Raw genomic sequence first — 144,179 nt, forward strand, 5'->3', positions numbered from 1 at the left:
AGTCTTCGTCCTCAGGACATCAGTCGATTCGCCATCAGCCAGGATAAGCAGGTAAGTCTCAGCAGGGTGTGGCAAAAGGCTCTTCCCTCATAGGGAGGAGAAGTGCATCTCAAAGGGCAACGCGAGGATGGTTAAGAGTAAAAGACAAAGGTGGTTATTACAACTTTGGAGGAGGTGTTAATCCGTCCCAAATGTGACGGATATACCACCAGCCGTATTACGAGTTCCATAGGATATAATGGACTCGTAATACGGCTGGTGGTATATCCGTCACTTTACCGTCACTTTTTGGACGGATTAACACCTCCTCCAAAGTTGTAATAACCCCCAAAGTCTTTCAGAAGGGCAAAGGATGGCAAGGTAATGGGTTGGTGGAATGTCCAGTAATGGCTGATTTCTCCTTGTGTCACGTCGTTATATTAAAGTTGTTGAACAAGTCCCTAATTCCCCATTGGGCAATATTTGGTGCATAGTTATCTCTGTCCAATAATCCGTCGCACACCTTACTAGAATTTTCACCTAAGACAGTTCTCATGCAGTTTATTGGCTCCTGTGATTGACGTCTTCAACGGGTAGAATGTCAGGTAAGAAAAGTTACACTTGTCGCTCCAGTCAGTAGTTCCATTGTCTTTACCAGTTTAGGCGACCTTGCACCTGTTGCGAATTACACTGTTGCATTCAGCAAGAATGTCTCCTTGAGCAAGTCGGGTCCCATGAGAAAGAATTTACTACGGTTACACACATTTCTCTAACTTCTGGAAAAGTACAGCGTTGTGTCCTTCAGGGAAACAGCACATTGCACGTTAGAAAAAAACACAGTTAATATGAGACCAGGCAGCTAGGCCCAGACCCTTGTTAACTAAGGCCTAGTGAGTAATTTAGCAAAACCTTAATACATAACTCTTAATGCTAATACAAAATCATACATGAATACATTATTAATTCATTATTAGTCAGTTTCATTAGTCATCGTATACATTGGTGGTCACACCCTCTGGGCACATTTCAAACGCGTGCATTAATATTATTCTATCACGTTTTCTATGCAGCTTCGTTATACATTATTTTGCAAGCTTTTCACGTTAATATTGATTATAAAGGCCACACTTCAACACCGGCGAGGGCTGCTAGGCAAGCACTGAACTGCTTAACTTAACTGAACTGTTTAACTGTTTGGTAGCTGTGAAGTGTAGGCCCTAAGCATGGGGTGGGGGCACATTTTTAATCCATCCTGTAGAGTGGGCCTGAAATAATGACACGGAGCCCGGAGTCGGGTTAACAGTACTTTATTAACTTTGACATGTGCTCTGCTTCTAAAGATCCCGCTCATTCCTTGCTACGGGCTTTTAACCCTTTAGACTGATGCTACATCAGTCAAATCATTATTCTACTGACCCAGGGGTGGGTCATATTTCCCCCCTCTCAGGAAACTACAACATGGAGTTGCCCATCTAAGGACAACTCTACATTCCTCCCCAACTCAAAATGAAAACAAATGCATCATAAAATCAAACACAACCACACATAAACTTTGAAGAATTCCACTTTATCCGGACACTCTTTTCCAGTCTCAAGATCAACCAAGGCTTAACCAAATAACAATAAATGCCTGGCAAAAGCTAGCACAGGCTTCACTAAGACCTCCAATCCCGTTCAGAACTTCGGACGCGGATAATGTGACTATTTCTCAAATCTGCACAAATCAGCTTCGGGGGGAGAAAACAAGGGACGGATGTAGCCAGCCCCATGAGTAGCACCAGCTCTATCAATGAGCTCAGATTTGAACAAGCACTGGCAAAATTGACTCTCACTTCTCTCTATCATTGAGAGAGCCAACACAACATTCTACACCGATCTGACCTGCTGAGACTGTTCCAAACCATCCCGCAACTTGCAAGAATATCCAAAGAAGATACCTTGGCAGTCAAATTTAGAACATTCAGAATTAAAAAACGGGCTCAAATCAACAATTGTAACACTTAAATTCTCCACACTAGTCATAGACATTCTGGGGGTCATTCTGACCCTGGCGGCCGGTGACCGCCAGGGTCACCGACCACGGGAGCACTGCCAACAGGCTGGCGGTGCTCCCTCGAGCATTCTGACCGCGGCGGTTCAGCCGCGGTCAGAAACGGAAAGTCGGCGGTCTCCCACCGACTTTCCGCTGCTCGGGGGAATCCTCGGGGATTCTGACACAGGATGGCGGTAGGGGGTGCCGCGGGGCCCCTGGGGGCCCCTGCAGTGCCCATGCCAATGGCATGGGCACTGCAGGGGCCCCCGTAAGAGGGCCCCGCAAAGTATTTCAGTGTCTGCAAAGCAGACACTGAAATACGCGACGGGTGCAACTGCACCCGTCGCACCTTCCCACTCCGCCGGCTCCATTCGGAGCCGGCGTCCTCGTGGAAAGGTAGATTTGCCCTGGGCTGGCGGGCGGCCTTTTGGCGGCCGCCCGCCAGCCCAGGGCAAATCTCAAAATACCCTCAGCGGTCTTGTGACCGCGGAGCGGTATTTTGTCGGGGGAACATTGGCGGGCGGCCTCCGCCGCCCGCCAATGTTAGAATCACCCCCTCTGTCCGGTAAGACGACGTTTGATGAATGGGGGGATGGAGATCAAAGAACCTCTGGCCCCAAAATACCCTAAACCTCTGAAGGAACAAGGAGTCTGATTGAGGCCACAGACATAGCTACGCAGTATCTTCTAGGGAGGCGGCAACTCACAACTTACGCTGACATAGAACAAACTGAGGATAACACGCTCCTATGGCAACCAAGTTAGCCCAATAAGGAGAACCATCTTAGACCAAACTGAAAACCCGAAACAAGGAAATGACTGAAGTTGGCTATCTACAATGCTCCCGAATGACGCAAGGAATTGTTCCTAGCCCAGGCAGTTACTGTCCACAGTCTGAAGCCAAGAGCAAGTCTGGAATAACCTTCATAACATGGAATGTAGCAGGCCTGGCAAAGCAACTAAAGTCCACAGCCCCTATGTCCTTCAGTCAGACCGCTGACCTGCTCAGGAAACTTGGGCAACCAGCTCTATCACATTCCCAGGCTGATGCGAGTTCTTTCAGGCATCCATAAAAACAATATATTGGGGAGACCCTCTGGCTGTCTCTCAATTCATGTGAGCCTTGCTTTAGACTTCAAAGTAGCACCCTCAAACCGCATGATGAAATGCTCCAACCGGTGCCCCTGGAAGGCCTGCAAAAAAGGTACAAAAATGTAAAGATTCTGCTTGTTAATGTATATTTTACCGGCTTTGGCTCAGGATGCTTGGTAAGGCTGACTCAGTTCTGTGACTCACTTGCATCCATCCTGTATGAAAATACAAAGCATGAAGCTGTCATTTGCGGCAGTGCTTAATTTGTAAATAAAAAGGTGCTGGTGCTCAAAGCCCTCCTCTTAACCCCTTAGCTGCTGGGCCTTTTCCCCCCCAGTGCTGAGCCCTTTTTTGGCTATTTGGGGTAGTTCGCGCTTAGGGCTTCATAACTTTTTGTCCACATAAGCTAACCACGCCAAATTTGCGTCCTTTTTTTCCAACATCCTAGGAATTCTAATGGTACCCAGAGTTGGTGGTTTCCCCTGGAGGAGACCAAGAAAATAGCCAAAATACAGTGAACATTTAGTTTTTTCCAAAAAAATGGGAAAAAAGGGCTGCCGAAGAAGGCTTGTGGTTTTTTCCCTGAAAATGCCATCAACAAAGGGTTTCTGGTGCTGAAATCACTATCTTCCCACCTTTCAGGAACGGGCAGACTTGAATCAGAAAACCAAATTTATCAACACAAATTTGGCATTTTACTGGGACATACCCCATTTCTACTATATTTGGTGCTTTCAGCCTCCTTCCAGTTAGTGACAGGAATGGGTGTGAAACCAATGCTGGATCCCGGAATGCTAAACATTTCTGAAAACTAGACAACATTCTGAATTCAGCAAGGGGTCATTTGTGTAGATCCTACAAGGTTTTCCTACAGAAAATAACAGCTGAAATAAAAAAATATTGAAATTGAGCTGAAAACAACAGCCATTTTTCTTTATGTTTTACTCTGTAACTTTTTCCTGCGATGTCAGATTTCTGAAAGCAATATACCATTTTGTCTGCTGGACTCTTCTGGTTGCGGGGATATAAAGGGCTTGTAGGTTCATCAAGAACCCTAGGTACCCAGAGCCAATAAATGAGCTGCACCATGCAGTTGGTTTTCATTCTATACTGGGTATACAGCAATTCATTTGCTGAAATATGAAGAGTGAAAAAGAGGTATCAAGAAAACCTTTGCATTTCCAAAATGGGATCAAGATAAGGTTTTGAGGAGCAGTGGTTATTTGCACATCGCTGAATTCCGAGGTGCCCATACTAGCATGTGAATTGCAGGGCATTTCTCAAATAGACGTCTTTTTTACACACTCTCTTATATTTGGAAGGAACAAATGTAGAGAAAGATAAGGGGCAATAACACTTGTTTTGCTATTCTATGTTCCCCCAAGTCTCCCGATAAAAATTATACCTCACTTGTGTGGGTAGGCCTAGTGCCCGCGACAGGAAATGCCCCAAAACACAACATGGACACATCCTATTTTTTTTATAGAAAACACAGCTGTTTTTTCCAAAGTGCCTACCTGTAGATTTTGGCCTCTAGCTCAGCCTGCACATAGGGAAACCTACCAAACCTGTGCATTTCTGAAAACTAGAGACCTAGGGGAATCCGAGGAGGGGTGACTTGCGGGGCTCGGACCAGGTTCTGTTACCCAGAATCCTTTGCAAACCTCAAAAAGTGGCTAAAAAAACAAGTTTTCCTCACATTTCGGTGACAGAAAGTTCTGGAATCTGAGAGGATCCTCAAATTTCCTTCCACCCAGCGTTCCCCCAAGTCTCCCAATAAAAATGATACCTCACTTGTGTGGGTAGGCCTAGCGCCCGCGACAGGAAACGCCCAAAAGAGCAACGTTGACACAACCAAATTTTTTGAAGAAAACAGAGGTGTTTTTTGCGAAGTGCCTACCTGTAGATTTTGGCCTCTAGGTCAGCCGGCACCTAGGGAAACCTACCAAACCTGTGCATTTCTGAAAACTAGAGACCTAGGGGAATCCAAGGAGGGGTGACTTGTGGGGCTTGGACCAGGTTCTGTTACCCAGAATCCTTTGCAAACCTCAAAAAGTGGCTAAAAAAACAAGTTTTCCTCACATTTCGGTGACAGAAAGTTCTGGAATCTGAGAGGATCCTCAAATTTCCTTCCACCCAGCGTTCCCCCAAGTCTCCCGATAAAAATGATACCTCACTTGTGTGGGTAGGCCTAGCGCCCGCGACAGGAAACGCCCCAAAGAGCAACGTTGACACAACCAAATTTTTTGAAGAAAACAGAGGTTTTTTTTGCGAAGTGCCTACCTGTAGATTTTGGCCTCTAGCTCAGCCGGCACGTAGGGAAACCTACCAAACCTGTGCATTTCTGAAAACTAGAGACCTAGGGGAATCCAAGGAGGGGTGACTTGCGGGGCTCGGACCAGGTTCTGTTACCCAGAATCCTTTGCAAACCTCAAAAAGTGGCTAAAAAAACAAGTTTTCCTCACATTTCGGTGACAGAAAGTTCTGGAATCTGAGAGGATCCTCAAATTTCCTTCCACCCAGCGTTTCCCCAAGTCTCCCGATAAAAATGATACCTCACTTGTGTGGGTAGGCCAAGCGCCAGCGACAGGAAACGCCCCAAAGCGCAACGGTGACACATCCAAATTTTTTGAAGAAAACAGAGGTGTTTTTGGCGAAGTGCCTACCTGTAGATTTTGGCCTCTAGCTCAGCCGGCACCTAGGGAAACCTACCAAACCTGTGCATTTCTGAAAACTAGAGACCTAGGGGAATCCAAGGAGGGGTGACTTGCGGGGCTCGGACCAGGTTCTGTTACCCAGAATCCTTTGCAAACCTCAAAAAGTGGCTAAAAAAACAAGTTTTCCTCACATTTCGGTGACAGAAAGTTCTGGAATCTGAGAGGAGCCACAAATTTCCTTCCACCCGGCGTTCCCTCAAGTCTCCCGATAAAAATGATACCTCACTTGTGTGGGTAGGCCTAGCGCCCGCGACAGGAAATGCCCCAAAACAGAACGTGGACACATCACTTTTTTCATAGAAAACAGTGCCTACCTGTGGATTTTGGCCTCTAGCTCAGCCGGCACCTGGGGAAACCTAGCAAACCAGCACATTTTTGAAAACTAGAAACCCAGGGGAATCCAAGATGAGGTGACTTGTGGGGCTCGGACCAGGTTCTGTTACCCAGAATCCTTTGCAAACCTCAAAATGTGGCTAAAATAACACGTTTTCCTCACATTTCGGTGACAGAAAGTTCTGGAATCTGAGAGGAGCCACAAATTTCCTTCCTCCCAGCGTTCCCCCAAGTCTCCCGATAAATATGATACCTCACTTTTGTGGTTAGGCCTGGTGCCTGCGACAGGAATAGATCACACAACGGTCAATGTTGGTCCTTACGTGAGGCAGCTGTTGACCCTGGGGTTATCCATTCCTGACACAGGCACTAGGTGTAGGCACTCAAGTGGGGTAGTGTTTTTATCAGGACAGGTGAGGAGTCACTGGGTGGTAGGAATGTTGTGGATCCCAGCATATTCCTGTAGTTTGTGTGACAGAAATGTGAGAAAAATAAAGTTTTTTTTCAACATTTCAGCTTTGCAGGGTATTCTGGGTAAGAAAACTTTGGGGAATCCACACAAGTCACACCTCTGTGGACTCCCCCGAATGTCTAGTTTCAAGAAATGTTTGGGTTTAGTGTGTTTCTGTATATGGCCGCCGAATCCAGGACCAAAAACACAGGTGCCTGCCTTACAAAACCAGTTTGTTTTGCCATAGACAATTTTGATGTCTCCACAATATGATTTGGGTGGTGGAATTTGGGGCTGAACTAAATTGGTGAGCTCCCAAGAGAGCACTCTCTCTCTGCTTGCCGCCGCATTCACCTGCTCTCTGGGTTGGCCTAACCTACTTTTACCCAGTTGCACGAACAGCTTGCGAAGGGACAGCAGGACTGTCCTCATCACCTCCCTCATAATGTACTGGAAGAGGAGTTTTCGAATGGGACTCCTCTGACTGAAAAATCACTCCCAGAGTCTGCGCCATTATCCTATCCCTCAGATGCTGTCTCAGTATCTGATGTCTCAGTCTCTGATCCTATGTCAGAGCGGTCCTCTATAACCCGAGTGCAGGCAGCAGTCATCCATCAAGATGCCATCTCTGCTATTGGCTAAACTGTTGCTCTAAAACACTAGCCTACGTAGACAGTCACAAAATCGATGGTGTGTGTGAGATACGTGCAACAGTAGAGGCCACCTTACCTGCGCTTCTTCCCTCAATCAGCACGTACTTTCAAGACACTCAAAAAACACCTTGTCACATACCATTCGTCACAGTCTTTAGCACCTCCTGCGCCCAGTCCAACAATCATTATTGGTGCTCCCACTCCCTCCTCCTCGGATTCCCTCATTACCACCCAGCAAAAGTGCCCTTCATCTCTCCATAGACTTTACTAATGTACTCAGCTATTTACATAAAATACAGATGTGCTCTTTGCAGTAGGCATATAAACCTTATGCGCTTCTTTATGGCACTAAAACTGCCACTAGACAAGTCGGACCCTTTTCCCCCCAGGGAAACCACACACATATTGACAAAAGTGATATATATATGACAGCCAACCACCTGAAACTCAACTCAAGCAAAACCGAAATAATCCTCTTTGGCCCACACAAAAACACCTGGGACCCCCCCTGGTGTCCCACCACGCTAGGCCCTGCACCCACCCCCGCCAACCACGCACGCAACCTCAGCATCATCCTAGACTCCTCCCTCTCGATGACCCAACAAATCAAGGCTCTTACCTCCTCATGCTTCAACAAACTCCGTATACTGAAAAACATTCAAATGGATCCCCACAAAGACCAGAAAAACTGTCACTCACGCACTCATCAGCAGCAGGCTTGATTACGGAAACGCCCTCTACGCCGGCACCACTCTAAAACTCAAGCGCAAACTACACGCATCCAGAACTCAGCAGCACGACTCATCCTCGACCTCCGCCGACACGAACACATCTCTCCACACCTCAAATCCCTCCACTGGCTCCCCATTGACAAAAGGATCACCTTCAAGATCCTCATCCTCGCACACAAATCACTCCACAACACAGGCCCTGCCTACCTCAACGAGAGTCACCTTCCACACCCCCACACGAAACGTCCGTTCAGCTGACCTCTCTCTCGCCTCTGTCCCCCGCATCAAACACACCACCACCGGGGGCAGATCCTTCTCCTACCTTATACCCAAAACCTGGAACGCACTCACAACCCACCTTCGCAAGACCCAAAACCTACTTCTTTTCAGGAAGGGCCTCAAAACCTGGCTTTTTGAACAGTGAACCTCCCAGCCCCTTTCCCTCCCCCCGCCCCCCACCCAGCGCCTTGAGACCCTCACAGGTGAGTAGCGCGCTTTATAAATCTCTTTGATACAGATCTACCTCTCTCTCTATATATATATATATATATATATATATATATCTACATAGATATATCTATAGATATATCCATGTACCTAGATATATCTATCTACATAGATATATATAGATATATACATATATTTTTTTTTAGTTGTTGTATGGTTTCCTTGGGGGCCAAAATGGCCCCCAGGGAAACCCTACAACATCTAAAAAAATATTTGCCCCCACAGGGGGTCACCCTGCCAACGGGCGACCCCCTGTCGTTTCATTTTTTTTTTTTTTTTTTTTAAATTCCCTGGGGGGGGGGGCGCGATCGTGCCCCCCCCCCCCCCCCCCCGGGGGCCCCTACCTTTTTTTCCAAAAAAAAATTATGCCGGGGGGGGGGCGGCCCGTTTTCCGGGGGGGCCGCCCCCTAAAAGTGAAATCCCTGGTGTCTAGTGGGGTTTCCTGGCCCCCGATCGCAGCTGTGCTGCGATCGGGGGCCAGGAAACCGTTTCAGAAGGCCTCGTAAGAAAGGGGAGACTCTCCCCTTTCTTACGAGGCCTTCTGAAACTGTTTCTGGCCCCCGATCGCAGCACAGCTGCGATCGGGGGCCAGAAACCGTTTCAGAAGGCCTCGTAAGAAAGGGGAGAGTCTCCCCTTTCTTACGAGGCCTTTTCAAAGTGTTTCCTGGCCCCCCTGATCGCAGCTGTGCTGCGATCGGGGGGGCCAGGAAACCTGAAAGTGTTTCCTGGCCCCCGATCGCAGCACAGCTGCGATCGCGGGCCAGGAAACACTTTCAGGAAGGCCTCGTAAGAAAGGGGAGACTCTCCCCTTTCTTACGAGGCCTTCCCGAACGTGTAAAAGGCCGTTTTCCCCATCAAAGCAGGAAGCGGCCGCAAGGCTGCTTCCTGCTTTGATGGGGAAAACACCTTTGCAACGTCAGCGCGCCTCGCGGCGCGCTGACGTCACAAAGGGGCGGGGGGAGACACGGTAGCTTCCGTGTCTCCCCAGGGAAGTAAAAAAAAAAAAAAAAAAATCCTCGGGTGCAACGCACCCGAGGATTTATTAATGCCCTTCCTGGTGTCGCCCACTGATCGTGACCCGCACCAGGGAGGGTGTGTGGGCGTCGGCCAGTGGCCGACGCCCGCACCAAAGCGGTTAAACACGCGGCTGCTGTAATTAAACCTGCCAGCAGTAAATACTGAGGCAGCATAATCCTGAAGCCATCTTTGGCCTCTTTAATCCATTTACGGTCACCCCCTGCCCCTTCAGCTCATCCTGCAGCTTTCTACTTTCTCCCTTTATGACGCTTTTTCGTTTTTCCTTCTTCCGTCTTTCCTATATGTGTCTTTTCCTAGCAGAAAATGCTTGAGGCAGAAGAATAAGCCCCGGCCCTCAAAAATAAGTGGCGGTGCTCAGCATCAGAAACAACAAGCACAAATTAAGCACTGATTTGCGTCCATTTTAACCAGCGATCTCTGGTACTGACCTGACAAGCTCGACAATGGGATGTGGAACTGTTAACGCGTCCCTTTATGATAATTTATTACACATCAGGACTCGTTTTAGGCCAATGAATCTTTTGACCCAGTTGAGAGACACCTTAGGACGAGATAGCTAATCAATATGTCAATCAATACGTCAATAATGTCATCAATATTGATCACGACAATACACTTCACTTTAGTCAAAGTCATTAATCAATTCAAGAATCTACCATGACATTGCAGCCATGAATAACCACACCAGTTTAGTAGAATGTTATAAGTTTTATGCCCTTTTAATTACAATCTAAAAGCAGATGTGTTAATCTCAACACCAAGAAACATAATAGCATAGTGACGATATGGCAACTTTGGTAAGATTTCATTAAAGCAAGAATCACATACATCAGAACATAACACGGCGTGAACATAGATCAAGTTTAGCAGAGTGTCAATAACGCGTCAGTTCAACAAAACATAGTCTTGGTCGTTTGTCTATTTGCGTCAGTTTTGGTGAACCCTTGTCCTAACCACTGATTAGCATTCGCATGTTGGACTTCATGCAAAACAATTTAGAACACTAATTTGGAAAATATCTAACTAAGGTCTCTGTTAAAAGTAAGCAGTTGGTACCTAGAAAGGAAAAGCAAATAGACAAATCACAATTGCATTGTCATAATTACCCTCCAAAGTTTAGGTCAGCGCACAGGTTCAGTCTTCGTCTTCAGGACATCAGTCAATTCGCCATCAATCAGAACTCAGCTCTGGGGCAAAAGGGCACTTCCCTCATAAGGAGGTAAAGTGTAACATGGTCAAATCTAAGGGCGAGGATGGTTTTAAATAGAGCAACAAGTCACCAAGCAGAGTGACAAAGTTTCTGGATAAAATCAATAGCATTCCCTACCGAATTCCCCATGACTCCTCGTGACATGGGTTTTTATCCCTTTTCCATTGTACATTCCCCCAAGATTTTATTGGACATTTGTTATACCCCACTATCTTTAACCTGTCAGAAAACACATTAAGTCATCTAACTCTTCACCCCACATTATTTTACAAGTCTTTGATTGGTCTCCATAATTGACGTCTTCAGAGGTGGCACTTCCAGTATGATTTCATCTTTCTGTAATTCTTTGCACATCTTTTGGGCAGTAACCTCATTGTCTTCACCGGTTTGAATGACCTTGTACATTACATTACATTAATCTACACTTTCATTTTAATTTTAACATTTATTCTGCAAGCAAGGAAAAGCTATGGGAACAGATCTAACATGGTTACATTCGTCTTCTAGTTTGAAGAGAAAAAAAATATATACGGGGTCATGTCCTTTTGTGAGTCAGCACACTGCAAGATAGAAAAATACATTTAATATGAGAGCCAAGCAGCTAAGCTCCAGTTCATGCTAATTTAAGGCCTGTAAGGATTTTAGCACAGATTCAATAACGCAATCATTTGTACAAACTTATTTGAACATAATATAAACGTTTTAGTCATCGTTATTAGTCTACGTATATATTGGCGGCCACTCCCCGTGGTCACATTTCAGGTACATGTTTAAGCAAAATTACTAATACAGTTTTATGCGGCAATATCACACATTAATTCATAAACATTTATGTTAATATAGGATATATATTTGCTACGCTCTCTCAAAACTAACAGTTTGCTCTTTACTCTTTTTCAAGCCCATAGCCTGATCTCCATTCAGCATATAACTGAAAACATGTCGCCTCCATTTAATTTCCAAAAATCCTTTAAGGGACTAAGCGCCCTCGATTATGTGATTACCCCAGACAAAATCTTGGATTCCGTAGCAAGACTTGACATCTTGATTTGAAAAGTAAGAAGCAACGTCCACTCTGTGCCTGTTTTGCGGATTACTCTTCAGCCTTTGACCGGGTAGACAGGAACAGTCTATGGAAAAAGCTCAGAGGATGGGGCATCCCGAACACCCTTCTTCTAGCCAATACATCTATATACACTGCCACCTGGGCAGAGTCAAGTTAACACCTATGACAGTCTCTAGGAAGATCATACTGACAATGGCCTCAAGCAAGGCGGCATGCTTGCACCCCTTGTATTTAATCTGTATACGGCCGACATGGGCGCCGTGTTGAAACATGTCAACCTTATCCCTCCGAAGATCGGCAGAACCAAGACACCGATACTGCAATATGTTGATTATATCATCCTCCTAGACCATTCAAACATCAGCCTCTAGAGAGCCCTGAATGCACTGCACAACTATAATATGGCTAACAAAATGGCAGTGAATGGTTCCAAGACCAACATTCTTTACCCAGTTCAAAAAACTAAACTACAGGTGGAGCCTGGGGTGTTACAAATTGAAAATGCCGACTCTTACAACTACCTGGGTGTGTGGTTCACCACTAAAGGAGGGCATAAAAAGCAATTTAGACATGTCACTTTAAAAGCAGAGGCAACCATTATAGTGTGAGCAAACTGAACGACTCTCTGGAAAGCCCATTTACTGGCCCAACAAGACGGATTCTGGCAGGCACTCTGTTGCCAGCGATTACCTACGGCCAAGAAGCCTACCCGGGTCAGTTAATACGAACCCTGGACAAATATCAAGTTAAGGCTTACAAAAGAGTCTTCAACTTTCCTCTGGTTCTCCGGAGGAGCCTGATGAGGCTGGAATTTGGACTGGTGGACCAAACCTTGGGTGAGTATGGCCGCCTTTGGACATTACTATCACAGAATATTTAAGGCGCCTGCTGATACAATGAAAGCAGCCTTCCGGCCCATCTTGAGCAAAAGTGGGAATCCATGGTCACAATGCCTACAACTTTCAATCGACACCCTTCGAATTGACCAAGAGGTGTTAAACGGCCCACAGCTCTTGTGTGCCATGTTCAAACGTGCCTTGACAAAACCATTCAGAATGCTATCCAAGGCAAGTGACATGGACAAGCTTAAAAATCTGAGAGTTTTGCAAGCAGTGAGGAGGTGGTATGTTAGTGCTCAACGGGATTCCCTTAGACCCCAATAATGTTGGTCAAGTGCCTTCCATTAAGGCTGCCTAAAACAAATCCGTTTTGCCAGTTCAATGGGCCTACAAATCAAAGAATTAAATCAGAAAAGGTGATCTCTCAGGGAAATTGAAAATTGCCCACGCTGCAACTACAAATATGAATCTTTTAACTGCTCTTATTACACCACGCCGCAGACTACTAAAACCACGTTTTATCGCCACAAACTTGGTGTTCATCATCACAGAGCCGGCGAAATTGGCGAAATGTGACAAATACATTAATAATATGGAAAAGAGTTTAGAGGCTGCAAATTCTTAAAGACCAGCCCTGACCACCATGACCAAGCCACTACTTCAGCCCATAATAACTGCTTCAAAGCAGCTTAAACCAGGCAGACCAAAGACGCCAAGGCGCTTTTTCTTTTCTTGGGGCGCTGCTTGCACCTACTTATTGCTGCTAAAGTTTTACATTTCTCCAACATATCTCAGTCTTTGCTCTCCACTTTGTTGTCCAACTCTCTATGAGCGTTCTTACGTTTACCACTGGCGTTTTATTGATTATGTGTATTCATCTTTTTATTTGATAGCTTAAAGGTTTTCTAAACATGCATCCCATGTTCTGACGTAAGCATGGGTAAAGTGTTAACTTATGAGTTTTGCCGAAGTTGGTACACCTCTGAGGAGGTCCATCACCTATAGGCTGAGTGTGTACCACGCGTTTTGGGGGAGATTTGTGATAAGGACGTTATAGCCTGTTGGAAGAGTTTGCTAGGAAATAATATTTCAAGCACCAGGCCATTGAATAATCCAATTATAGCTTGAGAGTTGGTCCAAAGAGCGTAGTTTGTGTGTGGTAGGCATTAGAACAGCTGCAAGGCACGCATTTTAATGCATGAGGTTTGCATAGTATGATAAGCATTTTTTACTGGCTGAATAGGTACTACGATTTAAGCTCTTCAGGGGGTAAAAGACAAGGGGATTGCCTTCGAAGATGCATTCTGTAGATTCCAGTATCTATTCTAACTGATTCTATTTATTCCAGGGGTAGAGCTCACTCCACTGACCCTGATATAACCAGACTCAGCTTAATTTGACTGTATTTAAAATGGTATTGCTTTCTTTTTATGTGTTTGAACGTACAGGTAATGGTTTTAATTAACTGTACAGGATAAATAAATAAATATTGGGCATCTGGGGTACTGACCAGAGTAATCCCATCTATGCATAGTGTTGCAACATCACACCCCTCTAGGGAATGGGGAGACGCAGGACTCTAGAGCCAATGATCCATGGTGTGGTATAAAGAGGCGAGGGCAATCAGTATAGTAGAGCTGAGTGTACATCCTGGGTGCCCCCATGAAGTGGCGCATACACTCTTTCCCACATCACACAAACTCTTTTCTTTCCCCTCTTCAGGTTGAGCGCGCAAACGCTGCTTTTCTGATGTGTTGGCATCTATGTGGGCTTTTAACCACGCCCACCTCACGCCCATCACTTTCACTCGTTCGTGGGCTTGCCTTTCAAAAATCTTTTGATTATACCATCAATGGTTTAGGTTTGTACCGCCTTGGGGCGGTTTTGTTACCGCCTTGGCCATCGACCCTGTTCCATGGATAATTGCATGTTCGCTGATATGTTTGACTGCGAGCGAACTTCTTTTTCCTTTTGTGTCTCTTCTTCACACTCATAGCAGCCATGGCGCTTTGAATCGGTTTGCTTATGGCAACGGTTTTACTTTACATTTTCAATTTATGTCACAAGAAAAGTCCAGTTAGGAATGCTTATAGTTCTAACGCGAGCAAACGCGAGCCCGGTTGCATTGCAGATGCTTGTTTTCTCTGCACTCTTCTTTTTTCTTTGGTACATGTTGCGCCCTGTCCCCTCCCTTCCTGCTCCCTCTCCAGGTAGTGAAAGGCGCACAAAGTAACGGAAACAGTAGCCCAAAGTCAAAAATGTAGATGAAGGTGTAAAAGTGTGTTTCCGGATCGTACAAGTCACACACGGGCCTCTAGAGTATATGAGTAACACTCAGTGAGTAAGGTCGGACTGCACTTCTTCGGACCTGCCGACGCGTTACTCCTAGATTTTGGTGACCAAGTCTTGAGAACCAAAGACCGTGACATTTTACAAAAATAGAAGAAGGACTGCAATTTTACAATAACGTAGCGCCGCGGAATTACACCTCTCACCAACATATGAACACAAAAGAGGCACTATGAAAGGAAATCGAATGCAATTTTTTGAACCAGCATCATACCTGATGATTAAATTGCTGAAAATGACAGCTGCTAATTAGCACAGCTTTAGAACATCATAAAAATGCCTTTCAATGTTTTCATTCGACCTCTCCCAAATATCGGGACAAAAGACAAATTTGACGGGACAACTGGTGAAAAATCGGGACTGTCCCTGCAAATCCGGGAGGCATGGTCACCCTATCCGAGGAGCGCACTTACTCTCCCTGTAAGTATATTTTTTAAAGGGGTGAAGGAAGAAAGAAGGGGGAACATGGAAGAAAAAAGACTGATAGTGTTAAAGCAACGTTTATTTTACCAAGTGTAAGAGGATTTAAAGTTTATTTAGTAACTATTGTAATAAATGTTAAAAAAAATAAACACAGGAAGCCATCTGCCGAAACCCGGGATCGAACCAGGGACCTTTAGATCTTCAGTCTAACGCTCTCCCAACTGAGCTATTTCGGCTGCTGTAGGTGCATTTCTGACTTGTTCTTTTCAGCCACACAAATCTAGAGGTGTCTGCAGCATGGGGAGAGTTTACTTGTTTATAGGTCTCTCACCCCCTCCCTTACACTGACAGAAGCCTCACCGGGGGCCGCTGCCTCCTCCCAGCACTGAAGACCAGAGACTGAGCTGACATTTTAAGCGGCAACTCCATCGATGCTCCGAATCTTCCCGAAGATCAACCACATCCGAGCAGGAGAAACTGCCCCTGACCTAACCTCCGCCCCTCCTCCCCTGCTTGGGCCCCTCAGAGACCTCACTCGGTAACCTCCACATTGCCCCCTTCTCTCCAGGGCCCCTTCGGTGTCTGACCCGTCAGACTTCACTCAGTCCCTTCTCACCAGTGCCTCTTCGGTGTCTGACCCGTCAGACCTCAGTCAGTCCCTCCACACCGACCCTTCTCACTAGGTTCCCTTAGGTGTCTGACCCGTCAGACCTCACTCAATCCCTTCACCCTGATCCCTTCTCTCCACGGCCCCCTCGGTGTCTGACCGGTCAGACCTCAGTCAGTCTATGCACTCCGACCCCTTCTCACCAGGGCTCGTTCGGTGTCTGGCTCTTCAGACCTCAGTCACCAGCTGACTCCAGCATCACCTCTCGGTGTCACCAGCCTCACAGGTGCCTGACCTCTTCCTGCACTAGAATGACGTCTTTTCCACCATTGCCACCACCTCCAGTACCTCCTATGTGTACACGTGTGTCCCCACCACAGAGGAGACTTCACTTTTCAGATCTCTGAGCGGCCAAAGAGGACAAACAGAACCTGTCACACGGCCTCATAGTGAACACACAACCAGGGAAGGGTGAGTGAATTCTAATCCCTCCCCCCCCCCCGAAAAGTAGACGCCCCCTGGCGGGGAGCTCGGACACTGCACCTGCTCCTGCTCCTGCTCCATAAACCCTGTTGCCTTCTCAGCTGATCTGAAACACCATCTGCCCCACCCCCGACCGGGCACTATCCCTCATTAGTGTCACATCATCAATGTCTGTGATCTTTATGGAACTAAAAATGGACGTTGTAGCCCTAAAAAGGGAGCAGGTCTGGTGCCCACCCATCAATAATTTAAAAACAACCCGTAGGTGGAATACATGTCCTCATTCTCCCCAGCAACCTCTTCGCGTGCGGATGAAGCAGGGTCATTCACCTATCAACGTGACAGTGATAGAGCGGTCCGTACTAATAATTTACCTGTATTCGGACGCTCTTTAGGCCGATGAATCTTTTGACTAAGTGGGACTCTCCGTACTCTATATCGGTTAATTTTAATCAAATCAGTAATCAATAACGAACATAAGCAATACCTTGATCGACATAACACAACAATTAATCCAGAATACATTTCGGCGAACCCTGACCTTTCAGCCAGGAATAACCACACCAGTTTATTCAAAGTTAGTGAATTTTATTTCCCTATATTAACAAAGCTAGCACGATATAAATGTGTCTCAACACCAAATGATAAACATATATGAACATTAATAGCTGTCCATGACGGCGAAACAAGTGTAATCTATGTAGCATTTGAATCACAAGGCATTCGATAATAGCAATGCAAATCACTAATACGATAATCTGTAATGAACTAATCGCATACATTTAGTCAGCATAACAAGATCTCAAATTGCATTGTGCGACATATGGAATCCTCGTCTAACCTCAAATTAGCATCGGCATGTGGGACTTCATGCAAAAACAATTTAGCAACATTAATTTAGAAAACTCCTAACTAGGGCTCTTATCAAAATCAGCAGTTGGTTACCTAAAGGAAACACAATGCAATTGTACAATTTCCCTTCATATTTACCAATTACGATCAGCATTCAAGGAAGTCTTCGTCTCACAGGTACCGTTCTTCGGTCAGCATGGGTACCGTTTCGATCGGCATGGGACGGGGCAAAGGGGCAGGGGTGGATGGGGCAATTGCCTCACGGCGGCAAGGTAAAACTACTACTTAATGCAAGGGATCAAAGTTAAAGTCTCTAGGGCAAGAATCATTAAAGTCTCTTTCTCTCGATTAGAGAAAGCATCAAAGTCTCTTTCAAAATGGCGTCGCAGCAAAGTGGGCCATAATAGCTGCAATGTCCTGCAAAATGGCGGGTATGGGCGATGTCCAATAATGGCTGTAATGGCTGCAATGGCAAATGGCAAATGGCTACCTTCTTCTCGTGCACCTGGTTTAATTAGACAATAGTTCAAATCCAGTAGGGTCTTCCATTGGAGGGTTCATAGGTTAGCTTCAAATTATCCAATCAAAAACAACAGTTCTCAAGCTTTTACTTAAGCATACATTATCCTTGGAGACGGGTACGTAAGTTGCAACATTTTATACCAATTAACTCACTTTCAGAGCTTCCATTGTCCGCACCTGCAGATCGACCTTGGAGTAAAGAGAAAATATGCCAGGCTGGCACGAAACCTTAAGATAAGCATGTGAACGATCTCAGTGGAAAAGTACAGCTTCAAGCAGAAATACACGTTTAATAGCACATTGGAAAAATACGAGCATCTAAACCGTGAGACCAGGCAACTAGGCCGAAGCCTGCACTAAAGTAATGCTAAGCTAAAACATTTCAAACAAGCAAATCATAGCACACGTTTACGATTATGTCGGATTAGTGCAATTCTAATACACCACGTTATATAAAGCACGCTTATAAATGTTGGCAAACTACTCTGAGGGCACATTTTGTCCCCGTACAATCTTTATTAGTTCGGTTAAAGTCACACATGATTATTTCACACTACGTTTATGCGCTAATAAATGTAAAACCTTCATTTTCTGCTTCATCAATCCCTCCTCTGATGACTACTTGTCATCACACCAAATCATGCCCACAAATTTTATTCCATTAAAATTCTGTCAGTTCTCTTTTCCTTTTAGTTCCCCTAGTTTTCGCTTTGTATTCTTCTGCCATTCTCTTCATTATTTTCTCTTCCTTCCTTCTTCTAATTCTTTCCATAATCATTATTATTCCCCTTTTTATTCCCCAAATTCCAAATATGCAAATTAGTACTATTAATATTCCTTGTATTATTTTCAGTAATATTCCATTCCAAATTCCCCCAATCCAATGTCCCACTGAAGCAAGTCCTTTTCCAACCTTCTCCCACACTCCTGGTTCTTTCAGTTCCTTCAAATCTGCACTCTCTTTTGTTAGATTAGCAAGCATAGTTTTAATTTTCACACTATTGTCAGGAATATACGTACAACAGTGTCGTGCACCAAGCATTTTGCAAACGCCGCCATCCTTTGCTAAAAGAATGTCTAAAGCAAGCCTGTTTTGAAGAGTCATAGCTCTTTCCGCTGCAGGTTCAGCATCTATCAGGATTATAGCACCTGAAAACTTTGTCAACATGTTATCCACTATAGTAGACAACTTTCTTATTTTGATGGAATTCAACACAACTCCCAACGAAGGAATCATGGCTCCAAATATATCTCCTACCACAGCAGCTGCGGTCTCTCTTTTCTGGATACGATGGGATCCAGGTGTCTTTTGAATCATCGATAGGTCATCCAGCTGATAAACCTTTGGGAACACTATACCCAAATAACATCTTCCCCACCATCCCTTTGGAAGACGATAATAGGCATTATACCCACAAATGTAATATACACCTGGAATGACAGGGTCAAGTCCGTTCATCATGAATGTCCATTTGGCCTTAAAAATAAACGTATGTTTACACTCACTCGCTCCTACAAAAATATTGTCATAATAGGATTCACCCCGATATATACAAAATTTCCCTACATGCTAAGCATCTAAAGCTATTCTCCCTTGTGTCTTTATTGCGGCAAAATCATAATTATCTACTGAAGTCCTCTTATGTAGCTCTTTTTCTAATTTCGCATTCATTTGTGCTCTTCTATCATCTGTGCGATCTAAAAAGCTTATTTCTATTGCAGAGAGCGAGCAGGTAAGGTTTTCCCTATGAGCGTGAGCCGTTTCAAAAGGTTGCATTGGCTCGAAAAATTCCCTCATTATTTTAGCATCCCAATCTTTAGCAATCTGGCTTAGCTGCGCTATTATAGGAACATATGCAAAGGTAACATCATAATTTGAGTAAAAATACTGTATGTTAGTCTGACCATAAAACCTAGACATTACTATACTACATGTAATCCCGTATGTAAGAGGCATGTGGTGATAAGTCACCCCTTCCTTTACTGATGTCGGTATCTGTGTACACACATAACAATCCTTCGCATCCATAGTCTCAACATATTCTGTTAGCAAGCGATAGAAAACATTATACGAAAGCTCTTTCTTATCATGCAAGAGCCTCTCATCTAATTCTAATCTTTTTAATGCGGTTAGTTCAGTGACAGTAACAGGAGCAAAGGTAGAAGCATCAATTTTCTCATTCTCACCCTTTCCATGCATTGTAAGCACTATTGCCATTATTATTAGTACACATGCAGTTACCAAGCCTATACACACATATTTACAATATTTCTTTCTACTGTTTTGTGTAGCGTACCCAGTCATGATCTGTATAGAATCAGAGAGCTGGAAGCACCTGTAAAAGAAACTATTTAGCAATTCAGTTACAAAGCTGAGCGAGCGCAATGTTCACACCGCCTTCTTCAAGAGGCCAGTCACTTATCGGTTAGCAGCATTTGTCTCAATTCGGCAATAACTCAGTCTTTTATCAGTTCAGCAAGTGTCTCATCCGGTTTAGCAATGTCTCAGCTGGTTGTTTGTATCACGTTAGATTGTAACAAGCAATGTCATTTATCACCCTTTCAATCGACAGAGTCCATAAAACTTTTCTTTTCTATTGGTATCTCTTCTTCTTCGTTCTCGAGGCTAAGAGATACAAATTCGTCAGTCCAATCGTCATTGACTACATATGCCCATTCAGGACCGGAATACCTTCTGTTCGGTATCCTTTTCCTTTTCAATTTTGCCTCTCTTTTCGATTCTGCCTCGCTGGTACTTTCCTCTTTGGCCAAGTCTTTTCCTTCACTTGAGGATTGTTCCACAACAGTCACTTCCTTTCTTTTCTCTTTCACTTTTGGCCTTTCTCCGTCGTTCAAACTTTCTTTAGTCCTTTCTTTTATTGGTGATATACTTAGTCTCCTCTTTGCACCGTGTCCATTTGATGGACCTGCGATCTTTTCTGTGGAAGCTTGAACTGTTTCGTTCTGTTCTGCCTTGTCCCCTCCTTCTGGGGAATCAATCACGTTCTCCTTTTCTTTTTCTCTATCGTCTGCTTCTGGGAAAGCCCTCCTCTGATCAGGCTCTCCTGCTTTTTCACCTTTTTCGAACCCTTCGTCACCGTTACTTTCTTCAGGCTCTTTATCACTTTCAGCTGCTTCAGGTTCTTTGTCACCTTCAGCTGCTTCAGGCTCTTTGCTACCCTCAGCTGCTTCAGGTTCTTTGTCACCTTCAGCTGCTTCGTCGCTGTCTGAAGTTTCTCCTTGGTCTTCCCCAATCGAGTTGGTCTCTTCGTCCTCAGAGAATATCTCTCTCTCTCCCGTTTCTGCCTGTTCGCTTTCAGTTCGGTTTTGCTCTGTCTCAGCACTCAGCACTGTTTTGTCAGGCACTGGCAGTTTCAGCGCTTCAACTTCCTCATCTGTGGGACACAACACCTTCTTTGTGTGACTGGCGTGAATCCAGTTGGGAACCCCCGCACACTTCACAGCGGTAGTTGTCGTCAGGATCACTTGGAAAGGGCCTTTCCAACGGGGTTCCAGACACGACTTTCTCACGTGCTTCTTTACCACGACCCAGTCACCTGCTTTCAGTGTGTGTCCTGGACCTTGAATCGGTGGCAAGGTGGTCGCTTCCACCTGGTGAGAGAAAGAGCGAACCACGTCAGCTAGACCCTTGCAGTAGTCTAACACCATATCATCTGTAATATTCAAAAGCGCGTTTGCGGGAACTGCAGGAAGTCTCATAGCCCTGCCCATGAGAATTTAGTGCGGAGACAATCCAGTCTTTCTATCAGGGGTGTTTCTCATTGACATTAGCACCAAGGGCAATGCGTCAGGCCATTTCAAATTTGTCGATGCACATATTTTCGCCATTCTTGATTTCAATGTACCATTCATTTGTTCCACCAGTCCTGAGGCTTCAGGGCGATAGCTACAATGCAGTTTTTGCTCAATGTTCAGCGCTTCGCAAAGTAACTTTATCACCTCGTTATTGAAGTGACTTCCCCTATCTGATTCTAAAGAGATCGGGAATCCGAAACGTGGTATTAACTCCCTCAACAATAGCTTTGCAACTGTAAGGCTGTCATTTCTACGCGTGGGGTATGCCTCAATCCAGTGACTAAAAATGCACACAATCACCAACACATACTTCAGACCTCCATGCACAGGCATCTCAATGAAGTCCATCTGCATTCGACTAAACGGGCCGCTGGCTCTGCCAATGTGGCTCGCGCTCACAACTGTTCCCTTTCCTGGGTTCATCTGCTGGCAAGTGACACATCGATGGCAAACTGCTTCTGCAGCTTGACGAAATCTGGGGTTAAACAATCAGTTTTGAACAATCTTAGGTGAGCTTGCCCATGATAGAACCGCGCAAGCTGTGATAAGAGACTATTTGGCAAAACAAATTTTCCCTCATTTGAAACCCATAACTCATCTGGTCTTTTTATACATTGTGATTTAATCCAGGAATCTCTTTCATCCTCCCTGACATTATTCTGTAATGCTTTTAGTTCATCTATTGTATCTACAACCTTCAAGGCAAATGCTTCAGCTGGTTCGAGTTCTGGTTCACTTATCGAATTCCATTCATCTCTGAGTAATATACAATTCAAGGCACAAAATCTTGCGACTTGATCCGCATATGCATTTCCCAGAGAAACATAGTCCTGTCCTTTTGTATGAGCACTACACTTTACCACTGCAACTTCGGCTGGCATTTGAATGGCGTGTAACAATTCCCTTATCCTTTCCCCATTTTTCACTGGGGATCCTGAAGAAGTCAGGAAACCTCTCTGTGACCATAGTTGTCCAAAGTCATGCACAATCCCAAACCCGTACTGACTATCAGTGTAAATGGTGACTTTCATCAATGCAGACAGTTGACATGCTCTTGTGAGGGCTACAAGTTCTGCTACTTGTGCAGAATAGACTCCTTGAAGCCAGCCCGCTTCCAAGACACCTGTTACAGTGCATACAGCATATCCTGCTTTCAAAATTCCCATCCCATCTCTTAGACATGAACCATCAACAAAAACAATTTGGTCATTTTCATCAAGCTTAGTATCCTTAATGTCAGGTCGAGGTTTTGTGCAAAATTCAGTCACCTGAAGGCAGTCATGCTCGATGTCTTCAGCGTCCTCAATTTCAGCATTTTCTCCAGGAAGCAAGGTTGCTGGATTCAACGTAGTGCACCTTTTCAGCTGCACATTCGGTGAGCCCAGAATTATCGTTTCATACCTTGTGAGTCTTGCTCCAGTCATGTGCTGCGTTCGGGAGTGGGTCAAAAGTATCTCAACTGAGTGAGGGACCATGACTGTTACTGGGTGTCCCATCACTATTCCTTCACTCTGAGTGAGGCTGATACCAACTGCTGCTATGGCGCGCAAACACCCTGGAAGTGCTGCTGCGACCGGATCCAAAGTAGCTGAAAAATACGCTACTGGTCTGTTTATGCCACCATGGGCTTGGGTCAAGACAGACAAAGAACATGCATCACGTTCATGACAAAACAATGTGAAAGGCTTTGTGTAATCAGGCATACCTAAAGCTGGAGCCCTGCACATGCATTCCTTCAATTCAACAAAAGCATCCATCTCGTCTCCTTTCAGCTCAATTTGATCCAAGGCATCCTTCTGGGTCAACTTCAGTAAAGGCTTTGCTAGAGTTGAGAAGTTGGGAATCCACTGGCGACAATAACCCACCATTCCCAAAAACTTCCTCACCTCCCTCCTTGTCTTTGGTGGACTCATTTGAAGTACACTCGTTATTCTTTCCTTCATTATTCTCCGTGACCCTTTCTCTATCTGGTGACCCAAGTATTTCACTTTCTTCTGACAGAACTGTAATTTGGAAGGAGACACCTTATGTCCATTCCTTCCCAAATGGTTCAACAGAGCAATGGTATCGGCTGTGCAGCCACTTTCTGTCTTTGATGCAATCAATAAGTCATCAATGTACTGTACTAGAGTTGACTCGAATGGCAATCCTAATGCTTCCAAGTCTTTCTTTAGAATCTGATTGAAGATTGACGGTGACTCAGAAAACCCTTGAGGAATTCGACACCAACTGTACACTCTGTCTAAGAATTTGAAACAAAAGAGAAATTGGCTGTCCTCATGAAGAGGCACCGAGAAGAACGCTTGTGACAAATCGATGACTGAGAACCACTCGGCATCGCAAGGGACCTGGAACATTATCACAGCTGGATTCGGTACTACTGGGCAGCATTTGACTATGATGTCATTTATTTTCCTCAAGTCCTGCACGAGTCGGACCTTTCCACTCGGCTTTATTAGTCCCATTATTGGTGAATTACATGGACTGCTTAACACTTCTTTCAGTACTCCCTGTTTTACAAATTCGTCAATGAGTTGGGCAACTTTCATGAGGGTGTCTTGTGCCATGTGGTATTGTGGGGTCTGGGGAAAGATTGCATTGGGCTTTACAGTCACTTTCACTGGTTCCACTCCTTTCATGAATCCCACCTCTTTCCCTGTCATATCCCACACTTCCCTTCCGACTGTTTCCCGTAATTCAGCTGGGATATCTTCTTCAGTTATCATTGGGAACAGACAAATCAGAGGGTAATCTTCATCGACAGTTTCCATCTCATCCCCCTCTACACTGTCCTCTTCTTCCCCATCACTGCTCGTCTGAATTTTGATTCCCTCGTTCGAACACATAATCGAACAACCCAATTTACACAATAGGTCTCTCCCTAACAGTGCTATCGGGCTTGAGTCACATAAAACAAATTTGTGTAACCCTTGATAGTTACCAATGCTGACTGGTACCGGATCTGTAATCGGGTTTGTCAGGTGCCTGTTTGCTACTCCCACCACTTGAAGTGTACTCCCTGAGAGTGGCAAATTTGGTACTTCACTGCTCTTAACAGTTGAACGTGTGGCTCCCGTGTCAACCAAGAATGAGACACGATGACCCATTACTCTTCCCTCCACGTACGGACCCTTTTGATCAACTTCCAAGGATGCTGCAAGCACACAATCTCCTTCTTCTTCTGAACTTTCACTCTCCCATACATTGTTTATTCCACTCTCACTGTGTAATGGGAACTGTTGTACGGTGCCATTTGTACTCATTACCTGACCCGAGACCTGTGGAGGAACCATCACTTGCTGCTGACTCATTGGTGCCAAAGGTATTTGCATTTGCTGATTAGGTACCATGGGTAACTGCTGTTGCATTGGCTGCATTTGCGTCATCTGCATGCGAGGCATCTGCATCTGCTGCGGCTGCATAGGTTGTAATCCCTGCAACTGATTTACGGTCTGAAAATTTGGGGTTGGACCTCTCATTTTCGGTCCCCTCATTGTCTGAAATGCATTGACATCATTGTTTTGCTGACCAACACCTGCACCTGCACCTTCCTGCACCACCATCGGGCACTCGCGTTTCCAATGACCGACGATCCCGCACACGTGACACGGCATCACCTTCTTCATTGCCTGTACACCATTCACAACAGTGTTCAAATCCGGACCATTATTCACAAAACCTCCTCTGCCTCTGCCTCTCGCCTGTGGCTGAAACGCCATGTTTCCCTGTAACTGCGGCTGCGGTTGCGGTACCTGTTGTTGGAACCCTTGCAACCCTTGCAGACCTTGCAAACCTGTCTGAGCTGCCTTAAGCTGCATCATCATCACCTTCTCTTTCAACCTTTTCTGTTTCACCTCAATTTCGTCGCTACAGTATTTCGCATAATTCAATACTTCATCAATCGGTTTCGACTGCCAGCAAATCAAATGCGACTTTATCATCTGACTTATCTCTGGCCTCAGCCCTTCCACAAACCTAAACACAAAATGAAGCATGTCCTTCGCCTCTATTGTTTCCGTGCCACTGTAGTTCTTGAACGCCTTCAACAACCTCTCATAGTAACTATGAATCGATTCTTTAGCCTCTTGGGCAGTTCGATCAATCTTCTGCCAATCCACATTTTTCGCGGCAACCTTCGTCTTCAAATGCTCAATCACCTTATAGTACAAGCTCATCAACATAGGTGATGGTGCACCTGTATCCCTATCTCTCTCCGGTTCACTTGTCGGCCAACCTACCGCTCTTTTGCAATCCTCCCACAAATCTGCTGGAACCACAATCTCAAATAGAGTGTTCAGGTCTTCCCAGAGACATTTTGCAAGCTTCACAAACCTATCAGTCTGTTGATACCATTCAATCGGCTTCTCTCTCAGTTTGGGAAAATCGTCCGTAAAAGACTGAATATCGCTTCTGTGCCATGGTACATGTATTAATTTTCCCCCTGCTGTTTCCCTCATTGGTAACATGGTTACTGCCTCGCTGCTCTGTGGTCTTTTCTCATTATGCTCTGTAGCACTGTCCCTCCTCTTTTCCTTTCTCTTTACCCACCTGCTTTCCCACTTGTCTAAGCACCTCCACACTTGTGCACTCTGTAGCAGTTCTCTAAGGTGCGCCTTCATGCCTGCTGACCTCATATGTTCAAAATCTGTGGTCCCAAAATCCAACCTGTAGCTTCTGCTCAAGTGTTTTGTCTTGTCTATGTCAACCCCGTTTTTGTCGGCTATTTCCTGCAAGCTCTTATGTACCTTGTTCACTTCCTTCGTAATCCTGGGACATAGATACCTCAGTTCTTCTTCCGAGTAGGACTCTAACCTATTCACACCCATAGTCCCTTCCACCAATTCTTGTGCTTCCATATTCAGCCTCATCCTATTCATATAATCTTCTCCCTTCCCACTGGCTGAGCTTTGTGTGGAATTCAGACTGTTGAACCACTGTGTCAGCTGTTGCGCATTCAACCCCATAAGTGTAGCATTTACATCGACTGCCATTGATGGTTGCGGCAACTTTTCAGTGTTCGATGTTAGAGGTATTATCAGTGGGGGGCTCGACCTCACCAGTGTTGACTGAGCACATATGGGACTAAACTCCATCAAGGACCCGGATCCAGTTGGCTGAGCCGCTATCGGAGTTATCCCTGGAGTGTTTTCTATGCACCTCCTTTCGGTCCCATTCTGCAGCATTGATCCCTGGCCGCTCATACCTAAGTTAGGCTGACTATACAAAGGTACTGGTGGACCTACAGTAATGGGTAGTGATATCGCATCTGGGTTTTGTCCATTTCCCATGTTCTGAGGCACGTTCATTCCCACACTATGGGTCATCATTGCTGGCATGCCCATCTGGCTCCCCGTCATTTGAGCATGTGCTGTTCCCCCCTGCATCTGCTTTTGAGGCATCAAAAACTGGGTTGATTCAGCTTGTGCCATGGTTGGGTTGTGACCATTCTGTCCTCCCATTGCGGCTGGGTCTAAAATCATTCCCGTACTATTGTCGCTGCTGTAATACCTTGGGACCTGCGGCTGATAATTTTCTGCTGGTTTCAACATGGGCACATCTGGATATATTCTCCTAACCTGCGGTATCTGCGGGGTGAACGGTAGACTTGGGTCCTTAGATCCCGATGATGCTCCTGAACTCTGAGTTTCACTGTTCTGTACCGGTGCCGGAGGGGCAGAACTGGTACTTGGACCTTGTCCACTCTCCGCATAAGGTGGTGGACAGTCGTTCAGCAATTGCATTATTAACTCCTCATCCTCTAACTCCTCTTCTCTTCTCAACTTTTCCTCTTCCTCTCTATCCTTGGAACACTTCCTGTCTGTCTTACAGGTAGCTTTCATACCTGCCTCCCCTTCTTCCTTAGTAATTGCGGGAAACAATTTTATCCCCTGCAATACATCTGACCTCCACACCTTCTGTGCATTATCCCACCTAGCGTCCGCTAGTGTCTTTTCTACCTTCCTTATCCTGGTCTCGAACTTATTTTGCTGCTGCTGTCTAGCCATTAGTTCCCAAATTGCTAGAGCCTCAAACTGGGCTGGCCTTGGAGGCACCTTCATGTCGTACATCGTGAATCTCAAATTCTCTAGGATCCTTATATTGAATGTCCCATGTATCGGGAACGCTACGCTCCCATGTTTCTCTGTCAGTTTGTGCCATTGCTTTAGCCAAAGACACGGAGCTACCCCCTTCTCTTCCATTACAATGTAAGCTGGTGTGCCCTCGGGCGGCGTCTCCTCTCCTACGCTCGCTTTAATGTAAGACTCCCCCTTCATCGCACTCCTAAATGCTTTAAAGAATTTCATTTTCTCGTCCTTTTATTTCACAAAGTTTGTAATCAATGGGTGACTTTAATTCCCGGAATACTCTTCGCTTGCCTTTCCCCTTCCAATCGAGCCCAACGGACTGCGTCCAATCCGTGCGCGACCCTTCTCTGCAACCAACCTATCCCAGCGCGGCTCCTAGTGACGTCACACTCACACACACTGCGGCTGACAAAGCCTCGCGGCTAGTCCTCCTTCACTCAGCTCCTCTCGTAACAACTTCTGGCATGTATCGCGAGCTACCAAAAAATAAAACAGATCTGTCGGTTTACTACAGGAAGGGTAACCCAATCGCTTCAGGACCTTAGGGATTTTTCACTAGCCTCGGCAGTTATTCCATCTTTCTCGGTCCCCACGTTCGCAAGCAAATCTGACCCGCAGACCTACTCTCAACTTGTCAATGATCTATTCTAGGGCACTTAGAATTTTGTCAAAGCCCGAAGTCGAAGTTTCTTTCACTCCCTAACACACGTACCAACTCGTTGACCACGCCCGATCAACCTACTAAACCGCCCAGACCACAACATAAAACAACATACTCCGGAGTCTCTTGACCTCGCAGGGCCCGTCTCAACAACAACAACCACGTGGACCTTTTTATGCACGAAGCGCCACACGCACATGAAGTTCGACGACTTCCCTACTCTCACCCTCGGAGTCGCACCTCCGCTATTTCTATGAAGTTCGACGACTTCTCTACTTCTACACTCGGAGTCGCACCTCCGCTATCCTCTAAAAAGAAAAAAATTCCTCGCAACCTTCTCACACAATCTGCGGCAATAAGCTGTGCAAGCGCAAAACCCTAACTTCACCCATACCATCACTAGTACCGTCAACGCCGATTCCACACCTCCATTCTCTCCATTCGCAAGCTCCGAGATCCCGGGAAAGTCGCGGTGGACCTAGCCCATCATCATTCTGTCAATCTGTTTTACCCAAGAAAAATCTAATTCAACTTCTCGAGTGGGGTCTCAAAATGCGTGCTCGTTAATTCAACACCATGTACTCTAAGAGTACAGGGTCCCAAAAGACGAAACCATCCTCTGCTACCATCTACTGATAGAGCGGTCCGTACTAATAATTTACCTGTATTCGGACGCTCTTTAGGCCGATGAATCTTTTGACTAAGTGGGACTCTCCGTACTCTATATCGGTTAATTTTAATCAAATCAGTAATCAATAACGAACATAAGCAATACCTTGATCGACATAACACTTAACAATTAATCCAGAATACATTTCGGCGAACCCTGACCTTTCAGCCAGGAATAACCACACCAGTTTATTCAAAGTTAGTGAATTTTATTTCCCTATATTAACAAAGCTAGCACAATATAGATGTGTCTCAACACCAAATGATAAACATATATGAACATTAATAGCTGTCCATAACGGCGAAACAAGTGCAATCTATGTAGCATTTGAATAACAAGGCATTCGATAATAGCAATGCAAATCCCTAAAACTATAATCTGTAACGAACTAATTGCATACATTTAGTCAGCATAACAAGATCTCAAATTGCATCGTGCGACATAAGGAATCCTCGTCTAACCTCAAATTAGCATCGGCATGAGGGACTTCATGCAAAAACAATTTAGCAACATTAATTTAGAAAACTCCTAACTAGGGCTCTTATCAAAATCAGCAGTTGGTTACCTAAAGGAAACAGAATGCAATTGTACAATTTCCTTTCATATTTACCAATTACGATCAGCATTCAAGGAAGTCTTCGTCTCACAGGTACCGTTTCTCGATCAGCATGGGACGGGGCAAAGGGGCAGGGGTGGATGGGGCAATTGCCTCACGGCGGCAAGGTAAAACTACTACTTCATGCAAGGGATCAAAGTTAAAGTCTCTAGGGCAAGAATCATTAAAGTCTCCTTCTCTCGATTAGAGAAAGCATCAAAGTCTCTTTCAAAATGGCGTCGCAGCAAAGTGGGCCATAATAGCTGCAATGTCCTGCAAAATGGCGGGTATGGGCGATGTCCAATAATGGCTGTAATGGCTGCAATGGCAAATGGCAAATGGCAAATGGCTACCTTCTTCTCGTGCACCTGGTTTAAATAGACAATAGTTCAAATCCAGTAGGGTCTTCCATTGGAGGGTTCATAGGTTAGCTTCAAATTATCCAATCAAAAACAACAGTTCTCAAGCTTTTACTTAAGCATACATTATCCTTGGAGACGGGTACGTAAGTTGCAACATTTTATACCAATTAACTCACTTTCAGAGCTTCCATTGTCCGCACCTGCAGATCGACCTTGGAGTAAAGAGAAAATATGCCAGGCTGGCACGAAACCTTAAGATAAGCATGTGAACGATCTCAGTGGAAAAGTACAGCTTCAAGCAGAAATACACGTTTAATAGCACATTGGAAAAATACGAGCATCTAAACCGTGAGACCAGGCAACTAGGCCGAAGCCTGCACTAAAGTAATGCTAAGCTAAAACATTTCAAACAAGCAAATCATAGCACACGTTTACGATTATGTCGGATTAGTGCAATTCTAATACACCACGTTATATAAAGCACGCTTATAAATGTTGGCAAACTACTCTGAGGGCACATTTTGTCCCCGTACAATCTTTATTAGTTCGGTTAAAGTCACACATGATTATTTCACACTACGTTTATGCGCTAATAAATGTAAAACCTTCATTTTCTGCTTCATCAACAGATCCGGAGACCCAGTGTTCTGGGTACACCTGTGCGACTGATGCTTCATTCCCCCGCCCACTTTGAATAAAAGGAATCATATGTTTTCTGCAAGGAGGCGCTGTCTGTCTGTCAGGAGGCTCAGTCCTTCTGTCCCCTTCCGTGCCTCAGGATTCGTAGACTCTCTCCACAGCAGGTAGAGACAGACACAGAATACACAGCATCAGCACATGCATGCGGAAAGTTAAAAACTTCAAAATACTACGATCAAAAGCCTACAACTGGCTCGTTGGTCTAGGGGTATGATTCTTGCTTTGGGTGCGCGAGGTCCTGGGTTCAAATCCCGGACGAGCCCTCTATTTGTATTTAAAATTTTAATTTTAAGAAAAAACTGTGAGATTCAGAGAACACGTTTTAAAAACACAACCTGCCATGGCTTTGGATTTGAACCCAGGACCTGTCCCACTCAAAGCCAAATTCAGAGCCCTGGACCACCAAGCCGGTGGCAGAAATATCTGGAGGGGGTGCGGGGAGGGGTCGCCGCCACATCAGCAGCCAGGAGGGGTTGTGTTATGTTGTCATGGTGCTGGTCGGGTTCGGGATGGAATGTGTGCGGGTGAGCGGTGTTTGAATCGGGGCAGTTGGATGTGACTGGCAACAAGGAAGGAGACGGTCTTGTGCTACTTAAATAAATCTTATGGATTACCTCAAACTGCGTGTCAGTCCCGTTACTACACTTTTTGGCGACGAGGATGGGATGTGATCCAGCCACATCCGTGACGCGCTGACACCCGAACAAGACGCGCTCTGAGTCGCGGTCAGTTGACAGTGTGAATCGGAGCTTGACAAGCGGCGAACTTGATGAGAGAACTTTGGTGGAGCCGTGGTTGATGAGGCCGATGATCTGTGCCATGATTGAACTTGTGAGGAGACCTTTCGAGATTCGGGAGAGGTCTCTGGGTTCTTATTTTTTTCTTTTGGACAGAGCGGCTTGTGGTTGAGAGCGCGCACGCGCAGTCAATTTTTCTTTTTACTTCCTATGACAGTCACGCAGCAACGCTCATCCACAACACCCTGTGCAAAGTAACCTTGTGTGAATTCTTCCTTGAAAAAGCTTCTGTAGTGTTTTTTTTTTTTTTCTGCCTTGAGAACTTCTTGTTAGAGGAAAGTACTTTAACAGCTATACTTCACTTGAAACTGAAAGTGGACTATAAAACAACTACTGTTACTGTACTGCAGCTGTGTTTGCAACTTCACTACAGTTATTTGTAATATGTCTATGGCTTTCTCTATCAATTTACCGCCTGCCCTATTAGATATGCATGGACAACTAGCCATTCAATGGGAGGAGTGGATAGATTTATTTGACAATTATTTATTGGCGTTGGATGGACAAAACTTTTCACCTTTGAGGAAAAAAGCTTTATTATTAAGTACTATTGGCAAGGAAGCTCATCACATATTTAAGTACTTACCTGAAATTTGCGATGATGATGGTCAACCCTTACAGAATGTTTTTGAGGAAGCAAAATTACGCTTGGAGAAGAGATTTTCTAAAGAAGAGAACATCGTCATGTCACGATACAAATTTTACATCAGACCACAAAGAGAAGGAGAGTCACTAGATGATTTTATTTCATGCGTACAACAACTTTCAGTGAAGTGCAAGTTTGGTCCAATGCCAGATGAACTGATTCGAGACAATCTTATAGTTAATTGTCGGAGCAAAAAAACTCAGGAGCGGTTATGGGTGGCGAAAACCCATCTCTTAAGGACGCAATTAGCATAGCCAAAATTGTTGAAGAATCGGAACAATGCATGAAGGAAATTAGTAAAAAGGACATTTCCTCAGGGGAGGGGGATGTAACACTTGTTTCAAAGAAAAATTCGGCTTCGAAGAATGGCAGCTTAGTTAGTAAACAATCTGTATACGAGGGTAAACTAGGCAAATCAAAAGGATGCTCTAGGTGTGGGAGTTCTTCTCACAACAATGATGCCAAGTGGTGTTATGCACTAAACAAAGAGTGCAGAAAGTGTGGTCGCAAAGGGCATTTTGCACGCATGTGCAAAGATACGTATAGAATGCGTGTGGCTATGACTGAATCAGTTGCAGAGGAGAATGGATTGGAGGATTGGGTACTCCTTGTGAACTCTGACGGAACAAATGTACAATGAGAAGTGAGACCGAGGGGTATCTTTTCTATTTTAGGCAGAAGTGTAGAGTTGATGGTAGATTCAGGCTCATTGTATACTATTGTACCAAAGTCAATGCGGATTGAGAATTGGTCTGAGGTGCCGTTGTTACCCAAAGATATCAACCCTAGAGGGTATCAGGGAGCAAAGATCAACGTTTTAGGATATTTTGTCTCACCCATTCTCTTCAAGTCAAGGAGCATTGAAGGGAAAGTATATGTAGCTGATAGCGGTCCTCCCATATTGGGTTGGGCTCATCAATATGACTTACATATTATCATTGATCCTCATTCTGCGGAGAAGGTGTTGATGGTGAGTGATGCCAGTCTAGATGAAATTTTAAGTGATGCGAAAGATGTTTTTAGGGAAAGGTTGGGGTAGTTGAAAGGTTATGTACACAAAATAATTTTGCAAAAAGGAGCAGTACCTGTGAAGCACAAAGTTATAGGGTGCCTATAGTAGTTAGGAGTGAAGTGAAGAAAATGCTAGATGACATGATGAAAGAGGGTATCATCGAACCGGTAAAGGCGTCTTCCTGGATTTCTCCAGTTGTTATAACCAAGAAGTGTGATGGAAAACTTCGTTTCTGTGTGGATTTGAGAAGTGTGAACCAATTTGTGGTGACTGATGTGTTTCCTTTACCTAATATAAATGAACTTCTGTTATTGCTTAAGTGAGGTAAATTCTTCTCCAAGTTAGATCTCAAGAGTGCATACCATCAGATTAGGTTGCATGAAGACTCCAGGCAGTTTACAGCATTCATAACTATGGAAGGCACTTTCAAATTCACTAGAATGCCTTTTGGACTGTCTTCAGCTGCCAGTGTTTTCCAACGAGCAATGTCACATATCTTTAGAGGGGTACGAAATGTAGTGTTTTTTCAGGATGACATCCTGATTTTTGGTCAAACAGAAACTGAGCACAATTCGGTCCTCAAGGATGTGTTGTGCATACTCAGAAAAGCAGGGTTAACACTGAGGAAAGATAAATGTAAATTTTTGGCTGAAGAATTTGAATATTTGGACCACACAATTTCTGGCAAAGGGGTTAAACCCAAAGAAGACTTGTTAAAGGCTATTAAGTCTGTATCTGTTCCATGTGACAAAGAACAATTGCGTTCTTTTATGGGGCTCATTGAATACTACAGCAAATTTGTAGAAATTTTGCAATGAAAACAGAGTGCCTGCGGAAACTATTACGTAAAGGAGTTAGTTTTAATTGGGAACTTGAGCAACAGGAAGCGTTTGATACGGTGAAACAAGAGATTTGTAATGCAGGGATATTGACACCGTTTGACACACTTCGCAAGACAATTTTAACTATAGATGCCAGTGCGTGTGGTGTAGGAGCAGTGTTGTCGCAAGTGGTGGGGAAGAAGGAAGTGACAGTAGCTTTTGCTTCGCGCTCCCTAACAGAGAGTGAACGTAACTATTCGGTGATTGAGCGTGAGGCGCTAGCTGCTACTTGGTCTGTAGAGCATTTTAGAACCTTTTTATGGGGCATAACATTTACATTGCGATCTGATCACAAACCTTTAATAAAAATCTTGTCCAGGTGGGGCTGGTAAGAGCTCTGCCAGGTTGGCTAGACTAGCCTCCAAGTTGTAGGAGTATAAATTTGTGATTGAACACATTCCAGGTTGGGGAAATTCCCAAGCGGACTGTTTATCTAGATTACTGTTGGAATGTGAAACTGTCAATGACAAACATATGGTTTGTGGAGACGAGGAAGGTGCAGTAGCTTGGTTGTCTGATGTGGTAGTCTGTGGGGCTGGTACCTTTGGGGTTGAAGATTGGGAGCGCTGTATGGAGAAGGATACTATATTGAGTGAAGTTGTACGTATGGTTTTAAAGGGGAAAAAGAGAGAGAGTGCAGTCAGTATAGCAGTGCGACCCTATGTGAAATTAATCGATGAATTGACATTAACCAATGGAAAGCTTTTAATGAGGAATGACAAATTTGTACCTTCAGAGGGTATCAGAAGGAAGATTTTCGCATTAGCTCATGAGAGTCATCTGGGGCAGACTTTGACAAAGAAAAGAGGTAGAGAGAATTTTTGGTGGCCTGATATGGATGATTTGATTTCTCAATAGGTGGAGGATTGTGAAGTAAGCAAAGAAAGCGATAAAAGATTAACAACTGGAGCCACGAGTGTGTGTGGACACATAGAAGATCCAGGTTCAACATGGAGTACTGTTTGCTTGGATTTCATTGGCCCTATTCAGGGTATAAGAAACAATTTTCAAAATGCTTTAGTCATGGTTGATGTTCATTCAAGATGGATCATAGTCAAATTCCTGCATGATATCACAATGAGAAGTACCATTGATACCTTAAACAGTGTTTTTCTTGAAGAGGATCTTCCACGTATTTTGATAACTGACAATGGGACCCAACTTACATCAAGAGAGATGAGGGAGTTTCTTGACAGTCAGGGAATTATGAATCACTGCACTGCTTTATACAATCCTCGTGCCAATGGTATGGTTGAGAGAATAAATCGTTTGGTGAAAGGTACCATTCTTATGGCCATTCAAAGTGAGAAAGACGTAATAAAAATGGTGGAGGATATGGTGTGGGCTCATCACACCACCATTAACAAAGCAACAGGTTGTTCTCCGTTTGAAATGATGAGAGGCAGGAAACCAGGTTTGAAATTAACTCCTGCTTCGATGTTGTATAATAACCCCAAGACTGTTGAAACTAGGAATGAAATGGAAACAAAAAAGTGATATAGTCGAAGGGGACTGGGTTAAAATCAAACGAGGGAAGTTATCTGGTGGTCTTTCGAAATTTATAGGTCCATTTAAAGTCAGTCAAGCATTTAAAGATTATGTGGTGGTAGAGAATGGGAACAAATGGAATAGACGGAGAGTAACATTATATCAAAAAAGGAGTGATAGAGATGTGAAACTGTTGCGTGATGTGTCGAGTGGCAACAATTTTATGATGATGAGTGATGAAGAATTGGGCTGTACGTCCAAGAGTAGAGTTCCTGATGACCATTCTGGAAGCAATCTTTCTCAAAGATGTGATAGTAATCCTGGTGATTGCACTCCAGAGTTGAACATGTACTATCGAAGTCAAAGGGCTCGTAAATCACCTCGTTACTTGGAAGACTATGTTTAACTCAAATGAATCCATTGTTATACTACTTATGTTAATGTTGTGTACACTTTTCTGAGCATTGGTTTTGTTTTAGCAAATTTGTTTTAGTTTTGTTTGTTTTTTAGAAAGGAAGGAGATGTGTTATGTTGTCATGGTGCTGGGCGGGTTCGGGATGGAATGTGTGCAGGTGAGCGGTGTTTGAATCGGGGCAGTTGGATGTGACTGGCAACAAGGAAGGAGACGGTCTTGTTCTACTTGAATAAATCTTATGGATTACCTCAAACTGCGTGTCAGTCCCGTTACTACAGGTTGTAAGGTGCGTGCGTTGAATCTTACGCAGGAGCTGCTAACTATTCTTACAACGGCAGCCTGGGGGGCAGTAGGGTGAGCCGTGGGAGACACACAGAATGTGCGGGGATTGTGATAACAAAACACCCCCCAGCAAACCCCCTCCTCCAGTAATTCAGACTTGTACAGTCCACGGTGCCGTGGTTCACCTGGGCGCTTTCTGTGGCACATTAAATGTCACATAGAGTTTCTGTGGCAAAAATGTCTTTATAGGTTCCACCGGTCTGATTGGGAATGTTGTGAGACAGACAATGTGATGGCATGTGTGCTGGTGCAATGGAGAGCACAGGCATATGTTACAGGTTTCATTCTGTAGCGCTCATTTTCATGGTTATGGTTGGTGGCACAGTGAATGACACAGACATGGCTCAGATTTTATTCTGTAGCGCTCATTTTGATGGTTATGGTCAGTGGCACAGTGAATGACACAGATGGCACAGGTTTCATTCTGTACCACTCATTTTCATGGTTATGGTTGGTGGCACAGTGAATGACACAGACATGGCTCAGATTTTATTCTGTAGCGCTCATTTTGATGGTTATGGTTGGTGGCACAGTGAATGGCACCTGTGCACTCATTTTGATGCATATGGTTGGTGACACAGGTGGCACAGGTTCTTCTCCGCAGCACTCATTGTTGGACTAAGTACAGACACCTGTGGGCACAAGGACGCAGGCAGCGGCCTGCCTCCTCGGCAGCTCTGCAGATGGAGGGATGTGATCACATGCCATCCACCTGTTTCCAGGTAGCTCAGTAGTTAGAGCCCCACATAGCGTGCTGTAGACAACCTGGAGTTTTGAAGCTTGAACCATGGTATGGCCTACACTGACCATCATCCATCTGAGGTCGATAAAGTAAACCCCATTGACAACGAACATGAAATGGATGCACCAGTACTAAGCGTTCATGAGCAGCATTATTCATTCTGGGAGATTTAGTGTGTCAGGAAAAACGTATGATCAAAAAACGTGCTTTCATTTGTTCTCACAAACGAGATTACAGATAACATCCTCGGTCTGTCAGTTCTGGCTTTTTAGCTCAGAGCACTTTGTATTCCCGACTGGTTGAAAGCGTTTTCAAGACCATTACAATTACGTTGCGCAAAGGGGTTGAGACATAAAAAGACGCTCTGTTCGCAAAAACTCTGAAACATTTCTGAGTTCACCCGACGTTCACGAGGTGACATTTTGCCCCCCGAGCCCTGTAGCCAGAACTCCCACCCAGGAAGCATGGAACATCCGGATGCCGGGATCGGCTGGTTCCAGGAGCATTTTGTTCACGGTCATTCTGGGTTGGCCTTAGCTCTGAGTGACAGCTCTTTAGCCAAGGCATAAACTAGTACAGCAGCGAGAAACCTTCTTTGGTCGAGCCTAGACAGTGCTTGCGCCTTCGTTAGCGACCTGTTGTTATATACTTTGTGAACCCCAACTCCACCCATTTGTTTCATTAGTCTATTTCTTAGTCCTTTAAAAATCCTTGCTTCCAAATGGTTAATTTGTCATCTTTGTCCCTCCTTTTCATTGGTTGTTCACTCCCCTGGAGCACTGCTGAAGTACTTGTAGCCTTCCACTTGACCCATTATAGTGACCGGAAAATGGACTACTTTTCCCTTTAGCCGACAGCAGTGGACACAAGCGCTCAAGTTTTTCCAGAGCCGGCCTCGGAAGTGCTTGTGTTTTTGCTTGTTCCTATGCTCAAAGCACTGTTTTAGTAAACAGGGCTGTAAATCAGCTTCTTATCTCTTCACATTTGCTTGGGATTCAAAGATCGAGATAAGCTGTTTTCAGAGGGCACCTCATTTATTTAAAGTTGTATTCTTTTGATTAACACTGCACAGCATTATATCATGCAGCAAAGGGGTGCAGATGCACATCAAGGGATGCTACAGTGGACAAATGAACATTGTAAGTAGCAGGGTATCATGCACCTGTGTGGCCACAGAAATATATTCTTTGTTTTTGATGTTATTGCCATAAAATATTCGCAGTGGCAGTGTGTGCATTATCCCGTGCAGTTATTTTGTTACTGTTTTTTTTTTAGAAATATGCCTTCTCTCTCCCCAAGTCAGCGTGTGTTTTCTCACCATCCCTGATTTATGACAATCATCATTTTTCAAAATAATTATAGGCTTGTTATTGTGATTAAGATAAATACATAAAAAGAAACATCAAGCACAATGCTATTTTTTCCAAAAATGTAAAAAGATATTTAAACACGCACATACTCTATATTATAGCTAGAAAAAATATTTTCAAACGCTTCTTGGTGTGTGTGTAGGTGCTTTGGAAACTTATTTATTTAATTTTCTATAGCGCACACACGCTTCCCAAAACATTTGAAAAAATATTTGTTTCTATTGGTAATGTGGAATGTGTGCGTGTTTATCTTTGGCAAGCATGAGTGCTCTTTAGAAAAATAACCAAATAAGTTTCCAAAGCACTACACACACTTCCCGAAATGTTTGAAAAAAGATCTGTTTTATAGTGATAATGTGGTGTATGTGCGTGTTTAGGATGGCAGTTTTCGAGACCCAGATGGTTGCCCAGCAGGTCTCCTATGGCTGTGTTTGCAGTGTGTACTGTTATCTGAAGCCGGGGTCGTCTGCCCGAGGGGCGTAACAAAGGACCCTGCAGCCCATGAGGGGAGGGCCTGAGCTCCAGGTGGCCCCCTCAGCACAGCACCTGGCCTGTGTGGGGCTGGAGGGGGGCCCCTCCCAGTTCTGTGCCAGGGGGAAGCATTCCAGTTTTGTTAGGCAACTGGTCTGCCTGGTTATTTCAAACAAGCCTCATCATGGGGACATTTGGGGTGTGATTTATACTTTTTTAGCGCCATATTTGCGTCATTTTTTGACGCAAAAGCGACACAAACTTCCAAAATATAATTGAATTTTGTACGTTTGCCCCGCTTTTGCGTCACAAAATGACACAAATGCGGTGCTAAAAAGGTATATATCAGGCCCCTGGTTTCTTTACTAGTCTCTTGTGTAGATTCCGAGGCCGAGCTGTTTCATACCGTGGGACACGGGATAAGACCTGAAAATACCAGATCTTACCCGAAGCATCATGACAACTTGTTTTGGGTTTTCGACAAAAATGCACTTATTTGCTGGCATCTTTACTTTTGCAAACACGTGCAGTATTTTTCGTTCCTTTACTTTGTCTCTTTTTTTATGAATGTTGTCACTGTCAATTATGTTGTGTGTTGGTGTGCCTGTTTCGGTGTTGTGTGAATCTCTCTTTGTACCGGTGATGATGACGCAATTTTGGTGTGTGGTGCTGAGTATCTTGTGCAGCTTTTGGCACGTGTGTCAGTGGGACTGGCTGTCTATGTGCACCAGGGAGGTTGTTGATATGTTTGTGCGCCTGACACCCTTTGTGTATTGTGTAGTTCTACATGGCAATATTGCTGTGTCAGGGTGTCCATATTGCTGAGTAATCCTGTGTGTGTGCGTTGCGCCACTGAGAATTTTATTGTATGTTGGCACCCCGTGTCGTGTGTGTTGTGTGACTTTCTTTGACCCGGTGAGGCAGTGGGTGAGCTGTTGTGTGCGGTGCTGTGTGTTGTGTCAGTGATGCTGTTTTTGTTGAGTGGCTCCCTGTGTACCAGTGAGGGTCAATACTATGAAGACCAGGCTCACTATTTACAGCAAGCATTGGCAAAGCCAATAGGTCTTGCCTATGCGTGAGCAAGTGTCTTTGTCACTGTCTTTTTTATTTAAAAACAGCTGCCCAATGTATTTCCCTATGCTATTCAGGCCCATATTTATACTTTTTAGCCCAGCATTTGCGTCATTTTTTGACGCAAAAGCAGCGCAAACTTCCAAAATACAATTGTATTTTGTAAGTTTGCGCCGATTTTGCATTAAAAAACGACACAACTGCGGTGCTAATAAAGTATAAATATGGCCCACAGTCTCGTCAAAAACAATTGCCAAAGCCAAAAGTCCCAAAGGTGGGACCTATTGGCTTTGCCAATGCTTGTTTGCTGTTGCAGCCCTGCCATGTGCTACGAATCATGGGTTAGACTAACGCAAACCTTTAATCCTGTCCGCATTCCCGTACTGGATCACTCTGCCAACTTCCAGGCTCCTTCGAGCTCAGAAGCAGTCGCTCTTTGTTTACCACCAAATGAAAAAAAGTTATTTATTTAAATTGTTTATCGGCGCAGCTTCTATAAAAGTCTACAGTCAAAATAGATAGTGAAGGGTTGAGAAAAAGTTAACTGTTGCCATGGTTACAACCCCAGTGTTGGTCGGGGGTGGGAAGGGGTCTCTGCTTTCTAGAGACAAGGTAACTTTAAATTCAGTGACAGTCCGCTGCCGGTGAGCAGCGCTCCCTCTGTGCCAGCGAAAACATTTCAACAAAAAGAACCTGGCACTGGCGTGTAGAGTTTCATGTAGAGCCAAAGAGGTATTTTCTTATGTGTATCTTATTACAGGGATTTTTCTGTTTGTTTTTCATTACAATTATGTGTCACTCTAAGGCCCATATTTATACTTTTTAACGCAAAAATAGCGCAGTTTTGCGTGAAAAAGTTTACTGCCGGCCGGGTGTCTTATTTATGGAATGGCGCAAGCCGGCGCAAAGGGTGGGCTAACGTCATAGAGAATGACGTTAGCTGGGTGGGGCTGGCGATATGGGAGATGGGGGTTTAGCGTTAAAAAATGACGTTAGGCTGGTTAGAGTAAAAAAAGATGACTCTAACCAGCTCAGTGTCATTTCTTGACGCTAAACCTACTGTGCCACATGACTCCTGTATTATAAAAGACAGGAATAATGCCCCACACCCCAATGGCCAGCACAGGGGACAAGGATCCCCTGGGCATGGTCATTGCACCCAGTGCCATGTATGGGGGCCCATTTCATGGCCCCCTATGGCACTTTAAAAAATAAATGAAAATACCTACCTCTACTTACCTCTACTTACCTGGGATGGGGTCCCTCATCCTTCGCTGTCCCTCTGGTGTGGGTGTCCCTGGAGCCTGGTGGGGGCACACGTGGGCTTATTCATGGTGTTCCATCATGGAAATAGGCCCACAGGTCCCCTGACGCATGCCCTTACCCAGGCATTAAAAAATGGTGCAAAGCAAGCTTTACTCCATTTTTTACCCCTCCTGCCCCCCGTGAGTGATTTTTACATGGAAGGATAAATAAGGCACTAGGGCCTTAGAGTCTTTTTTTGCCCGGGAACGCCTACCTTGCATCTCATTGACACAAGGTAGTTTTCCGCAGGCAAAAAATGCCTTTAACTCCAATATTTTGGCACTAGACATCTCTAGGTCCAAAATATAAATATGGAGTTAAGTTTGCGTTGGATTTGCGTAGAACAAAATTATGCACATCCGGGGCACACAGAGTATAAATATGCCACTAAGTGTCACACAAAAGGTATGGCACTGCACTCATAAGCGCACTTAAACAATGAACATGTCACACATAGAACTTGGCAGATATGCTGTGGAGCGTGGATTATTTTCCACCCCTTTTTAATTTAAAAAGTATTTTATAATCTTTGGGAGTCATAAAGTTTCAGAAACAAATAGACTTTGTAGGGAAGAATGCTACATATGCTCGCCTGATCCTGTTCAAAGTTGCAAGGTGCTTGTCTTCACAGCCTTAAGCATCCTTTCTCATAAAGTGTCACCCACATATAATGCACTGAAAAGTCCATTGTAAGCACACAGAAAACATGAGAATGGCACGCCAAAGGACACCAAAAGCCTGGCAGCTTTGGATAGAGCAGATGAGTGAAAGACAATGACGAGGAGTTGCAAATTGTTGCAAATTACAATGTAGGCTCTCTATAACTAGAAATTGTATAATAAGTGCAGGTCTGGCTGGCTAGAGACACATTTAAATGGGCTGTGCTCATCAAAATCAATGGAGAAACACAATTTATCATAGTGCATGCATAGTGCATACTATCAATGTTAATTACAAGCCAAAGGGATCCTTTTTAAGAGGTATAAAGTAACAAAAGACATGGAAAAACAGATTTAAAAAAAAAAACCTATGCTTTGCAGTTCACATGTAGCTCCTCAGTGCTGGCTGATAACGTAAAAACCCATATTACCAGGATTGTAACTTGTGGCCTGTAACTCACACAAGGATCTCTGCAACAAAAGCAGTAACTCACTGAGCTACCTACATAAAATACAAATCTGCCTATTAGACATTTTTGCTTTGCGGCTGCCACATTAATCCTCTATATTTTATGAGGAGTCGAACCTGTGAGTAGACTGCATGCAGAGCTCTCAAGAAAGTACTTAACCATCACATCAACGCCAACGTCAACGACATCCCTCCATCCCAGAAACTCTGCGACGATCTCTCCACCTTCTTCTACCAGAAAATCGCAGCCATCCACGACAGCTTCAACTTCCCACCTCCGCCAGACCCCACCCCCAACAACTCCTCCCACGCCGATCACATCACCACCTGGACCCAAGTAGACGACGCCGAAACCCTAAAAACCATGATCTCCATCCACTCAGGATCTCCCTCTGACCCCTGCCCACATCACGTTTTCAACAAAGCCGACGTCGCCATCGCCCCCATACTCCGCAAGATCATCAACCTTTCCTTCAACACCGCTACCTTCCCGGACAGCTGGAAGCACGCAGAAATCCAACCTCTCCTCAAGAAACCTAAGGCTGACCTCAACGACCTCAAAAACTTCCGACCAATCTCCCTCCTTCCTTTTCCAGCGAAAGTCATCGAGAAGATCGTCAACACACAGCTCGACCACTACCTAGAAGACAACTCCATCCTGGACCCCTCCCAATCCGGGTTCAGACGAAACCACAGCACAGAGACTCCACTCCTCGCCGCCACAGATGACATCAGACTACAAATGGACAACGGCGAAACCTCAGCCCTGATCCTCTTAGACCTATCAGCCGCCTTCGATACAGTCTGCCACCGCACCCTACTAACCCGTCTACACGAAGCCGGCATCCAAGACAAAGCCCTCAACTGGATCTCCTCCTTTCTCTCCGACAGAACCCAGAGGGTCCGACTCTCACCCTTCCGCTCCAAAGTCACCAACCTCATCTGCGGCATACCCCAAGGCTCCTCACTAAGCCCAACGCTATTCAATGTCTACATTGCCCCCCTCGCACAACTGGCCCGCCAGCACAACCTCAGCATCATCTCCTACGCCGACGACACCCAGCTCATCCTCTCCCTGACCAAAGATCCTCTCACCGCCAAAGCCAACCTTCACGAGGGACTGAAATCCATCGCCGAATGGATGAGCAACAGCCGCCTAAAACTTAACTCCGACAAGACGGAAGTCCTCATCCTCGGACGCACCCCCTCGGCCTGGAATGACTCGTGGTGGCCCTAGGCCCTCCTCCCACCCCAGCCAACCACGCACGAAATCTCGGCTTCATCCTCGACTCCGCCCTCACCATATCCAAACAGGTCAACGCAGTCTCATCATCCTGTTTCAACACTCTCCGTATGCTCCGCAGGATCTTCAAGTGGATTCCAACAGGAACCAGAAAGACGGTAACCCAAGCCCTCGTCAGTAGCAGACTCGACTACGGCAACGCACTCTACACAGGCATCCCAACAAAAGACATCAAACGACTCCAACGCATCCAGAACGCATCCGCCCGCCTGATCCTCGACATACCCCGCCGATGTCACATCTCCCCTCACCTGAAGGATCTCCACTGGCTCCCCGTGGACAAGAGGATCACCTTTAAACTCCTCACCCACGCACACAAGGCTCTACACGACACCGGACCCATCTACCTGAACACCAGACTCAACTTCTACGTTCCCTCACGTCAACTACGCTCTGCCAACCTTGCCCTCGCCATCGTCCCCCGAATCCAGCGCAAGACCTCTGGCGGCAGATCCTTCTCCTACCTCGCCGCCAAGACCTGGAACGCACTCCCGACCTCACTACGCCAGACCCAGGACCTCCTCACCTTCAGGAGACTCCTCAAGACATGGCTCTTCGAACGATAGCAGCACCCCCCCCCCCACCCCCCCTCCTAGCGCCTCGAAACCCTAATGGGTACATAGCGCGCTTTATAAATTATTGATTGATTGATTGATTGAGTTATCTTACTTTTACTAGAACATTGGAATTGTGGATCTCCATTGCAGACAATGGAGTGCTCTGGGCTTTTACTCGCTGGTAAAAGCCCGGAGCCAACATTCCAATGTTCTCTTTGTTCACAGCACCAGTTGTGAACAAAGCCTCACGGAGCCCGTGGAGATTTTATTCCCCTCGGGTTTCGTGAGGAATTTGTTTTATTTAATAGAACATCCTGCCCCCGAGTGGCAGAATGTTCTAATAGCCTTAGAACCCGCCGTAGTGGGCTCTACCGGCTGTTAAAGGCCCTCGCCGAACGCGGGAGCGGGCCTTTAATGGCAGGTAGAGCCGGCTCCGGCGGGTTTTAAGGCTATATTACAACATTGGAATGTTGGGAGCTGGATTGAAAACAATGGCGTGCTCCGGGCTTCTAATGGCCAGTAGAAGCCTGAACTCCAACATTACAATGTTGTCCTTCACAGCTGTTGTGAACAAAGACCTCAGGGAACCCTAGGGTATTTCAATCCTTTTGGGCTCCATGGGGCCTGTGTTTTATTTATTAGAACATTCTGCCCTCTGAATGTTCTACTAACCATATAGCCCTCCGTACCTGCGCTATACAAGCGTTAAAGTCCCGCTACCTTGCTAAATCCCCTTCCATTCAGCTTGGGCCTTAAACGTTGAGCATGCCTTTAATGGCTGGTATAGTCCCCTAAGGCGGACTACAAGGCTATAATATATTCTTGAACATTTTGGGCACACAAAGCCCTTTTCCGCTGGTGCCTAAACCCTGTATGATGTTATGTAATTCAGACTGCCTGTGACTCTTGAAGTCTGCCAGAGAGAAGAGATTTACAATGTCCTTACTGCCAAATTCTTTTAGGTCAGACATTGTTTAAAAAGGATGTTTTTGTTGACTGTCAGGCTGCCCTGACCCGACCCCTTTTTGTGCCACCCCAACATATCGTATCCCGAAGTACGTTGTCCATTCTGAGGTGGAGAGTCAAATACGCAATTAATGCACATCTCCGCACTGTATTCATTACATTAAAGTTATACGTATATAGGCCCTAAGATCATGGAAGTCAATGCACAGAACTGCCAGGGATAGCAGAAGTGACATCACACACCCTTTGATCTCCACTTTCACTCACACATGCATACTTACACAGACACACAAATTCACACTTACATAAACTCTCTCTCACATAAACACTCTCCACCACACCATACAACAAACATTTAAAAGCATTGTTTACTTACCTCAGCTGCCAGGGAAGGGCGTATTCCAGCTAATTGTACTCCATTTTTTATTACAGAAATGGTGAATAATACATTATTATTCACTATTAGTGACGGGGGCGTAACAAAGGTCCCCGCAGTCCTTGCTGTGCGGGGGAGGGTGCTCTAAGCTCTAGCCCCCACACCCCACAAACAGCACAGCACCTGGCCTGGGTGAGTCCAGAGGGTGGCCCCCTCCATGTTCTGTGCAGGGTGGGGAGGACTTCCAATTCTGTTATGCCACTGATTAGTGTAATTAAAATTTTTAGAGAAATCCGAGTGGAGCCCCAGCTGACGTCCATGAGAAGGAGCTGCCCCTGTGCTCCTGACACTGGATTTGCCACCTATGATGACGTCCATGCCTAAGGCTCTTCCAGCCACGCCCTCTCCCACGTCAGTGTGCCACTCTCCCTGTCATAGATTTGAAGCGCTCCATAAATGCAACTGCAAAGCAATTCCCGAGCACGTGTTGCCTGAAGGTGAGACGCCATCGTGTGGTTGGCTGGAGAATAGCAGTGTTCGAAGAAAAGACAAGGAAAGGCAGAACCAGCCTGTGCAAATAATTAAAATGTAAGAATTGTATAAGCTGAGAAACGTTGCTTAATTATGGCCAGATGAACTACACTCGCCGCTTTAGCTACCAAAGCTAAAAATCGTTTTTAAAACTTCAACATTTTTGGCAGTCTCAAAATATTTCACGCAAATTCTTTCTGAGTCATTGATGTACAATTTGCTTTTAATTAAGAGGCCTCTCTTTGCCTTGGCCATAATATATTTGAATGTCAAATCAGTTGAGATGACGACGCACAAAATGTTTAATACTAAAAAGTAAAGAAAAAAGTGAAATTGTCAGAAGTGGGATTCGAACCCACGCCTCCAGAGGAGACTGCGACCTGAACGCAGCGCCTTAGACCGCTCGGCCATCCTGACAGTCATATCAGATTTATATCTATCGATCAATTTAGCCACTCGTTTTGCAGAGCTGTATCTTCTGTTTTAAAGAGACAGTTGTCTAATTCGGGTTGTGATTTTGTGCTTTGAGTTTTTAGTAATGTTTACTTTCATAATTTTCAGAGTTTAAAAGTATGCAAAGACAGCTGGTCGCACAGTACTGAAGTCTGTCCTCACATATTTAGTTTAGATTTTTGAGCTAGTTTGTTGTGTGTGCGAGCTGAGCAAACGACTTGCCAGAGTCAGTGATGTCAACCAGAACCGGTCTGCTTAAAATATGTGCACATCAACTGAAATGCTAATTTTGAGTCAAACATATGCCATTAGCACGGAGGCGTTTAACACATTTTGATGTAAATGGAACAGAAAGTTAAAAGCTATGTTTTTTTTTTTTTACAAAACAAAGAACTCTATAGACATGTAGCAGATCCTATTCAAAATGTTATTCAACTGTACTTATGCTGCTTTCTATCAAATAGCCTTAATTGACACTGACATTGCTACCGCTCTGAGTAAAATAGACTGTATAAAGCATACACAATGTTTGCACTTTGCAGAACACATGCCTACGTGAACCCCTCACGAGGCTAAATCCCACAGCAGACTATGGCCCTCATTCTGACCTTGGCGGTCGGCGGAGAGGCGGCGGTTGGACCGCGAACAGACCGGCGGTATTAAAAATGGCATTCCGACCGCGGCGGTCACCGCCGCGACCGACCGCCACTTCCCCACTCCGACAGCCACGGCGGTCATGACCGACGGGCTGGAGTCTGCGCACTCCGGTCCGGCGGTCGACCCAAGACCGCCAACGGTATCATGACCCTGCTTACCGCCGCGGTTTCTGGCGTTCGGGAACCGCCATGCGAACCATGGCAGTAGGCACTATCGGGGCCAGGGAATTCCTTCCCTGGCACTGATAGGGGTCTCCCCCACTGCCCCCCCGAGTCCTCCCCCCACACCCTCCACCCCCCTGCCACCCCCCAGAGGTGGTACGAACCCCCTCCCCACCCCCACCCCGACATGCACATACACGCACCCCGACATGCACACACCCCCAACATGCACATATACACACCCCCTACACACACACATACACAACGGGGACACATACCCGCACACATACATGCCGACATGCGCACCCGCCGAACTACACACATTGCCCATAGGCACAGCAGCACTCCCCGCCCGCATGCACGCACTCACACACCCCCTCTACACACTCACACGCACACCCCCATGCACGCACACATCACACAACACCCCCCCACCCCTCCCCTCACGGACGATCAACTTACCTTGTGCGTTGGTCCTCCGGGAGGCGACGGGAGCCATAGGGACGTGACCGCCAACAGAAGACCGCCAACAGAAGACCGCCACACAGAAATGTGGGTCGTAATTCTGGGGGCGGTGTTCTGCTGGCGTGGCGGTGGAGGTTGACCAGTCTCCACTTTCCCGCCGACCGCCAGTGTGGCTGCTGGCGGTATTCCGGCGGAACGCTCCCAGCGGTCGGAATACGCGCAGCGGCATACCGCCGCGGTCGGCGGTCTTTACCGCGGCGGTAACTCGGCGGTCTTGCGAAAAGACCGCCAAGGTCAGAATGAGGGCCTATATGCTCTAAAAATCATCGAAAAAATAATGATTGTATGATACAAAAAATTCCATCATAATACAGCCTTTTCATAATCAATAGATTAAGCCATGGATTGTTCTGAGGTGCGTAATCCACGAATCATTCTCTTTCAAGGAGCTTTTATCATCATGTCCTGGGTATTAGCAGCCCACTATGGGGACAAGCCTTGGGCTCTGTGACTACAGGCTGCAGGTAATCATAGCCAGGGTCACTGCAGATATGCGATTTTACAGCAACATGTTTTCCCCATAGTCCTAGATTTGTTGCATTTGCCACATAATCCAGCAATTTCTACATAATTTGCACATCTCACCAGAAACAAATCTAGCTCAAACAGATAAAATGTTACTAAAGAAGACCTGCAACACACGGCTCTGCACAGCTGCAGATCCTTTGCAAAGGAGCTGACACCGTTTCAGAGGCTCATTGACATATTCTGCAGCTTAACCGGTGCCACTGTGGTGCAGCTTGACCAGACTCGAGATAATAGTTGCTGAAATAACAAAACAAATACATGGGACTGCTGTATATTGGGCCAAAATAGGAGGCATATTTTGCCTTTTCATGCTACATACGTTTGAGAACCTCCAGTAGCCACACAAACATGTGCATGTACATGTGTGCGCATGCGCGCGCACACACACACACACACACACACACACACACACACACAGCTTCTAGTACATGTTTTCCAGTGCTTCTCTGCTGTCTTCTCCATGGCAAATTGCAGCTTCGACGCCACATGATATACTACGATGTCTGGTCCAGTTTCCCAAAAGGGACCTCAAGTGCGGCTCTAACCACATTCCGCTTGCTTCCACTACCGATCAGTCTGGTCAGTTTACCTTTATATATCGTAGAAAAAGGAGACCTTCGGAGACACAGGGCCAGATTCCCAAGACCCCAGCACCACCGGAGCGTTACTTTTTGTGACGCTCCGGTGACACTGTGCCGTGCGCCACATTTACAAGACGGTGTTAAACCACTTTTTGTGCATTAAAGGCCACCTTGTAATTATGAGCCCCTGACGCAGTTTTCTGCTGCAGAGGTGTGTGCAAGGGGTGATGCTGTGGGCGTTCCACCACAACACCCATTGCTTTTGACGCTGCCCCAGAGTTACAAGAAGGCGTAAATCTGTGGCAGCGCCAAAAACTAACGCCATCCCAAGGTGGCGCTAGCATGGCGCATTTCTCTTCGTTTTAGCATTTTCTATGTGTACTGTATTCTGCAGCACACCTAGACAGAGCAAAAGGCCATGAATGTTTATGTGCAGTAAGGTGTCCCTTTCGGCACATTAGTAATCGTTCAGTAATGACGATTTGCTACTTAAATGTGTACTGCATTCTGCAGTACATGTAGAAGTGCCAAATCACCATTGTAGATTGTTTATCTTCACCTTCCTGCACATAAACAATCATTCCCCTCAATGCAGACACCCTTGCACTATGGTGCAAAAGTGCCTGAGATGGCAGCTAAATTTAGCGCTGGTGCACGGGGAAACACAGGGGTGCACCTATTTTAGTAAATGCAGCAAATCCCTTTGTTTCTAAAGTGGCGCAGCACTGCAAATTTTGGGGCAGCACCACTCTGCGCCACTTTTTAGTAAATCTGGCCCAAAGTTTGTTCCAGAAAAATAAATTAATGTGGGCTGTGTTATCATTTTCCCCAATAGAAACTTTCCCGTAAGAGAAAGCAGGAGCTTCATCAGAAACAAATGGAGTGCTTAAACCACATCAAGTCTCTCAATATTCAGTATTTACAGAAAGCTGGGCCTGCTGGGACTCTCAGGTATTTAGATGCGGACCACGTCCAGAAAAGGGCAAAGATAGGTATAAGTAACAAGCGAGTTAATGTCACACTTAATTCTTTGGCCCTCATTCTGATTCAAAATGAAAGCCAATATTTATATTAGTCTCTACATACATAAGTTTAAGACTCAAAGACACTTTATAAGAACCATGGGATGTCTATCTGATATTGCCTCTTAGAATAGCAGATCAAATAGGCAGAGCTCTCAAAACAACTCTGAATGTCCCCTTAGAGGTTTACTACCTTAGATGGGTGCAGATTTGTTTCATTGCTAAAAACTTTTCCAAGAGATCCCCAAAAAACCTGCAATTGAATACTTTTATAATATTTTTTTAATTTCAAATGCCAACCACGAACAAGCTTTCTTTGTGCGTAGCTGCACATAATTTACAGATATTCTTGGGAATTGTCCTCACATATGTGCAAATACGCTTTTTAAAACTATATTTTCCCATGGGTAAACTGATTTCCCCCGTCAATAACACCCTTCCCTCCTCACCAGTTCTGATGGGTGTTCCTTTCAGTTCCCACCATGGAAAGAGATTTACTGTTACTCCTGACAGGAGACAATCTCTGACCATGTGCGAGGTGAGAATAGATCAGGAAAACATTTGTGTCTATCCACAAACTTGCAAGTTTGCGGGTTTTCAGATCTTGAAAGTAATCCCCTTCCAGGAACTCCCCCCCCCCCCTGTCCTTGTCACGCCCCCACCAGTTCAGAGCAGGATTTATGCTTCACTAATATTACACCATTGTGGGATATTATATCTGGATACACTGATAATTTATAAGTGCAACTTTCATGAATACAGATAATATCAAGCAAGGAAACGGAAAATGTACCTTTTGCTGAAGCAACGTAGAAAAAAGTGGCACATTTGCACTGAAAAATATTCCGTCATAAAAGAAGCTGGCCTTATATCTCGAAGGCTGAGTATCTGGTCTCTTGTAATTATGTTAAGCGAATTGGTCGCAAAATAGGCCAGTTGATGCAAAAATATGAAGGGGCATATTTATACTCTGTTTGCGCCGGAATTGCGTCGTTTTTTTTGACGCAATTCCGATGCAAAACTAACTCCATATTTATACTTTGGCGTTAGACGCGTCTAGCACCAAAGTCCATGGAGTTTGCGTCATTTTTTAGCTTGGACACCTACTTTGCGTTAATGATATGCAAGGTAGGCGTTCCCGTCTAAAAAAGTGACTCCGAGGCATGTGCGCCGTATTTACACTCCCGGGCAAAATTCACGCCCGGGAGTGGGCGGGTCAAAAACAAATGACGTACGGCCGCTTTTGCGCCGTTTTTTAGCGCCTGGACAAGGCAGGCGTTAAGGGACCTGTGGGCTCGGAAGGAGCCCAGAGGTGCCGTCCCATGCCCCCAGGGACACCCCCTGTCAACCTTGCCCACCCCAGGAGGACACCCAAGGCTGCAGGGACCCATCCCAGGGACATTAAGGTAAGTTCCGGTAAGTTTTTTTTAAAACTTTTTTTTGTGGCATAGGGGGGCCTGATTTGTGCCCCCCTACATGCCACTATGCCCAATGACCATGCCCAGGGGACAGAAGTCCCCTGGGAATGGCCATTAGGCAAGGGGGCATGACTCCTGTCTTTGCTAAGACAGGAGTCATTTCTATGGGGGTTGGGAGTCGAAAAAAATGGCGCAAATCGGGTTGAGGCGAAAAATTTGCCTCAGCCTGACTTGCCCCATTTTTTGGCGCCCAAGCTCCATATCCCCCCTACGCCGGCGCTGCCTGGTGTACGTCGTTTTTTTCCACGCACACTAGGCTGCGCCGGCGGCTAACGCCGGCTAACGTCATTGATTAAATACGGCACCCGCATGGCGTTAGCCGGCGCTAATTTTTTTGACGCAAAACTGCGTTAGCGCAGTTTTGCGTCAAAAAGTATAAATATGGGCCGAACTGTCTTAACAAGCATTAGTCCTATAATGCACATTTAACACTGTCAAATACCATTAAAGAGTGCTGCGCCTGACACAGCTCTATAGTGACATCTGAGGCACACGTCTTAATTGCTAATAGTACTCATTGTACTGTGTGAGGTCACATAGGGGTGTTGGCGCCCGGGGGGAGAGACCTACCTAATTGACGGATGGAATATTTGACAATAGGCTGAGGTCCTGCTTGCAGTGGAACCTTCATGCAGTCTGGTGGATGGGGACATTTAGAGCCTGAAGCTGTCAATTGCTACAGATGAGGAAATGGGAATTGGAAATGGCACATATTGAAATCTGAAGCTCAATGAGTCTGATTAACGGCGTGCTGTTGTTCCTGGCTAGTGTTGACATGACTATATGTTGCCTTCTGTCGTTTTGCTTTTTGTGACATTTCCCATTGACAAAATTGCTGAGTTAACAGTTTTGGGTTCAACAGCAAGCACAGTCATCTCATAAGTCACATCAGGTGTCCAGATGTTGATCATGTCTACTCACAGTGTGCTACATGACATTTTTTCAGCAATGTAATTTTCATAGGCAATGCACATGGTTGATATCCTTGAAGTTACACTACGTGAGCCTTTTGAGGCAGACACAGACACCAGAAACTGAGGGTTGTTGAGAATTTGGTAGGGAAGGAAGAAGTCCAATTGAAACGTTCGCAAGGAAGAAGATAGAAACAAATAAGAAACCCGGAAACACACTGTGTATAAGTTCATCCCCCAAAGAAGTATGGACTGCGAACGCCACACATCCAACACATCATGCCACGAGCCAGTTGAATCTATGGAAGCATTTGCTGCACGACTGGGGAAATCGGTGCAATCTTGTGCATTAAATAAATTAACAAACGAAGAAGCGGTTAGATTGTGAACCATTGAGGCGAGCCTGTCTACAACAAAGGATCGCAGGCTCCTCAGAAAGGCCTATTTCCTCTGGTCAAAATCCTTGAAAGTTCCAGGGATGAAGGGATAAATTAACTGATTCCAGGAGGGGGTAGAAAGGGGAAGAGATGGAAGAAAACCATCACAGCACCTACATGAGAAGGACCCAAAGTCAAGTGAAGGCAAAATTAAAAGGAAACAGCTGGGCGCGATGAAGCACCACGCAGGATATGGAATTGGTGAGATGGCACACAAGGGACCCTGTCACCAGGCAGGTCGCTCCCCCCATCTGCCACGCAGCCCCCTGTGGGTTGAACCTCCGTTACCGCTTTTGCCGCCTGACTACTCGCTCCCTTTTTTATTCTGTACCCCTGCGCTTGGCTTCTGTGCCACTTTGTTTTTTTCATTCTGTGCCCCTGTGTTTTGCTTTCTGTACCCCTGTGTTCTGTTGTCCCTCTCCCGCCGTCTTTTCCCGCTGTTTTTTCCCCTGGTTTTTCCCTCGCCGCTGAGCCCCTGCTGCCCCGCCCCCTTCACTCCCACTGGCCGCCCCGCTCCCACCTCCCAGCTGCTCCTCCCTCCCTCTGCCCTCATATGGAGGCCGCGAAGCGGTGGTAGAGAGCGACCTTTGACCCTGTCACCAGGCAGGTCGCTCCCCCCATCTGCCACGCAGCCCCCTGTGGGTTGAACCTCCGTTGCCGCTTTTGCCGCCTGACTGATCGCTCCCTTTTTTATTCTGTACCCCTGCGCTTGGCTTCTGTGCCACTTTGTTTTTTCATTCTGTACCCCTGTGTTTTACTTTCTGTACCCCGTGCTCTGTTGTCCCTCTACCGCCGTCTTTTCCCGCCGTTTTTCCCTGGGTTTTTCCCTCGCAACTGAGCCCCTGCTGCCCCGCCCCCTTCACTCCCATTGGCCGCCCCGCTCCCACCTCCCAGCTGCTCCTCCCTCCCTCTGCCCTCATATGGAGGCCGCGAAGCGGTGGTAGAGAGCGACCTTTGACCCTGTCACCAGGCAGGTCGCTCCCCCCATCTGCCACGCAGCCCCCTGTGGGTTGAACCTCCGTTGCCGCTTTTGCCGCCTGACTACTCGCTCCCTGTTTTATTCTGTACCCCTGCGCTTGGCTTCTGTGCCACTTTGTTTTTTCATTCTGTGCCCCTGTGTTTTGCTTTCTGTACCCCTGTGCTCTGTTGTCCCTCTCCCGCCATCTTTTCCCGCCGTTTTTTCCCCGGGTTTTCCCCGGGTTTTTCCCTCGCCGCTGAGCCCCTGCTGCCCGCCCCCCTCACTCCCATTGGCCGCCCCGCTTCCACCTCCCAGCTGCTCCTCCCTCCCTCTGCCCTCATATGGAGGCCGCGAAGCGGACGTGCGCAGCGGGCGCGCCGCTGGCGCGCCTAATGCAAGCCCGTCTGCGCCTGGACCGCACCCAGCACCAGAACCCCTGGAACCCGCACCCCCCGCAACGCCAGACTGCACTACGACGCAAGCACCCTCCACGCACTCAACACCAGACGAGACCACCCCTGCTACCGGGCCACCCCGAAACGCACCCAGAGGCCTTTCACCTGCCGGAACTGCAGATTCACCAGCATCCAACCTTCCACACCACCAGCCAGAGAACCCAAGCACCTCCGCTGCAACCTCCTCAACACCCGCTCCACTCGCAAGCACGCCATCGAACTCTGGGACCTCCGAGACTCCACCGCCCCGACGTCGCCTTCCTGATGGAGACCTGGCTGAACGCCACCTCAGCACCAGACATCACCATAGCCATCCCACAGGGCTACAAGATCTCCCGCAGAGACCGCACCAACGGAGTGGGAGGAGGAATCGCCATCATCCACAAAGACTCCATCAAAATCTCAACGAACACCGATGACACCCTCACCACCGCCGAGCACATGCACTTCCAGATCCACACCGACCCCAACACCACCCTCAGAGGAACTCTCATCTACAGACCTCCCGGACCCCGCCCACAGTTCAGTGACACCATTGCCAACTTCATCAGCACCCACGCCCTCGCTTCCACGGACTACATCCTCCTCGGGGACCTGAACTTCCACCTCGAGAACAACAACGACGCCAACTCCACCGCCCTGATCGCCAACCTCGGACTCAAACAGCTCGTAACGACACCTACTCACGCCGCTGGACACACGCTCGACCCCATCTTCTCCGCAAGCCCTCACGTCTCCTTCAACCACACCACCGAACCACACTGGACCGACCACAGATGCGTCCACTTCACCTTCAGAAAACCCACCACACACCACTGCAGCCAACAGCTACCACGCCGCTGCTGGGGCAAGGTCACAGAGGACCAACTGACTACCGCCCTCGCCCTGAGACCACCCACCGACCCCACCGACCTAGACACCGCCGCGACCAACCTCACACAGTGGATCAACGACTGCGCCAACACTCCATCGCATCCAGAATGCCTTGGCCCGACTCATCCTCGATGTCCCCCGCCGCAGCCACATCACACTCCACCTGAGAGGCCTGCACTGGCTCCCAGTCAACAAAAGGATCACCTTCAAGCTCCTGATCCACGCACACAAAGCACTGCACAACACCGGACCCACCTACCTTAACAACCGACTCAGGTTCCACACCCCCACCCGAAGCCTCCGCTCAGCCAACCTCGCCTTCGCCACAGTCCCCCGCATCCAAAAAACCACCGGCGGCAGCAGATCCTTCTCCTACCTCGCCGCCAAGACCTGGTACACTCTCCCCACCATCCTACGACAGACCCAGGACCTGCTGGCCTTCAGAAGACTCCTCAAGACCTGGCTCTTCGACCAGTAGCACCCCCTGCTCCCCAGCGCCTTGAGACCCTCGCGGGTATGTAGCGCGCTTTAAAAATGCAGTGATTGATTGATTGACCACTATGGCTTCTAAGCACCTCTAGACTGGGGTGTGGTTGTCACACAGCCTAGGAAATTAGGGCAGCAATGTGGCAATTAAAAAAGAGAAATGGAGAATGAAGCCAAGGCGGATCTACTGATAGGCAGATCAGTGGGAACTAACACTGTTGGGATCCTCCATGACAAGCGAACTCCACAAACCTTGGGCAGAGACATGCTCAGACTAGAAACAAGGGAAGCAGGTCCGACAAACAGCCACCAAAATAAACTAGGAATTAAAAGCAACCACAGGATGAACAACAGACAGCTCACAATTGGTCCAAGAATACACCCTCATTTAACAAAACTGCTTACTAGATGAACACTCAAGAACCCGAGTCTTTCCAGGGATTGTGTTTTTCCGCTGGATGTTTTTAAAACATCTGCATGTGAACTAATAAACAAACCTTACATCTCGTTGGGATGTGTAGTGGCCATCGACTGGAACTGCAAGTTCTGCTATTCGTATACCGAATCCTGTAATAATGATATTGTAGAGTTCGTTTAAAATATTATATATAATAATACTTTTGAAATGTACAAGTGTATATTAAAAATATTGTACATAAAAATTAAGAAAAAAAAAAAGCATTCTCCCCGTCGGGGAATTGAACCCCGGTCTCCCGCGTGACAGGCGGGGATACTGACCACTATACTAACGAGGAACTCCTGAAATATGACGTGCCAGAGCCATCTTTCCAAATGTGCAACTGCCAGTGTGTGCGTCATTTCCAGGAAGTGCATAACTCTTTAGGAAGACAGGAAGTATACCTCACAGCCGTCCATCTTGAAAAGGAAAGTTGTCAGGCTCACAACAGCGAAAGTTCACTGAGAGAGCAAAGCATACTTTAATTTTTTATCGTATCAGGGTAATGTTCGTTTATGCTCACATGCAACGGATTACGGGATTCATTAAATACACGTTCTGAAGATCAGCACCTTGGTTTGACATTTGTTGGGTAATCTGTGGACTGACCAAGGACCTCACCTTCCGGACGTCCACCGGATGTCCGCCCGCCGCGAGGGAGCCCCGCCCGCCGCTGCAGCACAAACAAACAGTGCACCAGTAGTTTGCCAGTTTGGGCTACTCCTCGCACAAATGGGTGACATTTCCCCATTTGTGCGGTGAAAAAAACCACACCACCGGGCGGGTGACGTATCTCTGGGCGGGATTGTGCCCGGTGTGCGTCTTTTTTGTGTGCATGAGGCGGCGCCTCATCGTCGTCTCTGGCTGCACTGTGCTCTTAATGTGCACACTGCCCCCTGAGCTCAGCTGGCTGCTCTCCTCGCTTTGGCTGCCCGCATCAGTGCTTAATTTGTGCCTCATGTTCCCGGTGAGGAGCACCTGCACTTATTTTTGAGGGCCTGCACTTATTATTCTGCCTCAAGCATTTATTGCGAGCAAAAGACTCATATGAAAACCGGAGAAAGAGAAAAATGAAAAAACGTCACAATAGGAGAAAACAGAAAGCTGCAGGAGTGAGCTGAAGGGGCAGGGAGTGGCTGTAAATGGATTGAAGAGACCCGAGATGGTTTCAGGCTTACGCTGCCTCCGTGTTTGCACATTTAATTGCAGCAGCTGCGTGTTTGAGAGGCGGGCTTTTGGCACAGGCACATTTTTATTTACGAATTAAGCACTGGCGTGTAGGCTCAAGCCCTCTCACCCTGGCCTCCCCTCTCCCAAGACAACCCCCTCCCAGACCTCACCCTCGTTAGGCGGCAGCAGCTTACCATGGGCACACATATAATGTTAACACAAGTTGTTACATTAAGGCGCAAGGCTAATATTACTACTTGTGTCGTTATTGGCAGCATGACCCAGTAGAGGTTTGTAGTAGGACCATCATTCTCATTTGGTGCTTGAAAATGCTTCTAAAGATGGCCCTGTTTGAAAGGAATCCTGCCCAGTGTGTCCCCACTGCTCTAGTCACAGAGTGATGTGTGCTCAAGAAGAGAGTCAAGCTTCGCAGGGACCAGGCCTGAAATAAAAAAGTCTCCTCTCTTTCTCCTCTTTTATGTCACCGTGCTTAAGCCCTGATGAGCTCAAAGAAGAATACTAATAATGAGAAGATAAATCTGTTGATTGACCCACGGTAGGCAATGATTTGTGTTTTGTCTAATAGCAGTTTTGACTTCTATAAAATAGAATAGAGGGTTAATGTGCCTGCTGCAAAGTACATCTCTTGTTACTTCAAGTTTTAAAATTACAATACTGCAGATATAGCACAGTGAGGTAACAACCAGAATCCTGGATCTGCATGCACGCAGCAAGGCATACGTTTAGAACCTTATTTTTTTTCTCCAAACTTTTGATATTCTAGGATTGCTATAAAGGCTTAATTTGGATAGTAATAGCATCTAATTGTGTATAAACAACACCAGCTACTGTATTATGTGTTAAATCTGGACATTGTGTTTCTCCGGATGAAGCACTATTAACATACAACAGCTATCAGGATGAATGATATGTGACTCCTACACCTTGTAACCCTCATTGCTTATGTAACATTCCTTGTACATTGATTTATACTCTTCTGTAATTCATTGTTTCATATAGTTGTGATATAAAGTATTCTGACACCGTACCCTATGCCCTGGGCTGAGTAGCGCTACAAAATAAATTAAATTTAAAAAAGTGCCATTTAAATTATTACTAAAGTAATTACTGAAACAGACAGAGACACATTGGAGATTCTTATAGTGTCGGCATATCTCACATACAGGGGTATAAGAAAACCAAAATTCTGCCTTCAAATCGTAGTTTCTCTAAGCGCTTGTGAAGTGATAACAAAATGGGTGATTTTTTCTCTTCTACTGCATTGGCATCTAACTTTTGGAGTCCGAGGTGGAAGTGAAAATAAGAAACCCATCTTATAGTACAGGTTCCTTCTCTGAAAGGAAAGCAGATAAGTTGTGGGTGTTGCTGAATGAGCCCTAGGGTCTGCAAATTACACTGGGACAAATTCAGCATCTTCCACTATCCCTGGCCCAGTTCCAAGTTAATAAGTGCTACTGGCTGTGGCTGGGCCCCCATTCGATTTTACACTCATGAAAGGGAATACATAAACAAAGAGAGAGTGAACGCCTGGTGCTGAAGAGGAAAGCAGTGACACATGAGACGTGCAGGTGGAGGATTTCAGAAAAATGTGGGGGAGAGAAAGTGCCTCATAGCCCGGGCCTCACCTTACCCAGATGGGCTTACAAAACTGGCTTTAACCCATAGGGTGGCTGAACGGGTTCAAGTTACATGTGATCATCATGCTGTGTCCTATGCAGAGAGGGCAATAATTGGCTGTTGATGCAGTTTAAACCCCTTCATGACTCATTCGAACGCACTGTGAGAAACTCAGACTGCTTTCATCATCAGGACTTTTTATCGTACCCCACCATAAACATCCACCCATGAGCTGAACTCACTGAGACACCTAGAGGTGACTCATTTTACAACATACACTATAGAAGTGCGTGAAAACAAAACAAAAAACACACCTGGAAAAAGAACAGACTCTTAGGTAAAGAATGGTAAAATGAAAATGAAGATGACAAGTAAACAAGAACTTCTTTGCTGGCATGAGTTAGGCTAGGGTTTTTTACAGTCATTGTTGAGAAATTGGTCAATGCTTTTGACTTGAAATGTAAGTATATGAATATGTCATTTTTAGAACCTGCTCCGCTTAAAGTCATAGGTAGGTGATAGGTTTAAAGGAGCTGCACAGCCTAATGAAATAGCACTGGTCAGTGGTGATATGAGAGTGAGACTACTAGTGATGAAGGAGAGTGGAATTGAATTGGACAAGTGGAGGCATGGCGGTGTCCCCAGCCTTGAGGGAGCGTTAATGTTGAGATGTTGGGGGAGGGTATCACCTAAGGTTTTAGAAAGGAGTCTTTTTCTTTTCCGCTCCAATATTTCTCATTTGGTCTCCAAACAAACCCATCTGCTTCTTGCCAAAACTAGGAACTTTAGTCTAACCTTTGCTGAAACACAAAGGCAATGACATAGGTCCTGTATACGTTTTAGTGTCACAGGAGGTGATCATGGTGAAAGACTTTGGAGTGGAGGGCAGGGGACTATTCAGAGTAAGCAACTATATCCTTTTTGGTCTTTGTACAGTCAGGGAGTGGGCCTCAAGTTACATCTTGTCAAACAAGTTGTGCTGGAATTGCTTTTCCGCCATGGTGTTTTTTTTTATATATGTGAATCCTTAAGTGTGGTGTTCATCATGCGAGATCCATGAAATGAATTAAATGTCCTGTTTGAGGAGTCACATTACTTAAAGAGTTTCAACGTCTCTACTCTTGGAGTTCATTAAAATGGGTTATAAAGTTCGGTCATCAATCCCAGGTTCAGGTTTGGATTTATGGTGACCAAAGTAACAGTTGGGTCCTAGTGGGGACCGATCTTCAGAATCATTAGTTACTAACAGAATTAGGACATGTTTGCAGAAGTGCAGAGGTGCCCATTGAACCTCCTCCCACTATAGGCACATTGAATAGAAATTAGAATTATGCTTCAAATGGTTCCTGACGGCTGTTTTTGCATATATTAAGCGTTGTAACTTTGGGCTGGTTTCTGGGCTAAAACTGGTCTGCGTTGGGATGAATTTGGGCTTAAACTTGGGCAGCTTTGGGCTTGGGACCGATCTAAAAATCTGACAACACTATGCTCCAGTCCATGACTGGCTATTGGGATGAATTGGGACTTGGGGGACAGCCGACCGCCAGGAAGACCTGCCCCCCCGGGACATTTGGACGAGGGGTGGCACAGTCTAACGACTGTACTAATTTTGAGCTACATCCGTTAAAATGTGTAGCCCAAAGGTATATATGCCATCATTTTGTACCTGCCACCACCATTTTGTCTGGTGAAGGTACGTGGTGGCAGCCCATAGCGTTAGGCTTACCGGCATTTTCGTTCAGGCAGTTGTACCCAGCATATCAAATCAGTCCCTTTCTTAGCACCAGTACTTGATTATGGGTTCCAGCACGTCCTCAGAGTGTATGGTGCAGGAGGCACTATGCCTCTTAGCGGTGGCCTGTCACCTGGATTTGGTCACTGGAAGCGGCGTGGCACGCTTCCATTGGAATGGCAGTGGCAATTCTCACCTGCTCGCCACTACGCGGTGAGAGGAACACCTCTGAGGGACCTGAGGTAGACGACCGGGGCTGGCCGCATACATGCGATGTGGCCTGGGAGAAGACAAAGGGAGGGGCGGGCCACAGATCATAAGCGGCGATGCACATACTGGGCCGGCTCAGGTGCAGAAGGCTCTCCAGGGTCAAAGTAGGCAGAAAAGCCCAGTCCCATAAATAAACTGGAGCAAGCACCCGGCAGTGTCGGAAATGGTGGGGAGGGCCAGACCAGCAATGGTCAAGGCCTATTTCTAGACACTGGAGTCAGGGCAGGCCCCTCACATAATGGAGCAGGGATAAGTGATCTGTGGCAGCAGGAGATGGGGGTGAGGCAACATCCCACCTACCAGGAGGCATCTACTGAATCAGGGGAAGGGCAACATTATATAATGGGATTCTGGAATTGGTTGGCCGGAGCTCCAGAGGCCTTCCAGAAACAGTGGAAAGAGGCAAGCTTAGTGGAGAAAAGAGAATGGGCTCCGCAACGGGGTAAATGGAGACATCCAGGGATACATTCAAGCAAGGGGCTGCCGTAGCTGCAGAGCCGAGGGAAACTTGGTAACCTCAGCAGAGTACGCGTTCCACATTTGCAGAAGCTCAATTGGAGTCGAGCGAGGATCAATCAATAAATAAGGAATTTGTAAAGCTCACTACTCACCTGTGAGGGTCTCAAGACACTGAGGAAGGGGGAGGCGAGAAGGGGGCAGGTGCTGCTACTGCTCCAACAGCCAGGTCTTGAGAAGTTTCCTGAAGGTAAGCAGGTCTTTGATCTGGCACAGGTGGGTGGGAAGAGTGTTCCACATTTTGGCGCCGAGGTGCAAGAATGATCTACCGCCGGTTGTAGTTCTGCTGACGTGTGGGACGGTTGCGAGGGCGAGGTCGAGGTCGGCGGAACAGAGATGCCGAAGGAGAGTTGTCTGTTGAGGTATTCTGGTCCGGTGTTGTGCAGTGCCTTGTGAGCGTGGGTGAGGAGTTTGAAGGTGATTCACTTGTTGAGTGGGAGCCAGTGCAGGTTTCTGAGGTGGTCTGTGATGTGGCAGTGGTGGGGGATGTACAGGATGAGGCGTGCAGAGGCGTTCTGGATGCGTTGCAGCCTCCTCTGGAATTTGGCCGTGGTTCCTGCGTAGAGGGCATTGCCGTAGTCCAGTTTGCTGCTTACAAGGGCTTGGGTGACTTCTTCTGGTTGATGGAGGATGAAGGCCTGCTGGGGCCTGCGTGGGGGGAGAGAAAGAAACCTTGTAAAGTATATTCATGCAAGAGGGATAGGGGATGCACCCCCATTAGGGAGGGTTAAAACAGTCCCAGGTACAGGTCTTGAGACAGCAGGAGGTGGACAGGGGTAGTAAAGGCCTGTAATATGTGGCATAGGGGGTCATTCTGACCTCGGCGGTAAATGGCGCTTACCGCCGGCCAGAAAGCCGCCATAACACCGCCGCGGCCGCGGTAAACCGCCACGGTCATTCTGACCCGCAACTGCCAAACCGACGAAAACCCGACATCCTCAATAATCCGCCACACCAAAGGTCAGCGAAAAAATGGCGCTGACCAAACCTCCACTGTCACGCCAACAGAAATACGCCCATTCCATTCCGACCTACAAATCCACGCAGCGGTCTTTCAAACGCGGTATTCCATTGGCGGTGCACACCGCCGCGGTCAAAATACACACACCCATAGAAAACTCAGCCACATTGGTCAGTTCGAAATACACACACCTGATACACATACTAACACCACTCCCACACACCCAACACAATATAAAACACACACCCACATCACCCACAAGCCCCTATGACCCGAAATCATTGACGAAAGCTAGAGACAGAGCACAGAATAGAGAATCCCACAACACAGAGGCACACAACACCATCACCCACACAGAATCCACGCACCAAACACCACACACCACCACACGCACCACACTCATCACCACAAACGCCACCCCACACCTCAACCACACCACCCCATGGCACCCCAAAGACACCCCAGGTTCAGTGACGCCGAACTCAGGGTCATGGTGGAGGAAATAGTCTGTGTAGAGCCCCAGCTCTTCGGGGCACAGGTGCAGCACACCACAATTGCCAGGAAGATGGAGCTATTGCAAAGGATAGTGGACAGGGTTAACGGGGTGGGACAGCATCCACGCAATCGGGAGGACATCAGGAAGAGATGGAACGACCTACGGGGGAAGGTGCGTTCCATGGTATCAAGGCACAACATAGTGGTGCAGAAGACTGGCGGCAGACCCCCACCTACTCCCCCAGAATTTACCGCGTGGGAGGAGGAAGTCTTGCACATCCTGCATCCTGAGGGCCTCGCTGGAGTAGGCGGAGGAATGGACTCTGGTAAGGCAAATCTTCACTACTGCTTCCCACCCCCACCCCACCTGCATGCCAAATCATACCCCCACCCTCACCCCCTCCCCCATCACACCAACCCCTAGCAAAAGCCACACCATCACAACCCACCCATCCCAACACCAAGCCCTGCATGCGACCACAAAGCATGGACACCCATCACCAAAGCATGCCCACTGCACACACACATCACCCCCACAAACCACCCTCACAAAAGCCCCCACAAGGAAATGCCTGCACATGGGTACACGGACACCCACCCATCACACGAAATCCCACACACAGAAGCTATAACCATACCTTTATACCCCTGCAGGACCCGAACGCCACCACACCGCCACAGAGGGTCCAGAGATGTCCATCCCACCCCCAGAAGAGGCCCCCAGCGATGACAGCAGCTCTGTCTCCCTGGAGCCAGACGACCAGCCCGGCCCATCGGGGACCTCTGGACAGTCGGTTCCCCACAGACAGCCACAGGCTACACCAGACCCAACCCCCTCTGGGAACACCAGCACAGCTCCCACCCAGCGGGCCCATGCCTCTGTCTCCAGGGCACGTAAATCAGCAGTGTGTCCACCACTACAGGGCACCCAGGTTGACCCACCACCCCAACAACAACAGGGACCTGGGGGCAGTGGTAGTGGGCACACCGTCCAGGGGACAGAGGCCCAGGAACACAGGGGAACTGGGAGGGCTGCTGTGCGACAGGGGGGGGACAGGCCCGGGGAACCGACTCTCCTAGAGGCCCTCTCCTCCATCATGGGAGCATACCACCGCTCCCAGGAGACGATGGCGACGGTACTGGCCCGGTTCCAGGAGATCCAGGAACTGCAGGAGGAACGGTACATTGGGTTCAGGGAGGAACTGAGGAACATCGGTTCCGCAATGGGGACCATCGTCCTGGCCCTTACCCAGATCGTCACCACATTGCGGGACCATGTGGCACCCCAAAGGGCCCCTGTCACTAGCCCAGGCCAGGAACAGCCTACCACCTCCGCCGGCGCCAGTGGACAGGAGGCCCCCACACAACGACAGGCCCCCAGAACCCCACTTCCTGCAGAAGAAGAACCAACCCGCAAGCGGAACCTGAGATCTCACAAGAAGACAGAGTAGGATTGCAAGACCCCCGCCAGCCTAAGATACCCCCTGATGTCATCCCACTGTCCCACATTGTCACCCTGTCCAACCTTGAACTGCCCCTGCTCCATCCTTCCACAGGCATATGGACAATGCACCTGTGCGACTGAGAACTGGACTCTGCCATGGACATTACTCCACCCCCACCCATCCCCGCTTCCCAATCATTTACCTATATCTAACACTTAAAATAAATCACTTATTCCACTTAAATAAACAGGAGTCTGCTTGTATTCTTAACAAATGTATTACACATAACGGTTCAATAATGTCCAGTTACTTTGTGATGACAACATACCAATTTCAATAAGCTTTAGTCCATGGGCAAACAAAGCTGAAGTCAGGCAGTGTGTCATACAGCTCTGAAAAGGGAAGGGAAAGTCACAAATCAGTTAACAGGAACTGGGGGGAAACACAGACAGTGGAGACGCATGAGGCCTTAAGTAAATGTAAATTGGGGTGGCTGTTTCTTACCTGTGTGCTACTGAAAGTATTGTTGTATGACTGTATCCCTGTTGTCCGTGTCGTCCCCGTCGTCTTCCTCCTCTTTACTCTCCACAGGCTCCACAGCTGCAACAACACCACCATCTGGACCATCCTCCTGCAGAAAAGGCACCTGGCGTCGCAATGCAAGATTGTGAAGCATACAGCAGGCCACGATGATCTGGCACACCTTCTTTGGTGAGTACATGAGGGATCCCCCTGTCATATGCAGGCACCTAAACCTGGCCTTCAGGACCCCGAAGGTCCTTTCTATGATCCTCCTAGATCGCCCATGGGCCTCATTGTACCGTTCCTCTGCCCTGGTCCGGGGATTCCTCACTGGGGTCAGTAGCCACGACAGGTTGGGGTAACCAGAGTCACCAATTAGCCACACACGGTGTCTCTGTAGCTGTTCCATCACATAAGGGATGCTGCTATTTCGCATGACATACGCGTCATGCACTGACCCAGGGAACTTGGCATTTACATGGGAGATGTACTGGTCAGCCAAACACACCACCTGGACATTCATCGAATGGTAACTTTTTCTGTTTCGGTACACCTGCTCTCTGTCTTTGGGGGGAACCAAAGCCACATGGGTCCCATCAATGGCCCCAATGATGTTGGGGATATGTCCAAGGGCATAGAAATCACCCTTCACTGTAGCCAATTCGCCCACCTCAGGGAAAATAATGTAGCTCCGCATGTATTTCATCAGGGCAGACAACACTCTGGATAAAACCTTAGAAAACATAGGCTGAGACATCCCAGATGATATGGCCACTGTTGTCTGAAACGACCCACTTGCCAAAAAATGGAGTACTGACAGAAACTGCACCAGAGGGGGAATCCCTGTGGGTTGGCGGATGGGGGACATCAGGTCTGGCTCCAGCTGGGCACATAGTTCATGTATAGTTGCTCTGTCAAGCCGGTATGTAAGTATGATATGTCGTTCTTCCATTGTCGACAGGTCCACCAGCGGTCGGTACACAGGAGGATTCATCCTTCTCCTCGCAAGTCCCAGCGGACGGTGCCTAGGAAGGACAACATGGAGCACAGAGTCAAGCAACTCACAGGTACGTAACCACAGCTTGCACAGTACACAATTCGCTATGCATTGAATGGCTTGTATGAGTGGCAATGCAAGGCCTAGGCCTGTGTGACGCAGTAGAAATCATGCCATGTGGGCCCTTGAAATGGCGGCTGTCTTACCTGTGAAGTGTGACAGTGGGATGTGAGGTCACTGCGCTGGCGTGGCACACCGTGGCAGTAGGCGGTCGAAGACCGCGGCGCAAAGCAGCATTGGTTAACATTGAACCCTATGGGTCTCAGGAGCCAATGACGATGTGCGCCGGCGGTCGCGGTACGCACCGCCGCGGGCGTGACCGCCATTTTCTATCTGATTAATCACTCGAGACCTGATCATCCACAGGAGAGGACCTATACTGCAAGTGCTGCTGTGACCTCGGTCTGGGAGATACAATGGCTGCTGCGACTGGGGAAAGGGCCTCTGCCTTCACTTCCGAAGAATTGGAGAAACTTGTTGATGGGGTCCTCCCCCAGTATGCGCTACTCTACGGTCCTCCAGACCAACAGGTTAGTACACAGGGTGCACGCTGAATGGGCTATGCCTGTGTTGAGTGGGGTGTATGTAAGATGGTGGGGAGGGGAGCGAATGAGGAGTGCAACGCACGACAGATGGGAACATGTGCCACATGGCAAGGTTGGGGAGGGGGGGGCACTCACATCTACCATGTAGAAAAGTGATGATATTTCCTTTCCCACCCTGTACATGTCAAATAGGTCAGCGCCCATCAGAAGATCATCATTTGGCGTGCCATCGCCAAGGACGTCCGGGCCCTGGGGGTCCACAACAGACAGGGCACCCACTGCCGAAAGAGGTGGGAGGACATCCGCCGCGGGACCAGAAAGACCGCTGAGTCTCTGCTGGGGATGGCCTCCCAACGTAGGAGGGGTGCCAGCCGCCAATTGACCCCCCTGATGTCCCGGATCCTGGCGGTGGCCTACCCCGATTTGGATGGGCGCGTGAGGACATCACAGCAGACACAAGGGGGGTGAGTATCAGCACATTCTGCTATCTTTGCGCGCAGTGGAGGTGTCTGGGTTGGGGAGGAGGGCTGTGGGTGACTCAAGGCCAGGGCGCTTTCTGTAGGCTAGTCCCCTCCGTTAGGCATGGCCCTGTGCCCCCGCCCCCCACCTCTGTAGGGTGCCAAGTACAGCTATCCATGGTCCTGCATCACCCATGTGTGCATTTGTCGTCCATAGACCTGTAGGCCTAGTCACAAGAACTGAGTAGTGTACCCCGATTGCGCAGCGTAGTGCAGGGGGCTTCTGTGTCTGTCCTCTCCGCCAACGGTGTTGCCAATGCATGCACTCAACCTGTCTTCATTTCTCCCCCCCACCCATTTTCTTTTTCTTCCTGTGCATGTGTGCATTAGCATCATCAGGCGGAGGAGAAGTGGCATCGGCGCACAAGGGAGCTGCATCTCACATGTCCCACAAGCATTCACACAAACAACATCCAGATGCAGACATGCCAACAGTCACTACCACCTCTGTGTCCCCCTCCTCCTCGTCTCCCTCCTCCCTCCCTGTGACGTCTCCACTCACACCTGCATGCACACCACCATCAGCCAGTACTTCCATCACCAGCACACACTCCATTACAGTCAGCACACGTGCAGTCACCACCCCACTGCCATTTACACGTCCCCTGTGTCCTCTCCCACTGTGTCTGTCACCCCCTCTTCCAAGCCACACAAACGCAGGCAGCCACCCACCCAACAGCCATCCACCTCACGACAGCCTCCAGCCCAAGCACCTGCACCCAAAGACAGCACACTTGACTCTCCTACAACCACATCCTCTTCCTCCACTCCCATACCCACTGCACCTACCCTTCCCATTGCTCCTAAAAAACTTTTCCTCTCCAAAATTAACCTCTTTGCATCACCTGACCCACCCCCTCCATCTGGTAAGAGTCCAAAGAGCACGTCAGCCACCACCAGCCCTGCATCTAGTATCACCATAGTGCAGGGCTATTGGAGTCCACCAGCTCCTAGGGAAGGAACATCGGCCAGCAGCAAGGGGACAGCCAGCCCACCCCCTGGGAAGAGGACAAGAAAAATTAAGGGCCGGCGCGAAAAGCCTGAGACGGCTGCCACCAAGGAGAGTGGCCTTGCCACGTCACCTGCCACATCATCTAAGGGAGGCAAGGGCCAGAGAGCTGCAGCGAAGAAGGGCAAGGGCAGCAGGGCGGAGAAGACATGCAGCAGCCGAGCGCACCAGGAGGGCCCCACCAGCCCCATACCGGGTGTGACGGACGACACCCACGGGCCCAAGACTCCATCACAGGAGGGCCCCGCTACCGCAAGGTCGGAGGGCGACTAAGCGGGGAGTCTTGGCCAGGTCTGGCTCCCTTGAAAGACAGGACAAGCACCGCTGAAGAGGGCCCGCCAAGACAGGCACCGCTGAACAGGGCCCCGCCGTGAAGAGCACCGCTGAAGAGGGCCCTGCCAAGACAGGCACCGCTGAACTGGGCCCCGCCGTGAAGAGCACCGCTGAAGAGGGCCCCGCCGTGAAGAGCACCGCTGAACAGGGCCCCGCCAAGACAGGCACCGCTGAACTGGGCCCCGCCATGAAGAGCACCGCTGAAGAGGGCCCCGCCAAGACAGGCACCGCTGAACTTCCTCCCTGCCGTGACGAGCACCGCTGAAGAGGGCCCCACCGTGCAGAGCAACCGCTGAAGAGGGCCCCGCCGTGAAGAGCACCGCTGAAGAGGGCCCCGCCAAGACAGGCACCGCTGAACTGGGCCCCGCCGTGAAGAGCACCGCTGAAGAGGGCCCCGCCAAGACAGGCACCGCTGAACTGGGCCCCGCCAAGACAGGCACCGCTGAATAGGGCCCTACCGTGAAGAGCACCGCTCCGCTGGGCCCTTCCTGTCAAACCCCGCTCCGCTGGGCCCTTCCTGTCAAGCACCGCTCCGCTGGGCCCTTCCTGTCAAGCACCGCTCCGTTGGGCACCGCCGTCTCAAGCACCGCTCCGCTGGGCCCTTCATCTCAAGCACCGCTCCGCTGGGCCCTTCCTGTCAAGCACTGCTCCGCTGGACCCTTCATCTCAAGCACCGCTCCGCTGGGCACCGCCGTCTCAAGCACCGCTCCGCTGGGCCCTTCCTGTCAAGCACCGCTCCGCTGGGCCCTTCCTCTCAAGCACCGCTCCGCTGGGCCCTTCCTCTCAAGCACCGCTCCGCTGGGCCCTTCCTCTCAAGCACCACTCCGCTGGGCCCTTCCTCTCAAGCACCGCTCCGCTGGGCCCTTCCTCTCAAGCACCGCTCCGCTGGGCCCTTCCTCTCAAGCACCGCTCCGCTGGGCCCTTCCTCTCAGGCACCGCTCCGCTGGGCCCTTCCTCTCAGGCACCGCTCCGCTGGGCCCTTCCTCTCAGGCACCGCTCCGCTGGGCCCTTCCTCTCAGGCACCGCTCCGCTGGGCCCTTCCTCTCAGGCACCGCTCCGCTGGGCCCTTCCTCTCAAGCACCGCTCCGCTGGGGCCTTCCTCTCAAGCACCGCTCCGCTGGGGCCTTCCTCTCAAGCACCGCTCCGCTGGGGCCTTCCTCTCAAGCACCGCTCCGCTGGGGCCTTCCTCTCAAGCACCGCTCCGCTGGGCACCGCCGTCTCAAGCACCGCTCCGCTGGGCACCGCCGTCTCAAGCACCGCTGGTCCATTGACAGTGCCGGTTCTGTGTCGAGCAGGTGTTCACGAAGCACTCTGGGCACCATGCCTCCTCCAATACCAGTGGAGTCGGTTATCCATCTGACGGACTGTGGCTTTGCACTCCCCAGGATGGTACAGTGGGCATGGAGGCCCCTCGTGGATCTGGCGTCGTGGACTCATGTGGCTGAGGTGCCCCCCTTTCCCTTCCCCCTGAGGTGCCTGTTGTTTTATCATCTGATGCCCCTGCAGTGTTCTCTCCAATGGTATCCGGTCTCATGTGTGGGCTTTGCCCATGTGTTTGTACACATTGGCCCACGGACTATGGATATTTAACGGACTGTGCAGGACTTATTGACTATGTTTATACTTTGCACTATGTTCATTATTTCTTTTGTATATTTCAATTGGCATATTTACCATGACTTCAATGAACCTATTTTATACATAAATTTTAAACTTCATTTTAATTATGTCTTTGCATTCTTCCGGGGGGTTTGGGGGGTGTCACTCTGACTTGTTGCTCTGCATTGGTGTGTAGGTATTGGGGGGGTGGGTTGGGGGGGTGGGTGTATTGCGTATGTGTGTGCACGTAACCTTTCCTCCTCCCCCCTCCCCTGTGTCGTAGGTGCAGTACTCACCGTTGTTGTCTGCGCCGGCGTTCGTACTCCTGGTAGATGAGCAGGTAGACAATAGCCGGTAGGATGTGTAATTCGGGCTCCATGCTGTCCTCCTTCCTCGTGGAGTGTATATAGGTGAGCGTTTTCCCGTTCGTAGTCTGTTTCCGCCGTGTTTTTATCGGCGGGGCTCCCGCCCCGGAAAAGGTGGCGGATTGGTGAGTTGTGATAGGGTGGGCGGTACATTGTCTGCCGCCTGCCTGTTGGCGGTGACCGCCGCGCAGTTTGTCGGTCCCGCCGTGGCGGTCGGAGTGTTAAAGTGCCGGGCTGTGTTGGCGGTTCCCGCCAGGGTCAGAATTCCATTTTTTGGACTGCCTGCCTGTTGGCGGGTTGGCCGCCGCTTTGTCACCGACCGCCAGGGTTAGAATGACCCCCATAGTGTGCAATTGTTTTACTAATTGTGTTTCTGCTCAATTCTTCTATGTCATTCTTCAATGTTTCCCCCTGTTTACTTTTGACCTCTGATTCTGTGTGTGACATCAGTGTCCTCGGGTTCTAGAGTCTCATGGAAGTCAGTTGGAGGCTGGCTCTGAACCTCTGAGGATGCTGATGGCTGTCGTGGATCTTCTCAATAAAGATACTGCATAATTCGACACAGGAGTGTGAATAGCAATTTTTTCCTGAACATAAGTTTGCTCTTATTATTCCACCTCTACATTTTTTGGTACCAGGAGTTGGGTGGAAGTCGATCCACTGACCGTCATAGATTTTGTCTATTGACGCTGGAGGTGCTGGAAGATCTTTAACATTAATAGTCACTTGGGCTGCACTTTTCAGCCTACATCGTGAATTCTACTTTGCCGTGTCAGGTGAGGATTTAAGAAGTTGGAACTCACCTGAGCCGTTGTGGCACGGGACAGCCCTCAAGCGCTTTGTTCGCAAGCGCGTTCTCAGGGGCGAGCCCGAGGCTGTGGTTGCTAAGGCCGGTTGCAATTCCACTTGGAGACACGGGAACAGCGCGTGTTGCTTCGAGTGCGTTCTCCGCTCTCTGTTGCACGTCACTGAGGACGTTGTGTTCTTGCGTCAGCACGTTTGCCGCATTCAGGGCGTCTTTCTGGTTGCCCAGCAACGAGGGTCACGGAAAGGTTTGCTTACAGGAAGAAGCCCTGCTGGTGCCTCGCAACGCGCATCACAGCAGGGTGCGAATACGAAGGAGGCATACAAGGTGGCTATTGTGAACAAATTTGTACACGATGTCCGTCGTGCTCAATTTTTGACATTGAGTTAGCTGGAGCGCTACTGAATGCGTAGCGGTTATTTACTGCGTGTGTGCCCAATTTATGGTCTGTTCCTCGGAACGGTCAGAAGAAGGACGAAGTTGAAAGTAAAAAAGAATGGACGAAATGCAGAAGTGAACGCTTTGATCTTTGCCAACATCAATATTGTGTTCCTTCTTTTCCTTTTTTTGTTTCTACTTATAGGTGGTTACAGACTTGGACCTTATGTTTTGATTATAACTACCTATGTGGGTGTGGTTTTATGACATTCTTTTGGGGTACATGTTTTATTTGTCTTATTCCAAATTGTAATTTTAACATGTCTTCACATCATGTAGTGGTGCAACCTCCCCCTTTCATACAAAGAGCTGGGAAACCAGAGATCAGATGGAGCGAATGGTTGCGAATCTTTGAGAACTATCTGACTGCAATAGATGCTAATTACTTTTCTCCGGGCAGGAAATTAGCTCTTCTTTTCAACCATCTTTGGGTTGCGGGACAGCTTGTGTTCGATAATTTGCCAGTCGTTCCGCCACCACTGAATGAAGACATAGTTTGGGATGTATACATTGAGGGAAAGGAGAGGTTTCAGGAAACAGTCCTCAGATGATTCCAATGTATTGCTGGAAAGGCTTAATTTTGCAGTTTGTAAACAGTCAATGGATGAGTCTGTTGATGAGTATCTGGCTACGTTGTGTGTGCTTGCTGCTAAGTGTGATTTTGGTAATATTGTGGATGTGTATATAAGGGACCAGTTTGTTTTCCACTGCTAGTAAAAACCAATCAAGAACGGCTTTTGGCATGTTGCAATCCATCCTTGGATGAAGCTGTTGATTTAGCGAAGGCTATTGAAAGGTCCATTATCGCATCAAGAGTTGTGTGTGGGCAGAGTGAACAAGGTACAGTTAGTCAAGTTGTTGATTATTCTGAAGTATGTTACATCAAGGAGAGATCCTTTAGACACAAGAAAGGCCAGTCTCAGTTGGCAAAGGCATGTTACCGGTGTGGTTCTCGTAATCACATAGGCAATAGCCAAATGTGTCCTGCTCTAGGGAAGAAGTGCTTGAAATGTCAAAAAATAGGCCATTTCCAAGTAGTGTGTAGACAATCTGTAAATAATTTCAATTCTGGGACCAGGATGAAAGTTAGCAATGTTCATACCCAAGATGTGGAAGATTTGGCAGATTGCTCGAATAAATTGTCTAATGTGATCTTAACGGTAGACTTACAATGTAATGACAAGAGTAATTGTGTAAGGCACGTCAAGGGACCTATTTGCAAAGCATTCTTTGATTCTAAGAAAATTCTGGTTATGGCAGATTCAGAAGCACTGGTTACCACTCTGGTGGACAAGACTTTCCTTAATTTCTGGCCAGCAACCATATCCTTAGAAAGTGCTGACATCATTCCCAAGGCTTTTGGGGATCAAGTTATTGATTTGTTGGGGTTCTTTTGTACTACCTTGGAAATTCTAGAAAGGCCTATAGTCACTAAAGTCTATGTAGCGGTAAATGGAAGGGACATTGTGGGGTGGAAAGATTTGGCTTGGTTAGGCATTATTCTATGTCCGGGGCAAGATAACCCCATTATTCTTGGAGGCAAGCCACACTGTGAGGATGGGGGTTCTGTTTTGTCTCTCACTTCCAACAATGCGGTGCCAACACACTTCACGCAGAAATTTCCGGGAGTTTTCAGTGATGCTGTTGGAACAGTGAAATGTTTTGAGCACTGCATTAAACTCAAGGAAGGAGCTGTCCCAGTTTCACACAGGATCAGACCTGTTCCTTTGTCCATCAGGGACCAATTGAAAGTTTTACTTGATAAATTGTTTTCGGATGGTATAATTACTCCTACAGATTGGTCAGAGTGGGTTTCTCCAATTGTCATCACAAAAAATGAATGGAGATCTTAGGTTATGTGTTGACTTGAGATCACTCAACAAAACAATTCTGGTGGATTGTCATCCGCTTCCGCACATTCAGGAGTTGATAACCACCTTAGGTAACTCAAAGTTTTTTTCGACTATAGATTTGTATTCGGCATATCACCAGATTCCACTTAGTGTAGGTTCTCAAGATTTGACTACATTCATCACGCCTTATGGAGCGTATAAATATCTTAGATTACCTTTTGGTCTGGCTTCGGCAGCAAGCATGTTCCAGAAGCTGATGGATTCTTTATTTGGTCATCTGGAAAATGTCTGTGCGTTCCAGGATGACATTTTAATCTACATGGAAAAAGTTGATGAACCTAGAGAGATTCTTGAAAAGGTGTTCACCATTCTTCATGATTATGGCATGACTATCAAAACTGAGAAGTGCTGATTCATGGTTGATAGTGTAGAGTACCATGGTCACTCCATCTCAGCTGAGGGCATTAAACCTAAAATGTGCAATCTGGAGGCTATAAAGAGGGCTCCTCCTCCCATCAACAAAGATGAGCTGCATTCCTTTCTTGGACTTTGCGAATATTATTCAAGGTTCGTTAATGGGTTTGCCTTCATGGTACAGCCTCTTAGTTCTTTGTTGAAAAAAGGCAGTAAATTTGTTTGGGATGATCATGTTTCTGATGCTTTTGAACGTATAAAGCAAGTTGTTTTGTCTGCTTAAACGTTGAAATCATTTATTCCCTCTGGAAAGTTGTTTATAACTGTTGATGCTAGCCTTAAGGGGCTTGGAGCTGTTTTTGGCCAGTGGGTTGATGACCAAGAAAATACTGTTGCATTTGCATCCAGAGCTCTTTCAGGTGCTGAGAGCAATTGTAGCACGATTGAAAGGCAGGCTTTAGCCTGTGTTTGGGCAGTTCAAAAATGTAGAACATATATTTGGGGAACTCATTTTGTGATTTACACTGATCACAAGCCTTTAGTATTTTTGTTGGGTGGTAACGGTTTAGGAAAAGCATCTGCCCGGCTTGTGCATCTTCTTTCGAAGTTACAAGAGTATAACCTTCAGGTGAAATATGTGTCTGGTGGGAAAAATCTTAGAGCGGATTGTCTATCACGTCTTCCGTTACCATGTGAATCTGCTGTTGGTGATGACCAAGATACTGAGTGTGTGGTAGGAGTATTGGATTTGATGTCTGCTTCTGGAGGTTTCTTTACGGAGGAAGACTGGAATTTAGCTATGTCTAATGATGTTATGTTGTCCCAAGTTTTGCATCACATTAAAAATGGTTGGCCAAACAAGAAGTACAGTGGTGAGATTAATGCTTTCAGTCAATTAGCTATGGAGTTGTCTTGTGAGAATGGCATCTGCATGACAGGTTCTATTTGGGTGCCACCTACTGATTTACGTCCAAGATTGATTGCGGTGGCACATGAAGGTCATCTGGGAGTTTCTTCAACTTGCAAAAGACTAAAGGCAAAATATTGGTGGCCTAATCTGGATAAACAAGTTGCTGACTTTGTTGACAAATGTCCATATTGCGTTGTGTCTGATAAGCATTGGAAATGCAATACAAAACCATTACATCCGGTCTCTTTCCCAAATATGCCGTGATAAATAATTGCTATAGATTTTTCTGGGCCATTTCATTTGTTGCCTAGGAATATGAGATATCTAATGGTTTCCATAGATTATTTTTCAAAATGGATATATTTTTCATTTGTGGGAGGATGCTGGTACTGATGCTGTGATTTCTTTCCTATCGGATCTTCTTTTGTTGGAAGGGGCTCCATCAGTAATTGTCACGGACAATGGAGTGCATTTCACTTCTGAGAAAATGGGAAGTTTCTTGGAAAGGTTTAATATTAAGCACTCGCAAGTTGCCTTATATAGTCCAGCTACTAATGGATTGGTAGAAAGAGCCAATCGCATTTTGAAAGAAGGGATTCAAACAGCTTTGGCTAGTAATTGTAATATGCATGACTTCCTTAAAGAGAAAATGTGGGCATAGTCTAATACACCGCATTCCACAACAGGCATTTCTCCTTTCACACTTCTCAGAGGAAGGGAGTCTAGATCCAATCTTGTACCAACCTGGTTAGCTGATTCGCTAGTTGACAAACTCAAAAAATCAGATGTGGAGTTGAAGAATTTAAAACAAAATGTCCTACAGAAGCAGTTAGTACAGAAAAGTTATTATGATGCTAGACATAGAGTCAAGGAAATAGACTTAAACCTATGTGATTGGGTATTGATAAAGAAACCCCAGAGAGTCTCTAAAGGGGAATCCAAATTTTCATTGCCTGTTAGGATAATTAGAGTCACAAAGGCATTTGTCCTACTAGAAGGAAAAGGGTGGTGGAATAGGAATTGTGTTGTTACTATTTCTGCTTCTCAGGCGGAAATATTCAGGAAATCTTACTCTGGAAGGGAAGAAAATTCTACTTCAAGTAGTTTGTTTCTTAATGACGCTTCAACAAAGTCAGCGGACATTGGAGGGAAAGAGGCTTCCATTAGTCACAGTGTAGTAGGACAACATAGTGGGGAGGCAGGGAACCACGGTTCCTCTAAGCTTCTGTGTACACGTAGCAATAGGATTGTTAAGTTGCCTTCTAAGTTCAATGATTTTTTGTTTTTTTGTTTTTCTGTTTGTTTTCTTTTGTTTGTTGTTTTAAGGGGGAAGATGATGTAATATGTGGCATAGTCTGCAATTGTTTTACTAATTGTGTTTCTTCTCAATTCTTCTATGTCATTCTTGAATGTTTCCCTCTGTTTACTTTTGACCTCTGATTCAGTGTGTGACATCAGTGTCCTCGGGTTCTAGAGTCTCATGGAAGTCAGTTGGAGGCTGGCTCTGAACCTGTGAGGATGCTGATGGCTTTCGTAGATCTTCTTAATAAAGATACTGCATAATTCGACACAGGAGTGTGAATAGCAGTTTTTCCTGGACATAAGTTTGCTCTTATTATTCAACCCCCTACAAGGGCGCTGCACACTGGATTTGTCTTTGCTTTTACAGGTTTCTGTAGCAGGCGAATACGCTGACTTGGGAGAGGTTTGTACAGCTCACTCACCCTGAGGGGAAGGGACTGCGCTGTGCAGCCAGCCTGATAGCGGTGTGGCACCACGACTCGAGCACCCAACATTGGTCAATGGCAGCCTCGCAGGGAAGGATTACGTCAAGAACACTCTGCAACTCCAGCCACCCAGCAACCTTTCCTGGAAAACCTGTTGAGAGCGTTTGGTTTATCCCGCGAGGTGAGTGTTTGGTTTCTCCCGCGAGGGAACAGGTGGTGCCTTTGTGCGTGGCCAGTAGAAGCTCCCAAGGGGGAGCAGGCAGCACCAGGTTGGGAGAGGTGCACTGTCAACAAGGTGTGGCAGGGCAAAAATGCAGCTGGATGCAAGAGGATTGCATGCAGGGGGAGGAGCTGATGTATGAGGAGGACAGTGTGGAGGAAGGGCGGCTTGTGGAGGAGGCTGGAGAGTACACAGCGTACAGTGGGGAGGGGAGGGTCTGAAAATGCATATGTGGTGACATTTTGCAGGTGAGACCGAAAGAACAGACCCCACACAGGTGACAGATGGTGCTGGACAGGAATCTTTCACTGGAAAGGCGGCAGGCTTTGGAGCGGGTGCCGACTTTGTTGCCGTGTAGGACACGGGGTGGGGGCCAGGAGATTCAGAGATCAGTTTTAAAAGGGGTTGATAGGGGTTGTGGCCAAGACCCTGAGGACCTGAGCCTTTATAAGGGCAAATACAGACACAGGGATGTAGACGGGCGGGGTAGATGGTGAAGTAGGGGAGACCAAAAAGGAGAAGTAAAAGTGGCAGGATCATCAGAGCACAAAGCCACAGAGAGTGGCGAAGACAGTCAGCCTGCTAGCAATGTCGGCAATGAAGAAGGTAAGCAAGGGGTGGATAAGATGAAGAGTAAGGAACTGAAAATAAAGAAGCTTCCATACATGTGAGTAACTAAACTATTTGGGGCTCATCTCATGATGGCCACTAAGGAGAACATTTGGAAGGAGAAATACTTAGAAATGTTCAAATTGCTCCTTAGAGAAGAGAAGGCCAAAGAGGGGTCGAAGGAGGAGGAGTATGAGTTGGCAGGTTTGTCTTTGTCACATAATCACATTCGATTGTTAGCGATTGTTAGCGGAGTGAAATAGGATTTGAGAATGTGGCGTTTCTTTTTAGAATCCTTCAATGGGATTCCCATACACAGCCCATGGGAAATAGACTGGGACGTACAAATGTTCTCATATGCCTCTGGAAAGGGAGATGGTGTGCAGAGGAGTGGATGCCCACATGGAAGAACGGGGACAGAAGTATAGCATTTCTAGAGCTTTTCCACTAGTGGTTGCTGTGTATTTGTGGGCTGCATTTTACAACACAAGCGGGTCATCCTTAGAATGGATAATATGGCAGTGCTACAGGTTGTGAATAGACAGTCCGCCAGGGACCCATATATTTTGAAACTTTTAAGAGTATTTGTGTTGGCTTGTCTTAAGAATTACATCGCATTTATGGCCAGACACATGCCAGGTGTAGACAATGACATTGCAGATGCTTTGTCTCGTTCACAGTGTGTGCGTTTCCATGGACTTGTCACAGAGGTGTACGGAGACAATACTTCCATGCCATTGGAATTGTGGAACATAGACGACAAACAATTCTAAAGCTGGTGATACAGCCCTTATCGGTATCCTCAAGAAAGGAGTATTCACAAGCATGGACAGATTTTCTGCTATTGGGGGCTCGCAAGTGAGTGACGGAATGGGACAGGGTAGAGGACGTAGTACAGTTTATCATGGGCTCAATTGACAAACGTCATTCAAGGGTAACCATAGCAGGGAAACTATCAGACATTGCATTCGTAGGTAAGCTATGCTGGGGCTATGCACCTTTGGCGGGGGAATTAGGTAAAAGGATCCCCAAAGGATGGGCAAAGGAGCAAAGCAAGTTGACAGCCTTAAGGAGGCCATTGACTTTGGACATCTTGAAGACGGTATTGGATAATTTACCGGTCATTTTCATAATTAAATTTGAGTTTACATTGTTTTCCACGCTAATGTTGTGGATGTTTTTTGTAGCTTTCAGAGCTACTGGGGTGTTGCCAAGGGGTACGTTTGCAGTGGGAAGAGGTGAATATCCAAAACAGGTAGGATAAGGCTTTTCTTGCGTAGCTGTAAAACAGACCAAAGATGCTGGGGGGGGGGGGTACTGTGCCACTCCCTGTGCAAAAGGGTGAGTTTTTTTGCCCATTAACATGGGTAACACACAGGCAAAAAAACGTTTTTTAAACTACAGTATGTGAACATTTCGCTACTACTGTCCAGTAGGTTTTTGGGACCTGCCCATGTGCTGTATAGTTGGCTTATTCAATGGTAAAAATGGTTAAAAAAACAAACATTGTCAAAGCAATAGGTCTCGCCTATGCAAGAGCTATTGGCTATGCCAATGTATTTCAGCCACTTTGTTTACCAGGGTGACTGCTGTTCAACATGGCTAAAAGTTCATGATATAGAGGAGAGTGGCGTGGGGTGTTGTAGAGTGGAATGGCGAAGAGTGGAGTAGAGTATTGTAGAGTAGAGTGGCACAGTGTTGTGTATAGGAATAGCATAGTGTGGAGTCCATGGCATAGAGTAAAGTGGACTAGTGTAGAGTGCACTGGCGCAGAGTATTGCTGAGTATAGTGGCGGAGAGTCCAGTGGCATTAAATAGAGCAGCATACAATGCAGCATTGTAGAATGCAGTGGCAAAGAGTGGATTGGCACAGAGTGAAGCAGAGTGGCGTACAGTGCATGGAGTAAAGTAGATTGTTTCAGAGTAGATTGAAGTGGTGTAGGGTAGAGTGCGGTTGTGAAGAGTGGCATAGAGTGTAATGGCGTAGAGTAAAGTGGTGTAGAGTGTAGTGGCATAGAGTGCAATGATGCAGAGTAGATTAGAGTGGTGTACAGTGGATTGGCATAGAGTGCAGGGGTATAGAGTTGACTGTTGCAGAGTGAAGTGCATTGCCGTAGAGTGTATTGGCATAGACTGTAATGGCATAGAGTGCAGAGTGGTGTAGAATACAGTAGCATAGAGTGAAGTTGTGTAGAGTGGATTGGTTTGACATAGACTGGTGTAGTATAGAGTAGAGAGGCGAAGAGTGCAGTGGTGTGGAGTGGTGAAGAGTGCATTGGTGCAGAGTAGAGTGGTACTGGGTAGATGAGAGAGGCATAGCGTGAAGTGGTTTTGAGTGCAGTTGAGTAGTGCAAAGTGCAGTGGCATGGACTGGTGTAAAGTGGAGTGGAACAGAGGAAAGTGCAGTGGTGTGAAGTACTGCAAAGTAAAGTGGAGTGGCCTAGGATGGAGTATTCACGGTGTGGTAGCACACTGCCATGACAGACAATACATTTTCAATTGAATTGACCATTACATTTGCACAGACAGTGCTTTACTAATAAAGCTATGCAATCCACAGACGAAAATGTGTGGAAATTGCACCACCTAGTTTAATGATTTGTTTTGATCACATTAAAGTATTTTTTTCCAACACACTTCGGAAACAACAAAAATGTGCTTCATTTGTATGTTTATAATTCTGATATATTCTGAAATACTTACACAGTTCATGTAAATGTTGTCGTGAGCTAGAAGAAAACTCTTTCCTGCTGGCAGTATCCAACAAGATTGTCACTCACTTTGAAGTCAGAGAAAGAAAAGTAAACGATCACTCTTGGAAGACAGCACCTGACATTAGACCTTGGTCTTTGAAGGCACAGCAAATATGAGGAGACAAGAAGAAGAATTAAAGGCCTGTTAATAGAATGCAAGTTTGTGGAACAAAACAGTAAACATGCTTTAGGCAGCAGGAGGGACAAACTGAACCTGGAGAGCCTGAAACAAATTAAGCCAGCAAATGGAAAGCCAGAAAGAGAGTTACAAATGAGTTGCAAATGACAAAGTCAATGGTAATCAACAAGCGGAATGCATTCCTAAGTCAACTTTTTGAAAGTCCCCAAGATGTCTTTAGCAATCCAGACAGCAGTGCTGTCTGGTATGCTGCAACCTAAACCCATAAGAAGGGTGGGGGAACCACTGCTGCAGAAGAGGAACGGACTCAGGATGGGTGGATGGAATTGTAAAGTACGGAGGCAGTGATAAGCAGCCTGGAGTCCACCAGGCCTGAAGTCTGTCCATCCACAGCCCACTTTTTCAAATAAAAACTCTTCCCAAAAGTGAACATTAGGGGAAACATAGGGTAATACTGCTCTGGCTTATTTTATTAGACACAATTTGCATTTTCGGATAGCGTAGGTTAAGATACATCGTGCATGTGCATCTCAGCCACCGCTGCCATCAGTGTTGACTTGTCTGAGCAGTGCAATCAGGTGGACTAGATCAAAGTCAACCCCAGGGGCAACCTCCTGGCCACAGGTATCTTTCTCCCCTTTCCCTCTTCAGAAGAGATAGCTCATTGGGGCAATGTTCTTGATGAAGAGATGCTTGTAACCTACAGGATAGGGTAGAGGTTCCAATCCCTGCATGGTAGCTCAGTGGATTAATGCTCCTGATGCTCAGATCCATGTATTAGCTGCATGTCATTCATTTTAACACTTTCCCGGTAGTTTGTTGCATTAAGGCAGCTGATGCCAAGATGTGTTTATCACTAATGGATCTCAGGTTGCATTCCCAGTAAGAGAGGTCAGTGGGCTAATGTGTCAGTTGCAGACGGGGATGTGGAAAACTCCATGTTACAGATCTGATTCCTGGTGTGGAAAACTCACTCTTATTCTTCTCAACTTGATCCAACAAGTACCCATAAACCTGGAGTAAAGCAATATAGAACAAATAGCTGTGTTGCCTAACTCTGCACTGGAAGGTGTTCCATGGGCGTTGTGTGGGTGTTCCCATGCAACTCACATAGATTTTGATGTATTCCCAGATTTACCCGAATTGTTAAACCTGGGAATGCGCCAAAAATGGTACCAATTCCCAGAGGAGGTGCAATGAGTAGAAATATATTTATTTCTCATGTTTACTTCTTTCTATGTGTGTTGCGCTCTGCAGCACACATAGATAGATGAATATTCCTCAGGATATTGTTTTTGTGCAGGAAAGTTCCCCATCCTGCACAAAAACAATCTTGCTTATACTGCAGGCACCCTTGCTCTATGGTGCAAGGGTGCCTGCGTTGGCAGCCAAAATACAGCACATTTCCGCCTTTCCCTGCCATGCAGTACAGCGCCGCCGGGTGACTTACTGCGCTGCGCTGCATAACAGTCTCGTAAATATGCCCTGAACCATAAATAAACAACCCACCCTCAGTGCAGCTCCACCTGAAGCGTGCTGATCGGCGTTCCGGGCACCCGATGTCCTGGTTACAAGGTGTGCTCTAATCTGGGCATTCTCGTTAAAATGAATTGTAGCCTGGCAGCATGGCATGGGGGGCATTGACCACTTTCACTGAGTTGTGACTTAAGGATGGGCCTGAATAACAGAGGCTGTCATGAGGACACATGGTATTCCGCAGTGGTCTTAAAGAGCACACATTTTTGAGTGAGGTGGTGAAGGTGTTCACAGCATATTTATGATCTTTCAAAGGCTATATGAAGTTGTCTGGGTGACAGTACTTAATTTGAGTCAATGGTTTCTGGCGCTCATCGCTGGCACTTAATTGGCAACGCCGGCACTTATGACAGTCTACCACATGGTGGCGGTGTTTGTCATCTTTCAAGATGAACACAACAATAGTTGTTTATTCATTTAGTATACATTGAAAGGGACTAATACCTGCTTCCCTATCCATTCTTTTGACTTTGGGGGCCTCGAATAGTCTGAGTTGTCTAGCTTGTAGGAGTGTGATGCTTAGTAGTTGTGTTGGTATTGTTATTTGTAGAGCTGGCAGGGGCAATGGGTTGTGCAAGCTGTGTGGCCTCGATAGGTTGCTGTCCCGATAGAGCTTTTGTGTACTAATGCCCCTCACAGAAGGGTAGTCTTCAGCCTGGATCACCCACAATCGAGACTGAAAAAGGGGTGTAGGCTCTGCACTTAAGTGTGATCGTGGTAGACAAAAGGATGAGCATCACCTAAAGGCCTCCCTTCAACCTGCAGCTCCATTCTCCTCCTCAGTAGCATCAGAAAGGGCGGTGCTTCAGGAAGCGTAATGACCACCTCATGGAACAGTCTTGCAGACTCCCACAAACACCCTGACCTGCTGCTCACAACGGCCACCACATCACCACACTAAAGGAGCATTCAACACAGAGACCCCAGAACCCCCAAACATTCATAACTCAGTGGGTCTTAGAGAATCTGGAAGGGAAAGGAAAATACCCAACTTCCTGGAATTAAAGCAGGACAGGTGGAACCAGTCACAGATGGGGCACTTCCTTATGGACAGTGAATAGTGTAGTTCCCTTCGTTGCCACAGGCTACTACGGCAACGTGTGCTGAGGACAAAAAATATTTTTGCTTTAAGCCACTCTTTTTTTTAGATTGATGAGGGCCTGGCAGCTTCTACAACGATAAAGTTTGCAAAAACCATGCCAAAACAAAAAAAGGCATTGTTAAAGGCAAATGGTTAGCTGTCAATGTAGACCAATTGGCTTTGCGCATTCTTTCAAAGGTTTAGCGAAAAAAGAGATACAATGGTGAAGGAGTTGTCATGTGCGTACACTAGAACCCCTGCAGGACAGAGTCTCTGATTTTCACAGCCAGGACAATGCACAGGGATGGGACGGGAAGTGGGGGCGAGCAGGGCATTCCAAAGATAGGATACCCTATGGGAGGAATAAGCAGATACAAGCTTCCTCAGAAGAGGAACAAAAGTACCTGAGAGGGAAACAATAATAAACAGTGCTTAATGTGAGAAAAAATATGTTCCAAGCCCAAAGTTATGTTCGGAAGTCAGCTATTGAAACTACAAGTTACAAATACCAAGGCATTGTAGTCTTGAGTCCACCACATGCTTCTTAAATCTGTCCATAGACACTCCCTGCCTTCTAGTCTCACCCTTGAAAGTTCTTTTCTATGCCTGGGTGGAAAGTTTCATTCCTCTTGCGGGTTTGGGGGAATGTATTTACTTGCATTACTCTTGTATCACAGAGTTCCAGCCAAATTCTGCCAATCGGCGCACTGCAGAGGTTTTTCTCCCATGCGAGTGAGGTTTGGCGTCCCCTTATGTGATTCGTGTTCAGCATGTAACGCGCTACTAGTGCAAAATCGCAGCGCGAACAGTGTGAAATGCATATTTCTGCCTGTTGGCAGAACTCCAGAAGACGCACACAGTTTTTGTGTAACTCTGCGACATTCCACAGAGTGAAATTCCACGAGTTCTACCTACCCCTATTCTTTTTGTATTCCTGCTTTCTCCCTTTGTCACAGTTTTTCTGTCTTGGTCTTTCTAATTTATTTGTTTTGTTGTTGTCTCTCTTTTGCTCTGGATAAAAGTGCTCAAATTAAGCGCTGATAAATAAAGTATTGAAAATACCTGGCTCTGAGTTGTCTTTCACCCTCTGCATAGAGGATACTACAGAAGATATTTCGGGAATGCTCTCTAAAGAGCAGTCGAGGCTTGAAGCAGGCGGAAGGGGCGGGCGGCAGGCGGGGGGGAATAAAAATTAAATAATAAAAAATTAATAAACACTTACCTTGCTCGCCGCCGCCCCGCTTAATCCTCTCTGCCCTCGAGTGCAGGCACAGGCTCCCTCCCAGCCTGCGGCCAATCCTGACGCTGCTCAAAGCAACGTCACGATTGGCTGGGAGCGCCCAGCCAGGGCAGTCCCAGGCAGACTGGTAGCCTGTGCAGGCGCTCTCCTGCCAGACAACTGTGTTGCTGGGCTGGAGAGAGCCTACTGCGCATGTGTGCTTGGCCGGCCCGAGCCGTCCGGCCGAGCACACATGCGCTCTGAGGGGGAGTACTGAGCGCTCCCCCTCGCTGCTCGTCACCCCTGTGGCCCCACCCCTGATAAACTCAGTTTATTATAGTTTCCTTGTAAAGGTTTTCCAGCTGCCGCTCCTGGCAGGGGATGGTGGGGGGGAGGGTGGCGACGCTCCTAGCTATAGAGTTTATCTCATGGAAAGCACCAGTGTGACATCATGTCCTGGATTCCATTTTGTTTTCTGGTTCATGTAGTTTGGATATTTAAAAGATCGTTATTGGAACTAAATATGAACACCAAGAAGAGAAGAAAGATGCTTTGTCGATGAGCCACGAATGCCTGTTCTAGGAGAATGTAATAGGGCGGGAAAATTCAGCATTTTGGATGTGCGGCAGCCAGGGGGTGAACAAAACTGAGCAGGGGAGCACCCAGACTGAGGATAGGGAGGACGGCAGAGTCAGAGAGTTTCTGAAAGCGGGCTCCTCATAGGGTGACCACCTGGCACTGAGGCAAATTCTGGACAGGACTGTAAAAAATTCAGGACAAAGGGTCAAAATTCAGGACAAAAATTCAGGACAAAGGGTCAAAATTCAGGACAAAAATTCAAGAACAAACGTCAGTTTTACAGACACACACAAGAGAGGCCATGCCTCACTATGTTGTCAGTGCATTTATTTACTCTTTTTTAACATAGCACTATTTATTCACTGTGGACCTTTTGTGATTTCCTCCTGGTGTGCTACATTCAGGTGTCACATTACGTCCTTGTTCAGTAGTAAATAATGCCCTTCATGGCAAGGCCATCACCCCTACCCAAATCTACCCGATCTTTCCAGAAGAGAAAGTAACAGCAACATTTTGATTATGTTTCTGAACATTTAAAAACCCCTGGCAAACAGTTTGGGAAACATTAAGGTAATTAACCTTATGCTAGTTTAAACAAATTGAACAAAAACATCTGGCTTACCCCAACCGCCCATGGACTTTCAACCTAATTTTTTTTAAAGAGGCAGGGCGGATGGTGTGGGTGACAGTCTCACACCTAATGACAGGATGTGATGTAGCCATAACTTGTCTGTAGTCTCACTGCACTAGAGTGTATGTTTGGGACTCTACATTTATCTCAGAAATGGGAGCCCGGACTACCAATCAAAGATAATAAAAGAGTAGGATGAAATCGAGATCAAATGGGAGATCCACAGCAAGTAATTCAAAGGGTTGTTGCTAACAACTGGACAAATAAAGAAGAGAAGAACAAGGTGGGACAATTCCTAAAATCAGACAAGATGGGTCCACCAAGACTATTTGAAGGTATTGGGTACCTGGGGAGTTGTCTGCACACAGGAGCGAAACAGAAGGGGCACTGTCAAGTGGTTGAACAATTAACACCCATCCACCTTGGCAAACTCTTCTGGTGCAATGGTTCGCTGTTAGTGCTTGTGAAGTGTGAGCAGGGGCCAGACCCCTTGCAAGGTTGTGCAAGGCAATTGCCTGCTTAGTCCATGTCTTTATATGGTTTTGAAATTGAGCAAAAGCCAAACTAGAGATCTGGGTTATCCCTAAGTGTCAAGTACACATAGAATCTTCAAAATAGTTGGGATGTAAATTGCACAAAGAAAATTTACAAATTTTAAAATGTAATTAGTGTTTCTTTAACATATGGCACTGTTTTCGCCTTCATGCACAATTTGATCTCAGATTGAACTGGGAACCAGTTACCTTTCAATACCTAATGATTAATATGTACCATTCTTACACTGATTTCCAGGATGAAAATCTCGGCAGAGCGAACGGTTCCTCTAAGCCCAGTTTGCTTTTTGGTCTTCTCTTCTGCTTTCTGTAGAGGCCATGTGGCACTAGCGAAGATGGTGTGCTACCCCAATGATAGTATTATTTTGCAAACCTTCCCCGCTCGTCCTTCATTCCTTCTTCAGATAGGCCACACATCTGATTTGGTCACTGCAGCGCCATCGGGAGCTCTTTCCACTCTAAAGCTAACTGTGACTGCGGGTGGATTAGATCTTCTGGACTTAGAATGCTTTTATTCAGCTGCGGATGTCCAATGGGTGGCTCACTGGCTTTCTGCCCACCTCCCTGCATGAGATGGGGTTTGCCAGTAAATACTTTTAAGGAAGGCTTAATGCACTGCTCATCGTTTCCTACTGACCATTCTATGGTTCACAATCCGGGGTTATCATGCATGGCTTTCTCTTGCCTTGTCAGAACCTGTAAACTCACTGACACAAAGAAACCCTATGCTCCTGCACTACCTTTGCTAAGCCTTCCCACTCGCACAGGATGGCTGTGCTCAGAGCAACTCCATCAGTGGCATGTTGCAGGTGTCATAAAGTTGGGGACTTTGTTTCTGAACAGAGAGCTACTAAATTTCCAAACCCTTGTGGCAGACTACCATCTTCACCCCGGTCAACTCCTTACTTACAACCACCTTAAATAATCATTAAATGCCCTATTTCATGTCTGCTACCTAGCACTAACCCTACAAGAGGTGTGCCAGAAGCTCTGCACCATAGGAAATGGTGGCAAACTGATTGAATGGGTGTACAGACCTATCCTGCAACATGGAAACCACTCCAGGTCTTCTTGTCATACTACTTGGGTGATTGATGTACCAAACCTCTGCAAGATATGGACTAAAATACTGGACTTTCCCCACAAAGTATCTCACAGCTGTCACTTTAAGTAAATTCATAGTGCTTCCTTGTGAATGCATTCTGCCCGTTGCTTGCCATTGGCCTTGTGGTTTGTAACTCACAATTTGTTGCTTTCAATTTGCTGGCTTTATTTGTTTTAGGCTATGCAGCTTGAATTCCTCCCTTCCCTTGCCAAAACCTTATTTACAGTATCCTGCCGAGTGCTCCCTTTCTGTAAACAGGCCTGTAAATCTTGTTCTTATCTTATCATATTTGCTGTGCATTCAAAGAACAAAGTCAAATGTCAGGCTCTGTCTTCTTGTCTTCTGTCTAATGGCTACAGCGTCTAACAGTAAGGACGTACTCGCAAGGCGTCCTTACTGTTAGACGCTGTAGCCATTAAATAAGGAGTGGCGGAATAATGGGTTATTGAAATACTACCGGTGTTATGGATCGAAATTTCGAGTGGAGAAATTCACATTTTTGACTGTTGACGATTAGTGCCTGAATTAAGAAGCCCTGAAGAAGTCGTAAGAAATATATAATTTCCCAAGACGAAACACGTGTTGGCTGGAAGGATTATAACCTGTGGATTACAGACTGTGTAATGTGAATCAGATTTGGAATAAAGACTTTGGATTCATCAATCAACTTGACTGGTTGACTCCAGGACCATTGTGATATATTTTGGACTGATGTATTGAAATTGAAAGTTTTTTTTTAAGTGTTCATTTAATATTCCTGGTTTTCTATATAATAAGAAGGGACCCTCGCCACATCAAGTCTGTAGTTGGAGGTGCTTTCCTCCAAGGGTAGGGTGTTTCCCTGAAGAGGTTCCCCGATATCTACTGGGGGTAGATCATTACCCGTAGCGCCATTTATCCTCATTTTACACCCGCTTCGTTGTTTCACTCCAGTCTAGGCAACACAAATCTAATCCACACAACTCCACTCTCTGCCCCTCTGCAACGCTGCACTGTACGCCACTGCACTCTAAGCTAATACACTCTATGCTAATGCACTTTACTCTTTAACACTCAACTCTATGCCCCTGCACTCTACATCAATACACCATACATCATTCTAATCTACTCTGCACCTCTGCACTCTATGCCACGGCTCTCTACACTACTTTACTCTATGACATCACACTCTATGCCACCTTATGCAACTCCACTCTAACCTGCACTTCTCCACTCTAAGCCACCTCACTCTACTGTGAAATAATCTATTTTATGCCACTGCACTCTGTGCCACTGCATTCTATGCCACTGCACCCTACCCTGCACCTCTCCACTCTATGCAACTGCACTCTACTCTGAAACAATCTATTCTACGCCACTGTACTCTATACCACTCTGACCACTGCACTCTAGTTCAATGCACTCTACACTACTGCAAGCTGACACTCTGCAACACTGCTCTGGCCGCCACTATACTCTACACCACTCTGCTCTGTACTACTGCATTTTGCACCAATATACTCTATTCCACTGCATTCTATGCCACTCTACTCTGCCCAATGCCACTCTATGCAACTGCACTCTACACCAGTGTACTCTAAACAACTGCACTGCCCTTTACTCTGCACCACTGTACTCTATGCCACTGTTCTCTGTACCACTCTACACCACTGCACTGACACTCTACTCTGCAACTCTGCACTCTACACCACTCTACTCTATGCCACTGCACTCTAGGCACTATACTCTATACCACTCTACAATACTTCACTCTGCACTACTCTACACCACTACACTCTATGCCACATGAGTCTACTCTGCACTCTATGACACTGAACCACTCTGCATTACTGCACTCTCTGCTACTCTATTGTATGCCACTCTACTCCACTGCACTCTGCACCAATGCACTCTAAACAACTGCACGCCACTGCCCTCTACTCTGTACCACTGTACTCTACGCCACTGCTCTGTGCCACTCTACTCCACTCTACATCACTGCACTGACACTCTACTCTGCAGTGTTGCACTCTCCACCACCGTACTATACACCAATGTACTATGTGCTACTGCATTCTATGCCACTGCACTCTATGCCACTCTACTCTGCATCACTACACTCTACAGCACTTTGCCCTACTCTGCACCACTCTACACTACACCACTGCACTCCCTGCAACGTGAGTCTACTCTGCAATCTATGCCACTGCACTACTCTACACTACTGCTCTCTCTGCCACTCTATTGTATGCCACTCTACTTCACTGCACTCTATACCACGCTACTCTGTCCCACGCCACTCCACTCTAAACCAGTGCACTCTACGCTAACGCAATCTAAACAACTGCACTGTACCCCACTGCACTGTACTTTGCACCACTGGGCTCTACGCCACTGCTCCTATGCTACTCTACTCCACTCCACACCACTATGCCACTAGCTTTAAGCCATGCTGAACAGCAGCTACTCTGGTGCATAACATGGCTAATGGCTAAAACACACTAGCAAAGCCAATAACTCTTTCGTAGATGAGACCTATTGCTTTGCCAATGTTTGTTAGTACTATGAGGTACCTAAGTACCTGAAAGAACTGTAAAAAATACAATGACATCATAATAAAGGCTGCTACAAAATGCGCAAATACATTTCGGTGAAATTAAAAAAAAAACGCTTCTCAAATACAGATTTGAATAATATACAGTTTATACCTAGTGCTAAAAAAAAATTATAACACTCCATTAAAACCACACACTCCACAGCTCACCTTGGAACACCATTACAATACCTCTCTGAAAGAAATATCTTTGCCACCAGAAAACTTAAAGTGACTCCTTTTAGTAAAGTCAATGCAGGTTTTCAAGCCCCTTTGTATTTGCAGATTTACCAGTTACACACATTTGCATGTCTTTAGGGAAGGAGACCCCCTGGCAAGAAGGCCTTTTCTTATCTGTCTGCCCCTCCCTCCCTCAGAGCACAGGAGACCCCCTACCTTCCAGCCGGCTGGGGAAACTCCTCTGCCCATAATTTCGCCCTGCCTCCGTTGCCCTTTAGGTGAAAGCCTAAAATTACGGACAAATGCCGTCCGTTAAAGCTTTATCACGGACAACGGACAGCAGGGTGAAATTACGGACAGTCCGTGAAATTTACGGACGGGTGGTCACCCAAGAACATTAAATTTGTCATTTCATGTATGCAGGTAAAACAGTGAACTCGACATAGACACTCTACAAAAATGTGCACGAGCGATCTGCACATGTGAATTGTCTATCCAATGCCCCGCTTCGAAGCATCACCCCCTGACCCTGCCAGCTCTGCCCCGGGCACTGCCTGTTCTAGAGGTGGGCGACCCAGTGGAAGCCCGAGCGAGGCGCGAGCCTGATGCCTGGCTCTGGCCCGGCCCGAGGCCCTCTGGAGCCCTCGAGCCCACAACAAGCCGAGTTTTCAGGAGGCTTCTGCCAGCCACTCACGCGCTGACCTCATAGGTCAAGAATTCAAGACAAAGCAGTCATCTTTGATGCTAAACAGGAGAGAGAAAAATACACCTCGCATGTCAATTGTACAGCGTGAAACCAGAAATGCTGGACTCAGCCCCGACTTTCACACTTCAACCAATGGTGCGATCCTTGGGGAATATATTTTTCATTGAGCCTCTCATTCTTTACTATGACGTATAGAAGAATTACCTTCAAATGTGAGTGCGGGGTGTGCACTGCATAACAAAAAAGTATTTCATTTAATATTCAAAAATGTTGTTCTATCTATCATAAGAACCAATTCCCACATAAGATGCAGACGAGAACTGGAGTTACCCCTAGTTCACTAATGCATTGTGACCAGTGTAGAGACAGGAAATGTTTCCGAGTTCATGTTTAAAATCGAACACAATAAACACCTTTGAATGCAGCTGTCTAATCTGATGTACTAAGAGGAAACATTCTTAAGTCTTAAAGAAATCTTTTTTTGTTTTAATTTTGAAGGCGGTTTTGTCATATATGTATATGACGTTTATTAAATGAGTTACGGTTCAAGTATGTGTGTGCACGTGCACGGGTGTCAGAGGCAAGCCAGGCCATTGGCTCGGCTCTTAATTCTAATTCATTGGCCTGTCCACCTCTGGCATTAATCCCCCCCACCCACTGCCGGGGTTGGGGAGTGTTCTATCGTCTTTCTCCCTTGCTGAGGGCAGTGAATTAAATGAGGCAGCAGGGGGTCCTTTTGTGTTCACCGGCAGTACCCGGATGAACAGTGACTGATCCCGGAACACAAACAACCCCCCCCCCCCCCCCACAGCCAGTGCTTAATTTGTGGATCAATACTGCCGGTGCCCAAAGCCCTTCTTTTAAACATGCGGTTGCTGCATTTAAATATTCGAGCATAGAATAAATACTGAGGCGGCGGAATCCTGAAGCCATCTCGGCCTCTTTAATCAATTTACAGCCACTCCCTGCCCCTTCTGCTCACTCTTTCAGCTCTCTGCTTTCTACCTTTGTGACGCTTTTTCGTTTTTCTCTTCCTCCGTCTTTCCCATATGTGACTTTTGGTCGCTGCAAATGCTTGAGGCAGAAGGATAAGAGCCGGCCCTCCAAAATAAGTGCCGGTGCTCAGCACCGGAAACAATAATCACAAATTAAGCCCTGCCCCCAGCTCACCTAAATCACCGATAGCGCTTCTGCCTCACGCAGGTGAGGGTTTTGTTGATGTGTCAGCAGGGGTCAGAGGGCGAAGGGAGGGGCATAAAGGGGTGTTAAAAACATCTCCCACTGTGTGATAATGAAGGACGAAAACCACTTTAAACTGGCAGATCAGACAGAAAGGAACAGCATGAGGGGGGCGCTCTGTTGGACTAAGCGTAAAGCCCACAGCTCCAGGCGCCCCTCGGGATATTAGCGCCCTGGGCCGGGGCCCAGCTCGCCCAGGCTAAAGGCCGGCTCTGCTCTTCTTCAGGTGTAAACGCTGCCTACAATCTGTGAAGCACCAGCTTGAATATGCCCATCTCTCAAACACTGTGCCTCTGTACAGACCCGCGAAATGTATGTTTGGATATTACTGTGCCAGCAAACATACCCATGAGAATGAGTGCACTCAGTCAACTGGTACAGTATGTGGTGGTTCTTCACCAGTTTGGAAAAGTCATAAATACGAAAATCATGGGACATATAAAGTCCAGCAGGGCGTACTCACATAGTAAATGCGGCCAGTACAAGCCAAGAGCATAAACGACCCCACCCCTTATTTGGTAGGGAAAGACAGGTGTTACTGCTGTGCTTGCTCCCCGGTGCCACTGCACCTGCTGCACTTTTAAGAGGCATGCCCCTGAAAGAGACATCGAATGTACACATCACAATTACGGCGGCACGGAATCTAAGCTAGCTCTGTACACGAAGCACATATTTGGAAAAAAAAGAGTAAATGTTCGAGCTACTAGTCGAGAGGCCTCTGTGTTTGGGGAGGGGGTAGAGGGCGAGGGGCAGCTCTGCCTCTGGTGCCCTCACAATCCTTTGCACACTTCAGATGTCTCACACACCCGTGCACTGTCACAACTGACTGCTCTGTTCCACAGAGTGTGGTTTTAACACAGCTCTAACGACCCTGTCCGAAACACCCAACTGCTCGTGACAAAAATAAAACATGACAACACACAACTCCTCCTGCTGCTGACGTGGCAGCTCACGCGGCTTCCAGCTGTTTCTGCAGCTGTCCGCTGATCTATGGGGATAACTCTCCTTGTGACTGCGAGGGGCCCCAACTCCAAAACCCGCCCGGGGTGTGTTTTTTCAATGACTTATTTTTCTGATTCAACGGTTATTTGTCAACATATTACAATTGATGAAATGGCAAAAAGAAGGGCTCGTCCGGGATTTGACCCCGGGACCTCTCGCACCCAAAGCGAGAATCATACCCCTAGACCAACGAGCCAACTGTCAATAATACTCTGAAGTACATATAGGCAAACTTCCAAATGTGCACAGTGTGTACTGTGGAGTGTGTTTTTACTTGCAACAATTTTCAAATCTGAGGAAGTAGCCCAACTGAAGCCAGCTTTGAGGGAGCAGAGGTCAAATAAATGTCATGTTATTTTTTAAATATATATTCTTCCTTTTACTTAGAATACTTCAAAGAAATGCAGCGCCAATAAACAATCAGAGACTTATTCTGGGCACTTCACTGATTCTGCCACACTGATGAGGGTTCGGACCATGACTCACCTGTGCCTGGAGGGCCTGATTTGGACGATGGGTAACATGTATTGATCATGCATTGGGTGGCTCTACATTTTTACATATTCAAAGCTAGCGCGTTACCTTTTTTTAAGATCATGAGGCGTGATGCAGACTTGAGGTGTCCGAGCACTGTGATTTCATGTTCAGGTACATGCGAGTATACATGCCCGGTGCAGGGATGAAGACCCTGGCGTAACGAAACTTGACGGGTCCCCCCCACAAAGTACCTGTAACGGGACACCCTCCCTAGTGGACTCAGCCACCGACCTGCCGCCCCTGCACAATGTACTGTGGTGAGGGGGGACCACCGCGAGGGTTGCGGGGGCCTTTGTTACGCACTGAGTGAAGCAGGTGGTGACCGGTGGAGAGCAGGATGAAGGGTCGTCAGAGTTCCTACAGCGCTCCTTAGGGGGCGCGTGCTCTCAGAATTCGGTGGCGGATGGGGGGGGGGGGTGAGTTTCCAGTGGGATGTGCTGTCGGCGTGCCAGGAGGGTCCTCCTTCCCACGAGGCCTAGCACGCACAATCATCACCCCCTACATATGTGTCCTGTGCTGCCTTTCTTGTTAAAGAACATCCGGTGCCCTCCTTAGGGGGAAGTCACCTCTCGCTGCCAGGAGCTGTCTGGTGCAACTCACACAGAGGACCCGCTCCTGGAATGCCCTCCCTCTGCTGGGGGTACGAAGTACTATGAGATCTGATGAAGGAATGCAGTGTTACTGACTCTGCTGTAGTTGTACATTGTTAATGGCTTCTGCAGTTATTCAATGTTGTTTACTCTGCTGTAGCTGTGCAGTATTATCTGTGCTGTAGTTATACAGTGTTATGGACTCTGCTGTGATTATACAATGTTCAGTTGTGCAGTGTTACTGACTCTGTTGTAGCTATACATTGTTATCTCTGCTGTGGTCATGCAGTGTTATTACCTCAGCTCTAGGTACGCATTGTTATTGACCCTGGTGTAGTTATTCAGTGTTAATGACTTCTGTAATGCTGTAGCTGTGCAGTATTATCAGTGCTGTAGTCATGCAGCGTTAATATCTCTGCTGTAGTTATACAGTGTTATGATCTCTGCTGTGGTTATACAGTGTTATGATCTCTGCTGTGGTTATACAGTGTTATGGACTCTGCTGTAGTTACACAATATTATTGTAGGAAAGTACCAACTTGCCTGGCATGTTACCCCCATTTTTACATGTATGTAAGTTTGTGTTTGCCCGTCTCACTGGGATCCTACTAGCCAGGACCCCAGTGCTTATTGTTTGTGGCCTAAATGTGTGTCCCTGTGTAGTAACTAACCATGTCACGGAGGCTCTGCTAACCAGAACCTCAGAGCTTATGCTCTATCTACCTTTACAATTGTCACTATAGGCTAGTGACCATTTCCACAAATTCTAATTGGCACACTGGAACACCCTTAAAATTCCCAAGTATATCGTACCTAGGTACCCATGGTATTGGGGTTCCAGGAGATCCCTATAGGCTGCAGCATTTCTTTTGCCACCCATAGGGAGCTCAGACAAACCTTGCACAGGACTGCCACCGCAGCCTGAGTGAAATAACGCACACATTATTTCACAGCCATTTTCACTGCAGTTAAGTAACTTATAAGTCACCTATATGTCTAGCCTTCACTTGTTGAAGATGAGGTGCAAAGTTACTAAGTGTGAGGGCACCCTTGCACTAGCAAAGGTTCCCCCAAATAGTTCAGGGCCATTTCCCCGGACTTTGTGAGTGCGGGGACACCATTACACGCGTGCACTACATATAGGTCAATACCTATGTGTAGCTTCACAATGGTAACTCCGAATATGGCCATGTAACATGTCTAAGATCGTGGAATTGTCCCCCCATGACAAATCTGGTATTCGGGTGCCAATCCCATGCATCCCTGGGGCTCCACTATGGACCCCGGGTACTGCCAAACCAGCTCTCTGGGGTTTTCTTTGCAGCTACCGCTGCTGCCAACCTACAGACAGGGTTCTGCCCTCCTTGGGTCTGGGCAGCCCAGTCTCAGGAAGGCAGAACAAAGAATTTCCTCTGAGAGAGGGTGTTACACCCTCTCCCTTTGGAAATAGGGGTTAAGGGCTGGGAAGGAGTAGCCTCCCCCAGCCTCTGGAAATGCTTTGAAGGGCAAAGATGGTGCCCTCCTTGCATAAGCCAGTCTACACCGGTTCAGGGACTCCCCAGCCCCTGCTCTGGTGCGAAACAGGACAAAGGAAAGGGGAGTGACCACTCCCCTGTCCATCACCACCCCAGGGGTGGTGCCCAGAGCTCCTCCAGTGTGTCCCAGACCTCTGCCATCTTGGATCCAGAGTTGTGAGGGCACTCTGGAGGCCTCTGAGTGGCCAGTGCCAGAAGGTGACGTCAGAGACCCCTCCTGATAGGTGCTTACCTGACTAGGCGGACAATCCTCCTCTGAGGGCTATTTAGGATCTCTCCAGTGGGCTTTTTCTCAGATAACGACTTGCAAGAATTAATCAGAGTTCCTCTGCACCTCTCTCTTCGACTTCTGCCAAGGATCGACCGCTGATTGCTCCAGGACGCCTGCAAAACTGTAACAAAGTAGCAAGAAGACTACCAGCGACAATGTAGCACCTAATACTGCCAGCTTTCTTGACTGTTTCCTGGTGGTGCATACTTTGGGGGCTGCCTGCCTTCATCCTGCACTGGAAGCCACAAAGAAATCTCCAGTGGGTCGATGGAATCTTCCCCCTGCTCCAGAAGGCACCAAACTTCAGCGTCACCGGTACTCTGTGACCCCTCTCATCCTGACGAGCGTGGCCCCTGGAACACAGGTGTAGACCTAAGTGACCCATACTACCCAGTGGTCCAACTGTCCAAATTTGGACGAGGTAAGTCCTTGCCTCCCCTCTCCAGACAGTAATCCTTTGCACCACAAGAATTGCGGCTGCTAGGGCTTTTGTGCACCTTTTCAGGGAATCCTTCATGCACAGCCAAGCCCAGGTCCCCAGCACTCCGTCCTGCATTGCTCAACTCCCTGAATTGACCTCCTCTTTTGTAGTGTTGAGACGACTGCCATGCTCAGTTTTCTTGAACCCGTGTTCAAGGATTTCTGCTGGTGCTACCTTCTTGTGCATAGGCTCTCTACATTGCTGAGGGCCCCCTCTGTCTCCTCTCCCAAGTGGCGACATCCTGGTCCTTCCTGGGCCCGGGCAGCACCCTTTTTCTTTAACTGCGACTCTTGCAGCTAGCAAGGCCTGTTTGCGGTCTTTTGCCAAAAAAACAACTCTGCATCCTCCAGCACTCCGTGGGACATCTTCTGCACAAAGGAGAAGTTCCTAGCATCTTTTGTTGTTGCAGAATCTTCAGCTTCTTCCATCCAGAGGCAGCCATTTTACACCTTCATCCAGGGTTTAGTGGGCACCTGCCCCCCCGGACACTTTCACAACTCTTGGACTTGGGCCCCTTCCTTTGCATATCCTCAGGCCCAGGAGTCCGTCTTCAGTGGTTTGCAGTCTGTTGTGGTCTTTGCAAAATCCTCTATCACGAGTTTAGTGTGTTTCTGGGGAAATAGTAGTACTTTACCCCTACTTTCTAGGGTCTTGGGGTGGGGTCTCCTATACAACCTTAGTGTTTTCTTACACTCTCAGCGACCCTCTACACACTACACTAGCCTAGCGGTCCATTTGTGGTTCGCATTCCACTTTCAGAGTATATGGTTTGTGTTGTCCCTAGGCCTATTGCATCCTATTGTATTTTACAGGGTTTTCACTTTTTTTCTAATTGTTTTACTTACCTGATTTTGGTTTGTGTGTATATTTTGTGTATTTTACTTACCCGCTAAGGGAGTATATCCTCTGAGATATTTTTGGCACGTTGTCACTAAAATAAAGTACCTTTATTTTTAGTAACCCTGTGTATCGTGTTTTTTTATGACATAGTACCTATATGATATAAGTGGTATTGCATGAGCTTTGCATGTTTCCTAGTTCAGCCTAAGCTGCTCTCCTATAGCTACCTCTATCAGCCTAAGCTGCTAGAACACTACTAATCTACTAATAAGGGATAACTGGACCTGGCACAAGGTGTAAGTACCATCAGGTACCCACTATAAGCCAGGCCAGCCTCCTACAGTTATTGACTCTGCTGAGATTATACAGTGTTCAGTTGTGCAGTGTTACTGACTCAGTTGAAGTTATACAGTGTTATTATCTCTGCTGTAGTTATAGAGTGTTATTTTCTCTCCTGTAGTTATAGAGTGTTATTATCTCTGCTGTGGTCATGCAGTGTTATTATCTCTGCTGTAGTTATACAGTGTTATTGACTCTGCTGTGGTCATGCAGTGTTATTGACTCTGCTGTAGTCATGCAGTGTTATTATCTCTGCTGTGGTCATGCAGTGTTATTATCTCTGCTGTGGTCATGCAGTGTTATTATCTCTGCTGTGGTCATGCAGTGTTATTATCTCTGCTGTGGTTATACAGTGTTATTATCTCTGCTGTGGTCATGCAGTGTTATTATCTCTGCTGTGGTCATGCAGTGTTATTTTCTCTCCTGTAGTTATACAGTGTTATTATCTCTGCTGTAGTCGTGAGGTGTTATTTTCTCTGCTGTAGTTAGAGAGTGTTATTTCTGCTGTACTTGTGAAGTGTTATTGACTACTATAGTTATACAGTGTTTTGGGGTTTGCTATAGTTAGCAGTGACATCGTCTCCTCTGTAGTTTTATGCAGTGTTATTAACTCTGATGTCATTTAAAGTCATATTGGCTCCACTTTAGCATAATTGGCTATCGTGTAGGCATGCAGTGGCATTGATTGTGCTTTAATGATATGTTACTGGCTCTGCAGTAGTGATGCAGTGTTATTGACTATATCATGGCTATGCAGTGGTATTAGCTCTGCTCTAATCATGCAATGTTATGGACTTTGTTGTAATTATATAACCTTGCTATAATTGTTTTCCCTTTTGTTTAGCTGCTTTTAATTTTTGTCTTTGGTGGTGTTACCAAACAATATTGTGTGAACTGGATTGAGGAGTTTAAAACAACGATCGCCACCGTCCCACACATCAACAGAACGACCGCCGGTGGCAGATCGTTCTCCCACCTCGCTGCCAAGACGTGGAACACTCTTCCCACCCACCTGCGACAGACACAGGACCTACTTACCTTCAGGAGACACCTCAAGACTTGGCTGTTTGAGCAGTAGCAGCCCCTCTATCCCATCAGCGCCTTGAGACCTCACGGGTGAGTAGTGTGCTTTACAAATGCTCTGATTGATTGATTGATTTTAAAATAAATATTTTGAAATTCATATCCCATTTCTAGTGCTCCTCCAGTGTGCATTGCTTTATTGAAAGATCGTTTGCATTGCCATAGTGTCCCTGAAACCTTTATGGGACTGTTAGTAACCCAGGAAGCATTGACACCACACCAGCAAGGATGCTCAGTGGGTTGTGGGCAGGGGTATAGCTTGGTCAGTATGATTGGAGGCTGGGGTGTTAGCTTCAGATTTCCCGACAATCTTGCGGGCACATGATGTTAAAATACTTTATACAACAAGCAGGCGCATGAGAGGGGTTTAAGAGGCTGTGGAAAGGGAGAGGATTGCTGATTGGTAGGTGTACTACGTGAGAGAAAACGCATTATTTTGTGAAATAGCCAAAAAAATTTAAGTCTTTCCAAACAGAGAGAGGGAGAGAGAGTGTGTGTGTGTGTCTATCTCTGTAATAATTCCTGGTGAAATCTGACACACACCTCACCATACTCGACAGAAAGCACCTGCAGCCAACTATTTATCAGAAAATACATTTATTAGGGGGTTGTAACACCCCTCCCAAAAACTACGTCCCTGATTGTGGGACTACAATAACCTGTACCCCTTGTACAAGTTATGGTGCACTGAACTCAGTTCCTGATCCACTGAGTAGAGAAGTCAAACCCTGTAGACCTGGACCAGAGTCCCAGGTTACGCACCTTGGCAACCAGTGATAGAGCCTTAGAACCATCTGCCCAAATACTCCAAACATCTCTAGACTTTCCACAATCCCCTGGACTCATGTGAGGCTCTTCCTGCGCTATTTTGTCCCACCAAACATTTTTCCCACGTTCCACTTTCTGTCACTATGTGGTCCGCCAAGCCAATTTATTTTCTTCCAATGAATTTTATCTCATATTCAGGCATGGTCACCTTCTTGACAGTCTCACACACTTGTAAAATTTACTTTTTCACGCCAGCCACTTCTATTTGATGACCACGCTCACTCTTACTGGCTTGTTGAACAGTGCCCTCACTTTCCACAATCCTTAGAAAATGGGTACCTTGAAAGACAAGGTGCCCAGGTCAAAGAGTGTCTCGCATTTCTACATCGGGTACATTCATGTTGACTTTCTTGGTCAATACCACTCTTTATTAGCTCTTTACTTCTCTTTGTCTCCTTTTTAACCAGCCCTTTGCTTAAATGTTGCTGCCATCTCCTTGATTTAATTTACATCTCTTTCACCACAGTTGTTCACCTTCTTTATCCAGCTCGGCTTGTATTCCACGTTCTCCGCTATGGGCACTCTTTCCTTGAAGTCGAAACTCTTTGCCAATAGTTTTCTTTGGGCTCTCAGATTGTTTGCACATGAGACCTGCACTGATCAGTGATTCTGTGGGTCAGATCCCTCAGCCGTCCCATACAATTTGCCCCCCTCTCCATTGTCCTTTGAATACCCACTGACATGGTGGATCCTCAGACAGTTTTATTGCCCTTTCAAACACACCCAGTGCTTTTCCAGCTGTAGAAGGCCGAACATGTAGGTAAAATCTATTAATGTCAGCAACAGTCCTCATTCCTATGGATGAAACACACAGCTGACCAAATAAAAAAAAAATCACAAAACACAGCCCAAAATCAATTCATTTTCTCACAACTGAATTTGCCAGGTTTATATTGGAGCCTGTATCACCCCCTGTATTTTTATTTTTCTATATGTAAAAATAGAGAAACAGGTCTCCTTGTGTGGGATGTGTGATGGTCTCAAACATGACTGCTAATCCAATAGCTCTGTAGACTGACACACACATGAGTTTGCAAAAAAAGGCACATGTTTCCTCATGAATCTTTAAACAGCTGCCAATGTGCATTGCACGGAAGTGTTAAAGTCATAGTGCATAGCAGGTGAGTGGAGTATCGCTTCCTATAGCTAGTGCTTAATTTGAGCCGGAGGTCACAGATGGGCCTCATTTTTGGAGACCGGCACTTTTGTTTCCTCAACAGACTGACACAGAACAAGAGAGAGAACGACATGAAAGGGGAAACGAAGAAGAAAGAAAAAGACGGAAAAGAAAGCAGGAATGAAAAAGATTCTGCAAGAATGATATAAATAGTAGGGAGTGTCTGGGAATGGATAAAAGAGACATTATATGGCACCCTGACAGTCAACAGCTCCAGCAGCAAATCTTTGGACCTCAGCACTTAGGGCCTGATTACAACTTTGGCGGAGGGGGTTAATCCGTCCCAAATGTGACGGATATCCCGCCCGCCGTATTACGAGTCCATTATATCCTATGGAACTTGTAAAACGGTGGGCGTGATATCCGTCACATTTGGGACGGATTAATCCCCTCCGCCAAAGTTGTAATCAGGCCCTTAATCTTTCAGAAATTGAGCACTGCTTACTGTGTCAAAATCCCTAATGTGTTCAATTGCAAGAGTATTTTGATCAGTTAAATGAATACGGAAAAAGAGTAGTTTTGGGTTAATCTTTTCCCATAATATAAAATAATTATGGCTAAAATACAGATAAAAGAGCATAAAATAAATTTGATGAATTACAGACAGAAATGGCTTAAAAATGAATACCATGAAACATAGAGCTGTGTTTATCTCACCCACTTTCCCTTCATTCTGGAATTCAATAGTAGGTAATAGTACATTGAACGGGTCTTCCGGAAATTGATGTCCTATATATTAGAAAATATTTAAACGCCTGGACATGGCGTTCTAGGTTTATTACGTTCATTAATTCTGCAAAAGAAAAGTTAACCTAGTTTGCCAAATCTAATCTGCCAGTTCCTGGGTGTGTCTCATGGCGGCTGCACAGAAAACATTGAAGTTGTTAGTCTTAACAGGTGCGGCTAGTGGTGGTGGTGGGTGCGTGTATGGGTGTGTAGGTGCGTGTTTGTATTTATATATACATATATGTATTCACTGGAAAAAAAACAAGGTTACAGGGATGATATAATTAGGCTCATATTTTAAACGTAGACAACCATAGAAATTAATTTAGACATGTCTTCAACTTCAGTCAATCACCGTGGGTCATTATGGATTAAGTCCTCACAAGGACAGTAGCACCTGTTCAAGTCCTCACAAGGATGGTTCTGTGTGTGTGATTAAATAACAATATATTTTCAAATTTGAAGCAGGATCCTGTATCATGATTTTTTTTCTTGATATTTGTCTGTTATTAGTATATTTTAAAAATATTGGGAAAGGTTAGTCCCCACAAGGCAGGTTTGCACACATAGGCCCATATTTATACTTTTTTAGTGCCACATTTGCGTCATTTTTTACGCAAAAGCAGCACAAACGTACTAAATAACATTGTTGTTTTTTTTCGTCAAAAAGCGGCGCAAATGCGGTGCTAAAAAAGTATAAATATGGGTCATAGCCCCCACAAGGATGGTAAAACCTGTATGTATGTGTGTGTGTGTGGTGCCTTTCGCAATGTACTAAGGCTAATTATTCTTGCAGTGGATATCATTAAAAAATGAAAGTTAAATAATTCAATAATGATTTAGCCTGACCACCGCTTGTGGAGCACTGACAAAAGTGGCTTTAAAAAACTTTCTGCTAAAAAGAAAAACAAAATCCTTCAGATCAAAGCTACAGGACTGTGATTCGTCCTATATAGACAGGAGTCACATGAACCGCACACCTTACAGGCATCTGGTAGTAATGGGCTTGTGATATTAAGGGAGGTGATTTATTCTGCAGTCTCTGCATCAAAGCAGTCTACACAAGAGGCCATAATCCATTCAATTGTGGTTTCTTTTAACAAACTAATTCATAACCCTCCCCCGATGAGCCGCACACTGCTAAAAAAAAGCAGTTTCAATTTGTCAATATATAAAAATGCCGAAAAATAAATCCTGAGGTGACTAGCATATCAAGAAAATTATAAAAAATGGTATTTTCTAAGCATTCTTATTTAAAAATCCCAACACGGTTACTTTTAAAGGGGATTCTTTCTTAAAGGAAGAAGCTGATAATATTTACAGGAAGCCCCTTCAGACACTAATTAATTATATCTCCTCTCTTAAAGGCTAAAAGGGAAATACTGATGGTGACAATTTAGGGATCCCAAAATACCTCAATGTCAATTCTAACTCTGGTGCTTGCTAGATGCTTGCTTTGTGTAACCCATACTTTGATCCACATGTCATCACACAACCAAGATCTGGTGATTGGGCACCACCCGCCTCAGTGTCAGAATTTGTTGCCATTGGATAAGTGAGGTTTTTGGACAAGGCAAATGGAAATAAACCCCAGGTAGAATGTGTGAGAAAAGGCCTCTTTTGACAAGGTTAGCCCTCCACTTTCAGCCTGGTATATGATGTAGCCTCAAAGTTAAAGGTGCCAGGGCCCAGGGCCCCTGCTAACCAGGTCCCCTGGGATAGATCTCTTTCCCTAAACTGTTGTGATGCATTGGCACAATGGGCAACAACTTTAGCTGCCACCATAAGTCCCTAGTAAATGGTACTTAGGTAAACATGGTATGGGGTACTAAGGGTAGTTCCCTGAGCAGCACTGACTGTGCCACCCTCTAGGGCCATGCATCCAGATGCATCCACCACTGCCATTGCAGGCTGAGTGCTCTGATGCAAACCTAAAACACCTTTTCCACTATACACTGCGTGCACTACAAGTAAGACACCCCTCTGGCAGGCCTTCCAGCCCTAAGGCAGGGTGCTTCTGCAGCACACATAGAAGTGCCAGATCTTCATTGTCGATTGTTTATGTGCAGGAAGGCAAACCTTCCTGTACATAAACAATCATCCGCACAATGCAGGCACCCTTGCACTATAGTGGAAGGGTGCCTGGGTTGGCGCTAGGCAGCTGTTACAGTGCCAGCGCAGGGGGGAGAGGACAGAAATGTGTTGTATCTTGTAGATATGGTGTATTTGTGCCCTTTTCCAGTGGTGCAGGGAGGGGCAGCAAGAGACTTGCAAATATGCCTCAAAGTGTGCAGTATATGCTGAGGAAAGAAGGCGAGGAGAGGGTTATTTGCAGGAAAAAAATTAGAGCAAATAACCAAATCTCAGGATGTGAACTATAGAAAGAAACCATATTATTTGCTTGTGCATTACTGCAATATTAAGAACTTACTGACGAGCCCTAGAATCATCACACACACGACGCCATTTCTACACTTCAAACTTACTGATGAGCCCTAGAATCATTAAACGGTCCGACCCCGCAACAAAGGGGGTTTGACTACACAACCAAAGAAATGGGCAGTCGTGGCCTACAGGGTGGTCAGGTTTTTTCAGCTCTAAACAAGATGCCAAGCCACAGAAGTAGAACTGCACCTGATCAGTTAGCACGTGCACAAACCAAAGGCTGCCATTGCACCACTCCAGCAACCCCCCCCCCCCAATCCCAATGCCGATGCCATCTGTACACTTCAAACCTTTACAGGAAAATGTGACATTGCAAGGCCTTTCAGATGCCAGGAGACCGGACAATTGTGTCTGAGCAGCTCTTGTGTCTGGCCACAAGAACACTCACCAAGGAAAGACCTTGAGATCATTGCTTCACAAATCTGACTGATCTACCACATAAACAAGCACTGGCAAATCCAATGCATCTCGCCTGGTAGACCTATTCACCCTGCTAATGCTTTTCAGGGATGATGCGCAGCATTTGTAAAAATATTTTTTTTTAAGTGTCATGACGTCGGCATTGTGTAGGCGCACGGATTTCCTATGACCTAGGTGCGTGCATGCGTCACCGCACATAGAATGATACAGGCTGCATTTTCTTATTTTTTTCACCAATCTGAGCTGAGGGACAACACTGTCATAGGTAAAATAAAAGAGGAAAGAAACTTTAATTGTGTGAAAGTAATCTTCATGTGGTGGAGCGCCTGCAGCAAAAAGGGTGGTCGGAAGGTGGGTTTAAATGAAAATAAATCCATAAGGGGGGTAATGTGTGAAAGCAGCATTCAAAGGAGAGAGCAGTGCGGAACGGAGAGGGGATACTGCTCCGCAAACCTGGGGTTATACTGGATGGCAGAGCCCCCCAATCTCTGCCCAGTGGGGGTTTCTCTTGACCCGATGTCCGGTCCAGCCCTGGTGCTGTCAGGACTCACAAGCGGTGGATCCAGGACCCTGGAGTCAGTGTCCCCCGGGGAGGCGGGGTATCCTTCTACCTGGGGGCTGGTGAGGGGGGGATAAGGGGCACCACGGACAGCCGTCCTTCAGAGGCGTTTATAAGGTAATTAGTAACTGTGCCCGGTCTGACTGCTCCATGGTGCGCTGAATGATGTGTTACAAGCCGGAAGAAGCATTGGCTAATCCAGGAGGCTGTTTCTTTTGCTTCGTGGGCTTTGCTTAGAAAGGGAAAGTTTGCATTGTTGGGTTTGCAGCTTTATAGAGCCCTGAAGTTGGTGATTATAAAGAGAAAACTGCCGAGATGTGCAGCCACTGACACCTCTTGTATGCCACGTCCATGGCCGTTAGGAGCTTTCAATTGCTCAGTTGGTGAACTGCAGTGAAGAGCGGACATCCTCAGGTCACAAATCCGCTCCCAGGACTTTTCCTCAGTCTCCTCTGTTTCCTCCGCTTTCCAACCCCAAGCAGCTCCTTCCTCAGCCCCGCAGACCCCTTGGCTTTTCCCTCCTCCTCTCCTCCCCCTCCCAGTCCAGCTCCCTCCTCCAGCTGGGGGGGCGGGAGAGTCTCCCCTTAGTCCCTTTGTGCAACCCCCCCTGATGAGACAGAGCCGGGGGGGGGGCCCTGGGCTGAAGAGCGAGGCCGGTGCCCCCCACCCCCGGCTGAGGCAGCCCCGGAGCTGCTTGTTGTGAGTGGAAGGTGATGCTGCTGGGAGCTGCTGAGAGCGTCTGCTGGGAGGTGAGAAGGTTGTGTGAAGTGTTGAGGAGGAGCCGGTTTGTGTGTTTGTTTTGTGCAGTGAGTGTGTGTGTTTGTTGAGCCTGTGGCCCCCTGTGTTGGTGTGAAGGAGCTGAGAAATTTTAAAAATCAGTCACTAAGGCAGGACACAGCGGATTGAAGGACATGACGAGGAGCTACACAGAAGTCATCCTCATACCTGATCCTCTTTAGTATAGTGGTCAGTATCCCCACCTGTCACGCGGACCGGGGTACAATTCTCCGACGGGGAGGATGGTTATTTTAATGTCTTTCAATTGAAAGTTCATTATAAATTTGGAAAAACTGTACATTTTAGGAGTATTCTTCCTCACAATATTTTATTGCAATCCATACCATTAAACTACTTAGTATATACCATTCTATTTCATGGCCACAGCTCTTCCCAAAAAGAATGGACATTTGTGGTGAATTTGGGGTTCCAACGATGTTGTTTACGGATTAATGAGGGATATGTCTCAAACGAAAATATATCTCATCGACTTTAAGTAACAGCCGTTTAGTCCACTACAAAGTGATTAGAGTCGCACTCAGAGGACGCAGAATCTCCCACAAGTCCCACCACTGGTCAGTCACTGACATGATACTGGTCCCGGAATGACTGCACAAAAGAGGTCTATAAACGGTATTAATAGCCCGACCCCGATATAGCGCTCGCTCCCTCTCTCTGCGGGGTCTCTGCCCTCCTGCGGTTAGAATCTGCACTTCTCAGTGTCTCAGACACGTGGCAGTAAAAAGGGGTCTTTGGGGTGTGATTTCCCAGTAAAGATGGGTGAGCAGAGAGACAAGCCCCCCACAGCCGGGCCTGTGGTTTGTAGAGGTGACACCTTCTGTCCTGTGCAGTGAGTGGGTTTTAACTGAGCGATCCCTTTAAACAGCCACGAGAAGACGGATCAGTGTAGAGTGAGCAGCTATCAGCGCCGAGAAGACAATTTTATGTCAAGAACGGAGGCGAGTATTATGCTTCTCTAACTTGCTTTAATTTCAACAGCAGCAGTCAAGAACTACAACTCCCAAAAGGCTTAGAACGAAGAAGCCAATGGGAGCGAAAAACGTAAGTAAAAATGCACCAATCAGAACAATGACAGCTACGTATCCCTACAGCTTGACTGCGACCAGTCCTCTTTCTTGCTGCTCGCAGTCAAGATAAGTCATACACTTTTTCTTTCCTATGCTTAGTTGTTATACTGTAGTATATGTATTATTTCTACTTCTGTTACATTTCCGCTTGCGCATTGGTCTTAATGTAGTTTGCTATCATTTTATTCTTGTTTCGGCTTATTCAGCTCGAATTTGAGGGGTTATCGGCTCGCGTGGACTCCAGGCAGCATTGCTGCCGCGAACGTTCCAACGGCCGCGTTCGCTTGAACGCGTCCGTTTTCTCCCCTCACCTGCGTCCCCGGCGGCTTCGCGTCTTCTCTGCCTGCCTTATACTGCCGTTCTGGACGCCCGACGGTGCGGTACACTTTAAACAGCCCCATACCTCGTCCGCAAGGTTTTCTCAATACTCCGGTCTCCTTTCCTTCAGAACGAAGCACTCGGCCACGCCTTCGGGGGCGTGCTTATTGATTTTTCTACCGACCCACAGTATTAACCGTTTCTTCTTCGACTTTTGCCTCACTTCATAAATTTTTTGGTCATTCCTGCTCGCCCCCTGGTGGTTTCAGTCGGTATGGAAGGCCAAATTTCCCTTTCTGATATCTCAGGCAACAAAGAGCTGGGAGCCTTTATTAATGAGGCTATGACAAAGGCTATGACAGCCACTATGTCCAAAATGTCGAAAAATATTGAGAGTTCTGTTCAGAACATGTTTTACAAATCCTTCATGGCCCATTCTGCGGGGGTTAGCAGAAAAAGACAAAACAAGGATTTGTCACAAAAAAATGATGGCGCTTTATTGACTGGTGAAGTCTCTTCACCCATGACTGAGGACGAAATGCCTCCCGGGCCTCCTTCTCAGGAGGGGAATGTTGAACACGTACCTGGTAAACGTACGTCCAAGACTAAAAATACTGTACCAGCGCCAAAACAAATTGTGATATCACATATTTCGGACACCGACGACGATGTTGGTGATTCTGATGATGGAGATAATGATTCCGACGTGTGGGGTTCGCTCTCCCAAGCTTCCCCTCCTAAAAAGCCTAAGTTGGATGTTTCAACCCCTTTCTCTGCAAAAATTGTACTTGACTCGGATGGTAATCCCATGTTCGACCCCTCTTACCTCCACCATCCCAATTCCACAGAGTGGACTCCCGCGGCCCATGTGGGTCAGTACATAACGTCCAGGTTAAGGCTTCCCCTGGATAAACAAACAAGAGCAAAAATGCGATCTGAATGTCCCAGACCTTCCCTCTCTTCTAATGTTACTGCAACCCCGGCAATTGATGAATCTCTCCTAACCTTTTTCTCTAAATTTGGCAAAGACCCCCGCAAAGGGGTAGACAAGGCCTGGTCTAATTGCCAGGACAAACTTCTAGACCTAGTAGGTCCGTTGGCTTGTATTTTGGACTTGGCGGAAGCAGCCAAAATAGAAAATACTGACATCGATCCCTCCGAATTGTCTCTCTGGACCCAAAGGGCCTTTTGCTTGTTAGGCAATGCCAATGCGGCCATCACTCATGAGCGAAGGAAGGGGCTTCTACTCAAATTGGATCCCAAATTATCCAATCTGGCTTCCAGGGACCCTGGAGTGAAAGCTGGGGGTCATCTCTTCGGGGACTCATTCGTTAAGGACCTTGCAAAGTTCGTGGCTACCTTTTCTTCAATCGACAAGGCACAGCAGAATATCAAAAAGGTGTTTAACCAACGGGTTTTCGCCAGGGCCGGTACAGGCAGGAGCCGCTCTACCGGCCGTTTCACCCATCCTCAGGGAACCAGAGGCTCCTCATATGCATACTCCAGTTATGGATACCAAAGCTACAAACCCCAGTTTTACCCTCAAAGAGGCAGGGGCTTCAGGGGCCGTGGACAACGTGCTTTCAGAGCCAACAAAATGCAAGGTAAGCCTTACCTCTGGCCTTCCTCCAGTGGGGGGAAGGCTACGTTACTTCATTCAAAACTGGCGTTCTCTAACGTCCGATCCATGGGTGCTGAATACAGTTCAGGGTTATCAAATAGAATTTTATTCACAGCCTCGTCAGATTTATTTTCCCCCTCCGCTGATCTTTTTAAAAGAAATGTCCCTTCTCATATCGGAAGAAGTGAATTCCCTTCTTTCCAAAAATGCCATTCAAATTTCGACACCAGACTCCTCCGGGTTCCTCAGTTCACTATTCTTGGTTCAGAAGAAAAACAAAAAATTCAGACCAGTTATAAACCTAAAATTCTTCAACCAGTTTGTCATATATCGACATTTCAAGATGGAGACGATTCTCCATCTACGGGACATTCTCCTCCCTCTAGATTTCATGGTACGGCTAGACCTTCAAGATGCGTACCTTTCAGTTCCCATTCACCAGGAACATCGAAAGTATCTTCAGTTCCATTGGCTAGGACAAACTTACCACTTTTCTTCCCTTCCGTTCGGTCTGTCGTCGGCTCCATGGTGCTTCACAAAGCTGATGAAGCCAATAACGGCGCATCTCAGAGCGTTGGGCATCAGACTGCTGATTTATCTCGACGATATCCTCATTTTACATCAGAATCGCGAGGCCCTTCTCTCCCATCTACAATTAACTTGTTCTCTTCTCTCCCAATTAGGCTTTCTGGTCAATCAGGAGAAATCAAGCATGGTCCCTTCTCAAAGAATTCAGTTTCTGGGATTCGAAATAGACTCCTCTACCTCCTCTCTTCACCTTCCCTTACAAAAAGTCAATTCTATCAAAACAGAAATCCGAAGGACTCTTCGAAACACTCACATCTCTCTGAGATCTTTGGCCAGGATCGTGGGCCTCTTGTCCTCTTCGATTCAGGCCATATTTCCCGGCCCCTTGCACTATCGAGCCCTCCAACGATTAAAGATTTGTCACCTCAGAAAAGGCCTAGCCTATACCGACCTGATTGTTCTAGATCAAGAATCTCGCCTAGAGCTGCAATGGTGGATAGACCATTTAGACGCCTGGAATGGCAGAACCATCTTTCCGTCAGCCCCAGATCTTGTGTTAGAGTCCGATGCAAGCCTGACGGGTTGGGGCGCCCGCTGTGGACCAATCTCGACTGGCGGTACATGGTCACTAACGGAGTCCAGATTGCACATTAACTATTTAGAGATGCTTGCAGGCTCCTTTGCAATAAAGAGCCTGGCAAAAGGCAGGGTGCAATGTACCATCCTCCTCCGTATGGACAATGTTTCGGCTGTCCGATACATAAACCATCTAGGAGGAACCAGATCGAAGCCGTTAGCAGACCTGGCAAAAAGTCTCTGGGGATATTGTTTAGACAACGGGATTTCCCTCACGGCGGAATATCTTCCCGGCTCCCTCAACCAAACAGCGGATTGGCATTCTCGCTTCCTCAGAGACTACAGCGATTGGAGACTTCATCCCTCAGTCTTCAAGTCTATCCTTCACAAATGGGGCCCCTTCAGTATCGACCTTTTCGCCTCTCGCCTCAACGCCCATCTTCCCCACTTTTTCAGCTGGCGTCCGGATCCTTCAGCATTGGCCCCCGATGCGTTTCTGCAGGATTGGTCACAGGCGGTCAACTATGCTTTTCCTCCCTTTATTATGATATCCAGGGTTCTGGCCCAGGTCAGACGTCAGAAGGCAACCCTGGTCTTGGTGGTGCCATTTTGGCAATCCCAAATTTGGTTTCCTCCTCTCCTGGAATTGGCAATCGATTTTCCCTTCCTGCTCCCCTCATTTCCCTCCCTCCTCCTAGACCCTTTAGGGAACCCTCATCCCTTGGTCCTCAACAAAACCCTCGTTCTTTCGAGCTGGAAAGTATCAGGCCTTCCCCATCTACCATCCCAATTTCGGATGAAGCTTCCGACTTCATCAATAAAGCCTGGGCCCCCGGCACCAGAAAGGCATATTCTTCAGCCTGGTCCCTTTGGTCTAGCTGGTGCATGGCAAGGGACCTCGATTCCGTTTCAACAGATGTAAATTATATAATTAACTTTCTAGCTGCACAAGCTAGCGAAGGTAAGTCTTATAGGACAATTAACCTATATAGGTCTGCTATTTCCATGCATCACTCCTATGTCAACGGAAAACCGGTGGGTGAACACCCTCTTATTTGCCGATTGTTAAAGGGAGTAAAATTTTCAGTTCCTCCTCTACCTAAATATTCAAAATTATGGGATGTAAATGTTGTTTTGAATTTGTTTCTCTCTTGGCAGGATAATTCCGATCTATCTTTAAAAATGCTTTCAGCAAAACTTACTATGTTGCTTTGTTTGGTGTCCATTAAGCGTTTATCGGATGTTAGAGCACTTGACATTACCTCCCGACAGTTTGCCCCTACAGGGGTCCTGTTTTCCATTACAAAGCGTACAAAAACTAATTTACGTACAGTTTTTTACCCATATTTTCCTGCTCAACCTAGGCTATGTGTAGGACAATGTCTTAAGTGTTACGAGGAACGTACAGCCAATCTCAGAAAGTCCTGTTTCCCAGTTGTTAATTTCTTTCCGTAAACCACACAATCCCGTGTCTGCTGCAACTCTAGCCAGATGGGTTCGTTGGGTTATGTCCCTGGCAGGGATTGATACCTCCATTTTTGGAGCTCACTCAGTTAGAGGAGCCATGGCTTCCAAGGCCTTTTGGGTTGGATCCAGGTTAGAGGACATTCTGAGATCCGCTGATTGGTCCAATGATAATGTTTTCAGAACGTTTTACTGTAAACCAGTTCATACTGCTACATCAATAGTGGTTAATATGCTTTAAAATAGCATAATATGAGCCTCCGTTCTTGACATAAAATGTAGATTTTCCTAGTAATTTATGACGGAAAGCCTTAATTTTATTAAAGACACGGAGGCGAGTATTATCCCGCCTCAACAAGGAGATGCTTCTGATTTTTTCTCTTGTCTTTCCCTCCCTGCAGCAATCTCCGCTCCAACTCCAGCCTCTACCTGATCAGAAGGTGGTCCCGTCAAGCAACAACATATCGCCTAGACGACCGGATTCTCTCCAATACAGTTCCGCTACTACCTACCGGATATCCTCCTCTCTTCGTTTTTGTTTGGACCTGATCCAGGACTTTTGTTCTCTGTCTTTAGCAGTTGCCATAGTCTTGTTCATTTTACCGTTGTTTTCTCCCAATTACTAGCCTTCTTGCATCAAGAAAGAGGGCTGGTCGCAGTCAAGCTGTAGGGATACGTAGCTGTCATTGTTCTGATTGGTGCATTTTTACTTACGTTTTTCGCTCCCATTGGCTTCTTCGTTCTAAGCCTTTTGGGAGTTGTAGTTCTTGACTGCTGCTGTTGAAATTAAAGCAAGTTAGAGAAGCATAATACTCCGTGTCTTTAATAAAATTAAGACTTTCCGTCATAAATTACTAGGAAAATCTACATTGTCAGCAATAAGTCTTCATGGCTTGTTGGTCTAGGGGTATGATTCTCGCTTAGGGTGCGAGAGGTCCTGGGTTCAAATCCTGGACGAGCCCCATTTTTTCCTTCCCTAAATGTTTTCGGAACATTTTCACCTTTTTCCAACATACATAATTAAAACCTAATTAAAACATTTTTCTTCTTTTGTCATCCTGAAGTGATCAATTAATATTTTTTTAAAAATAAAAGAAGGGCTCGTCCAGGATTTGAATCCCAGACCTCTCGCACCCAAAGCAAGAATCATACCCCTAGACCAACGAGCCGCTGTGTGTGCTGTTTGTCACTAGGGTCTCGTGTTGTCGGATGTGCTGTGCATTCCGCAGTGGAATGGTAAGATGTGGACTCTTAAGGGAAGACGTGTAAGGCACACACAGTGACGTCATATTCAAGATTTTCACCTTTTATTTCAAACTATTCAGAGCAAGAACACATTATATGAAGAAAATGAATGTCATTTGTGTTGAACGGGGCCGTTTCTAAGTTATTAATACAATGTACACGGTGACTTTGTTATATGTATAGGCTACAAGCAGATGGATCTGACAGAGACCAGAGATGTCAGAGAGCAGTGATTTAATGTCAAAATACTCCCGAGACATCACAATCCCGAGTCAGGTTGGGATTTGTCTGCCCAGCAAAGCATTTCCCTGTTTTCACAGAACCCGATGCACCGCGCAAGCCAGCAGGAGGCGCCCCAGAGGCATGAACACCGCGTGCCACGTAGCAGCAGAACCCAGACAATTCTAAAACTAAAATGTTTGCGCTGATTGCTGATGAGAGGAGCGAACGTGTAAAAGGAGAAAAAACAACTACTCCTATTTTTTTTAAAAGGGAAAAATAGAGCATCCGCCCGAACAGGGACTTGAACCCTGGACCCTCAGATTAAAAGTCTGATGCTCTACCGACTGAGCTATCCGGGCTCTGTAGAATAGCGGTAGCGTCTCTTTCTATGGAACGTTAAGGGCTCCAGTGACAAGTTCCAGGATTTTACGCTCTATCTGGATTTGTTGTCCAGTCCCTCGGTTTCTGCCCACACAGGACCCAGAGCTCTTTACTGACCTGGCTCATGTCACCGGTTGTACCTCGCAGGGTCTTTTTCTCCAGGTGAACCCCGTCTTCTGCCTACAGACTGGAGTCCGTAGCACCCGCCCCCCCCCCCCCCAGCACATGTGCAGTCTTCTTTCAACTTTCACGGGGATGGGAGGCACCAACTTGAGGTGTAACGCTTGCCAAGTAATTTCACTTTTTTGAAAACCTAGGTGGCTCCTTGATTTCCGTTTTTACAAATAGTGGATTAAATAACATACATAAAAAACAAAAAAAAAAACACTTAGCTGCGTGGCCAGGGCTCAGGCGGAATCCTCTTGCATTTTAAATCCAGAGCTAAAGTGGGCAGGTGCCCAGTTCAGCACCTTTTAAGGTCCAGGATTTGACGAGGATGTAGAGTGAATACTTTACACACCCACTGACAGGCGCTGTGAGAACCCGCAAAGCTTTCAACCCCAGCTCCAAACCTTTCAACCCCTGCTCTAAAGCTTTCAACCCCAGCTCCAAACTTTTCAACCCCTGCTCTAAAACTTTCAATCCCAGCTCCAAAGCTTTCAACCCCTGCTCTAAAGCTTTCAATCCCAGCTCCAAAGCTTTCAACCCCTGCTCTAAAGCTTTCAATCCCAGCTCCAAAGCTTTCAACCCCTGCTCTAAAGCTTTCAATCCGGCTCAGTTGTGAGCAACCACGAAGAATCTGAACTCACCGAGGCATCTACAGGCGACTCCGGTCCAGTGCCTAATTCTATGTCAGGAAAGGAGACTTCGGATTATGCTTCTCTTCCTTTACTGAATAATACACAGCAGCCAAAGAGTTAAAACATGAAAACTACAACTCCCATAAACATTTGTAGTCCAGGCTGCCCAATCCCAGGCTAGCCTCAGTTATAAGTGTCACCATAACAACGGATCCTCCTCTTTCTTTTCTGCTGCGCAGCCGAAGTTGAGTCCCGTTTTTCTTACTATGTGCGCTTATTGTGTGTAATTTGTATGTGATTTGATTGTTTATACTGGCCTGTGGAGCGGGAGCGGGGCTGAACGGCGCCAGATTAGGCGGCGGTCTTTTCGACCCACATGCCTTTAATGTCCGACGCGCGCACGGTGGCTCATTTGACTGACTCCGATCGCGCGCTGCATATTGCACTGAATTTCATGCCGGCCGCGTGGTTCTTTGATGTTCCCGCGGCGCGGCTTCAGTGCGGAATTCCCAGTCTCCCTGGAGACCGATCGGGCGCTGGTTGTGAGAGAGAGCAGTCCACTCTCTATTTCTAGCTTTTTCATTCCTCGCGCCGGCACGAGTCGGAACTGCGTTTTTATCAGAGTTCCCGGCCTGTGCTGCACGCGAAGGGAGAAAGAAAGCTTAATCTGCCCCCAGAACGCCCGACGGGGCGAGTAAACGTTGCAGGCTTGGCCTAGGAGGTCGGCAGGTGCTCCTTCCACGTGATTTGGCTGATTCCAAATTCTATTTATAAAGTCTATTTATAAACTTTTTGTTTACCTGCCGGGGTCTCCTCCCCCCTTGAACTCTGTCTCCTGCCATGGCTTAATTTGCTGGGGAGGAGGAGTACTATCCAGAGGAGGTAGAAGCACCTTTCCCTGAACAGATGGAGGAGAGATTGGTTCAGGCTCTTTGGCACCATGTTCAGGACTCTGTTAACCAGGCCTTGATTAAAGCTCTGAAGCCTTTTATTGTGCCTTTGGTCCGATATGGACGGAGAGAATTGATGGGACCTATTCCCACTGGATCAGGGGCCAGAAAGCCTTCACCCAGAGAGACTGGTTTGTCCAGTAAGGGTCCGTTGACTTCGCTGTCTTCAGCAGAAATTCTGGCCCAGATGGCATCGGCGGTGATCAATGATCACGAGTATAGTTCGGACCTTTAACCACCCTCTGAAAATTTCATTTCACCCTCGGGGGCGCCAAGAGAATTTTCGCAATCTTCTGAGTCCCACTCAGATTCAGATAACTGTGTACCCAAAATAGGGGGCAAACGCAAGCGGAAAGCTAAACACTATGCTGCGGATGAAGTTACCCCTCATGGGAATTTACTATTTGACCCGGAGAACATTTTTCATCCCAGATCCACGGACTGGGGTCCTTGTGCTGAGGTGGCCCATTACGTACAAGACAGGTTACGCAAGGGCTTCGATAGTGATATTCGCAGCACTCTTTGATCGGAATGCCCTCGACCTTCTCTGCAGGGCAAGGTGGCTGACACCCCAGAGCTGGACCCCAGTGTAGTAACTTTCTTAAAAAAGATTACCAAGGACCCCAAAAAGGGGCTTGACCGCGCTTGGAAGGGATGTCAGGACAAGATGTTGGACCTGTCCAGCCTCATTACTAAAATCCTGGAGTTGGCAGTTCAGGCTAAAGAAACTAATACTCTTCTTGACCCTCAAACTGTAATGGAATGGGCCCAAAGAGCCATTTGCCTTCTCGGAAACGCGAACTGCACCATGTCCACTGAGCGCAGGAAATTGTTTCTTATGCGAATTGATCCAAAATTGGCAGAACTTGCTCCCTCTGAGCTGGGACCCTTGGCCAATGGTCTCCTTTTCGGAGAAAAATTTATTAAGGATTTTGGTAAATACATCTCTACTTTTACTGCCCTTGACAAAGCCCAATCTTCCATGAAGCGGATGTTCACTGGTGGCCTTTTTACCAGGGCCGGACGCTACAGAGGTCGAGCGTCAGACCGTGGTTTCCAACAGACCTCCCCCAACTGCACCCCCAGAGGTCAAGGGTACTATCAGTCCTCCGGATTCTACCCCTCCAGAGGTAGAAGAGGCCGTGGCCACTGTTTCAGAGGACGAGGAGCCGATCGCTCTCAAGACTCCACTAGTTCAGGCGAGAATTATTCATTTTTCGGAAGTGATTCTTGGGGGAAGATTAGAGCGTCACGCTCAAGCATGGGCTCGCATCTCTCAGGACTCTTGGGTTCTTCAGACAGTCCGAGGCTACAAGTTCGATTTTTACTCCAGCCCGATCCAGAGTCGTCCCCCTCTCCCTCTCCATTTTTCCCTAGCAGAAAGCAGTTTTATAGATGCAGAAATTGACAGCCTCCTCCTTAAAGAGGCGATTGTCCCCTCTATGCCCCATTATTGATCTCGACGATCTTTTGATCATGGCTCAGTCCAGAGAGTTAGTCCTAAGGCATCTCTCTTGGACAATTCAGATCCTTCAAGACCTAGGTTTCTTGATCAACAACGAGAAGTATGTGACAATTCCGTCGCAGTGTATAGAATTCTTAGGTTTTCAAGTGGATTCAGTTCTAGCTCAACTGAAGTTACCCTTGGCAAAGCGGACATCTATCAAGAAAGAGTTACGGAAAGCCCTTGCCTCTCCGACTATATCGTTGCGGATTTTAGCCCAGTAGGTGGGGCTTCTGGCCTCCTCCATTCAGGTGATTTTTCCGGGCCCATTACATTAAAGAGCTCTTCAGCATCTGAAGATTTTGGATCTGCGCAAGGGCCTGTCCTATAAGGACCAGATTCCGCTGTCAGAGGAGGCCAAGACGGAGATCGTCTGGTGGTTGAATCACATGGAAGCGTGGAATGGCAGAGCCATTTTCGCCTCCTCGCCAGAGATTGTCATAGAGTCGGATGCCAGCCACTGTGGCTGGGGAGCTCGTTGTGGCTTGGTGGGGACGGGAGGACGGTGGTCCTCGGAGGTGTTGAGGCTCCACATCAATTGCTTGGAGCTCCTAGCGGGGTCTTTTGCGATTCGGTCGCTTTCCCCCAACAAAGCCAGCTGTTGCATTCTTTTGAGAATGGACAACATCTCAGCGGTAAGATACATCAATCGTCTGGGGGGGACCATATCTCATCTGTTGGCAGAGATTGCCAGAGAATTTTGGCATTATTGCCTTCAGAATCAGATTCATGTTATAGCAGAATACCTTCCGGGACGTTCCAATGTGGTAGCGGACTGGAACTCACGCATTTTGAGGGACAGCAGTGATTGGATGCTGCACAGAACGATTTTTCAGAAACTCACAGGGAGATGGGGCCCTTGTGTAACAGATTTGTTTGTGTCCCGTCTCAATGTTCAACTGCAGAGATTTTACAGTTGGAGACCGGATCTGTTGGCAATGGGAACGGACGCTTTTCTCCAAAATTGGTCGCAGCACCTTCTTTATGCCTTTCCTCCCTTTTCAATGATTCAGAGGGTCCTTGCTCAAGTAAAGAGGCAATTGGGCAACATCATTTTAGTGACACCACTTTGGAAAGCTCAAGCTTGGTTTCCGGTAGCGATGTCACTAACGTGTGCCTTCCCAGTTCTTCTGCCATTGTTCCCGTCTCTTCTTCTGGACCCCTTGGGGGCCCCTCACACGCTGGTGATCCAGAATCAACTGAGTCTCATGGCATGGAGACTTTCAGGAGACGTTGGAAAGTGCCAGGAGTATCAGGAGAAGCTTTGTTCTTTTTGTCCCAATCCTGGGCTCCTTCCACCCATAAGCGATATGAGGCATCCTGGAAGAGATGGGTGGGTTGGTGCAGTGAACGGAGTATTGATCCCTTGGGGGCCCAAATTTCCATGCATGCTAATTTTCTCTCTGAGTTAGCTTCGCAGGGGCTCGCTTACAGGACGGTTAATAACTTTAGGTCTGCTATTTCAGCGGGTCACCCCCATGTGGACGGTAGGCCTGTGGGCAAACACCCTTTGATTTCTAAGAATCTTTGGGGTATTTGGATGGTTAATCCCCCTCGAGCTCGATATTCGGTTTTGTGGGATGTTAATATTGTTCTTAATTTTCTTAGGACTTGGCCATGTAATGATGACTTGTCATGTAAACAATTGTCCGCTAAATTAACGGTTCTGTTATGCCTTATTTCGTGCAGACACGTTTCTGACGTTAAGGCTTTGGATTTGACAGGTAGAGTATTCACTCCTACAGGAGTTTCTTTCACAATTTTAAAACATACAAAAACTACATCCCGATGTATTTCTTATCCAGCTTTTCTGCATAATCAAAAATTGTGTGTTGTGCAATGCTTGAAAGCTTATGAGAGTTGTACTAGAGAATCTCGCAGAGACTCAGGAGGCCAACTATTGGTTTCATTGCAAAAGCCTTACAGTCCTGTCTCTGCGGCCACTTTAGCCAGGTGGGTTAAGTGGTTGTTGCGAGAAGCAGGCATTGATACCTCTATGTTTGAGGCTCACTCCATTCGGGGAGCTATGGCTTCCAAATCCTTTGGAGCGGGTTCCAGACTGGAAGATATTATGGCAGCGGCTGATTGGTCTTCAGACAATACGTTTAAAGTATTTTATCATAAACCTACTGTTGATATAGCATCTACGGTGGTAAATTAGCTTTAAACTAGTATAATCCGAAGCCTCCGTTCCTGACATAGAATAAAAAAAATTCTAGCTATTGCGTCAAGAATTTTCAATTCTATTAAGGACACGGAGGCGAGGATTATTCCACCCGTAAGTGTTACAAGTTTGTAATGTTGGTTAAAATGATTGTTTTCAAATGCATATTGCAACAATGACATATGTTTAGTGTTTTCCCCCCCTTGATACTTTTTGGTTCTTTCCAAGAGCACTACTGGTTTGTTCTTTTTCTTTAGGTGCAGTTGCTAAAGGCGAATGAGTTCCTTTCATCTTGGACGTCAGAGTTCTATTGCCTGGATGTTTTCGTTAACATGTTCCGCTGAAAGTTTTAAGATCTGGAGTTTGGTTCGTCTTCGCAAAGAAAGAGGAGGATCTGTTGTTATGGTGACACTTATAGCTGAGGCTACCCTGAGATTGGGCAGCCTGGACTACAAATGTTTATGGGAGTTGTAGTTTTCATGTTTTAACTCTTTGGCTGCTGTGTATTATTCAGTAAAGGAAGAGAAGCATAATCCTCGCCTCGGTGTCCTTAATAGAATTGAAAATTATTGACGCGGTAGCTAGAATTTTTTTTATTTGTAATTAAAAACGTGTTGGTGCCCCAAGCTCTCCTCTTACACCCGCGGCTGCTGCAATTAAAAGTGTGAGCACGAAATCCTGATGCAGAGTAAACCTGAAGCCATCTCGGACCTCTTCAATCCATTTACAGCCAATCCCTGCCCCTTCAGCTCTCTCTTGCAGCTTTCTGCTTTTACCTTTGTGATGCTTTTTCGGATTTCTATTCCTCTGTCTCTCCCATATGTGTCTGTGCTCGCAGAAAAATGCTTGAGGCAGAGGAATAAGGCCCTGCCCTTAAAAATAAGTGCCGGTGCTCAGCACCAGAAACAATAAGCACAAATTAAGCTCTGCTCTGGTCATATTATGCACTGGTACAAAGAGACACATCCATGGTAAAACAAAAACAAACACACAAAAGAAACCTATAGAACAATCACTGTTATGAAACGTAAACAGGAACTCCGGCCGCACTGCTGACATAGATCACCTTGTATCCAAGGCAACCAGAGTCCACCCTTCTGTGACTCTCCCTCGCCCTGCCTGGGGCACTTTTAAAGATCTGGTGCACGAGCACTGGCCTTATACAAGCAGCGCTGAGACCAAAGTGCAGCCCTGCCTCGTGCAACGAGGAGGAGCTACATATGTGTGACACTGCATTCTAGTGCTGTGATGTGCGTTAAATTAACCCTAGATGCGTGACACTTGGCAGAGCTGAGAAAGCTCCTTTTAATTTACCCTTACGACCTGCTGTCTTCATTTCCCCTCTTTCTCCACCTCTCCCCTCTCTGTGTCACGTCTCTACTTCATGTCTCCCTGCCTGTCTCTATTCTTGATTTTTAACTCTCTCTCACCAATAACTAAATCCACACCTTTCTCCCCACCTCCCTGTTTCCCTTTCACTGACCACTTTTGTCACCTCTGTCCACCACCCTTTACTGCACTTTCTTTGCATGAACTATATTTCTGTCTCGTGTCTCTCATCGCACTGCACCTCGCCTTTTACGCCGCACCCCCTCTCTGTCTCTCTCTACATCTCCATGTTCCTACATTCATATCTGTCTCACCTCCCTTTAATACACATCCCTACGTCACCTCTATTTATCTGATTCTGACATCCTCACCAATCTCTCTCTCTCTCTCTACCGCTCTGTACCTACCTCTACAAATCTACCTTTAACCATTCCCTATCTATCTCACCTCTTTCAAACCCACCCCTCACACGTGCCTGAATTAGCTGAAAATGAAAATTATTTTGTATAACACTTTGAGTGACACTTTATGACAAGAAAAAATAAGCAATTATAATGTTGTAGTGAGAGAAATTTCACAAAATAGCCTTTTTGTAAATGTTAACAAAAGCTGCACAACTCATAACATTCTTATGCAAGGTCGCCAACACATAAACATTGGGGAAATTAATTTCCCCTTTAGCAATAGAGTGGTGGGAATTTTGAACAGACAAAAGTTAAAGTGAAGTCTTTTTCTAGCCATAAAAATCAGCCCAAATAAATCGTACCATACTTACACTAGGGGTGGGAGCAACTCGAGTAATTCCGTTTCGCATATTCACGTGGAATTACCTAAATATTCTGCAAGATTACGCTTGAATTGCACAGGAAGAGTAATTCTGCGTTTTATGCTATTTCTGAGCACAAAAACTGCCCTTTGAGTCCAAAATTGACGTACACATGCATTTGCACTATAAAATAGCCCTAAACACTACAGAACACGAATAGTGTGCAGGAGAAACCGCTTGCTAAATGTGGTCTCCCAGTAGGATTTCCCCCCAATTTACTACTGACATTTAGCGCTATTTTATTAGTGCGAAATGCACCCTTGGGTCCACTTTGGACACGAGGATATATTTTTTTACGAAGAAACAGTGCTAAATGCAGCAGAACATGAATGACAAGTGTAAAGCTGCTGCCCGTGCTGATAAATGTGCCAGTGGGGTAACAAAGGCCCCCGCAACCTGGCGGTGCAGAGCAGGGCCCGAGCTCCAGGGGGCCTCTTCAGCACAGTTCACTGACCTGAGACCTCCGGAGTGAGTCCAGAGAAGGGGACCCCTCCATGTACTGTGCAGTGAGGCCTGCTCAAGTTTTGTTACGTCACTGAAATGTGCTCTTCCGGTAGGATTGTTCCTCAAAAATACTCTTAATTATGCAAGCAGGAGTAATTGTGTGATTATCGGTAATTCAGTGTTAAGGAGTTATGCATAATGACTGAAATTTCTCCAATTACTCTGGTGTAATGCAAATTCTGCCCAGACCCACTGTACACTGGGAGTGGAAGCATGCAAAGCTGTCCCCAAACATTGTAACCATTGCTGCTGTTTTACCCAGGAGCAAAGTGTGTTCTGGCACCTGAGGTTGCGCTCTTTGGCACTGCAAGCACTGGTCATGGGCTAAAAAGGCAGCACTAGCTGAAGGTGACACGTTACACCTGCCTGGCTTCATAAGGTGTCCTGAACTTAAATGCCAAGGAGAATTGGGCGAGCAGGACAGCAGCAGAATACTTCTGTGAAGAATTCAGCAGCCAGAAGTTTGTGAGGGGTTGTGATTTCTGTCAATGTAACCTTTGTTGGAGCTGCTGTCAAGGCGCTTGCTGACCTATTGATTCCTACACGGCTTCTCATCTGGTGCTCCAGGTCTCTGCCTGGCTTCCTGCATGCAGCCCTGGCTCCATCTTTTGATTGCAAAACACCAGCTGGAACCTACAAAGAGGTTGGCTACAAGCTTGGAATTCGTAATAAATGGAAGCTTCGAGGCAGTGCTTTAAGTGGGCTGAAAAAGGTTGAGGGGGTGTCTCTGAAATGGGCGTGGCCTAAGAAAAATAACTAGCAATTTTTCCAAGACGCAAGACCTATGTAATTAAGAGAGTGGATTGGAACAAGTAAACAAAAAACGTGTACTTCCCATAGTGGGCCATAGTTTGGTGCCTTTGTCTAAGCTTTCTGCTCTTGCATCTAAAAATATCACTCAGCAATGGATATCACTGAGACAACCTATTGGTTTTGCCAATGTTTGTTATCCGTTTCAGACGAATGAACCACAACAGTGATTTTAGTGTCAATAATTACAGTTGAAAATGTTCAAATTCTGAAAATACGAGGCTGCACAATAACCAGGTCTTCGGCGGGTCTCCATCACTCCTGTGGCTCCCTCACTTCCCTCTGTGGTCTCTCCACTAAACATGGCATCTTCTCCCCACATCTTTCTGAAATGCTCCACATGCACATCTCACATCTCATCTCCTTCCTCCTCAGCGCCCTCTTTTTACTTTCTCCTGCATGTACTCCCTTGCATCGCCTTCACTTCAGTGCCCCCACCCCACACACTACACACACTCACCTGTTAGCACAGCGTTTACTTTTACTTCCTTCTTGCCAACGTCTGAGAGTTGTGTGCCTCCTTCAAACACTTTTGCATAGAATCACAACTAAAAATGCACACGTGCTCGATGAGATCCGCAGAGAGGCCAAGGATTGAATGAGCATGTATTCTAAACACCTTTAGATTCCACAGACAGGCCCTGTGGGAAGCTTGCAGTGCCTTCAGCCTCAACTCCAGAGCTTTTAGTGTCACATTGTAAACACCCAGCCACCACCACTTGAACTCACATAAAATTTACTCAGTTCACAGTACTCATGATACAGGAGTAACACGCATCATAAAAATAAAAACCTGCAGGAAAAAGCGCACCCTCTTTTACAGAAATACAAAAGGACTGTGTCACTGCCATGGATTACCTTAATGGTTTTTACAGTCACTGTTCAGAAATCGCTGAGTGTTTTTTACCTGTAAAGTTAAGGACATGGATATTGTGCCCAATGCAGCAGCGGCTCATCCACTATGGCGGAGGAACGTCACCCCCCCCCTGCCAGCAGCAGCTGCTCCAAACCTATACAATAAAATGAAAAAAGCGGCGGGCCGCGGGCTGTGACGAACACGGAGCCCTCTCAGTGCGCATGTATGCTTGACCAGCCATCTCGAGCCACCCACACATACATGCGCACTAGGCTCTCTCCAGCCCAGCAACGCAGGCACTGCGTTGCTGGGATGGAGACAGCAGGCAGAGACTTTCAGTCTGCCTCGGAGGGCCCTGGCTGGACGCTCCGTCCAATCCTAATGCTGCTTTCATGCTGCCTTCAGCATAAAAGCAGCATTAGGATTGGATGCAGGGCAGGCATGGAGCCTGTGCCTGCAGTGGAAGAGAGGAGAGGAGCGGTGCAGATAGGAGCGGAGCTTAAGGTAAGTATTTATAAAAAATCATTATTTTTTTTGCCCCCTCCCCACCCGTGCTGCACCGCTCCTTTCCTCTCCCATGAGCTGCCACTGGCCCAATGAGAACCTGTTTCAGTGAGCATTTTAAATTACTGGCGGGTTTGAGACCTGCAGGGACCCGGTCCACTTAAAGCACTGGTTCCAGATCTTTTTTTCTGGTTGACAAGCAGAGAAAAATTCAGCGCAGTGCACGTGCTCCAATAACTTATGCAGAGGTATGAAGGCGCCTTGAAGAAGTTAGAGTCCTGGAATTTCTAGTGCCAAAGGTAGTTGGAAAAATGAGTGTGACTGGGAAGATAGTGTGTCTCTTTTTTCTGTAATGCCTCTGGACACATTCAGCAGCCATGGTGGTGGGATACAAGGGGTGAGGGCAGGACAAACAGTGCTGTGGCCCGGGGCCCATCTTGCCCATCAAAAGATGCCAGTGTTTAATAACTTTCACTATAAAAAGAAACTGCTGCAGCGCCACGGAATCCCAGCTATTATTTAAACTGATAGTGGATTCTGCGCTAGAGGTCAATGGATCGAAGCGACATAGATTTGAGGGGATGTTATCAATGTGAAATGCAAGCATCAACAATAATCGGCATAGTTAAAGATAATCAATCAATCAATCAATCAATGACACTTATAAAGCGCGCTACATACCCGTAGGGTCTCAAGGCGCTGGGGGGGGGGGTGCCGCTACTGCTCGAATAGCCAGGTCTTCAGCTTCTTCCTGAAGGAGAGGTGGTCTTGGGTCAGGCGCAGGTCGGTCGGGAGGGAGTTCCAGTTCTTGGCGGCCAGGTAGGAGAAGGACCTTCCTCCTGTAGTCGCTCTTCGGATGCGGGGGACGGCGGCGAGGGCGTGGTTGGCTGATCGGAGGTGGCGCGTGGGAGCGTAGAAGTTGACTCGGCTGTTGAGGTAGCTCGGGCCTTGGTCGTGTAGGGCTTTGTGTGCGTGGGTGAGGAGGCGGAAGGTGATTCTCTTGTTGACGGGGAGCCAGTGCAGGTCTCTCAGATGTCCGGAGATGTGGCTGGATCGTGGGATGTCGAGGATGAGTCTGGCTGAGGCGTTCTGGATCCGCTGGAGTCTCTTCTGGAGCTTGGCGGTGGTACCGGCGTAGAGGGCGTTACCGTAGTCCAGTCGGCTGGTGACGAGGGCCTGGGTGACGGTCCTCCTGGTCTCGGTGGGGATCCACCAGAAGATCTTCCGAAGTGTGCGTAGGATGTTGAAGCACGCCGAGGAGACGTTGTTGACCTGCCTGGTCATGGAGAGGGAGGAGTCCAGGATGAAGCCCAGGTTGCGTGCATGGTCTGTCGGTTTGGGTGCGGTGCCCAGGGCGGGAGGCCACCAGGAGTCGTCCCAGGCGGAGGGTGAAGAGCCCAGGATGAGAACCTCCGTCTTGTCCGAGTTCAGTTTCAGGCGGCTGGTCGTCATCCACTCGGCTACCTCTTTCATCCCTTCGTGCAGGTTGGCTCTGGCGGCGGCGGGGTCGTTGGTCAGGGAGAGGATCAGCTGGGTGTCGTCGGCGTAGGAGATTATGCTGAGGTTGTGTTTGCGTACGATGGCCGCGAGGGGGCTCATGTAGACGTTGAAGAGGGTGGGGCTCAGAGATGATCCTTGTGGGACGCCGCAGATGACTTCGGAGGCCTCTGACTTGTACGGTGGTAGGCGGACTCTCTGTGTTCTTCCGTCGAGGAAGGAGATGATCCATTCCAGCGCCTTGTCCTTGATTCCGATGTTGCTGAGGCGCCGTACTAGGGTGCGGTGGCAGACCGTGTCGAATGCCGCGGAGAGGTCTAGGAGGATGAGGGCCGCTGTTTCTCCATTGTCCATCAGGGCTCGGATGTCATCGGTGGCGGCGATGAGGGCGGTCTCGGTGCTGTGGTTGGCTCGGAAGCCGGACTGTGAGGGGTCGAGGGATCCGTTCGTCTCGAGGAAGGCGGCCATCTGCTTGTTGACGGTCTTCTCGATGACTTTGGCTGGAAACGGGAGAAGCGAGATGGGGCGGTGATTCTTGAGGTCGGTGGGGTCCGCTGTTGGTTTCTTGAGTAGAGCGCTGAGTTCGGCGTGTTTCCAGCTCTCGGGGAAGATGGTGGTGTCGAAGGATGTGTTGATGATGTCTCGCAGGTGGGGTGCGATGACAGCGTCGGCCTTGTTGAAGACGTGGTGAGGGCAGGGGTCGGTCGGTGATCCGGAGTGGATGGAGTTCATCGTGCGGATGGTGTCTTCGGTGCTGATCGGGGTCCAGGCGTGGAGGGTGGTGGTGGGGGGTGGTTGTTCGGTCATGGTGTGCGTTGGTTGGTTGTTGAAGCTGTTGTGTATGTCCGCGATCTTGTTGTGGAAGTATGAAGCGAGGGAGTTGCAGAGGTCTTGTGATGGAGTGATTTCGTTGTTTCCTGCGCTGGGGTTGGAGAGCTCATTCACGATGTTGAAGAGTTCCTTGCTGTTGTGTGCGTTGTTGTCCAACCGGTCCTTGAATGCTGTTTTCTTGGCGGCGCGGATCAGCTGGTGGTGTTTCCGGGTGGCAAGTTTGTAGGAGGTCCTGTTGTCCGGTGTTGGTTCCCTTTTCCAGACTTTCTCGAGGGCTCGGAGGTTCTTCTTGGAGCACTTGAGTTCGTCGGTGAACCATGGGGCCTTCTTGCTGCCGGGTCTGCTAGGCGGGGTCCTCAGCGGGGCGAGCTCGTCCGCGCAGTTGCTGATCCACTTCGTGAGGTTGTCGGCGGCCTGGCTGGGGTTCGCTGAGCTGGCAGGAGGGTGCTGGCTCAGGGAGGTGGCGAGCTGGTCTGCTGTGATCTTGTTCCAGCTTCTGTGGGCGGCTTGTTGCTGGTGTTGGTGGGTCGTCGTTCTCTTGAAGGTGAAGTGGACGCAGCTGTGGTCCGTCCATTGAAGCTCTGTGGCGTGGCTGAAGAGGATGTCTGTGCTGGATGAGAAGACGGCGTCGAGTGTGTGTCCGGCGAGGTGGGTGGGGGTGGACACCAGTTGCTTGAGTCCCAGGTTGGCGAGGTTGTCGAGCAGGGTGCTGGTGTTGTGGTCGTTGTTGTTCTCCAGATGGTAGTTGAGGTCTCCCAGGAGGATGTAGTCAGCGGAGGGGAGGGCATGCGGGCTGACGAAGTCGGCGATGTCCTCGCTGAATTGCGTGCGTGGACCAGGGGGTCGGTAGATCAGGGTGCCTCTGAGGGTGGTGTTCGGGTTGGTGTGGATCTGGAAGTGCAGGTGTTCGGCGCTGGTCAGGGTGATGTCGGTGCTGGTCGTGATCCGGATGGTGTTTCTGTGGATGATGGCGATGCCTCCTCCCATCTGGTTGGCGTTTCGGTCCCTCCGGACGATCTTGTAGCCCTCTGGGATAGCGATGGCGATGTCGGGAGCTGAAGAGGCGTTCATCCAGGTCTCCGTGAGGAAGGCAACGTCCGGGGCGGTGGCGTCTAGGAGGTTCCAGAGTTCGATGGCGTGTCTGTGGACGGAGCGGGTGTTGAGCAGGATGCACTTGAGGTGGGTGCTGCTGGTGTTCGACTTGGCGGGTGCTGGTGTGCGTCTGGTCTGGGTGCGGGAGAACTTGCAGGCGTGGCAGCTGAAGGGTCCGTGGGTGCGTCGTGGTGTGGCTTGGTGGCAGTCTGGGAGTCGGCCGGTGTTGAGAGCGATGAGGGTGGCGGCGGAGTACGTCAGGCGGGTCGGTCTGGATCTTCTTTGGCCAGGGGTCCTGGCGCTGGACGCGATCCGGTCGCGGACGGGCGCAGACGGGCTTACCTTTGGCGCGCCTTCGGCGCACAATCGGCGCGCCCGCTGCGCGTGACCGCTGCGCGTTCGCACGGTCGCCATATAAGGCGAAGTGCGCGGGTGGGCGGGGCAGCTGGGAGGCGGGAGCGGGGAGGGAACAGAAAGGAAAAAGGGGCGTGGTCAGCGGTGGTGGCGGGAAGCGGGGAGCGGGGAGGGAGGTGGGCAGACAGGCAGGAGAACGCAAAGGGCTGAAACTGACTAGAAAAAATACAGGCACAAAAGTCAGACAAACGCTGGTAACACGGGAGGAAAATGAAGAAACTGATTAGAAAAAAATACAGGCACAAAAGTCAGGCAAAAGCTGCTAACACGGGAGGAAAATGCAGTTCAAACAAGCACAAATGCTAGACAAAACAAGCAAAACCGACGCCAGCGGCGTCAGCCGGCAGCGAGGCAGGCGGCGAGGCAGGGGCAAGGCGAGGGGGCACACACAGCAGCTGGTGGCCGTGCGGCGCGGGGGTGTCCCATAATAAACCTCAAACAATAACCACACCAGTTTATTAAGAAGAATTATAAAATGTATTTGCCTAGATTAATAATGCTAATGTCACGAAAATAACTCTCAAACACAAATGGTAAGAATATAGAAATAATAATGGTTGATTAGAACGTCTAATATACCTGAGTTTAATCAAAACAATCAAGCAGATAATCTCCAAAACATTAACACTGATTAATAACACCAAAATCGGTAATAATGGCAATTTATGCATTAGTACAACATTAAAATGTGTCACTATAAATCTTGAGCATTCAGTATTAATACTCTCACTAACCACGAATTAGCATCAACATGTCGGCTTCATGTAAAAAGAATTTAGAAACATAAATTTAGAAAAATCTCTTTAACTTGGGTTATTAGAAAAACATCATTATTATGCAGCAATCAGATTATAAATTGCAGCTGGTACCTGCAAAGCAAAAGAGACACATAGAACATTACAATAACATATGTTACCTATTCGGTAATAACATGCAGACTTCTTCAGCAAGGGGACACCATCAGGTATGTCTTCAGAAGAATCGGGCCTAACAACAGCTAAACCCACACTGCCAATATAACTTGAACCATCAGCAGGAACTCTGGAATCTAACGACTCGATCTCTCTGGCTAAAATCTGCAACCTGTCTCATAGAATCTCCTACCCAGGTTGTTATACTAATCTTCAATAAGCTTATGATTGATCAGTTCATGGGGTGGTTACACGTCAGTCGATCGAAATTTTCATTCATAACCTAAAATACGATGACATTACAATAACTAAAATATTTTCTCAACAGTAACTTTTCCTTGTTCCATCTCGTCTAAACTTCTCTTCTCAGGAAGAAACTTTCTCACTTGCAACATTTGCTTCCATCCTCATGGAAGAAACCACGCATTAGTAACATTCTCAAACAATAGAACATTCAACTTATGTAATGCAAAGTTAAAACATGGCCTTGTAAGACAAAATACACCAACCCACTAGGGGTAGCTGTGGACACATCTATTAGAGCATCAAATACACTTTTATGTAAGCATTGAATTATGGAAAATAACCACAACATTTAGTAAGAATTGTGCTCAGTTAGGAACAGAAAATGAACTGTGACAACCATTTTCAAAAGTCACCTGTATTACACGTTAATTGATTATACATTTATCATACCAAAATCATTAATTGACATGTTAGAAAATTCAAACTCTCACAAAAGTGAATGCCTCAATTACTTACAGGTAATTGCATTACTTCAAGTCCATATATCGCTTAGATTCATTGTGTAGTTGAAGCCTCCGTACCTCTACTGACAACCTTTTCAAGCATAAAAATCCCTCCCCTCCCAATGTCCTGTTTAGTCACCAAGCGCATTAACGTACCGTTGGCCTGGCCACACAGGTTGGGAGGGAGGGAGTAAGGAATCTAAGCAAGAGATGGGTTCAGAGTAATGCAATTACTGGTCAGTAATCGAAGCATTACCCCTTTGTCCCTCTCGCTGAGCTTTCCTATGTATTTCAGATGTGCACCAAGCTAAAAGAACGCCATGACCACTAGCAGCTCTGCAGGACCAAATTTCATTTATTGCCATACTTCAAACTACTGTTACTTCACAGCGGACAGAAACGCAGACCCCAAAATATCTTACACTGCTGGGACTTGTGTGACTCTGTAGTGTTTGATAAATGGAGACACAATTGCCCATGTGGCTGCTCTTCAAATCTCAGTAAAAGAGGTCCATTGGCACTTCGCCAGAGAAGTCAACAAGCTTCCAGCTGACCTGGCCTGAACTCGTACAAGAAAAGATACATGGTATTGTTTATAGACTAAAGAAATCAAGGCCTGAATACACCTGCTTAGAGTTCAAATGAAAGGTTTTAGACCTTTCCTGGTAGGTCCAAAATAAAAAACTAAAGAAGAGGCCTGCCTGAACTCTTCCACCCTGAGACTGAGGATCTGGAAAAGACACTGGCAAAATAACTTCTTGTTGGGAATTAACTCTGGGCTTAGTCTTAACACAATCTTCAGGCACCTGGCCCACCATGACAGTGCCTCCAGTTCCCCAAACCCAGACCTACGGGCTGAAGTAATGGCCACCAGGAAAAACACTTGACATCAGTGTCTTAACATTAATTGAGTGGCTATGCCCAAAGGGCTGATACTTCAAGGGTTGTAAGACCAGAGGAAGATCCTAGGCCAGACAGAACAATGATAGGGCAGGAGTTAGAATAGAAAATCCCTTGAATAATTTCTGCACCAGTCCCTGTGTATCCACTAAATTTCCCAAGGAGCCCTAAAGGGCTTTATTGTTGCCCACTGATACCTTCAAGGTCGAAGAGCAAAGCCCCAAAGAAAACTCATCCTGAAGAAATTGTAAAAATGCGTGGAAGATCTGGAAATAGAGACATTAGCTGCCTCCTCACACACCACTCCTAAAAGACATCCAGTGTCTTGCATGGGAGTCTCTACTGGATGGTCTTTTTGAGACCTCAATGGAAGATGAGACTGAATCAGATATTCCCTGGGACCTCAACCTTAACCTCTCAGCCTCTAGACCATCACATTGAAATCAGCAAGAGACTCCTCCTGAAGAATGGGAAGACCACAGGAAATAAGACTGTTGGTAGTAGACACTCCTGGTCCATCTTCATCGCTACCAGAAGATGAAATGAGGATGTCTGGGGAAAGGCTGGAGCCACCAGGATCACATGACCACCCTCCCTCCTCAGCCTGACCAGAAACCGCTGTTTCAAAGGGATAGAAGGGACACATACAGAAGACCCTCTGGCCATGGGCAGGACAGAGCATCTATTTCCCAAGCTGAGACTTCCCTCATCCTGGGACAAAACGTGGGAATCAGAGCATTGTGTGCGGATGTGAACAGATCCATCACTGGACATCCCCACCTCCGACACATCTGATTGAACAATAGGGTAGAGAGACAGAAATCGTGGGAAGATAGGATATCCGCCACATTTGTGATGAAGTAACTTATCTGCCAAACTCTCTATCAGGTCCTTACTCTTTTGAGGCAGCCTACCTTATACTGTGTGTAATACAATTTTAAAATAACGACTTGCTTATCCTCTCACCAGACTGTAAATACTGACTGGTGGAGTTTCCAGTTGCTGCCATCCCTCAAAAAGCACAAGTTACAGTCCGCTACCACATTGGAGCGTCCCGGAATGTACTCTACTGTCACCGTTATCTGGTGTTGGAGGCAAAAGTGCCAAAACTCCTTGGCAATCTCCACCAGAAAGGGAAATCTGGTCCTGCCTAGGAGATTTATGTATCTCACCACTGATATGTTGTTCATACGTAACAGTATGCAACAACTGGCCTTGTGCGGAGAGAGAGAGTGAATCGCGAAAGCTCCTGCTAGAAGCTCCAAACACTTGATATGAAGACTCATCTTCTCGGTAAACCACCAGCCCCCCGTCTCCACAGTTCTGCACTGAGCAGCTCAGCCCCATTGGCTAGCATAAGACTTTATCACTATCTCCGGAGAGGATGCAAAAATAGCTTTGAAGTGGTCCAGCCACCAAATTATCTCCGTCCTGGCCTCGTCTGTCAATAGAATCTGCTCTGAATGAGACAACCCCTTGCGACGATGCAGGATTTTCAGACATTTAAGAGCCCAATAGTGCATGGGACCTAGAAAAATCACTTGGATGGAAAAAGTTAGAAGCCCCATCAGATGAGCATGGGTCTTCAATGGTATAGCCGGAGAGGCAAGGGCTTTCTTGATTGAAGATTGTTTCACTAGTGGTAATTTGAACTGAGCTCTGATGGAATCTACTTGAAAACCTAATAATTCTATACGTAGAGAGGGATCCATGACTGACTTGTTAGAGTTTATCAGAAAAAACAGATCCTGCAGAATCTGGATAGTCCATGAAAGATGCAATAGAACCAACTCTTTATTTTGGGCCATGATCAGGATGTCGTTGAGATAGATAATGAGGCGTATGCTCCTTTCCCGAAGGAATTGCACTACTGGTCGCAGCAGTTTGGTGAAACACCAGTCCGAAAGGAAGGACGGTGAACTCGTACCATTGGTTTCGCATTCAAAATTGAAGAAAACGACGATGCGGAGCGAAAATCGGCACCGTTAAATAAGCGCCTTTGATGTCTAACTGGACAAGCCAATCTCTTTCTTGTAAAAGATCTCTTAAAAGATGGTTACCCTCCATTATGAAATCCACGAGTTGAGTTTTTAGGTTTAGGACCAAGCAGGAACCCCACCCTATTTCTGCACCAAAGAGATTGTGCTGATAAAACCTGTCAGTGGGGAACGGTCCTGACTATCCCTTGTTTAAGAAGAAGCGAACCGATTTCGTCGTCTTTGAAACTGCTCTCTGTTTAGAAAAAAAGAAGCAGAAGGGTAAAAACTTCTTGTTTTGGAACTCCAGTCTTTAACCCTGGACTGTTTGCAATATCCAACGATCTTCAGAAATGCATTCCAAAGCAACTTGATGCCATTGTAGTCTCCCCACCGAATAACCTCTGAAAAAGGGTTTACTCTCACCTGATGCTGTGGCATCTATGGTTTTGAAGCTGTAGATGCGTCCTTCAGCTCAGGAACAAAACCAGAGACCAACCAGTCTTCAGGATACAGAGAAAGACAATTTAATACGTGCACGGAATTGATGGCTTGAGTGACCAAGTCCAAGCAGTCCAAATTAAGGAACTCATACATAATCTTTTATTTCTACAAACCACAAGGCATGTTCATGCATCTCATTAATTCTGAACATAAGCATATGATCATTTCTTGGACATTTCACAAAGCATTACTGTTAATTCTTTATAACGAACCAATTAAGGTAAGGTACTGTACAGCAAAGGAAATTACAGAATATGGTTTGCGTGCCTCATATTGCAAGATGGAACTTTCCGCTTAACAGAGACGACACGTACACAGGATAGCATATTTCTTCATATATATTGCTTCAGCTAGCGTGAAATGATACTATATGAGGGCTGTCTTGATAGCAAGCCTTGCATCAATTTGCGTTTCGAGCTAAGTTATGAGCTGTTCAACCATCCAGGCCTTGTTACCATTGAGTATCACAGGGCCTAGCAGGCCCAAAATGAAGACAAGTTAAAATGCAATTTCACAAAGCCACCTCGACATCTGCCTCTGTAGGTGTGACCTCGACCTCTCCTGGTCTAGAACCCTGATGCAGCTTGTTAGGTGCCTCGACCTATCTGGGGCTATCCTGATGAGGCCTGATAGAAGCCTCGGCCTGGTGCTCAGCCTTGGTAGCATCCGGCTTCTAAAAAGGCCTCCACTGAACATCCTCTACATAGATGCCTGGGCCTAATCAAGAGCAGAGAAGGTGGAAACATATTTTCCTAAGTCCTTCACTAATTTGTCTCCAAATAACAGACCATTTGCTAGTATTCCATGTTCTGAAGAGGCCATTTCGAACAGTTTAGGATTTATCCGCATTAAAAAGAATTTTCGCCGTTCTGCAGACATGGCATACTTGGCATCCCCTAGGAGACAAATTGCCCTCTGTGCTCATTCCAAACTGGCCCCAGGGTCCAATGGTGTACTGGATTCTTTTACCTGCACAGCCAGCTCAAGGATCTTGGTGATGGGCCCTGAAAAATCAAGATGTTTGTCCTGGCAACCTCTCCATGCTGGATCCAGGCCACTCTAAGGGTCCTTAGTGAACGTTTTGAGGAACGTGGCCATGCTAGGGTCCAGTTCTGGGGTATCAGCCCCCTTGCCAAATAGAGAATGACGAGGATACGCCGAGAGTAAGGTATTACGTACATCGTTATCAAAACTTTTACGTAATCTCTCCTGCACATAGTTTGCTACTTCCATACGTGGCACCCACTCTGCAGATCTTGGGTGTATTACATTTTTTGGGTCAAATAATAAAGTTTTCTGAACCAAAGTCTCTTCCGTGGTATGACGGGTCTTGCGTTTTTGCTTGGCAAGTCCTTGGGTTCATCCAATGCTTGGAAGTCAGAAATGTGGGAAGAGGAGAAGTGGGTCTCCTCAGTGTGTGGTGCACGAGGGGCTAAGAAGAGCCCAGATAAGTCTAAAGAGGCCATAGACCCGTACTCGTGGTCTTTGAGAACCGAGGTAGCCATCTGTGCAAATATTTCCGCTAAGGAAATAGGTCCATTGAAGCTCTCGGGGCAAGGCCCGCATCAGAAGTCTGACTCTCTCTAGTCAGTGTCTCGGGGGGGGGGTTTGCTACATCAATTCTCTTTGTCCAAACCTCACCAGAGGTTGAGTGGAGCGCTTTAGGGCTTTTATCAGAGTCTGATTAACAGAGTCCTGTACATGGTGATCCAGGGCCTGTACTAGTCTCGCCTCCATTTGATGCTCATAGGGCACTTCAGCTACTTCTTGTTAATATTCATCCTCTTCTGTGTCGTACACCATGCTGGAAGAGCAAGAGGATATGGAGGAGTTCAAAAGAGGGGGGTGGAAAAAGCCCCAGGAGGACAAATGCGGAGAAACTGCTATATAAATGAGAGACCAAGGGTCTCCAACAGCCAAATTCAGTGTGGAGGGAGCACCTACCTGAAAATTTCCTCTAGGACAAAGCTCTTATTTTTGTGCACCATCGGGCGATCTGGGGAATATTCCATATAGAGGAATGAAGCGCTGCGTCTGAGCCGGTCTCCGAGGCTATCTGTCATTGGAGATCGTCTCGCATGCACGCGCTTACATTGTTATAGAAAGAGGACTGAGTCCTCAATACTGAAGCACTCGCCTGGCTACCTTTGGAGGCCAGCAACATGCGTACAGCATTAGGCACGGGGCGCTCTATCCGGGCACGCCATATATCTAAGACGCTGTGAAAGTCAGTGCTGGATTCACGCTGATCCGAAAGAGGGAAAGTATCGGCCCACGTGCGAGCGAGACAGGGTGAACAAAGGAGGGAGTCCTCCGAAGCGAAGTGCCACTCAATCTCCGCTCCCACTCCACGGCCGTACTTCAGTATATAAAACACAATAAACAATTGTTTTCAACAAATTACAGTATAATGGCAATATAATGTTTGGATGCCTTATCTCTGGCTGCAAGCAGCAAAGAAAGAGGAAGGACTAAGGAGGCAGAGACATTTATGTGACATTGCAAGGCCTTTCAGATGCCAGGAGACTGGACAATTGTGTCTGAGCAGCTCTTGTACCTGGCCACAAGAATGCTCAACAAGGAAAGACCGCAAGATAATTGCTTCACAAATCTTACTGACGTGCCACATAAACAAGCACTGGCAAATCCAATGGCTCTCGCCTGGTAGACCTATTCACCCTGCTAATGCTTTTCACTGATGCACAGCATCGGTAAAAAAAACAAAAAGTGTCATGATGTGGGCATTGTGTATGCGCACGGATTTCCTATGACCTATGTGCGTGCATGCGTCACCGCACACAGAATGATGCAGGTGATAACGCGTCCAAACCTTGTTACTTTAACTTACAATGGGACTAGTTTTAGGCCAATTAATCTTTTGACCACGTTTGGGGACTTCCCAGAATGAGATATCCGCTTAGCATTTCAATCAATAGATCAATAAACCTAATCAATATTCACCATAACTAATCAATTCAACTAATCAATGACATGTAATAAGAATCACACATACATGACTTTTCAGGCATGAATAACCACATAAGTCTAGTAAGAGTTAGGATATTTATTCCCTATTAGTTACAATCTACCAGCATATTTATTAGTCTCAATATCAGTAAGCACATCAACAAAACTACGATATGGCAACTCAAATAAGACTTTATCAAAGCATAGATCATGAACATTAGAACAAAGCACGACGTCAACATGAATCAACTTTAGCAGGGTATCATTAGTACATTATTCAACAAAGCAAAGATTCAGTCATTTGTCTATTTGCACCCGATATTAGTGAACTCCTTAACTAACCTCAAATTAGCATCAGCATGTTGGGCTTCATGCAAAACGATTTAGCAACATGAATTTGTAAAAAATCTAACTATGGCCTCTATCAAAAGAGCAGTTGGTACTGCTAGCGCGTCCCACCCTCAATAATTTACTCACTCCGGGACTCGCTTTAGGCCGATGGATCTTTTGTCCCTGTTCGAAGTCTCCTTAGAACGAGATAGCTACTCAACATGTCAATCAATAGATCAATAACGTCGTCAATAATCACAATAACAAGTCAAGCAAAGTAATCAGTAGCATTAATGAGACTCGGAAACCACCATGACCTTTCAGTCATGAATAACCACACAGATTTTTGTAATATTTATTCCCTATTGATTACAAATCTATTATCAAGTTTATTAACCTCAAAACCAAGAAACACATCAACATTGTCATAATATGGCAACTCGAATAAGACTTCATCAAAGCAAAGATTATGAACATTAGCATATAACACGACATCAACATGGATCAATCTAAGCAGAGTATCATTAGCACGTCATTCAACAAAGCATAAATTCAGTCATTTGTCTATTTGCGTCATTCACTGAACTCCTTAACTAACCTCAAATTAGCATCAGCATGTTGGGCTTCATGCAAAACAATTTAGCAACATCAATTTGGAAAACCTCTAACTAAGATCTCTGTCAAAAAGTAGCAGTTGGTACCTAGAAAGGAAAGGCAAACAGACAATTACATTTGCGTCATTATATAGTTACCCTCCGTAATGGGTCAGCGTACAAAGTCAATCTTCATCCTCAGGACATCAGTTGATTCGCCATCAGGCAAGGAACACAGCAAAGTCCATCAAGGAAGGATAAAAGGGGTACTTCCCTCATAAGGAGGTAAAGTATAAACGGGCAAGGTAAGTAGGATAAGAATGATTCAAAAAATCATACAGCAAAGTCTTTAGGTATAGTGACAAAGTGTCTGGGTAACGGCAAGAATGGCTTCTCCGGAACTCACTTCTCCTGGTGTCAAAGGTTTTTATCCCTTTTCTGTTGTACAGTCCCCTAATTTCTAATTGGGTGAGTTTAACACACTATTATCTCCATCCAATGGTTTGCCAGTCAGATCCTCAAAATTGTCACCTCATAACAGTTCTCATGTAGTTTATTGGTTCTTGTGATTGACGTCTTCAACGGGCAGAATGTCCGGTATGATTTCATGTTCATGTGGTCCTCTCGCATCTCTAGTCAGTAGTCCCATTGTCTGTACGGGTTTAGGCGACCTTGTACCTTAGCGAGTCTACACTGTTGCATTCAGCAAAAATGTTTCCTTGAGCAAGTCGAATTTCATGAGAACGGATCCACTACGGTTACATACATCCTCTAGCTTCTGGAAAAGTACGAGTAAGTGTCCTTCATCAAGTCTTGTCAGTGCACTGCGCGTTAGAAAAACACATTTAATATGAAACCGGGCAGCTAGGCCTCGACTCATGCTAACTAAGGCCTAATGATTAATTTGCAAAACTTTAACATATATAACTCATAGTACTAGTTCAAAATCATACGTTAATACATTAATTCTTCATTATTAGTCAACTTCATTAATCATCGTATACATTGATGGCCACTCCCCGTGGGCACATTTTGAGCACACGTTTAGTAAGACACATTAATACATTTTCTATGCGGCATTATTAGGCATTAGTTCATAAACATTTCATGTTAATTTTCATTGTAAGAGCTGCGCTCTCACAGTACCTAAAAAGAAAAGGCAAACAGACAATTACAATATATCATCAGATAGTTACCCATCCAAATGGGGCAGCATACAGTGTCAGTCTTCGTCCTCAGGACATCAGCCAATTCGCCATCAGCCAGGATAAACAGGTGAGACTCAGCAGGGCATAGCAAAAGGCTCTTCCCTCATAAGGAGGAGAAGTTCATTTCAGGCAGAGGGTAAGGTGAGGATGGTTTAAGTAAAAGACAAAGGCCCTCATTACAACACCTGGCGGTCCAAGACCGCCAGGGCTGTTTTGGCTGAAGCACCGCCAACAGGCTGGCGGTGCTTCAGAGGGGATTACGACTGCGGCGGTAGCACCGCGGTCGCACCGCCAGGGCCGGCGGTTTCCCGCCACATTTGCCCCGGCGGTGATAATCCGCCAGGGCAGCGCTGCTTGCAGCGCTGCCCAGGGGATTACGAGTCCCCCTACTGCCAGCCTTTTCCTGGCGGAAAGGCTGCTGGTACGGGGAGTTGCGGGGCCCCCTGACAGCAGACATAGCATAGCAGACAGTGAAAAACTTGACGGGTGCAACTGCACCCATCGCACGGCCGCAACACCGCTGGCTCCATTTGGAGCCTGCTCCCATGTTGCAGCCCACATCCCCGCTGGGCCGGCGGGGATGTCATTATGGGCGGTAGCCACCCGCCAATGTTGTAATGACCCCCATTGTCTCTCAGAAGAGCAAAGTAATGGCTTCAGGAAGAATGGCTAAGAATGGCTTGATAATGGCAGAGTAAGAATGGCTCATTTCTCTTCGTGTCACGTTGTTATATCAAAGTTGTCGAACAAGTCTCTAATTTCCCATTGGGCAATATTTGGTGCATCGTTATCTCTGTCCAATAATCCGTCGCATACCTTACTAGAATTTTCACCTAAGATAGTTCTCATGCAGTTTATTGGCTCCTGTGATTGACGTCTTCGACGGGTAGAATGTCAGGTAAGAAAAGTTACACTTGTCGCTCCAGTCAGTAGTTCCATTGTCTTTATCAGTTTAGGCGACCTTGCACCTGTTGCGAATTACACTGTTGCATTCAGCAAGAATGTCTCCTTGAGCAAGTCGGGTCCCATGAGAAAGAATTTACTACGGTTACACACACACATATCTCTAGCTTCTGGAAAAGTACAGCTTCATGTCCTTCAGGAAAGCAGCACATTGCACGTTAGAAAACACAGTTAATATGAGACCAGGCAGCTAGGCCCAGACCCTTGCTAACTAAGGCCTAGTGAGTAATTTAGCAAAACCTTAATACATAACTCTTAGTGCTGATACAAAATCATACATGAGTACATCATTAATTCATTATTAGTCAGTTTCATTAATCTTCGGATACATTGGTGGCCACTCCCCGTGGGCACATTTCAAACGTGTGCATTAGTACTACATTTATGCGGTTTCAATAGACATTATATTGCAAGCTTTTCATGTTAACATTGAAACTTTAATTGCGTGAAAGTAATCTTCGTGTGGTGGACCGCCTTGCAACAAAAAAAGGGTGGTCGGAAGGGGGGTTTAAGATGAAAATAAAGCCAGAAGGGGGGTAATGTGTGAAAGCAGCATTCAAAGGAGAGAGCAGTGCGGAACAGAGAGGGGGTACTGCTCCGCAAGCCTGGGGTTATGCTGGATGGCAGAGCCCCCCAATCTCTGTCCAGCGGGGCTTTCTCTTGACCCGATGTCCGGTCCAGCCCTGGTGCTGTCAGGACTCACAAGCGGTGGATCCAGGACTCTGGAGTCAGTGTCCCCCAGGGGAGGCGGGGTATCCTTCTACCTGGGGGCTGGTGAGGGGGGGATAAGGGGCACCACTGACACTCATCCTTCAGAGGCGTTTGTAAGGTAATGTGTAACTGTGTCTGCACTGGACGCTCCTTGGTGCGCTGACTGAGGTCTAGTTGGAAGAAGCATTGGCTAATCCAGGAGGCCTCGTTCTTTTCCTTTGTGGGCTTTGCTCGGAAAGGGAAACAGCATTGTTGGGTTTGCAGCTTTATCGAGCCCTTAAATAGGTGATTAGAAAGAGAAAACTGCCACTGGGGCCTCCTCTCATGGCACTTGCAGGGCTGGAACAAGCCTTCGATAGCTTAGTGGGTGGAGCGGAGACCTGCAGTGGAAGAACCGACATCCTCAGGTCTCAAATCCGCTCCCAGGACTTTTCCTCAGTCTGCTCTGTTTCCTCCGCTTTCCAATCCCAAGCAGCTCCTTTCTCAGCCACTCAGACACCTTGGCTTTTCCCGCCTTCTCTCCTCTCTTCCCCTTCCCAGTCCAGCTCCCTCCTCCAGCTGGGGGGGCGGGAGAGTGTCCCCTCAGTCCCTTTGTGCAACCCCCCCTGATGAGACAGAGCCGGGGGGGCCCTGGGCTGAAGAGCGAGGCCGGTGCCCCCCAAGCCCGGCTGAAGCAGCCCTGGAGCTGCTTGTTGTGAGTGTGGAAGGTGATGCTGCTGGGAGCTGCTGAGAGCTTCTGCTTGGAGGGGAGAAGGTTGTTGTGAAGCGTTGAGGGGCAGCAGGTTTGTGTGTGTGTTTTGTGCAGTGAGAGAGTGTGTGTGTTTGTTGAGTCTGGGGTCCTCTGTTGGGGGTGAAGCAGCTGGGAAATATCAGGCACTGGGAGAGGACTGAACGGGTTGTAGAACACCAAGAGGAATTAATCAATATAGACGTGCACAGTTCCCCGGTAGTATAGTGGTCAGTATCCCCGCCTGTCACGCGGGAGATCGGGGTTCAATTCCACGACGGGAGGGAATAATTTTACGCTTTTTTCAATGTAATATTGAAAGTACATTATTAATTTGGACAAACAGTTGTACCTTTTAGAAGTGTTATCCCTCACAATATGTTAATTGCAATCTATACAATTAAATGACATAGTATATACTGTTCTATTTGGTCACACCTCTTCCCAATAAGAATGGTAATTTGTTGTCACTTTGGGGTTCCAACAATATTATTTACAGGATTAACGAGGCATATGTCTCACAAGAGAAATATATGTCATCGATTTTAGGGACCAGCCGTTTAGTCCACTACAAAGTTTTTAGAGTCGCACTCAGAGGATGCAGAATCCTCCTCAAATCCCACCACTGGTCAGTCACTGACATGATAATGGCCCCTAAACTGACTGCACAGAAGAGGTCTATTAACGGTATTAATAGCCCGACCCCGATATAGCGCTCTCTCCCTCTCTCTGCGGGGTCTCTGCCCTCCTGTCTCTAGACTCTGCACCCCCCAGTGTGTCTCACATACGTGGCAGTAAAAAGGGTCTTTGGGGTGTGATTTCCCTGTAAAGATGGGTGAGCAGAGAGACAAGTCCCCCACAGCCGGGCCTCTGGTTTGTAGAGGTGACACCTTCTGTGCAGTGAGTGGGTTTTAACTCAGCGGTCCCTTTAAACAGCCACGAGAAGACGAAGACGGATCAGTGTACAGTGAGCAGCTCTCAGCGCCAAGAAGAAGAGTTAAAGCTGGGTTTTCGTAGAGGCTAATTGGTCTGGGGTATGATTCTCGTTTAGAGTGCCAGTGGTCCCGGATTCAAATCTCAGACGTTCCCCATTTTTTCCTTTCCTAAACCTTTTTGAGAACATTTTCACCTTTTTCCACTATACATAATTAAAAGGTTTTTGTTCTTTTGTCGTCCTGAAGTTATCAATTAATATTTATTTAAATACAAAAGAGGGGCTCGTCCGGGATTTAAAACCGGGGTCTCTCGCACCCAAAGCGAGATTCATACCCCCTAGACCAGTGGTATCCAAACTTTTTAATGCTGCGCCCCCCCAGTTGAAAAATAAAAACCATTGGGCCCCACCTCAGAATTTTTCACAATTATTTTATAAAGATGGCAGTGTTTAAATATGTCCAGACATATTTAAACATTGCAGTTAAGTACTGTTACCTTTTTAAAAGTGCAATAACATATTTCTGCTTCAAAAAAGACACTTATCTGTGTAATGCTTCTTTTAGCCAGAGCCTGGCGCCCCCCCTCGGATCACTTGAGGCCCCCCTAGGGGGGGCCGCCCCCCAGTTTGAAGACCTCTGCCCTAGACCAACGAACCTCCGTATTTTAAATTTCTCACCGACTGTTGTTGCGGGTGTGTATGTGTTTTGCATTCAGCAGTGGAATGGTAAATAGGGAGACTCTTTTAAGGGAAGACGTGTAAGGCACACACAGTGACGTCATATTCAAGATTTTCACCTTTTATTTCAAACTATTCAGAGCAAGAACACATTATATGAAGAAAATGGATGTCATTTGTGTTGCACGGGGCCGTTTCTAAGTTATTAATACAATGTACACAGTGACTTTGTTATATGTATAGGCTACACGCAGATGGATCTGACAGAGACCAGAGGTGTCAGAGAGCAGTGATTTAATGTCAAAATACTCCCGAGACATCACAATCCCGAGTCAGGATGGGATTTGTCTGCACAGCAAAGCATTTCCCTGTTTTCACAGAACGCGATGCACCGCGCAAGCCAGCAGGAGGCGCCCCAGAGGCGTGAACACCGCGTGCCACGTAGCAGCAGAACCCAGACAATTCTAAAACTAAAGTGTTTGCGCTGATTGCTGATGAGAGGAGCGAACGTGTAAAAGGAGAAAAAACAAATACTCCTATTTTTTAAAAGGGAAAAAAGGAGCATCCGCCCGAACAGATTATAAGTCTGATGCTCTACCGACTGAGCTATCCGGGCTCACGGAAAATAGTTTGCAGTGTCTCATTATATGAAAGGTCAATGGCTCTGGTGACAAGGTACTGGGTTTTATGTTTCATCTGGACTTTTGTCAAATCCAGGGTCGGATTGGAAAGTCGGGCGTTCGGGAACTGGGCGATGGGCCGGTGCCTCAGGGTCACAAACGGGCCGGTTTTATTATGGCTTCAGTGAACCGGCCCACAGAGCCTTACAGTCTTGCAGGCCCCTGCCCGGCCACTGTAATGTATATTTATTTTGGCCAGGGCATCCCCCCTCTCCAGCCAGGCTTGGGGCCAGTTGAGAAGCATGGCCCTTGGGCCATTGTCACCTCGAAGCACCCCCTCTCCCATGTGTCCGCCCTGGCCCTACAGCAGCTTTTATGGGCGAGCACAAAGCGCTCCGTCCATTCTGTAATCTCTCTTTGGGCTTCAAACCACGCCCATGCCACGTCAGTCACTTACATTGGTTCGTGGGCTTGCCTTTTAAAATCCGCTTGCTTTCATTTGTGAAAGGCATGCATACGTCATGCCTTTTCCGGTGTTTAGCCCACCTACACAGCACCGGTAAAGTACCAAAAACATACGAGGCTCGATGTTTTCAGCCTGGAGTCCGGACTACTTTATCTGTTTATTTTCCACGCATCGTGATTGAGCTGCATTTTACATAGCGCGATCGCGCTGCGTTTTTTCTGCTTTACAACGCTAATAGCTCTAACTCGACCAAATGCGAGACCCGTTGCATTGAAAATGCTTGTTCTCTTGATGCCTCCCTGCTGGGCCATCACAGTCTGTCCATAGTGCGCTGGGAGGAGGGAGTATGTAGAGGCCTCGCTGGGGCAAGGTGTTGTCACCTCAGCCCAGTGTCTTTTAGGCCCTGGAGGAGGGGGTGAGTGTGCGTTTGCGCAGACCTAATTGTGACACGTTTCCCAGCATCCTGTGATTTTGGGCAAATCAATGAAGTTCACAAAGCCTCAATAAAAATGAGTTTGAACTTGAGCAGTGGAACTAGTGCTCATGTAAATCACTCCGATGCCTTTGCGCTCACTCTATGTACAACTACACAAACAAAAAATAAACCTCCAGATTCTACAAAGCCCCAAGCCATGATATATAATGAGGACTCTTTATATAAATACATCCATATTCCTTTTTAAAATGGCTTTTCTGTCTTTGTCTAGGTTTAACTCACCTTTAAGAAAACATTTTAATGTACTTGTGCATTACGTTTGCTTTTAAAGTATGTAATGACCAGAGGTAAAAACACCGGCTTTGGGTGATTTTCATTTTCATACCGTCTAGGACATTAAAAGATGACGGTCAGTCTAGCCCAGCTGCAGGGCTTCTAGTTTTTAGCAGCTTTACAGGCTCTATAAACTTTCAAATGCTTAATTTAACATTTCTCCAAAAATGAGTCTACTAGGACTAAGCAAATGACGATCAATGAAAGGACAATCTGATAATGTGGGACACTTTTCTTGGGAGTGCCCGGGCCTGATTGTGATCCCAATCCGACCTTGACACCCTGTACACCGCTTCCGACTCCTGACACCACTCGGGCTGGACCGGCCATCGGGTCAAGAGAAACCCCCACTGGACAGAAAGAAATGGGGGCTCTGCCATCCAGTATAACCCCAGGCTAGCGGAGCAGTACCCCCTCTCCGTTCCGCACTGCTCTCTCCTCTGAATGCGGCTTTCACATATTACCCCCATCTGGCTTTATTTTCATTTAAACCCACCTTCCGACCACCCTTTTTTGCTGCAAGGCGCTCCACCACATGAAGATTACTTTCACGCAATTAAAGTTTCTTTTATTTTACCTATGACAGTGTTGTCCCTCATCTCAGATTTTGGAGAAAAAAAATAAGAAAATGCAGCCTGTATCATTTTATGTGCGGTGACGCATGCACGCACATAGGTCAGAGGAAATCCGTGCGCATACCCAATGCCCACGTCATGACTCTTTGTTTTTTACCGATGCGGCACATCGGTGAAAAGCATTAGCTGGGTGAATAGCTCTACCAGGAGAGAGCCATTGGATTTGCCAGTGATTGTTAATGTGGCACCTCAGTCAGATTTGTGAAGCTATGATCTCGAGGTGAGTGTTCTTGTGGCCAGACACAAGAGCTGCTCAGACACAATTGTCCAGTCTCCTGGCACCTGAAAGGCCTTGCAATGTCACATTTTCCTGTAAAGGTTTGAAGTGTACAGATGGCATTGGGATGTGTGTGTGTGTGGGGGGGGGAGGGGGTTGTTGCTGGAGTGGTGCAATGGCAGCCTTTGGTTTGTGCACGTGCTAACTGATCAAGTGCAGTTCTGCTTCTCTGGCTTGGCATCTTGTTTAGAGTTGAAAAAACCTGACCACCCTGTAGGCCACGACTGCCCATTTCTTTGGTTGTGTAGTCAAACACCCTTTGTTGAGGGGTCGGACAGTTTAATGATTCTATGTCAGGATTGGAGGCTTCGGATTACGCTTTCCCTTTCTTTACTGAGAAAATGACAGCAGCCAATCAACATTAAAACCATACAAAAACTACTTTCCCAGTATCCCTTCTAGTCCATATCATGCCCGATCCCAGGCCTGCTCTCTGTATAAATGTCTCTGCCTCCTTAGTCCTTCCTCTTTCTTTGCTGCTTGCAGCCAGAGATAAGGCATCCAAACATTATATTGCCATTATACT

The 144,179-nt window shown here is 46.8% G+C and overlaps 1 long non-coding RNA gene and 5 other non-coding genes across 6 annotated transcripts; 1 reads left to right on the top strand and 5 right to left on the bottom strand.

Annotated features, from left to right (window-relative positions):
- Positions 1–15,583: 15,583 nt before the first annotated feature.
- On the bottom strand, positions 15,584–15,656 carry TRNAF-GAA (transfer RNA phenylalanine (anticodon GAA)). The gene has a single exon. It is a non-coding gene; the product is annotated as a tRNA-Phe (tRNA).
- Positions 15,657–46,508: 30,852 nt separating this feature from the next.
- On the bottom strand, positions 46,509–46,591 carry TRNAL-CAG (transfer RNA leucine (anticodon CAG)). Its single transcript has one exon. It is a non-coding gene; the product is annotated as a tRNA-Leu (tRNA).
- A 9,791-nt stretch (positions 46,592–56,382) lies between these two features.
- Positions 56,383–56,454, bottom strand: TRNAD-GUC (transfer RNA aspartic acid (anticodon GUC)). Its single transcript has one exon. It is a non-coding gene; the product is annotated as a tRNA-Asp (tRNA).
- Positions 56,455–56,584: 130 nt separating this feature from the next.
- On the top strand, positions 56,585–98,290 carry LOC138294245 (uncharacterized). Its single transcript, XR_011203299.1, has 3 exons — positions 56,585–57,882; positions 76,421–76,659; positions 98,041–98,290. It is a non-coding gene; the product is annotated as an uncharacterized lncRNA (long non-coding RNA).
- On the bottom strand, positions 92,728–92,799 carry TRNAP-UGG (transfer RNA proline (anticodon UGG)). Its single transcript has one exon. It is a non-coding gene; the product is annotated as a tRNA-Pro (tRNA).
- Positions 98,291–112,559: 14,269 nt separating the features above from the next.
- TRNAK-UUU (transfer RNA lysine (anticodon UUU)) lies at positions 112,560–112,632 on the bottom strand. Its single transcript has one exon. It is a non-coding gene; the product is annotated as a tRNA-Lys (tRNA).
- Between the last annotated feature and the right edge of the window lie 31,547 nt (positions 112,633–144,179).

Source organism: Pleurodeles waltl, chromosome 4_2, assembly GCF_031143425.1.
Source record: "Pleurodeles waltl isolate 20211129_DDA chromosome 4_2, aPleWal1.hap1.20221129, whole genome shotgun sequence".
Lineage (NCBI taxonomy): Eukaryota > Metazoa > Chordata > Amphibia > Caudata > Salamandridae > Pleurodeles > Pleurodeles waltl.